The 144,179-nt window shown below is 38.3% G+C and overlaps 1 protein-coding gene across 1 annotated transcript; it reads left to right on the plus strand.

The window, feature by feature from the left end:
* Positions 1-15,144: 15,144 nt before the first annotated feature.
* On the plus strand, positions 15,145-113,995 carry nalf1a (NALCN channel auxiliary factor 1a). The gene is made up of 3 exons (XM_007228706.3): positions 15,145-16,397; positions 105,529-105,700; positions 111,902-113,995. The coding sequence occupies exons 1-3, from the start codon at positions 15,540-15,542 to the stop codon at positions 112,210-112,212; spliced, it is 1,341 nt and encodes a 446-aa protein (XP_007228768.3). The 5' UTR covers positions 15,145-15,539; the 3' UTR covers positions 112,213-113,995.
* Positions 113,996-144,179: the final 30,184 nt, after the last annotated feature.

Consider the following 144,179-nt stretch of genomic DNA (forward strand, 5'->3'; position numbering starts at 1 on the left):
GTAGGTTTTGGAGTGGTCTAAAAAGTCTGATTGAGATGCTGTGGTTTAGGTTTAGGGGCAAATACTTTTTCACACAGGGCCAGGTTGGTTTGGATGCATTTTTCCGCTTAATACATAAAATGATAATTAAAAAATGCTTTGTATGTCTACTTATGGGTTATATTTGTCTGATATTTTTAAATGTGTTTGAAATTAAAAAAAATGTAAGTGTGTGTCACGTTCTTGCCTAAGGTGCTGTTTCTGTGTTCATTTGCAGCTCCGCCACAGTCCCGTGTTTCTCCACGTGCTCCCGTCTGTGTGCTTACCTGTTTATTTGTGGCTCCGCCCCCTCGTTACCTGTCTTCGGGTGTTTCCTGTTTCTCGTCCCCTTCTTTCATGTTTTGTTCTTTGTTTATTTAGTTCCTCGTTTGTTTATTTGTTTATTATTCAATAAATCTACTCACATTTGTGTCCATTGCCTCCACGTCTCCTCCTTGCCACAACTTGCCAGTGTGGGAAAAAAAAACAATGTGCAAAAAAAACATACATATTATTTGGGTATCCTGTGTTATAGGAACTGTGAGTAACTTTCATGTAGTTTATTCATATACGTAGTAGGAAACGGCCCTGTGAATCTCAGATGCAGGAGGAGGCTGGTTGATGTTAGTCGTCTTCCAGCTCTGACAGTACACACCAATTCTCTCTGGATTTGCTCCATCTCTCTCTCTCTCACTCTCTCTCTCTCTCTCTCTACTCTGCTATGACCCATTTCCCGAGTGAGGATAAACCCATATGCTGACTGATTAAGTGTCATATCCAACCTTCTTGCAAACCTCCCCTTTGAAGTGATGAAGCTTTTGCTAAAGAGTTTGTGGAGAAGATTTTGGAATTGCTTTTTTTTTGTGGTTTGGTCGACCGTGAATTAAACTTCTCTACAGTTAACATCCCTGGAATACTAAATGCTCTTCTGTACAGGATTTTACTTGCTAGTGACTAACTGAATGTGAATCTAATCACTTTTTTTTTTTTGCAGAAGGTAATTCCCTGGGTACCTAGACTTGCTGCTTCTGCCTTTGCATACAGAGGCTTCTTCTTCTTCTTGATCTCTTTAATGTTCTATATTTTAGCTGCAAGCAGATATATTCTCTCTCATTAAAGACTCTTTTAATCAGTGTAAGATTTTAACGCCAGAGATTATGGGTTAGATATGATACAGCAGTGCTTTACTGCTTCAATCCATGTTCAGATCAGAGCCTACTTTTAGGTACACAGGAAATTTGGCAGTGTTAAATCAACACTATTAGTGTTAAATTAACATTGAGAGCGTAAAGTGTTGATTTAACACTGCCAAATGTCCTGTGTAGTGTACCTCTTTGTGAGAGATTATTGAATGCAAGACATGCCTCCCCTAGTGACAAAAAAGGTAGATTAAAGTATACTATACCATATTATTATGCTATAGTGCACCAAAGTGTACTTTCAGCCACATTATTAACAGTGATGGGAATAACTAACGCTGTTACTTTTTTCAGTAACGAGTAATCTAACTAATGACTCTGACTGTAACTATAAGGCCGATACCATTAGAACTATAGATCACAGTGAGGTTGATAAAAAATCTTAAACTTAATGCAATAGTAACACAATAGTTACTTTTACTGGTAACTAGTTACTTTTATAGTGGTACTACTACTTTTATAGTCTTACTTAAATTGTGTTTTAAGTGTTCTTAACTGTACTAAAATGGAACTATTTTAAATATACTGTACTTATGTAACATTTAAACATACTACTTCATGTATGTAACCCCATATTTTAAATATGCTTACAGTAAAATTATAATACATTTAATAAGTATTACAACTGTAGCACCATTATACACCAGGTATATTAGAAATGTACTAAGAATTGATGTTAAAGATATGTGATCTATTTACATTAGAGTACAAATATGCTTCTTGTTTCTGTCTTTTGTAAGTAGCACACTTCTCGTGTGAGTATAAAAATATATTTTAATATACTGCACTACAATTTTAGCATGATACAAATTTACTTATACATTTACATGTACATTTACATGACTTATACATAACTGTTATATTAACGCAATACCTAAATATATTTTAAAACCATTTTACCAATAAAGTAATTTAATTTACTTTCTAAAAAGTTACATGATACGTTGTACTTTAAGTAAATTACTGTAACAGTTGTTTTTAACACACTTTGCTAAAAATGTACAAAAGTATATTTGGAAATATGCATTTTAGAAGTATATTGAATTACATTAAACTAAAAGTGTAAAAAGGAGTCTCTTTATTTAAAATACACTAAATTGCACTTTTTAAAAGATATATTCAAAGTTTACTTTCAAAAATTTGATGAAAGCATAATATTAATGTACTTTTAATATATTTTAAGTGAGAACATAAACATGTTTGAATATTTACAGCATACTGTACATAGACATTTCTCTGAATGTTTTAATTAATTTAATTAAGTATATATTCTTTTTCACCAGGGTCTACTATGCACTCAAAGACATTTATGGTACCAGTTGTGGTGGCCGCTTTGGCAACCTACGATTCCGCAGAATCTATAGGTTCAACTGCCACCTACTGTTCACTGTGGGCAAATGTGCCTCAGGATGTATCTAATCTTGCAACAGAATACTAGAACCTCATTTCGTTTGTACAGATTTACATGGTAAAATAAAGTCTTATGTGCATCTACATTGTCGGCGCTCCACCCACGCATATCATGCACTGCATGTAGGGCACAAAAAATCAGGATTGTAAAAAATCATCATAATAATAGTTATCATAATAATGGCATATTTAATATATAAAGTTCTGGAAAAAAAATAAGAGACTACTTTGAGTTTCTTTGATTTTACCAAATAAAAATAAATAAATCAAGAGGAAGGTGGATGATCACAAGCCATCAAACCAAACAGAACTGCTTGAATTGTTGCACCAGGAGTAAAGGCATAACGTTATCCAAAAGCAGTGTGTAAGACTGGTGGAGGAGAACATGCCAAGATGAATGAAAACTGTGATTAAAAACCAGGAATATTCCACAAAATATGAACTTGTTTTCTTTGCATTATTTGAGGTCTGAAAGCTCTGCGTCTTTATTGTTATTTCAGCCATTTCTCATTTTCTGCAAATTAATGCTCTTAATGACAATATTTTTATTTGGAATTTGGGGGAAATGTTGTCTGTAGTTTATAGAATAAAACAACAATGTTATTTTACAATTTTACTTCTACATGAACCTATAAATAGCAAAATCAGAGAAACTGATTCAGAAACTGAAGTGGTCTCTATTCTTATTTCAGAGTTTTGGAGTAGTGGGAGGTCAAACTTGAGAATTTGACATACTGATTTAATGTGCATCTACATGTATCATGAACATAAAGAATTTGTTATTTTGACAGTAATTATAACTGTAATTTATGCTGTAATTGCTGTTATATTTCCATTTTGTAGGCGAAACAAGCTCCTTAGCCCTCCTCTCAGTCTTGTGTGTGAGTGTATTTAAAGAAAAGTCTTTTATTTCCAGCCGTTGATCACTGCCTTCCTCCTCTCGGTTGATATTTTCATCTTCCTGTGGATAAAGCCCCCGGTGGGGTTTCCTAAAGAATGCTCATGTCAGAAACGTATTGATTTTCTGCTTTGTTTGCGGATTGAGTGCTCCACATCCTCCGCTGAGGAATGGAGAGATGGTGTTATCGGTGTGAACGGTCAGACAGTCAGTCCAGATGTGCTCACTCACACTACATCTCTATTCAGTTCCTATATACTGTATATTCTCAGCTAAAGTAAAGCTACGGAGTCTTTCACTCGGTTTCCTTTCAACATAAATCTGCAAGCATTCACCATACAGTATCTGAGCTGTAAAAGAGGCTAATTCAGTGTTACCTTACTGTAGGGGCTATTATAAGCACATCTTATCCTTATAGACACTTATAGACAGTTATAAACTTAATAGCCTACTGAGGTCACTGGTGTCTTCAATTTGTGGTTGGCTCCATTTTGTCAAATCTACATTTGGAAATCAAATCACCTTCATCACATCCTCTTAATAAATAAATATTCAGAACTCATTCAGAAATGTTCAGAACACCAAAGTAAACCAGCCAATAGACTCAGAGCTTATCGGTTGTATCTTTAAAAAAAGGACTTTCATTCAGAGGCAAAACAACAGTTATAAATAGGTTTGTAAAACTGTATTTTAAGCCCTATATTTTTAAGCTTTCTCGGTCACAAGACATCGCGTTCAGTAGCTCCTCCATTTCCACTCGCTGTTGTGTTTACATAGATCACCGTGGAAACGCACACCCAAAGTGTAATTACGGTGCGTGGCAGTGGACAAATAGCTATTGTATTAAACGCGAGGAGACGAAACTCGCACACTCGAGATGTGCGTCTGGACAGAACTAAAATTACCGGAGGACCACGGAGTTCAGTGAAAAACAGTAGGTAATTCGGTCTGTAAATTTTTTTATCATAGAGGACATCTAAGAAAAACACATATGTGGTGGTTCTGCACGAGAACAAAATCACAGAGCACCCCCCCTATAAAAGAGAAAATTACCCCAGGACCCCCTGAGAAACTAATCCTATCCGGATAGAGTTTAAGCCCTCCAAACCCTTATAGTCACTATTTATAAATCAAAGAATGACGTTAACCCTTGTATTATACTAGTAAACAAAGTCTTTGGCACCTTTAAGATTCTAATTGGCAGTCAGGTATTGTGCTAATTCAAAAGCATTAAACAATTCAAAAGACCTAAACAAACATATAAAAGCTAGGTAACTTTGCTGTGTCCTCAAAGTAACTCAACGCACAGCCATTAAAATACAATACTAAATACTAAAAATTAAAATACTAAACCACTGGCAACAAAAGTGAGTACACTTCTAAGAGAAAACTTCCAAATTGTGCCCCAATATGTATTTCCCTTCCCAGTGTCATGTGACTTGTTAGTGTTACATGGTATCAGGTGTTAATGGGGAGTAGGGATATTAAATATTAAATTGTTTTGGGTACAGTTCTATCATACTGGTCACTGGAAGTTCCACATGGCACCTCATGGCAAAGAACTCTCTGAGAATCTGAAAAAAAGAATTGTTGCTCTACACAAAGACTGCCTATAAGAAGATAATGGTGGCCCACACAAAATATATTGACCCTTTGAACACAATTTGGCCAGTTTCACTTAGAGGTGTACTCACGTTTTTATATTATATACAAGCACACTTTTTTGCTTTTCTTAGTAAAATACATTATTCTACTTTCTAAAATTAAAGAAATACTCAAAATGAGTATTAATTCACTCACAGGCTCAGTCTATATATTAACAGGGGGGTGCGTTTTCCATCAGTGGTTCTCTTTTTCTGTGATCCCATTAGCTGTAGGTAGTCACTGCTCCTGACTCCCAGTCGTCTGAGTCAGATAGTTAGCATGTCAAATATTTGCCAGGTATCCAGGTAACTGGTCGATTGGTTTCAGAAGTTCACACTACAGGATTGAACGAGCGCTGAGTGATTCCTGATTTGCCTCCAAGCTGATTTTTTGTCAGTGATTATCAAAAAACTGTTTGCAGCTGAAAAACTGGGATCAAATAGTGCAGTGTGAGCCTGTGGCATTAGTTTTAGTAACATGTACACAATTGGAGCACAAACCCACAGTGTGAATGAGTGGAGCTAAAATGTGCTAGGCTGAAAAGAATGAGAAATGTCAGCTTGTACTTGTGACATTAGAGAAAATGTGATTTTAAAACAGGTTGTTTTACTTAATATAAATTAATTCACATTTTAAATATGTGTTCTTCTAGCCAATAATGCTAACATGCCTAATGAAATGGCAATGACAAACTGATTCGTCCAATCAAATCAGCAGTGCAGGTTTATTGACAGCCATTAAAATACATGATTCATCTTATCTTCCAACTCATTGATCTTCAAAATGTTAAAACACAATTCACCATGTGGCCATGATGAAAGAGCCGTGCAATCACCATGTCATTTCCCTGTCAAGAAGATAGCGGTGGCCGGATGGACCCTCTGTGGCTTATGTACTGCTCTCTCTTTCTCTCTCTTTCTCTCTCTCTCTCTCTCTCTCTCTTCACTTTTCAGTGTCTATTAAAGGTGGGCAGGGTGGTCCTCTTTGATGCTAGAAAAATGGACACAGAGGACCCTCTGGCTGGGTTTTACAGATCTAGGCCAAATGCTTCATGTCGATCTCAAAGGCAATGTATCTTTTGGGTGAAAATAAGCAGGTGGTATTTCTCTCTTTCTTCCTGTCTCTCTCTCTATTTCTCACTCTTCCTCCACCTCAAATCTCAGTGAAGGTCATTACTATTACTACACCCTAAAATCTAAAATCACTATACATAGTACAGTATATATCTTTCTGTTAACCAAATAAACCCTAGGCTGTTTTTGTGTGTTTTTTTTCTTATAAGAAAGTAATTACACAGTAATTACACATTATATCAGACAGCCACATGCTATGAGCTCTTTTACTCCAGAACCCATGGAGCTGCTCAAAAATCTAATCATTTATAATATAAAAGGTAGCAGAATTGTTATATTTCTCTGTAACTGGCCATGTTTTGGCCTAAATTTTACCAAGCACCTGTTTTTTTAACTTATTTTTTAATGTATAGACTTCAAATATATTCACACCTAAGATATCTTTTCAAAAATGGTTAGACTAGAGTGTTTATGAGGTAAGAAAGCATAAGAATATTGATGATAGTTCATTACATGGCTTATTTATTACTTTGACAAAATACATGGAGAGCATCAGACGGATTAATTTTTCTTGATAACCAGACCTCTAGGATACATGTAGAAAAAAACAAAAAAAAAAACCTGACACTCAGAGCAGCCTATGCATTTCAGTATTTTGATCAGGACACAAAAAGAAAACTATATACAAAAATGTAAACTTTTTAGTCTAATAAATAAATGTTTAGTGCAAAATAACTAGTAAAAATGTGCAAGTTAAAAATAAAAACTATATAAAGTAGTGTGCAGCATACCTAGCTTTAGTTTGAGTAAAGCAGGTAGTTTCACACTTTTTCTGTGGACACTTTTGAGTCATTTATTGATATTATTTGGTTTGAAACATCATATAAATATGTTTGAAGCACTAAAGGTAAATAATATTGGTTGGGGGAGGAGATCTCACTTTTTTAGGTGTTTTTCTCAATGGGATGTCATCACTACTTTTAAAAAAGGACTAAGTTCTGCCCTTTCTAACCATATATGGATTATGTTGATGTGTGAAGGGATTTCTGAGTAATTAAGCTGAGAACACAAGGTGTGATTTTGTCTGGACACCATAGAAGAACTAGATTGGGTTCTTAGACTGTTACCACAGATATCTGCACAGATCTGCTTTTATCTCCCACATTTCTCATTCGTAGAAGAAAGTCTTTCAGTTCCGATGTTCCCATGTCTTTGATACAGGCACATCATAATTAACCAGTTACTGTAGTTCACCAGTTTATCCCGTTCCTTTATCTTTACATACTTGCAGTAATATTAAAAAGTCAGATCATTAATCATTAGTTTATGCCTAAAGGAATCTACCTGAGCTAACGCTGCACTACACCAATAGTCTAGAATGTTTCCATGTCAACCAGTCAACAGGTCAGCAGATTATTGACTGGTGAGATTTACTGAGCTGAGATCAACTGCTGCCAATCAATATCCTCTTCAATCATAGTGAGTGCTACACTTTCACTTGCCTGCAATCTTCTGGAATGAAGTGCAGATAAAATCTTTGTTACTTTAATAACACTAACACCAGTAACTTCACCATCACCACCTCAAACAACGCCATCATCAACACTATCACTATCACCACCATCAACCAACAACCAACATAACCTAAAAACCCCCACCACTAACATTACCATCAACAAAAACACCACCATCAACATTACAACCACATCACCACCACCACCACCAATATCACTATCTCTACTTTCACCACACCATCACAACCACCACTTTTACACTTACCACAAACAATACCACCAACACTACTATACCACTTACATGACACACAATATCACCATCACAACTTTCACCACACCACCACCACCACAACTGCTATCATTACAAACATTACCACCAACAATATCACCACCACCTCCACTTTCACCACTGAAGTCACCTACAATACTATCAACACCATCGCCACCTTTATCACTACCACCACTACTGCAATCACCACAAACAACACCACCAAAAACATCTCCACTTTCACCACACCACCACTACCACCTCTATACTACCACCACTATTACCAACGATATCCCCATTACAACTTTCACCACACCACCACTACTACTGCTATCACCACAAACAATACCACCAACACCATTACCACTTATGTCACCAATAATATCACCATCACCACTTTCACCACTACCACCCCTACTGCTACCATCACAAAGAATACCACCAAAACCATCTCCATTTTCTCCACACTACCGCAACCATCACAACCACTATTACTACTGCAAACAATTACCACCACAAACAATACCACCAATACTATTAGCACTTACATCACCAACAATATTACCATTACCACTTTCACCACACCACTTCTCCTATTACCACTAACATCAACAATACCACCATCCCCACTTTCACCACACCACCACCACAACTGCTATCACCACAAACAATATCACCAAAACCATCTCCACATTCATCACCAACACCACCAACACTATTACTACTAACATCAACAACAATACCACCATCCCCACTTTCACCACACCACCACCACTACTGCTATCACCACAAACAGTACCACCTCCACTATCACCACTGACATCAACAACAATATCACCATCACCACTTTCACCACTACTACTGCTATCACCACAAACAATACTACCTTTACTATCATCACCAACAATACCATCACCAAAAACATCACCACTTTCACCACACCACCACCACCACAAAAATGCCACCACTTCTGCTATCACCACAAACAATACCACCTACGCAAATGTGTTTCAAAAGAAGCTTTAGTCCTAGTATTTTCTGTTTCCCTATTTTATCATTGTTTGATTGATTTATTAATAGTGCTTAATTTATATAAGTAAAAATACTGAACACACTACATGTTTTCATTTCTCCATTCGCACAGGCCTCCATTACTTTTCTGCCATTACTGAATTTCATTATCCAACCTATATCTAAATCTATTCTATGATTATAACATAATTTTACTAACATTGTAATTTTACTAACATTATATATTTAGTGCAGTTTGATTTTAGCTTTATTATTAATAATTGATTTTGACACCTGGAAGCTATAGACCACATGCCACTGACATGAAGAGCCATTTGGCAGGAAGACACACAAGCTAAGGACACATATGTTGTTGATTAGCCACCTCAAATGTGTCAGGCTTCAGGTCGAAACACACTGTGTGTTCACATGTGTGTTTGTGTGTGTGGATGCGACAGGTTCACACTATACCATATGGCTGTCCACTGTGAGACAAAATAGAAAAACAGGGACCACCACAGAGTACCTGACCAGTACCTTGGCTTGTCCTTCTATAGGCTGCTTCTATGTGAAGCGAGTAACCATGAACACTGTATAATACTGCAGCAGGGCTGGATATTATGTTTGGTTTTAAATGTTTTTTTAAGGGTTATTGTGATATTATTATTATTATTATCATTATTATTATTACTGTAATAAAGATATCTCAGGAATCTGCAGTAATGAGCCTTATTTTCCACGTGAACGTTTTTTTTTTGTTGCTGAGGGTGTTTGAATAATGTTTTGCCAGAAGACTCTGGAGGCACTTAAAGTTTTAAATTAAATAAGAACAACTTGGAAATTGTATCTAAGATCTTTTGCTGGAGTGGAAAACAGGAAACAGCTGGTCTGAAGTACATGCTCAGGTCAAGAAGGTGAAAAAAGGCCAGGTGGTTTGCTTTTGCTGTTTTTGTAGCTATAGCTACAAAAGGTACGAGAGAAAAGCACGTAGCGCTAATGCTAATGCGTAAAAACAAAAAGACAAATGAATTCCGTTTCATTTGACACTTCACATTCATGACTCATGTCCATCGATCAGATTTGTATCCGATTTAGGAGCACATAAGGAAGTGGCTCAAATCTGATTTGAAAAAACAGAATTTGGCACATTCAAACAGCCATGAAAAAATCAGATCTTTTTGTGCAGTTAACGTAAAAAAAATCTGTTGACGGTGACAGTTAAAAAACTCATTCTATTTAAAAAACGCTTTCTACTCTAAATAAAAACTCACCAAAAATTCACCATACTTTAAATACTTTTTTTGGATCAATGTAATTCTCCTAAAAGTTGACACAACTCAGAAAGTCTATTGCAAACTGTTGCACTGATTTTTTTTTTTACCCAAGATTCTATTTTTTAGAGTGTGTGCTAACAACATTCATCTTCTCCATTTTTCCCCTTCCTCAGACACCCAGGTCTCAAGAACCCCTACATATAATCATGACTGGCAACTCATCAATTGAAATTCAACCCCAGCTTGACTGAACTGCTGTTCATTCTTAGAACTGCAGGTCTGATCCAGAATGAAATGATACAACTTCTTCTTCAATAATCCCCCAAAAATTCAGTCATGTACCTCACCGGCTTCATCCTAGCTGCTTGCATCAGATTCAGAACCCTGACGCTGGCCTACAAAACCAAAAATAAACCAGCCCCTCTGTACCTGATATCGATGGTCAAACCCCGATTCACATTAACAGCTTACTCAGATTCAAGCACAGCTCAGCTTGACACGCCATTTCTCAAGACGTGTGGAGGACAAGTAGCAAAGGACCTTTTTTTTTTAGAATACAGCGCCTATTGTTTTGGCTATTCTTCATAATAATAAGACTTCAGATTACATCAAAAAATTATATTTTTCCAGCTTAATCACTATATATTTTTAGGAAGCAGCACACTTTCTTCTCCAGAGTACTAATAGCTGACTCCACCCCTTCCACACACCTGTGGGCCATCAGCTGATTACATGGACTATTTATATATATACCTGGTCACTTGCTTAGTTTAATTGTGAGACATTGCCACACTAGTGACTTATCGAGTGATTTCCTTCAGTGTTTGGTATTTCTGTTTTTAATATCCTTGCCTGTCCTTGACTACCACTTTTGCCTTGTGATTTATTCCTGGTTTTAAACGCATTTGCATCCAAGCTACCTTGGTTGGTTCTTATAGGTTGGTCTTGTCAACTACATACATCGGAAGGGGTTCCAAATTTGACCAAATTTAGCAAATTTCCCCCTTTCATTCATATCTGATTTTCTCCATATGGAGTGTACTAAATTATTCAGTAAGCCACGTTTTATATTTGGGTGCAGTTTCTTTATTCCAGACCAATAAAATTGTCTTCTTGGCTATTACCATGCCATGCTGGATTGCTTGTATTATACTATGTATTATCACTTTTATATATTTTCATATATTTTTGTATATATTTTCACTTTTATATTGCCATTTAAATAAGACATAGTTAACCTACAGTTGCAGATATTTTCAATTGTTCATGGTGACCCTGTTCTGTTTTAATATCTTACCATGAAAGGGTGGAGAGCTGACATTTACCTCAGCAAAGTATGGAGACAATATTACCATTAACATTAAAGGAGACATATTATACCATTTAATTACATTTTTATAGATATAAGTTAGAACAGGTCTATGGGCCATACTGTACAAAACAAGTTCATGAAGTTCTTTGCACAAAATCACGTACATAATTAATCACAGCCTTATTCTAGTCAGTTTCAGTCTTTTTCAGAATAAGCCATTTGAGGGCTCTGTCACTTTTATGCAAACAAGATGTCACTGGCTATGCAATGTTTATGCTGAGCGTTCACAGCATGTTAAACCACTCATTGTGTAAAAGTGTTTACGTACACACCCCTCAACTGCTGACTTCCCACAGACAGTGGTTAGATAGCTATAGATCCCTCCGTCAGAAGAAGTCTGCTGGCTAATCCTGCTTGTGCACTGTCTGAGATTCTGAACCAAAATAACTGAAATTGCTGAGCTAGTGAGTGGAGCTCTGGTGGCGGTTGACGGATGAGGGGTGGTGCAAGGGTGTTTCTATGCATGTTTTCTTATTGTGACATCACAATAAAGGTAGCTATTTAAACTACTCTTAAAAGCATATGATTCTTGATACCTAACTCTTTCAACTGATTCACAGAAAATGGATGGATGTTTTTTTTTTGCAATGTTGGAGTGTTTATAGGTACAGTCAAGACCCAAGTGGAAATACAAAAAAAAAATCATGCAAAAATGTATCAGTCCTGTCACTGTTCGTCAGCTTCTGAATGCTTCTGAAACAAACTCCAATTCCTATGACACACCTGCACTCAACTCTCTGGACATGCCGGATCACGTGACTCATGGGTGTTCCAGTTCGCCCTCCTACTGATTGCACACACCTGGACTCTGCACTATAAATAGCATTCACTTTCACTCACTCCTTGCCTGGTATTGAACGTATTTTGTGTTTTGACACTTTTGTTGCCAATGCTTTTTGTATTTTTGACTGCTCTTTAGTTTGTTTGTTAGCTTTTTTTGGCTCTGACCTATTTCTGTGTATTTACCATCCTTTTGTCTTGCCCTATTACTCTGTTTTGGATTACCTGTGTATGACCTTTTTGGCTGCACACTCTGGTATGTTGTTTATTTATGCTGCCATTTTGTTAATTTGATAAATATTTAATAAATTATCTATATCGTATCCGCACTTTTCTGTCCTGTGTTTGGCTCCTGTGACAATAATATGCATGCGTAAAGGTGAAATTAATATTATTTATTGCTGAACATGCAGAAAGTGTCTTCAGCCCCTTTAAAATAAAACAGTGCATAGGTTCTGATGTCAGGGATGGAGCAGCGGTTATCTCACAAAGATAACGTTTCTTTATTTTTGTAACAACATTTTAGTTCAGAGTAAATCTTGAAAAATGGAAATGCAAATATTGCTGGGTATCAACTGCTCAGTTCTAATCAGCAAAAAACTCAACAATCCTTCACTTAAATATGGGGCTCTTAATATTTGTGAAAGATGAGTGTTAAATTCAATTACAGTATGTATTTTTGTAGTTTTTACAGCATTTAGGGCCCCTAAATACATTATATCCACACTGTATGTAATCTGTCACTGGAGGTGTTGAGATTTTGCTGATACAGGTTGTATTAACCAGGGAGAGAAGTGAACATCTAAATATTTGTCAGTATTCAGGGGCTGTCTGTCTGTCAGTGCGGGGCACATTACATTCATTTGAACAACTGAATTAGTTTGACATGCTTTGACTTCAACCAAAATAAACACTGCTAAATGAGGCTTTCTCCACATAGACCGCTATTGTTGCTGATTTCCTCATATTCATGAGCTCAATCATGTTGCTATGCTACTGTTTTTTTGAATGGGCAACCTGTTGAAAGCACTTATTAAAAGCTTTCAAAAAAGCATTCCCACCAATGAGTAGAGCTGATATTTTTAATTGTGGCTTGTTTTCAAAGGGAAACACACACACACTGCCAATCAATATAAGTCTAGCATGTTTTATTAAGTAAATATTGATGTGTAATTATAGTTTCGAGTGTAATGTTTTCTGTCTTTGTGAAATTGTATTAATATAACTAGGTATTGCATTGTAAATATTGTTTTTGACTATTATTCTGAAATCACTGGATTCAGTCAGAGTGCTTCTTCATGGAATACTAGTCTGCCTTGCAGTTTCTGAAAGCCTACAAATTACAATGATTTCTGCACATATATGACTATGTGAATGGTCAGTATAATGTTTATCTGTTTACCTTTCTGGCTGTTTGAGGCTACTTTTAATCTAGTGTTTCATTTCTGTCTCTCACAATATGAATAAAAAAAATAAAAATAGATCTTAATTTTTTGTATTTTAATTTTTGCACACACAAAAATTGATTTTCTTCTTTTTAATTTCTGCCGGATTAGGATCTGAATTCCAGAAAAAAAAACAATTGTAATATCAGAAAACTTTTCTTTTTTCATGTAAATTTGATCTTGAGGAGCAGAAATAAAAAACTTGAAAAAATATTTGAAAACCCAAATTTATCTTTAATATGTCAAATGTAAACATTTAATAATGAAGTTAACACCCAATTTTCTATTGTCTCTATTGTCAAATTTAGCCTCAAAGGGTCGGAAAAATTCAACTGATAAACGTTACACTGACCATTGTAATTATGATGTATTGTTTGTTATTTGTTATGTATGATATGTTGTGTCTGTTTTGTTTGCAGATAGATATAATGAGGATCCAAATAAAGCAATAAAAAAGAAGAATAAAACATCAGTTCAGTTTTATAGTAAATGGAGTGGGTTTTTTGTTGACTTTGAACTTTAAAACTGTAGGAGACAGTGATTATTTACTCTTTTTTTTACAGTAACAAAAATGTAAAACAAGGAGCCTGGCTGTATTTTTTTAGCCTAAAGCGTAGTCGGCAAAGTGGTAGGATAGATATTTTTTCTTTTTTTTTTTTCTGTGCACAGTTCATGTATTTAGCCGACGTTGACCTGTGCATTCTGTTCGGGTATCGTTCCGCCGGTATCGATATGTATCGGCTCACCCCGGGTTGAATCTGGCGCGCCGGGGCAGATCCCTCAAAGCGGCCGGGATGACGCAAACGCTGCTGCTCTCAATAAAGCGCTTTCAAGACGAACATGGCGGCAACCCAACAGTAGAGCAAGATGACTGTGGCTGCTGATGTGGAGAGAACAGAGCCCAGCGTAAAGAATCGGCGCGCTGAAAGCAGTCCCTGCGCTCGTGAGCAGAAACCCCGGAACCGGCAGCAGCAGCAGCAGCAGGAGGAGCGGCGGCGGAGGCTCGAGCGTGTGGCGGCGGCAGCAGCGGCGGCGGCGGAGGGGGAAGCGGGGACGGCGTGCGCGCGCAAAGAAGGACGAGAAGAGCGGACGCGCTGCTAGAAGACAAGACGGACCGTGCTGGGACAGGACGGGACCGGACGCCGGGGTGGCACGCGCGCGGAGGTGGTGGAGGAGGAGGAGGTGGGGGGATAAGGGAAGGATAGGGTGGGGGGGTGGGAGAAGAGAAGAGCCAGCCATGTCGCCGCAGCCTCGCGCCTGCTTCTTTCTGTTGGTAGAGTCGCGGCGGCTCGCGGGCACGGGGGGTCGAGGATGCGCGCTGTAAAACCCACCGCTCGCTTGGAATCGCTCGAGCACCAGCATCAGTGCCAGCATCAGCACCACCAACATCATCAGCAGCATCAGCATCACCACCAGCGGCGGCAGCAGCAGCAGCAGCAGCAGGACTCCTCAGCGGTGGGGGGGAACACGACGCGGGGTAGAAGCAGCGGCAGAGGCAGGGGTACCGGCAGCGGCGGACCAACACGTCGATGACCATAGCGGCGTCGGTGGCGGAGGAGCCCCCACGGTGGAGTCGGCCCGTGCTGCTGCTGCAGCTGCTGCTGCTGGTGGTGCCGCCGTGCGCGCCCGAAATATGACCAGCGGCGCTCGCGAGGCTCGACAGGATCATCGGCAGCGAGACGACGACGGCTCCAACCCGTGCACGCGCTGCTGGCGCTGGTGCTGGTACTGGTGCTGCTGGTACTGGTGGTGGTGGTGGTGCTGCTGCGCACGCGGTCGGAGCTCCAGCTCCAATAAGGACAATAACGACAGTAACAACAACGACAGCGAGGAGGAGGAGGACAACAACGACGCGCAGCCGATTTCCACCGACTGTCAGAGGGCCTGGCGATGGCGATGGCGCCGGTCACTGGCCTCTTTCCTCTTCCTCACCGGGCTGCTCTCTGAGCGCCTGGGGCCGGCGTGCGCAAGCTTGGGAACGGACATCATGGACTCTGGAACGGGAACGGAGACGGGATCGGGGATGGGAACGGGAACAGGAACGGGCCACGAGCCCTGCAGCCTCAGGAGTAACGAAGATGTTATTTTTATAGCGAACTGCTCCACTGAGAACTGCCTCACTTTCGTGGACGCCGACCACCTGTGCAAGGGTCTTTGGGGAGCTCTAGTCGGAGCCGGAGCTAGAGTTGGAGCTGAAGGTGGAGCTGAAGGTGGAGAGGGCGAGTGGAGCGCGCTCGCGGCCCGCCTGCGCCTCTCCTTCTGCGACTCGTACTCCCTCATGGATCTGCTGGAGGGCAGGTCGAGGCCGGACCTCCTGAACTGCAGCGTGGACGCCATGCGCGCCGGCGACTTGGACCGCTGCAGCACGTGCGTGCAGGCGTACCAGAGCTACGACGTGCACGCGCAGGAAAAATACGAGGAGTTTGAGCTCATGACGGAGCGATACGTAACGGATGCCTACTCAGTAAGGACGTGCATGGAGGAGTGCAAGGTAGGGGCTGGTGAAACTGAAACTAACTAACTTAAAAGATACGTTTATAGCTAATTGTTCATTTCGGATTGTTACAGAACGTTGTGGGAACGTTAGTTTTTGAATTCTGAAACGGTAACACACGTGCTAATGGATTATTTTATGTTGACCTTTGGTTCTCAAGGAAAAGTTTAATTTATAGCTTTACAGAAATAAAAAAAAGATCCCGTTTGATTATAATTTTAGAAACATTACCTTTACGTTCCTGTACTCTTCAAACGATTGAGCCCTTTGAGGTAAACTTGCAGTAACCTGTAAAATGTAAAGTGATTTTTTTTTCTCTCTAACTGAATCATGAGAAAAAATAACGTGACTGGAAAGTTTCCTTATACACATGAGAAATAAAAATCTGCAGACAATTTTGAGCTAACTTTCTTTGGTAGTTCTCATAAATTCATTACAGTACTTTTAGGTTTTAAAGTTTTCAGAACGTTCTGGGAATGGATTGCTTTTGGTTAATTTTTGGTTCCTTCGGGGGAAGTTTAATATACTGCTTGACAGAAGAAATAGTAAGAAATAGAACATTCCCGTTTACTTGTGCACTATAATTTTAGGAACGTTCCCCTAAACGTTCCTGTAAGCATAAAATTGTTGATACTTTAGGAGTACCTTGCACTAACCCTTAAATTGAACATAGAAATGTTTAGTAAACTCAAATATTTGTTCTACAGTTTTATTTTTTTCTCTTACTGTATCATGAGAAAAAATCCAGGGACGTTAGTGGAACGTTAGTTTCTTTTTTCACATATGAGAAATAAATCCTAAAGAAAACTTTAAGATAAGGTTCTTTCTTAGGTAATTTGTTAGACTATTCTCTAACAAAAGTAGAACAACATTGTCTGAACGTGCCACAAAACAACCAAAAGGAAACCAAAACACAACGTTTCGTGAACATTCTGTGATAGCTGAGGAGTTGGGTCTTCCACCCGTGTCGTCATGGTAACTGTTGGCAGTTTCGTTGAAATGTGTTTTACGCACACACACAAAAAAGTGCATTTTCATATCAGAGCGCCGCTTCCTTTGTTGTTCACTGATGCGGCGCCGCTCGGGTCGATGCATCAAGCTTAAATTCTAAAGGAGATGTTTGTGCCGTTGTGGAGCAATATCCTCATCCAGAAATGAAGCATGAGTCTGTTCAGCTGCTGCGTTCATATGGTAGATGGTCTGTTCTGATCTATTAGGGTGGTGTTTTGAGCTGTCAGGTTCAGCACCATGGACAGGGCGCGCGCTCTCCAAACACTTGTTGTTAGATGTTCTTTCAGATGATTCCAGAACTGCACAGTTGTTTCAGTAATGGCAAATTGACTCATAGATAGGGCTAAACAATATGTGAATATCAGTATTTTGTAAACTAGGTGAGATATAAACATTTATATAATGTAATGCTGTACATGGATCCATATCGATATAACATGCGTTTTATGTCCACAGCATACAACTCTAAAAAAATTAAAAGACCACTTCAGTTTCTGAATCAATTTCTCTAATTTTGCTATTTATAGGTAAATATATTGAATAAATTGAACATTTTTGTTTTATTTCACTAAATTACAGACAACATTTCTCCCAAATTCCAAATCAAAATATTGTCATTTAGAGCATTTATTTGCAGAAAATGAGAAATGACTGAAATAGCAAAAAAGATGCAGAGCATTCAAACCTCAAATAATGCAAAGAAAACAAGTTCAGTTCATATTCAAGTTTTAAGAGTTCAGAAATCAATATTTGGTGGAATAACCCTGTTTTTAATCACAGTTTTCATGTTCATGTTCTCCTCCACTAGTCTTACACCCTGCTTTTGGATAACTTTGTAAAAACTGTGCAAAAATTCAAGTAGTGTGTGATCATTCATCTTCATCTCTTGATTATATTCCAGAGGTTTTCAATTTGGTAAAATCAAAGAAACTCATACTTTTTTAAGTGGTCTCTTGTTTTTTTCAGAGCTGTAGATGTTCCAATTTTGTACAAACACTGTATAGCACCACATTTTCACAACTGTGAATTAACACATTATTACAAATATAAAGGAATGCATACATTCACTTGAATGACCTTTTGTTTATTTTATCCAGTTTTCTTTTTATGTGTTTTTTGCACCCAATAACTGCATGTCCACAGCTAAATACCTCTTTTAAACGGTTAAATAATATATTTTTTATTTAAATATTTTTATTAATTATTATTATTTTAGCTATTTTCATAAAAAAACAATATATATGAAGCTAGGCTTTTTAAATGTGTTCAAGAATTCCCTGTCCCCCTGTCATCTTGGGATAACCAAAATTAGGTCAACCAAGCTTTCATCAAATGACAATTGTTGTTTGTCAACCTGATCCTTTAGGCTCACTGCCCTGCTCTTAACACACCTGATCTAAATAATCAGTTCCTTCAGTTCATTAAAGCTCCATTTTAAGCTAAAGTCACTGAAAGTACTGGAAGTTTGACTTGCCACTAAAGACTATATTTATAGGACTAAAAAAGACAATTATATAATGTATTTAGTATGATCCTTTCAACTAGGTGTTGGAGCATTGCTGTGAGTGTTTGATTGTGTGTTAGTGAGGTCAGGATGTTGGATGACCTCAAGACCTAAAACTCATCCACAACTCCACAACAGAGAACACAGTCCCATTACTCCACAGCTTAATACTTGGCATATGGAATATTTGGCAACATTAACTTAATCTTTATCTGCCCTATATGATCCTCCTATTCTACTGGCAATACTTCTGTACAGGAATACAGAGATGCTGTATGTGTCTTCAGTGACAACTTCTGGGCACAACTTAAAGTAGCTAAATGCATTGTTTTTAGAAGGGATGTACACTACCATAATATACTATACTATACTATACTATAACTATACTGTACATACTATACTATATTATACATTGTATACTATACTATATTATATATCATATACTATACTATGCTATATTATAATATACATATACTGTTCTATGATATACTATATGACCCATACCATACAATTAAACATTTGGGCTTGTACTGCACTTCACTGTACTGTACTATACTATACTATACTATACTATACTATACTATATTATATTATACTATACTATACTATACTATACTATACTATACTATACTATACAGTCCATACCATACAATTAAACATTTGGGCTTGTACTGCACTTCACTGTACTGTACTATACTATACTATACTATACTATACTATACAGTCCATACCATACAATTAAACATTTGGGCTTGTACTGCACTTCACTGTACTGTATTATACTATGCTATATCGTACTATAGTACACTATACTAATACTATACTATATTATACTATACTATATGATCCATACCTATATTGAAACATTTGAGCTTGTCATGCACTTCATTGTACTATACTATACAAAGCTATACTATACACCATATACTATACTATACTATACTATACTATACTATACTATACTATATCATACTATACATATACTATACTATGATATACTATATGACCCATACCATACAATGAAACATCTGGGCTTGTACTGCACTGTACTGTACTGTACTATGTTATATTGTAGTATACTATACTATACTATACTGTACTGTACTGTACTATACTATACTATACTATACTATATGTTCCATACCTATATTGAAACATTTGGGCTTGTACTGCACTTTACCGTACTGTACTATACTATGCTATATTGTACTATACTATACTATACTATACTATACTATACTATACTATACTATACTATACTATACATCATATACTATATTATACTATACTATGATATACTATATGACCCATACCATACAATGAAACATTTGGGCTTGTACTGCACTTCACTGTACTATACTATACTATACTATACTTTACTATACTATACTATACTATACTACACTTTACTGTACTGTACTATACTATACTATACTATACTATACTATACTATACGGTCCAAACCATACAATGAAACATTTGGGCTTGTCCTGCATGGACACTTGCTATGCTACGCTATACTATACTATACTATACTATACTATACTATACTATATCACAGGTCTGATTCTAGGATCAGAGATTTATGGGTGATGAGCACCCAACAAACCCAACCACACCGTCCTTCTCTTTTTAAAAACCTTTAAATGAAATTCAAGAGAGTTCTCAGGAGGCGTGAGTGGGACGTATCAGAAGAAAATAAAACAGTTGGTGCACATTTTTACATATTTTATCAAACATCCCTCCCACAGCTGCATTCTCTGTTATCTGCTTTAATTAAAAAATCTCATTTAAAAGGATAGCAATGCCCATGCAATACTATACTACATTATTTTATACTACACTATACTATAATGTGTATAGTGCTGGGCGATAAAACGATATCGATAGTTATCGAGGAAACTATATATCGCGATAAGTCGGGGCGAGAAATTCGATAAACTAAATTTTCTATTTCCCGTTTAAGTAGCGTTGTGAAAAGGCGCAGCACGAGACCAGGCAGCACGCTGAACTGCTGCTCAGCCCAGTACAACCCCTCCCCTCCCCTCTCCACCATCCCCCTCCGCCCCACCCCCCGAGCCCCTCCACTCTGAACTCCTCACATAGCGGCTCCTTCTCTCCCATTTACTGGATAAACTTCATTTATACTATTCAGCGGCGCTACACTGGAAAACTCACCTTTTAAATATGAGGCATGCGTCTCCAAGATATTTAGAGAGGTGAGCTTGTTCAGATTTCTGAAGGCAGGTAAACGCTGCTCTGTTTGCTGCTAGTTAGATTAGCTTGTCTCCAGTTTAAAGTTAGCGATGTTTAGGTGTAAAAGGGATCTGTGCAATCTGTCATCATTAGCTAAGATGCTTTCACTGCTTTTTACATTCTAATAAACTAATGGGTAACGCACGTTAGCCGTGTTAATCCACGTTTCGTGTAAATTAAGGTTAACTTCAGCACGAGTGAGGGGTTAGTATATAAACACACAGAAAGGAAGCACTTTCCATCTTTTTTCCTAACTCTCACTGTTTCTGTTAGAAAACCCTGAGGGCAGCATTCTCCTCTGTCTTTGTGTTTTATAGTTTTTAACAGATAGAGAGTCTGTTATGCTGGATATTTTACTAAATACAGAAGATTATATAATCTGTCTAGCTGTATTTGAACTGAGCTAAACATTGCTGTTACTGAACTGGAGTTTTAAATACACTTAAGTAATGTAAGTCTAGTCTACTGAAAGCCAGTAATGTTAGTATAAATCTGTACTGCAGTAGAAGTGGATCATTTCAGAAACTTGACTTTATTCCTCCCACCTCCATTATAGGCCACTTTTTTAAAAATATTTAAATGTTAGCTTAATTTAAATGTAAAAAAAACTAAAGGCTCTTATTTAAAAAAAAACATAAGCAGTAAATTATCTAAAATTACAACAAATAGAAAATAGAAAAACAGTAAAACATATGTAATACATACTTTTTATATGACCAAAATTAAACTAGACTGAAATCTGACTAAAACTAATAATATCCGATAGACTAAAATGTAACTAAAACTATTATACATTTTAGTGAAAAGACTAAGACTGTATCAAAATCACCTGTCAAAATGAACACTGTGATATACTCTTGTATTTTGCTTTATGTAGTTGCCTGCATTCAGGGAGGGGAATGATCTTTTGATTAAATATAATTTTATAAAAATAAATAAAGTGTTATTGCAATTTAAATTAAACAGACATATAATGTAAAGGGTCTTACATATTTTTTAGTTTATATATTTGTCCCCTTTTTAAAATTAATTTAAAAGCTGTACCCACCTGGCAAGATGTTAACATCCTAGTGTCTGTCCACAAGGCTCTGAGCCTGCTAGTGATTTTGTCCATAACTCCCTTATTCTGTCACTTCTGAGTAAAAATAGAAACCTTTAAGTGTAACAGAAAGTGATTTGATTTATATCGTGATACATATCGATATCGGCTGATATGAAAAACTATATCGTAATAAGATTTTTTTCCATATCGCCCAGCCCTAAATGTGTATAAATATATTTTTTCTTATTTAAGATAAGATACCTTTATTGTCATTGCACAGCGCACACTGAAATTGAGCAGCAATCCTTAAGGTGCTTAAACATACAATAAATAACAAAAACGTACAGTGAGATGTATATTATTGGCACACTGAGTGATCTATTTTACGCGTTTTAAGAGCATTTATTTGCAGAAAATGAGACGTGCAGAACTTTCAGTCCTCAAATAATGCAAAGAAAAGTTTTAAGAGTTCAGAAATCAATATTTGGTGGAATAACCCTGGTTTTTAATCACAGTTTTCATGCATCTTGGCATGTTCTCCTCCACCAGTCTTACACACTGCTTTTGGATAACTTTATGCCTTTACTCAGAAATTCAAGCAGTTGATCATCCATCTTCCTCTTGATTATGTTCCAGAGGTTTTCAATTAGATAAAATAAAAGAAACTTATAATTTTGTAAGTCTCTTATTTTCTCCCCAGAGCTCAAAAAATTCTATTTGAGGAGATTCTGAACAACACATGAACAGCAACATCACAATTGTGTGTTTCATTAGCTCTTATATGCATTGTACAATACTATACTATAGTCTACCATATGTTACTACACTATACTACACTACAATACACTATACTATAAATACTGTACTTTTCTACTACACTATACCACTATACTAAACTACCTTGACTGTAGTTCTACTGTAGTTTTTGAAGGTTGTCTTCGGTGCAAGGTTACAGCGTCCGTGTCTAAACAGCTGCAGATCCATACCTTTCAGTGTGTGTGTGTGTGTGTGTGCAGTGCAGGTGCTGTAGGTGAATAAAAGAGGCTGGTTGAGGGGGGGAAGGAGGGGTGTAGGGGGCCGGGAGCCCCCTGAAGCGGCTCAGTGTGCAGCAGGTTTCTGCGCCGATACGATACGGAACAAGTTGCTTTTATTTCTTCTTCACGCTTCTTTTCTATTATTCGTTACTGAGCGTAATCAACGGTCAAATATTTACAGAGGGACGCGTGGAGCGAGTGAGGCTCGGTTTAAATGAAACAGTGTGCTGGAGATAAGCAAGCTGCTGAAGGAGTGGCTGGCTGCTGTGTTTGGCTTCATCATGGGTTCATGTCTTTATAGGATGGGGAGGGGGAGGGGCTGAACTCCAGCCATTCACCAAATAGCTGACTGTCTTTTTTTTTTTAAAGAGAGTCTAGCCTAAATGGTTTGTTAAAGGACCAATATGTAACTTTTTTTAGTAGTAAATGATAAAATGATCAAGATGTATCATCATCAGATATTAAGGAAACATGAGTTGAGTTGAGTTATAGCACTGGCAGCTCTTGTTAGCAGGGCTTTAGCAGTACGTTCCTACTTTAAGTGTGCAGTCTGTCCCAGAGTTTGTGTCAGTTTTGTCCTCTAAATCCACCCCCGAGGTTGCCAGCACGTAACTCTATACTACAGCTATCGGTGCTGCAACAAAAGAGCTAGCTAGCAGAGCTGCTTCAGCTAAACCTGAATGAGAAGCAGTGCTAAATGAGCTGCAATCATTATGTAAAAAGCAACTTGGGGCTCATTAATATTTATTACATTTATCCATTCGTTCGTGACTGTTTCCAACTTTTGATCTTATTTGGTTTGAGGTTGTTTTTCCCTTTAAAACCTTGGTTCTTTATAAAGTTTCTTCCTTCCTTCTTGTTAAGTTCTTGGCTTGCTGACTTGGGGGGTTAGATCTGGATCACTGTAAAGTTTCTCTGTGAGGGCTCCGAGTGGTTCAGTGGGCTAAGCGCTGCCACTATGATCAGGAGATTGTCGGTTCAAATCCCGGTCATGCAGCTTGCCACCAGCTGCGGGACCCTGAGTGAGCACAATCTCTCTGGGTGGGTAGATGGCTCTTCCTCCTCATATTGAAATTGACCTATAAAAAAGAAAAAGGAACAAAAATCCAATCTTTCACATTAAGAAGTAGGGGTGTTAAAAAAAGATACTGGGGGAATTGGACAAGGATTTACGTGGACCACTCATTTTGCAGTTGTTGCCATCAATTTGTGATGAAAGAAATGAAGTGGATGAAGACTATAAAATTCTCAAAAAAATTTATTTCACCCTCTTTGGGAACACAGATGTCTTTGACTATCGTAGAAAATTGTCCTATTTTCTATATACTCAGAATTACAGAATCGCACTATCGTGGTATCATCATTATTGTGGGCAAAATACTGTGTTAATATTATGAAATCTTGGGTACAAAATTGGGTACAGCCCTAGTTCTGGTCATGTTAAATGTAACATTTCTAATCGTGGTAATGAAATACAAATGATCTGTATTGAGTTTTTTTACTGTTTTTCTTTAGATTTAATATGATATTTTGGGAGATTTTATATTTAGGAGCTTTGAAGGAATACATTTAAGGATGATGGATCGGACAATTAAACTCACATCTAATCATCACAGAGTCGATATTGTTTGAATGCTGTGTTTTTTTTTTCTCGAGCTTTGATGGAATTTGAAGCTCATGGGCTGGCTATCTTCAGGGTTATTTTTTATGGGGAGAGTGGCGTGAAGGCTGGCTCCCTCCCGCAGGTGAGTTATGCTAGCGGGCAGAGGGGCCAGCACACGGTGCCACCTGTTATTCCGTTTTCAGCGTCTCGCTGAGCGAACATTGACGCGACGGACCTGACAGAGGCGGACTCATAGTTCCCGAGACCATCAAGACAGATAGGCTAATCTCAGCTACCAGATGTGAACAGAATATTGATTTTCTTATGGAGGAAATATAAAAATATAAATACGCCTCCAGCGCCTCACGAGAAAGAGAGACATCATGAAAGCATATTGACAAACAATCATATTGTGGTCCTTTGCTTGTGGTAGAATCAACACTGGCCCGGTTTTTGCTTCCATCGCGGGCCTATACTGTAGCCCACACCAACATTTTGCCATATTTCCATTTTGCCAAGTCATTATTGGCTGTGCTCAAGCCTGGCGATTTTTTTTTTTCGTGATGTAGTGTCAGTCGGCTGAGGATCTGCAATGAAGCAAATGCCAGTTTTGGCATTGACGGACCACATTTTGAAAAGGACAACTCAGCATTAGCATTGGTAAAACCACAACAACAACAACAGTCTCAAATTTGCCTGAATCTCTTAGATTTTTTTGTCTCCATGGATTCAGTCTGGCACTACTCTAACTGGAAACCATTTCTGAATTGGACTAGAATTTACTTGGACCAATCATAGAGTTCTGGAAGCACATACAGTAGTTGTCTTCATCAATTTGTGATGTGTCAAGTGTGGGTGACAGATTTATAGTCTTGCTTGGGGTTTGGCTCTTGATCTCTGTGAAGCCTGTCTGTAAAAACCTCTTATTTAAGTAACTTGAATTCTAAAAAGTCAAATCTTTTTTAGTGCATGAAAAAAAAAAAACTTGACTATGTTAAATTATGAACCATATTTTTTCTTCATTATTGCTGAAATGTGTCCCTTAAAATGTGTGAAGTTGTGAAACATACCAGCCCTGCTTAATTTTTTTATAAACCTTTAATAACCTTTAAAAAACACTTTCATTACTTTTATATCAATAATACCACCACCCTGATGATGTCTAACTATCTGCGACTCACGGCTATCAGGGGCACACTGATAACTCAGCCCAATCAGCTCTCCTTCATGCCCCGCCCCTAAACCCATACATCACCCAGTGCCCCTTCCAAACCACCCCTCCTATTTTTCAAATTTAAGCTAAGGGGTGGAGTCAGCTAAAATCAGGGGGTTTAGTTACCTTTTAAAATGGTCAAAACTCAAACCTATGCTACTGGATATTGTGATTGACCTATATAAAAAAGGAACAAGCCTCCAATCTTTCATATTGAACAATAGGGGTGTTAAAAAACGATGCTATGGAAATTGGACTAGGATATACATGGACTAATCATTGTGTTCTGATCTGTTATGGGAGCACATTCAGTAGCTGTTGCCATCAATTTGTGATGTGTGAAATGTGGATGAAGACTCCAAAAAGAAAAAAATCCAAAAAGACTCAAAAACCATCAGAATCAAAGTCAAATTAAAGATGAAACCATAACAATAATGGTTAGCACAGCTCCTGAGATTGACTGTGAATGTGAACATTGCAGTGGGCCTTGTGGGCTCAAGCAAGTGCTGTGCTTCTAGGGGAGTGCCAGAATCCAGAATCCATTGAGAGGAACTGAGCTGAAAGCTTGTGAAATTCAGCGCACTTTGTGGTAGACTAAGTTCGCAGTTTTATATTTTCTCGTCATATTTGGAGGAGTAGTGTATAAAAATTAGGGCTGCTCAGTATATTGTTTAAGTGCTGCAGTGGGTGCATACACAATAGTCACACTGCGGGGCGTGCAATATATTATGTATGTGGTTTGTGTCTTCGCTGTAAGAACCCTTTGTGGTTACGTAAATGTTTTTATGAAGCACTTTTAGTACTTTTTATTTTATAGTGGTTTCTACAGTAGAATGTTTATAGCAAATTGCAGCTTGTTTTAATGTGTGTGTGTGTGTGTGTGTGTGTGTGTGTGTTTGTTTTGCAGTTTATAGTGTATGTGTAGAAAGTAAAATAATTTTATTTTGACAGAAAACTTGTATATTTGTGACGCTTGTGTCTATTAATCTACTTTGGGCATTTTAAACCACTTCAGTTTCTGAATTAGTTTGTCTGATTTTTCTATTCATAGGTATAGGTTTGAGTAAAATTGAGCAACATTGAACAACATTTCTTCCAAATTCCAAATAAAAATATTGTCATTTAGAGCGTTTATTTGCAGAAAATGAGAAACGTCTAAAAAAAAAATAAATAAAAATAAAGATGCAGAGCTTTCAGACTTTAAATAATGCAAAGAATACAAGTTGATATTCATATTAAGTTTTAAGAGTTCAGAAATCAATATTTGGTGGAATAACCTTGGTTTTTAATCACAGTTTTCATGCATCTGGGCATCATTTTCTCCTCCACCAGTCTTACACACTGTTTTTGAATAACTTTATGCTTTACATTCCCGGAGTAAAAGTTCAAGCAGTTCAGCTTGGTTTGATGGCTTGTGATCATCCATCTTCCTCTTAATTATATTCCAGAGGTTTTCAATGTGGTAAAATCAAAGAAATTTTGCATTTTAAAGTGGTCTTTTATTTTTTGTATATTGTATATTGTTGTATATTAAAGAACCACTCAGCCATATGTATAGTTACATAGAAAATGAATGTAGGTCATTTTTGACCTATGTTGCGAATTAGAGGGAGCGTGCATATGTTGCATCTCAAATGGTTAATGGTTCTTTAATATGACAAGATTTCTCTGTGTTTTTTTGACATAATAAAATAAATCAGCGTCGAAAATGGTGTCTTACAATTTTGTATCATACAGAAATGTTTGGCTTACGAGAACAATGGTGGTATTAGCTATTGGGGAGAGCATCAAGTCTTTTTCTTATGATGTTTTTTTGATGCCCTTTCTTTCCAATAAGGAATGTTGGGTGGGGAAAAAAAGTGCAGAGTTCATTTTCCACACACTGGAGCGACAATTTCCCCGAACAGACCTGAATGGAGTCACTGATGTGGAGGAAGGAGGCAGGAGTCAATCTGAGCTTCTGGCAGGCAGCTGCAGGAGAGAGCCAGTCGCAGCTGTGATTAAGCAGAGGACAGCGAGCGAGAGAGAGAGAGAGAGAGAGAGAGAGAGAGAGAGAGAGAGAGAGAGAAGAGAGAAAGAGAGAGAGAGAGAATAGGTAATCACTGTGACAGCCGGATCAGCCCTCAGGTTGATTTAATCTGCCACTGTCTCTGTGCCATGACTGGCTAAGTGTGGCAGGAACTGTCGTCTGTGTGTATATATATATGAGTGAGTGAGTGTGTGTGTGTTTGTGTGAGAGAGTCTCTGTTGTGTGTTTATGCTTTCAGGGGGTGGGCTGGGGGGGGCTAAAAATAGTGAACAGACATGTGAACGTGCACTTCAGCAGGGGGGACAGCTTACAGGGGAAAAACACAGCGAGTGTGGAGAGGATACAGGAGGACATGTTTTCATTCAATAGAGGGCCTATTCTTAGCGAACACATCGAGTTCAGCGTAGCCCTGGCAACGGCACCGCTGCTACTTTTAGCATCGCTCCGACCGCGCTAATGCTTCCTCGCCGTCTCCAGCCGTTCCTTCAAAAGCTCTCGACAGTAGTGCAGGCGGCACGGCTGAAAAAAAATCAGAAAATTGCGGCTGGGTTTTTGCAGTGGATGAAGACGTTCGTTCTGTGCAAGGGCGTAGGAGTGGGTTAGATATTGGGGGGAACAAATGAGCTAATATGAGTCAAAGCCCACCCTATAGTGTCTTAGAACAACATTTGTGGAATTACTTTTAATCAAAAATAATCACGTTTTTCTGTTTTCTGTTTAGCGGTGTCAATCGTTAAAAAAATAATCCAATTAATCACATCAAAATTCTGTGATTAACTCCAGACGTAAATTTTTATAGTGGATACTTAAATGTAAGTAAAACAACGAATGTAAGTAATGTAAAATGCAATTATATGTAGGCTAGTGGGGCCAATTAAAATAATAGCATATACAGGGGTTGGACATTGAAAATGAAACACCTGTCATTTTAGTGTGGGAGGTTTCATCATGGCTAAATTGGAGCAGCCTGGTGGCCAATCTTCATTAACTGCACATTGCACCAGTAAGAGCAGAGTGTGAAGGTTCAATTAGCAGAGTAAGAGCACAGTTTTGCTCAAAATATTGCAATGCACACAACATTATGGGTGACATACCAGAGTTCAAAAGAGTTCAAAATTGTTGGTGCACGTCTTGCTGGTGCATCTGTGACCAAGACAGCAAGTCTTTGTGATGCATCAAGAACCACGGTATCCAGGGTAATGTCAGCATACCACCAAGAAGGACCAACCACATCCAACAGGATTAACTGTGGACGCTGTAAGAGGAAGCTGTCTGAAAGGGATGTTCGGGTGCTAACCCGGATTGTATCCAAAAAACATAAAACCACGGCTGCTCAAATCACGGCAGAATTCAATGTGCACCTCAACTCTCCTGTTTCCACCAGAACTGTCCGTCAGGACAATAAATTATTGTGGTCTAAAACCAGGTGTTTCAGTTTCATTGTCCAACCCCTGTACTAGGAGTAGGGGTCAAACTTGGTGCCTTAATTAAGTTGCGTTAAAAAAATAGTAGTGAATTGATTCCAAAATTAACAGCGTGCGTTAACATTTTAACATTGCCAGCCCTAAGTCTGTTTATTATTAAGTGATTTTACAACCTAAACATGTTACTCCATATTGCATTTACTGCTGTAAGAAAAAATTATGCGTCTGAAACATATACATATATGATGAAAACTGATCAGTTATCATCTGAGCTTGAATTTTTTTCTACTGAAAGCACTTCTTACGATGGTGTCCATTTTTGAAAAAGCCATTAATTTTTACTTTTCTGAGTGCTTTCAATATCCTGAATGACACAGATACTGGATCTGCTGCCATAACAATTGTTTGAGATTGTAAATATTGTTCTCTGCACATTGGTGGGAATCTGAACCCAAGTTTTTCACTCACATGTACACCTGTACTCTGTGACGTGACAGTAAAAATCTTCAATCTTGACTCATGAGGAGTGATTTAGGCTTTGATGTGCTACAAGAAACTAAAATCACTATTTTAAAATAAAAAGTAACACAACAACCATATATATATATATATATATATATATATATATATATATATATATATACAGTATTTCTATTTTCTACTAGGGGCATCTACCCAACAAGAATTAGGCTCTGCAGGCCAGGAAAACTGCAGGAACTGGCTCTAAAGCCTGCAGCCGCCTTGCACTTATGAGCTTCTAATGGTGCATGTTATCACCATAGGTGGAATATGTAAAATAACTAACCAGCATGCACTCTAATGATTATAGCACAGTGCAATATAGAAAGCATGACTTTTGGACCACTTTTAGATCTATAGTGCACCGGTCAATTGCGCTTTACTTACAATTAAGTACATTTGGGAAAATAGTACTAAATTCTTGTTTATTAAAGGTAAGAGCCACATTGTGGTTGTAATGCTGCAAAGTTGAATCAGTTGTACCATTTTATCAGCAATCCACGTATTCATGGATACCACAGGGCTCTTTTAAATTTTACTGTTGACTTAATTACCGCTTTATTGCTGCTTTATTGCTGCTGTTAAACTTACTACTTTCTAATGAAACCAAAACTTCATTAAACGACTCATAACTGAAAACTCATAACTGTTGGAGAAGTGGAGGCCAAGTGATCTGGCTGGTAAATGGCCATAAAGTGCTGCTTTTAACTCATGTCCATAACCTGCATCTTTGGAAACTTGTTTAACTGTTTAAACCTGCATGTTCTTATTTGACTAAATTCCCTGTTTTTGTCATAGGAAGTAGAGCTGTGCCATGTGGCATTCTATATAATATACCAAGGACAAACTGAGGACAGTAGGTAGAGTCACCTGGAATGTTCAGCTTTCAGTTAACAGCTGTGCTGAACTCGTCAAGAGTTATTTATTTGAATGTATTGCTTCTTAATGTGTTTGAGAGCATCAGTTGTAAAGGTGTGAAGAGGTAGAGTGGGAATACAGTGAATAGTCCTATTTAAGTAATGTGGCAAGAAGTAATCAACTAAGTAAAGAAAAAAACAATACTTAAAAAATAATGCATTATGGGAGTTTTTAGTGCCCTCAGAATCACGTTCGAATCCCCCTTATGATTCGGACACTCAAAGAAAAATGGCTGACATACTCAATAGTGCCCTAACTAGTAAATAGGGAGCAATTTCGGTCACAGCCCCAGTGACCCTACCATATTTTTGCCTTTTTCAAATTTGAGCTGAGGTGGAGTCAGCTAAAATCAGGAGGTTTAGTTACCCGTTAATGTTAATTTAACAAAATTACCATCTCTTTTCATCATAAAAAACACATTACAGCTTAAAAAAATTTTTTTTAGACTTTGCTGCTGTTGATAATCAAAAGACGGATGCTTAATCCTTTAAACCGCAGGTGGCTTAAAGTCTTTTTTATGTCATTTTCAAAGCCATTTGTTTTCCATTAACGAACAGTTATTATTTTTACATCTCTCCTCGAAGACGCTCTTTCCTTTATATGTCTCAAAATCTCAGAGCAATATTTCATACTCCAAATGAGGCAGTATATGAAGCTCTCTCATTTCATTGTTCACAGCCTGTAACAGCATGACCAGTGCTGCTTTCGAATTTTTATATCAGGATATTAACTGTTCATTCTTTAATGAAAAATCGCCCATTTCGTTTTTCATTACTGCGAATCGAGCGACGAGATTACCATTTTGTTATTGGGAAAGCAAAAAAAAATATGAAAAAAAAAAAACTTGATTTTGATATTGGTTTGTCTGCAACACAGGCCAGGCAGGCATCAGTTATTTATTGAATCCTTAAAAACTCAAAAAAAAAAAGGCCTCTTAATGTTTATTGGTGTAAACCATTTTTAATTGGTGTTCTGTAGACACTAAACATTACAGTGACTTAAAAAAAAACATTTATACCCCTTGAATTGTTCTCACATATTCTCACCTAATTTTACCTAATTTTGGGGGGTTTTAAGTGATAGACCAACACAAAGTAGCACATAATTGTACAGTGGAATGAAAATAATTACAAATATATTTTTTATCATTTTAATCTGATAAAAAAATATCTTAAAAAAGTGTTACATGCAAAAGTATTCAGCCATCTTTACTCTGAAACCCCTAAATAAAGTCCAGTGCAATCAATTGCCTTCAGAGGTCACTTAATTTGTTACTAGAGTCCAGTTGTTTGTGATTTAGTCTTTTAGTCTAATTATAAATAAATACATCTGTTCTGTGAAGGCCTCAATGATTTGTTACAGAACACTAGTGAAAAAAACTGCATCATGAAGGAACAACCAAAGAACTCAACAGACAGACAAAGCACTTACTTTATGTGGCAGAAAAATAACACTACTCTCCCCCCCTGTGAAACATGGTGGTGGCAGGATCATGCTGTAGGGAAGCTTTTCTTCAGCAGGGACAGGGAAGCTGGTCAGAGTTGATAGGAAGATGGATGGAGCTAAATAATACAGGGCAATCCTGGAAGAAAACCTGTTGGAGGCTGCTAAAGACATTTTTAGACTTGAGACTGGAAATGAGATTTACCTTCCAGCAAGACAATGACCCTAAACATAAAGCCAGAGCTACAGTGGAATGGTTTAGATAAAAAAATAATCATGTGTTAAAATGGTTGAGTCAAAGTCCTGACCTAAATCCCATTGAGCTTCTGTGGCATGAAAGACATGAACATTTCTGTTCAGTGACGCTCTTCATCCAACCTGGCTGAGCTTGAGCTATTTTGCAAAGAAGAATGAGCACAAGTCTCTCTAAAAGTCTCTAGATGAGCAAAGCTGATAGAGATATATGCCAAAAGAATTGCAGCTGTAATTGTAGTGAAAGGTGGCTCTAGTAAGTATTAATATAGAGGGGATAAATACTTTTGCACTTTTTTGCAGATTTTTATTTTATTCAAATAAAAAAAACATATAATTTTCATTCCACTTCACAAATCCATTTCAGTTTCTGAATCAGTTTCTCTGATTTTGTTATTTATAGGTTTATGTTTGAGTAAAATTAACATTGTTGTTTTATTCTATAAACTACAGACAAATTTTTTCCCAAATTCTGAATAGAAATATAGTAATTTAGAGCATTTATTTACAGAAAATGAGAAATTGCTGAAATAACAAAAAAGATGCAGAGCTTTCAGACCTCAAATAATGCAAAGAAAACATTTTAAGAGTTCAGAAATCAATATTTGGTGAAATAACCAGTTTTCATGCATCTTGGCATGTTCTCCTCCACCAGTCTTACACACTGCTTTTGGATAACTTTATGCCTTTACTCCTGGAGCAAAAATTCAAGCAGTTCAGCTTGGTTTGATGGCTTGTGATCATCCACCTTCCTCTTAATTATATTCCAGAGGTTTTTAATTTAGTAAAATCAAAGAAACTCATTATTTTAGGTGATCTATTATTTATATGTGTGAATGTTTTAAAATGTTGTTAAAGGAACCAGAATGTGTTCTTCTATGACGATGCTCTAGAGATCCTTTCCTTTTTGGCAACTTTTATCTTACGAGTGTTACAAGAAGTGACCAGGGCACGTGCAGATTGATTGAAGGGACAAGAGAAAAAGAGAGATAGTGTGAGAAAGAGAAAGAGAAAGTGTGAGAGAAAAATCTCCCACAGTATTGAATAACTGACTGAAGTGATGGTTTGTTAGTGGTGGAATAAGCTGGAGGTTTTTAATCATTTTAATGGGTGGTGTCCAGCTTAGCGTGTGGGTGGGGGGTGGTGGTGTATTCATCCCCTGACACCTCAGAGACTTCCTGTGTTTCATAAATAAGTAGTGCACTTGTGAAAAGAATTATCACACCTTCTTTAAAACAAACAAAAAAACTGTATACTGAAGTCATTCAGACTATGAAAGAATATACAAGAAAATATGAAGTAAATTAAAAGTGTTAAATAAACCAAAATACTCTGTGAAGCATTTAGGTCGTTCTTATCTGATGAGTGCCAGTTTCATCATAATGATTCTAATGGTCTTTGCATCTGCACTTGAGGATACTTTTAAAGTTCTTGAAATTTTTCATATTCTTTATTTCAGGTATCTTTTTTCTCTAATTAGCTGAGTAGTTCTTGCAATAATATGGATTAAAACATTACTCAAACAGGATTATTCACTGTATACCAACCAACTCTACCTACTCTTCACAACTTTACAACTGATGCTTATAAACACGTTAAGAGGCAAGAAACTCAAGTGATTAACTCTCAACAAGTTTAGTACAGCTGTTAACTGTTATAATATAAAATATTAAACATATTCTGGTTTGTTTAATACATTTTCTGTTGACTAAATAATTTCATATATTTCTCTTTGATTTTAGTATTGATCTAAAGTGTAGAACATTTTAAAACAATAATAAAAAAATGAATTTAAAGGAGAACTCTGGTGTAAAATGGACTTTTGCTGTAGTAAAACATGATAAAAAGTACTTACCTTTAAAAAATAGCACACCTCCATTCTCCCACAGCGTTCCGAGATCCAGAAATTTTAACAGTTCATCCAAACACCCTTCAGACATGGGGTTTGACATGGGGCTAAATCGCTTTTTCCACCTTTATCCAGGCTCAAAGTAGCTCCACACCTCCATGCTAGAATCTGGAGAGCCCTGACATTTAAAACGAGGCATTAATAACTTAAAAAGTGCACAAGAAGCTTCTTAAAAACCTCTCTTTACATCCTATAACGCTATTTTACAGCTCCGAGCGCCACCATTACTCCTGGCCAGGAGTACTTTCTTACCGCCAGGAGTAATAGCGGCGCTCAGAGCTGAAGCTTGCGTTATAGGATGTGGGAGACAGTGGGAGAACGGAGGTGTGCTATTCATCAATGGTAAGTACTTTGTATCATGTTTTACTACAGCAAAAGTCCATTTTACACCAGAGTTCTCCTTTAACTGAGTCTAAACTGAAACTGAGAAAAAAAAAAAGAATTTAAGCTGTGTCCAAACTTTTGACTGGTACTGTAAGTTGAGAATTTGGTACAAAGCAATACCCTTCAAACAGGAGGTCTCATAATGAGATCAGTATCGGTATCAAAACCTGTTTTGCTCTTAATTACTGTGCAGTGTTTGTGTATTCTAACTTCAGCTTCACATCTTCAGCTTTGAAGCAAATTTATATGTTTGGCAGAAACGTTGAAAGCATTCACATTCAGTGACATAATGATATAATCACCACATAATCATCAACGCTACACTGAAAAATCTGTACAGTATAAGATGGTAGTTAGGATGAATAATGAGCCACAGAAGGCCTTCTGACAACAAGCTCAAACAAAAGGGAGTTCAGAGCTGCTACAGGCTGTGAATAATGTGTATAATTATAAATAAATGATGCCTAGAGAACCCAAAAAAAAAGATATTCTGCAAGAAATAACGGTGGCCAAAAGGAATCGGGAAGATTTGGGATTGAAAATATAATAAAACAAATAAAATCGTATTCAATAAACATCACCAGATTGGATTAGGACATCTATACAGTATTATATATATATATATATATATATATATATATATATATATATATGTACATAACATAGAGTGCAGATATGCTTTATACACAGCAAAAGCCATGGGGACACGCGTACGCCGACTGGCCTTTACATAAGCAGGCAGCCAGTCAGCCATTACACTCCAGTATTTATTAAGGTGAGATATTTTCCATTGGCTGGGATCTGGGGGGCGTGGCCTGGACTCACATTGCATTACCCCACCCCCTTGATTAAGGCAGAGGTTTTGCAGTGGTTAGCTGGTGTATGAGGGGGCGGGCGGGTTGCTGAGGCGGGGGCTGGGGTCGGGTCTCCATGGCAGTATTAGAATGCGGAGCATGTTTGCTCATTCATAAAAGGCTGAGCCACAGGCTGCTGCTGCAGCCTCGCAATGTGGAACATGAGCGCGCCAAGGTCAATGTCCCTGAGCGCCGAGACTGCTGCTGCAGCGAGCAACAGCACACACACACACACACACCAAACTTGCAGCATTTCTTTAGTAGTAATATTTACAGATAAGTTAAAAAAATAATAATTAAAAATAATTAATACCAAATAATGACAAACAAAGTAAAATTGCAATGTTACCTCTAACATTAGGGTTTTTTTCTGGCTCTAGACATGCTTTTGGGGACTCTAGTCATGCGTTTGGGAGCTCTAGCCATGCTTTTGGGGCTCTAGCCATGCTTTTGGATGACCTAGACATGCTTTTGGGGGCCCTATCCATGCTTTTGTGGGCTCTAGCCATGCTTTTAGATGACCTAGACATGCTTTTGGGGGCTCTAGTCATGCTTTTGGGGACTCTAGCCATGCTTTTGTGGTCTCTAGAGCCCTAGCCATGCTTTTGGGGGCTCTAGCCATGCTTTTTGTGGGCTCTAGAGCCCTAGCCATGCTTTTGGGGGCTCTAGCCATGCTTTTGTGGTCTCTAGAGCCCTAGCCATGCTTTTGGGGGCTCTAGCCATGCTTTTTGTGGGCTCTAGAGCCCTATTCATGCTTTTGGGGGCTCTAGCCATGCTTTTGGGGGCCCTATCCATGCTTTTGGATGACCTAGACATGCTTTTGGGGGCTCTAGCTATGCTTTAGGGGGCCCTAGCCATGCTTTTTGGGGCCCTAGCCATGCTTATGGGGGGTATAGCCATGCTTTTGGTTAAAAATAGCTTATTAATAGTAATTATTGTTTAGTATTTATAGTAATTAATAATGAATTATTATTAATAATTAGTTTATTAATAGTTAATACCTATTAATTAGGTTGTAAATAATTTGAAAAACATTAGTAAGCAGTCATTTATGCTGTTTTTTGGGATGCTTATCTTACTTTTTCATTTCCATTTCATTTGGAAGCAGAGTTCAATGATTTAGGTGGACGAGTGAATACTTTTAGAAGAGAAAAAAAAGACCAAGAGATTAGAAGAGAGAATAAGTTCATCAGAGTTTGTTCAGCCTCAGAAACTGCAATTTAACATGCTTCACAGAGTATTTTGGTTACTACATGATTCCTTATATACTTCTTCATAGTCTGGATTACTTCAGTATACATTTTCAATGTTGGGAAAATATGTCAATAAATTAAACGCTGAAACAGAAACTGATACTGTAAATTGCAGCCTACCAGTAGAAATACTTTGAAGACTCTAGTAGGGCTGAAGCCAATTCTTAGTATTTTTCCAGCAATAAAATTAGGTCATAGTACTTTTAGTTATATGTAGGTGAGTAGTAGTATATTACGATCTGTTCTGCAGCTCAATAGGAGCTCAGGTAAGCAGTACAGGCTGAAAACTGGTTCGTAAAGCATAAGTCACATGATCTTGTTTCCAGTTCTTTGAAAGCCGAGCGCTGAAGTGATTCCCCGTGTAGGAAGATCCAGCATTAGCGCGGGTTTATTCCGGTTACTGGAGTTTTGTGGATGAAGGTCACCATGCCACCGCAACGGGTCAGCGTTACCTTTGAATTGCCGTGTCTCCAAGGAGACAGTACAGCAAATTAATCAGCCACGGGCAGTCTGACGTCAATCTTCATTCACCTTCTCCCGCTGCCAACAAAGGAGCTCGAGACACCTTGGGCTAGCAGGGCTTAGCAAGTCATACTTACAGTGAATCCCAGCCCGTGCTCTTTTACACACACAGCGCTCTGCAGACTAAAGGGAAATGCAGCAGTAAATCAGGCTGAATGATAGAAGAATAGCATAAATTGTGGAAGGCTGCTTTAAAATGACAGTTCAGTAAAAAAGTGAAAAAATCTAATTTACACATTCCACACATTTCCACAGTTTATGTGAAATGCTTTAGTTCATGTTATAGAAGAGAGTATGTCAAACATGCAGTACTTATTCTCATTTATAAGGGTGAGAGTGTAATATTCTCATTCGATATTCTCATGTGTAGCGCTGTTCACTGTCAATATCTGCACTATCACTATTTATTACTATTATTTATTGCTATTTATTAATGTGTCAGTCCTGATGCTGTCAGTCTGCCTGCTTTGGACTCTGATTCACACAACAAAGACTCCAATTCCCAGCATGCACCCATACTGGACTTTCCTGACTCCGCTGTTCACGTGATGCTACGGCATTCTCGCTCCCCTGGATTCTGATTGTTTGCACCTGGTCTGTTTAGTATAAATACCCCTCTGTTTGCTCTGCTCATCACCGAGTATTAAATCTAGTTAGCTAGCTCTTCTACAACAGGTTTCCTTCGTTTTTACCTTTGTTACTGACCCATTTTTGTCTGTTTACTACTATTTTCTTGCCTTGCCCTCTTTATTGTTTATTTTTGTTTATTGTTGCCAACCTAATTTTAGTATTTTCGACTACTCTTTTGCCTTGCCCTGTATTCTGCTGGATAACCTGTGTATGAGCCCCGTTTTGCCTATAACACTCTGCTGTGTTGTTTACTTTTAGTGGGTGGAATCAGTGTTGTGGAATGAGCAGCAGGTGGAGTCAGAAGACAAAACCCACACAGATGTCTGTAATTTACCGCACAGTGCCAGCATGAAAATACTGGCTTTAGCACTGCTGAAAAGAGATGACAGTGTTTGAACTATCTGATGACGGAATTCTACCAGTGAAGCCTGTTGGGAGAATCACTACACTGCAACTACATTATACATAGAATTTCTCCTTTAAGGCTGTAATGTAATTTCTGCTACTGCTCACTGTATTGTTTAAATCTAGGGAAGACCAGTTTAGCTAAAATACGTGGCTTTAAAAAGGCAAGAAGTCCAAAAGTAGCTAAAATCTTATTTCATCTTGTCCTGTCTTGTCTTACAATTTCAGAAACCTTTTATGGGAACTACTATCTTGTCCCTTGACTTGATACTTGCCACATCCTACGAAAGCGGCATTGAGTGTATACAGAGTTTGTACAGATATTGCAAAGAAAAAAGCATCTGTAAATTATGAGTAGGTAATAAAATCCAATGAAACTTCTTGTATAAGCATCTCTGTTTGATGTAGAACTGAACATTTACAGTGGCAGCTACTGTACCATAAGTCTTCAGCGTAGCCTTAATGGCAGCAGTTCTTTCAGTGGCTGCCAGGAATTCAGCAGGGGACTTGCTTCTTGGATAAAGAAGGATTTCACACCTTCCACTCCTCACTGTTTAACAAGGTTACTCCTACCCCTAACTGCACTGGCTAACAGTGAAGATCCAGCACAAACGTACGCTTTTCATTCTGTCCTATGGTTAGGATTTATTTTGCACATTTCCATAGAAACGTTTCAGAAGAGGCGAGAGAGAGAGAAAGAGAGAGAGAGAGAGAGAGAGAGAGAGAGAGAGTTATATCGGTATCTGATTTTCAGTTTAACATTTCTTTTGTGCAGCCGGATAAGAAACATTACATTCAAACAGTGAAAAACACTAAATTACAGTAATTCAGCACGAGCAGTTTGTATTGTGCCAGCAAGGTGTTTTGTAGGAAGGTGTTTACAGCATTTTAACTGTCATGTGAAAACTCAGGTCCTAGAAGAAAAAATTGTGAACGTAATCTGACTGTGTTCAGACTGAATGCAAATCAGATTTGTCTCTCAAATGTTATTTGCTAGTCATCAGATACGATTTATGAGTCTGGACATCCCATAATGAGATCAGTGTCTGGCACTAACCTTTGGTGCTCTTGTCTACATAAGCAGTATCCCCAAAAAAATAGTGAGGCAGCGGTAGTGTATTGGAACGTGACCCTGACTACACAAGTTCGATCCTGTGTTACGTACACTCCTGGAGCAAAAATCCAAGCAGTTTTGCTTGGTTTGATGGCTTGTGAACATCCATCTTCCTCTTGATTTTATTCCAGAGTTTTTCAATTTGGTAAAATCAAAGAAACTCATCATTTTTAAGTGGTCTCCCTTTTTTAGTGTGATTGGATGGAGTGCTACAGACTAGTACCCCGCCAGCCCATAGGGTTGTTGAACCCAATTGTATAATTTAGTTGATCTCAAAGCAGGGAAACCAAAGAAGAAAGGAAGGAAAAATAAATTAATAAATAAATAAATAAACGCACCGCTCCTCACACAGGATCGGAACTGTGTAGTCAGGGTCACGTTCCAATACACTACCGCTGCCCTGGCTAGTGAATTGGGACGCAGCTGAAAAAAATCGCCCTTATAAGGAGAAAAGGAACATTCGGAAAAAAAACGAGATCGGGCAGAAACTACAGTCACGCCGAGCGCGACAGAGAGACAGGGAAGAAATGTAAACAAAATCTCACCAGAGCAGCAATTTATTTTTTATTTTTTAATTAACTATTGTTCATTATAGTTCAAACAACCTCAAATAATGCAAAGAAAACAAGTTCATATTCATACAGTTTTAAGAGTTCAGAAATCAATATTTGGTGGAATAACCCTGTTTTCTAATCACAGTTTTTTTTTATGCATCTTGGCATGTTCTCCTCCACCAGTCTTACACACTCTCCTGGTGCAAAAATTCAAGCAGTTCAGCTTGTGAAAGCTTGTGATCATCTTCCTTTTGCTTATATTCCAGAGGAAACTCATAATTGTTAAGTGGTCTCTTATTTTTATAAGCTCTGTTGTTGTTTTTTTTAACAATGCAGAGGCAAAGCGTGAAAATAGACTGTTTGTGGGGTGTAGGATAGCAATGAGCATGGTGGAGCCCCTTGCACAGCCTTTTTGACTGGTATTGTTGTTTAGTTTTTCTAAAAAATACACATTTACAATGTTACAATAGTGTAATTGTTCTGTAAATAATATGTCCTTTCACTTTTTAAACACTGAAAATACGTGCAAAGAAAAAGAGCCTCTAAACCTTTTCAGTGAATCAGAACTGCCTTGTATTTTTTTTTTTGGCCGTTTACTTGGCTTAGTTTTACTCAGGCTGGTCAAGAAAAGATGGTTTAATGCCATAGTGCTCTTACTTTGTGATGTTCTAGTGCTGAGGCATGAAAAGAGAGAGAGAGAAAGAGAGAGAGAGCTAGTGAGAGTGAGAGATCAGGAAGCATAGCTGGAGCTAAAGCTAATTCACCTGTCCATTACATGTCCGGTAAGTGGTGTTAATGATGGTAATCACTCCCCCGATGGAGCTGATGGTCGGTTTGGCCTACCTCAGACGAGCCGAGTGGAGCTAACCGCTGAGATTATGACCACAGCTCCCCACCGTGCGGGAAACCACCGGCTACTCATAGTGCTCTCTCTTACAGGGCTAATTTCAGCTCAGCTCCCCAAGTCAAATGTGTAATTTGAGTGGTGAGGTGGAGGCTACGTGATAGCCTGGAGGAAAAACGCTGAAAAGCTATATAATTTAGGTCCAGATTTAAGCCATGCTCAGAGAAAAAGCTACACGATTACAACTATGGAACTATGGGGAGCCTGGCTTTTGTAAAGGGGGTCTCCAAACACTATGATCCCTCTTCAGAGATACAAGCAGCCTTTATATCAGACAGTATGAAGCGGGCTGCACGATACTGGAAAAAAATTACATTGCATATGTTCTTTTTTTGGCGATATATATCACAATAGTAAACAATGCAGGGCCCATGATGTCCCCAGCCCCGCCCCCCACCCGTGCGCTGTCTCACGTCCAAACCAATCAAGAGCTGAGTCAGCGCCGAGCACCTAAAACCTGAGAAAAACACCAAAACAACAGTAATCAGCCCTTTAATCAGGCATTTAAATGTTAAACATTTTTCTGGGATTTGAAAGAGTTGAGTGGGAAGTGGGAAGTACAAGGGGCAGAATGCTGTATAATATGGGGAAGTCTGATAGATGTAGTGTAAAGTAAAGTAAAGTGCAGGGTGCAGAGTTTGTATAGGTGTCAGTGGGGTAAGTTGGGCAGAACACTGTTCTACTGGAAGAAGCTGTCTCGGAGTCGGCTGGATCTTGTCTTTAAGCTTCTGAGCCTTCTTCCACTCGACAGCTGTGAGAACAGTGAACTTTTAGACTGTTTCCTGTAAGCTCTCAGGTGGCACAACTTTCTAAGCGTCTCTCCTATCACTGCAAGTTCCTTCTCTTGATGATGCCACTTTGTCTGTGTCTGAATTGCACTCCTTGTTCCCGCCATCTCTCTTTGTGCCAGCTCAGTTTCCTGTTAATGACTTAAGAGAATGAAAATTGTCCTCCAATCACTTTAAGCCGGCCAATGATGTTGCATTGATCTGGCTTCATGTGTCTCAGAGGAAACTCTGAGCTGGATGGAAAGTGGCAGCAACTAAATGTGGAAAATTAATTTGGGAATTCAAAAAAAAATCTAGTTAATTAAAGGAGACATATTACGCAAACTCACTTTCTTCTTGACTGCCCTTATAAACACAAAAAAATGAATATGTTTTCTCTGAATCAGCTAGCTGAAAGAGTTTGGTAGAGTCAGGAATCATGTGCTTCTACGAGTCATTTGAATGCTTCCTTATTGTAACACAATAAGAAATATGCACAGAACAGAACCACTCTAGCCCACCCTTCATCCATCAAACCCCACCAGATCTGTGAAAAAAATTAAGCACCACCATTCCGTTCACTTTGCTTGAGAACCTCAGACAGCACACAGCAGGATTAGCCAGCAGACTTCTTCTGACTGAGGGATCTGTACCTACTGTCCGTGGCAAGTGTCATGGCCACAGTGTCATAATCAAAGCTTGAGACAGAAAAAGGAGTAGTCAAACAGAAACGGGTCAATAGGAGCCAGCAGCGGTAACAAAGGCGGTGGATAAACAGTGCAATGGTCATACACAAGGCAGGCAACATCAAAGGGCAGGCAGAAAATGCGGTCTGTAACAAAACAAGGTTGAGAGATCGAAACAGGCAATAAAGAAAACGTGTTGTGTACGAGGATAAACTGCCAATACTCAGCAAAAGCTAAGAGCAAATGAGCCCCTTTTATAGTGCTAGTATTCAGGTGACCTGTTTCCTGAAAGTGTCATATGCTGTGTCATGTGATCTGGATTAGGTGTGGTGCATTCTGGGCAATGTAGTCCGGAGGCTGCAGATCGCAGGCAGAGCTGAGTGTGGGAAAGAAGAGCGAGTTTTGTACTTCTTTCGCAGTTAAGAATGAACTAGCTTGTTTGTGTTTTGCCATTTAGCACAAGCTAACACTAACGGCTGAAACTGACAAGAACAGATCTGGTAAGATCTCTTTATGTGAGAGGGATTCTTGTGTAAAAATAGGTATAATATGTTTTGTTTTAAGCTCTGCTAGTGCAGTGAAGCTCATATATTCCACCATGAAACTGTGTGGTGTGAACCCCTTCCACTTTAAACTATATTTTTTTATGTTTACTGTTGAAATACTGTGGCTTTCTAATAAGTCATTTGGGAGTCAGCCAATGAAATCCATCAACCGTGCTGTTCCTTCTCCAAAGCAGTTTGCCTTTTCAGCCTTATGGGACTGGCGCTCCTATGCTATTGGCTCTCAACCCCTCAGAGCCAAGTACCCCCCGCAGTGGGAAGTATGGCACAGTGGAGCAATGCTCTATGCCCCCCACTGGGGCAGTGGGAGAGACTGGCAGTGTCTGGACCTCCGTGTTTCCTTTCATGCCTTATTGCCTGGGCCACTCTGAGGATTTGGGCATATCCTGCTGAATCGGTGACATTTCTGTCCCCAGGAAATGATGAAATGTATAAACGTGCACACAAAATAACTTTAAAATATATATTTTTTTATTAAGCAGAGTGTCTGGTACATTGACCTGATTGCAAAAGTAAGATATAAACTATATAAAACTACTTACAACAGTACTTAAAACTCTAACTATAAACTTTACCATGAAATATAATTATTAAAATCCTTTAGAAATGTAATTTGTTTGCATTGTTGTGACTCCAAATCCCAACTATGCTTTAAAAATATTTTTTTCATAATAAATCCATAATATTTAAGTTAATATTTAAATACACATTGTATTTGTGTCCCTGGGTTTCACTCAGTCCTGTTACCGCAACACATTACCCCTGAATCTGAAACATCTGAAACATCTGGAACATTCTACAAGTCACATCTATCTACAACAGGAAGTTACATCAGCTTATTCTTCTGAAGATCACGGGAAGATCAAACTTAAGTCCCCTCATTTGTTTTTCTGTATATTTGACTTTACTGTAACTATGACTGAGGAGTTCAATCTTAACACTCACTCCTGTTACCTAAATTAATTCTTAGATGTTACTTGCTTATTTTTTTAAATAAAGAAAATAGGATCACTGGAATGAGCTCAGTATCATCATGCTATTGGCATAGTTGCCATTCAGCTATTTTTCTATGCTAAAAACTCATTGCTGTTACTTTCATTCCTGTTACTCAAAGCATACAAATTAACAGGAATAAGTGCCAGTAACAGGAGTGAGTGCCAGTAACAGGAGTGAGTGCCAGTAACAGGAGTGAGTGCCAGTAACAAGAGTGAGTGCCAGCGACAGAAGTGAGTTCCAGTAACAGGAGTGACCTTTTTTTTGTCACTAATATCAATTATTTGCACATGCAGTCAACCATGTCTTTAAAATATATTTTTTTCTTGAGAGAAAATCAAAGGAATTAGTGGATTCGCTTTTAAACATGCTTTTTTAAATGACAGATGACATTTTTTAATCATATTTGGTTTAGAAACCTTGTAAAAAATTGAGTAAAGCTACAGAGTTTGACCAGTACAAGATCCCCCACACCTTCAGATATGGGCTAATTCTTGTCCAAATTATGCCGTTGCAGACGTCTTTTCTAAATAGAAAAAAGGTCTGCAATGACCTAATTTGGACTAGAATTAGCCCTTATCTGAAGGTTGGGGGACGTCAATATTGAACGTGCGTAAGACATCGGAAAAATAACCTAGAAAAGATGTTGTTTCAACGTCTCTTTGTTTAGTGGGAATAGCTTTGCTTTTCCAGTCAAGCAACTGAGAGATCTGCGTTTATCTTTGTTTTTTTTATTGATATCATTTTCCTTAATCTAAGATCTCAGATTTGGGATTTTATCAGTCTTGAAGTCACGGATAAGTTTCGCTCCACTGCTTTGGCTTTCTGGAGGCGTCTAACCACTAGACTGAAGTGCTCAGCCATACATTTCAGCACATAATTCCATTCTATCATCAACACATCTCTGGAAACCCTGAGTGAAAAGACAGAAGGTCAGGTTTGTTCTGATGACACAAACAGTTGCTCTCTGGCTGCATGGAAATACAGACATGGCTTTATATAATGTTGATAATGAATCATGATACAGTAATATCTTAAAGGAGTTCCTGGAGGTGCTGAACAATAGCTGCTGCTTTTCCTTCATGCTGTGAAGATACAGCTCATCCCTAATCACTTCAAATCAACATCTCACAGATTAACTCCATACTCATACATCAGCCAGCATAGGAAACATTATAATAAACATTCTACGTATCAACTTTTATGGGAAGCAGCTTTTAAAATCACTCAATTCTGCAGAAACCTGCTTCCTAGAAGCACCACTGTGCACAATTGGCAACTCTGCTCTACACCTGAAACAGTTTCCTTTCTACAGTTTGAAAAACAGATGAATAAAGCATTAAAGTGTCTCTGGGGAACTTAAGATAACGCTGTGCACCTTGAACACACCCCAAGAGACTTAATGAGCAGAAGCGGAAAGTCAGAAACAGAGAGAGAGAGAGAAAAAGAGAGGGAGAAAGTGAGAGAGAGTGAGCTTCTCTGTTCTGCAAGAACAGTACTCTCTGCAGACCAAATCCAGCTCGCCCTGATGCTCTGAACTGTAGCCAATTTACCATCACGAGACATCTCTGTTTTTAATAAACTCTCAGTTCAAATGAGCAAATCCAATCTGCAGCCAGTTTAGAAACAATCAAACATTTCAGGGAAAAGTAGTTCAGCAAAAAATAACAGCAAAGTTTGATGTGATGCAGCCAAAGAAAAATAAAACTGCATTTTAGCTTTTCTTAAACATACAGTACCAGTACAAAAATTCGGACACATCTTCTCAGTCAATGTTTAATTTTTTTTTAAGTACATTTTAAACAAATACTGAAGTCATCCTGACTAAAGCTCTATCCGGATGGGATTAGTGAGTTTTTTGGCTTTCTCAGTCACATGACATCATGTTCAGTAGCTCCTCCATTTCCACTCGCTGTTGAGTTTAACATGGATCTCTGTGGAAATGCGCGCCCAAATTGTAATTACGGTGCATGGCAGTGGACAAATAGCTATTTTATTAAATGCAAGGTGACGAAACTCACAGATGTGAGTCCGGACGGGACTAAAAAAATTACCTTACGACCACAGAGTTCAGTAAAAAAAACAGTAGGTAATTCAGCCTGTAATTTTCTCAGTGGACATCTGAGAAAAACACAGACATGGTCGTTCTGAACGGGAATAAAATCACAGGGGACCCCCCCTCCCCCCAATAAAAGAGAAAGCTGTCCTTTGGACAAAGTCTCCCACCTGAGCTGTGGATCTCTGCAGTTCCTCCAGAGTGACCATTGGCCTCCTGGCAGCTTCTCTAATTAGTGCTCTCCTTGCCTGGGCTGTGAGTTTAGGTGGACGGGCATGTTGTGGTAGGTTTGCAGTTGTGCCATACTCCTTCCATTTTGTCAGATGATGGATTGAACTGGAACTGTGCTGTGCTCCAAGTTATGTTTATAGCTTGTGATGTTTTTTTTTTAATAACTAAATCCTGCTTTATTCTTCTCCACATCTTTATCCTGTATTGGGCTGGTGGTTTCCTTGGTTTTCTTGATGCTGTTTGATTACTATGCTTGATGTTCTCTTACAAACCCTCTGAGGCCTTCACAGAACACCTGCAGCTACACTGAGAATAAATTACACACGGGTAGTTTCTATTTACCAAAAAAATGGAAATCTGTAAAAGAGAATATAAGTTTATTGATGCCTACATGTAATTTTAACATACATATTACGTAGATAAACGTAAATATTACTGTATATAACTGCACTTAAAAGCAACACATGCCATTTTGTTATGGAAACACAAACCGTATTTTTTACACTATAACGCGCACTTAAAATCCTTTAATTTTCCCAAGAATCGTCAGTGTGCCTTATAATTCGTTGCACTTTATGTATGAATTTTACCAGTCAGGTTGTAAGGAACAGTAAAGCCCCTCCACTGAAGTACAGCCTTATACAGGAGAGAGTTTTCAGGAGAGAATTCTGTGTAGATTAACCTCCAGCGCTCGTTTGCGTTGAAAGAAAGTGATTTTTTTTTGTTAAAATTACAGTTTTGTTCACTTACTTAGCTTTACTTAACTTAGTAAACCTACCCCACCACCACCAACCAGCGGCCAGACCTGCTAAATTAGAAGGGAAACATGGCAACACTGCTGTTCCTTACTAGTGTCGTGTAATGCGCCTTATAATCCAGTGCCCCTTTTGTATGAAAATAGACCAGAAAATAGACGTTCATTGATAGCGCACCTTATAATCCGGTACGCCTTATAGTGTGAAAAAATATAGTAACTGAGTTGGTCCAGAGGGCTATGTGCTGACACTATGATCAGGAGATCGCTGGTTTGAATCCCGGTCATGCAGCTTGCCATCAGCTGCTGGAGCCCTGAAAGAGCACAGTTGGCCTTGCTCTTCCTCTTAGCTTTGTGTTCTAGTCTAAAGCTGAAACTGTGTCTGACCTGAGATTGTCTCTGTGAACTCCTGCTCAACTCAGTGTGACTGTGCATGAACAGCACAAAGAGAGCAGTTCAGATGCAGCGCTTTCATTCGCTGGCGATAAGGGAATCCTGTAGACTTCAAAGGTTCTTGTTTTTTTCCACTCGGTGGAACCCAATTAACATCCTTTCTTTATGAATAAATAATATAAATTATATACAGCATTAATACAGTTATTGCTAAAACAAAATAAACTGAAGGACACAGCTGTGTGTTGATGTAGGAATATATATATTTGTTTAATGTTATATACAGTACCAAAAAACAAAGTCTGAACATTTATCTATTTATTATTATTTTTCCTACATTATATGCTGGTAACTTGCAGTTTCTGAGGCTGGTAACTCTGATGAACTTATCCTGTGCAACAGAGGTAACTCTGGTCCTACTTTTCTGGGGTGTTCCTGATGAGAGCCAGTTTCATCCTAATGTTTTAATAGTTTTTAAGACTGCACTTAAAAAAGTATATTTAAAAAATATATTTAAAAAATGTTTTTTCCTGACAGACTTAATTTTAGTTGAACAAAAAAATCAGATTGATATCTAAACCCAACATGGACTTGGAAAGAGGTTGATTTTTTTGTTGGAAATCAAAATTTGGTTGACGTCAAAACTCAACGTTGGGTTGACGTCAGTCTCCAAAATCAGACATGAAAATTGTGCTGACAGAACAACCCAACATTGTCTGAATATCAACATTCAACACTGGACAGAATTCAAATTTTAGATGAAAATGAATGAAGATCACTTTATAGGATGTCAAAAACCCAATGTTGGCTTGATATCAACCTCCAATGTTAGATATACTGAAGTAAGTTTTGGTTGGAAGTGACAATCAGGCTGATATCAAAACCAATCACTAACTTGAAGACAATATTAAACGTTAAATTTTAGTTGAAAGTAAAGATCAGCTTCATGTCAAAATCCAATGTTTGCTTGATGCCAAACCTCTAATGTTAGCTATAAGTTGATTTTTGGTTGGAGGTGAACATCAGGTTGACATCAAAACCCAAAACCCAACATTGGACAGACGTTGCATTTTAGCTAATGATTAGAATTGCGTCAGCAAAGGGATGCATCACGTTAAAAAACAAAGTTGATGGGCTCCAAGTGCTGCAGCGGACTAAGTTGCTGACACTATGATCAGGAGATCGCTGCCAGTTCGAATCCTGTTCATGTAGCTTGCCATCAGCTACCGAAAGCCTGAGGGAGCAAAATTGGCCTTGCTCTCTCTGGGTGGGTAGATGGCGCTCTCTTGCTTTATCCCCTAATCACTTCAAAGGGTGATGTTGCTCAACACACGACATCTGTGAGCTGATGTATCAGAACCGAGTCACTGCGCTTTCTTCCGAGCGCGCTGTCTGAGGCAGAAGCAATTTGAAAAGAGGTGGTGGCTGACTTCACATGTATCGGAGGAGGCATGTGCTAGTCTTTCCCTTGCTGGTGTTGGGTTGGGTAATTGGCCATGTAAATTGGAAGAAAATGGGAAAAAAATTGAAATAAAAAAACAATGTTGGCTTGACAACAGCATTCAACATCCAACAGATTCAATAGAATTTTAGTTGAAAATGAAAATTTGAGTTGATTTTAAAACCCAACGTTGGACTGATATCAAGCTTCAACACTGGACAGACTTTTTAAAGTGGAATTTTAGATGGAAGTGAACATTGGTTTGACATTAATTCCCAGGGTTGGGTTGGCTTTAACCTTTAGTGATGGACAGACATTGAAAGAAGCTCTATTTGTGTGTTTACTCGGCTGAACAGCGCCACTAGTGGACTGGAGCTGTAGTGTGAACTGTAATTTTGAAAATATGTACAAAGTATGTGCAAATATAGTGCAACAGTAAAACGCATTTCTCTATTTTATTTCCATATGTACAGATTTTATGAGACATTGCTCTGTGGTTGACTGGCTTCATGTGACTCAGAGGAAGGACACATGCTAGGATTGTGTGATGGGGGAGTCCAGGCTACTGGGTGGAAATCGTAAAAATGACTAAATTGGATAGAAACATAAAAAAATAACGCAAAAAGAATAACCTTAGCCATTGCCCCGTACTCACAAAGCAGATCTCAGCCCTGCTCAGAACAGCTACCTTTCACCAGTGCTTTTCTCAGCACGGCGGGACTAAGAAAGAGGCTTTGTGATTGCTTGGAGCTAATGTTTGCGACGGTGAGGAAATTGAATCAGGAAGGACTGAAGTGGAGTGGGTATGCCCTGATTGATGGATTGATATGTGGATCACAGTACACAGGAGAGTGCAGGGAAGCTGCTCGCCGCATAGAGAAAGACCCGTTTCTCCATTTTAGAGCGGGAGAAAATGCAGGAAATGCATTTACTGTGACTGCATGATGTATGAGCTTTTATGAAAATGAAATACACTGTTATGGCTGCCAGTTTATTAGGTACACGAACCCCTGCGCCTCTAGTCTTTGGCAATTTTGTATGAAAGACCTACCCAGTGCCATACTATGCAAAACCAAAGCACTTATTTATTCATTTATTTATTCGAATTTCCAGCCAGAACAGACATTATGCAGGAGTTATTCATTTTTGCAGGCGATATGTGTGAGGAGATCTCAGAGATGATAATCCACTTTCATGAGGCGGAAGACATTCAGCAGAAAAACAGTGAAAAAAGTGAAAAACAAACCCAGATCTTTACTGAACAACAACTAAATCACTAGTCTAATCCATTAATCCAGCATCTCCACCTAGAGACACTGAGTTTTAATTGAAAATGACAATTGGGTTGACATCAAAACCCAACATTGGCTTGATGTTAAACTCCTAAACAATTTTAGATAAAAGTTGAATTTTGATAAAAATACTGATACTAAACTCAAGCATTGACTTGACGTCGAAAAAGTTCCAATGTTAATTATTAAACATTGGGACCTATTTTAATGATTTATAGGAGAGATGTAGCTGGATTAAGGGGCGTGTCCTGTGTTTTTGGTATCGTGAGGGCACCAAAAAATACCCCTTGTGCATCTCGAAACGCACAAAAGGCATGAACTAATTCTCTTAATTAATCATAGGTGTGGTTAATTTTGGCTGTAATGTACAATAAACCAATCAGTCACTTGTCATTGCCTTTAGGAGCCAGATGAGCTATGACTTTGGCACGTTCGTATCTTAACAGTCCGGTGCTTTGGGTGTCTCAGCAGGGGTAAAAGTTGGGTTTGCGTTACACAGGGTGAAAGATAGGGCCCATTGACTTTTTTTAGATAAAAATGAAAACTGGACTGAAGTAAAAAACACACTGTTACACTGTTATAGCTGCCAGTTTATTAGGTACACCAACCCCTGCGCTTCTAGTCATTGGAAATTTAGTCTGAAACACCTACCCAAAAACACACTAAGCATTTGTTTATAAATGTGTTGAGTTTTCATGCAGAACAGACATTATACTCAACTAATCCAGCGTCTCCAAAGGGAGACACTTCATTTTAATTGAGAATGACAATTGGTGTCAGCCCTGACACTGTCAGTCTGCCCATTCAATACAATAGTTCTCCGAAAGACTTCATTTCATTTCCCTTTTTACCATCCAAAACAACAACCAAATCTTTGTTTTACTTCATATCGTCACTGTCCATTGAAAAACAAGTATCTCCAAAACAGCATCTTTACAGGACAGAGAAAAAAAAATCTATACTTTCAATGGAAGTCAATGTAAAAAGAGTTTATTTCAAGACATTTTGAAGTATTTTTATTGGTTCGTTCATCAAGAAATTATGGTACAGTGTAAAGCCCGGACTGCAATTTAAAAAAACAGGAGGACCAGTGAGTTTTTTAGCTTTCTCGGTCACATGATATCGCGTTTAGTAGCTCCTCCATTTCCACTTGCGGTTGTGTTTATGTGGATCTCCATGGAAATGCGCGCCTAAAGTGTGATTGTGGTGCTTGGCAGTGGACAAATAGACATTTTATTAAACTTGAGGTGACGAAACTCAGAGATGTGGATCCGAATGGGACTAAAATTACCGGAGGACCACGGAGTTTAGAAAACACGTACATGGTCGTTCCAGACAGGAATAAAATCACAGAGGACCCCCTCCCCCCATAAAAGAGAAAATTACCTCAGGACCCCCTGAGAAATTAATTCCACCTGGATAGGGCTTTAGGGACTGTTTGTGTGTTCAAATTATGTAGTAAACTAAAAATAAACAAATGGAGCACAATGGCTGGTTATGTGATGTATTAGATTATATACCATGAATACTATATTTATTTCTGTATTTAATGGGTTCTGTTTGTTTGGAAAAGGAGAAAGTGTCAGTGTCGTAACAGGTGGTGTATGACTAGGTGATTTCTCATTGGCCGTGAAGCTCACGGGCACAAAGTAATTACCTGTTTCCAGCTTTTTCAGTGAAGCAGCTTTCTGGCTCGGGTTACAATTAGTCTAGCTCCACACACACACACACACACACACACATTGCCTCATCACTTAATTTCCTGGCTACTTGCGTCAAAGTCTTAATGAAGCAGCCTGGGCAAACGGAATGAGCATCTACACCATGTTTGATTTGATATCTTTTGTCACAGCAGAAGAAAAGAGGCACAGCAGGCGAGGCTCTAAGCCGCCGTGGATCACCAGGCCTGTGCTCAGAATCAAGAAACTGGGGGGGATAAATGAACGTTTGGCATTTAAAAGCAAGAAACTGCATGTCTGAAGTAAACACAAGGTGCTGATGGAGATGCTATAGAGAAATTTCTGTCAAGAATATTGGTACCACTTTAAAAAAAGGTTCCTTTATAATGGGTTTATGCATAGTTTATTGATCTTCTTAATTAGGTTGTAAATACTCATTTAAAAAGCTTTAAAAGCAAACAATAAAGAGGGGTTTACCTTTTTTTTACACAAGTTAGAAAACAAGAGGTCTGTGGGCTACACTGTACAAAACATCCCTCTCACATAAAGAGATCTCACCATCTCTTTTCTCACCAGTTTCATTCCCTTTCAGAATGAGCCGTTTAAGGGCTCTGCCACTTTTATGCAAATAAGCTGTGGCGGGCCACGTCCTTAGTAATTAATAAATCTATTTAACTTTCTCAAAATGTGACCTTGTGATGTCAATCCAACAGAAAAATACAAACATACACAATTATATTTTAAAGAAGGTTTGACATAATTGAAGTTTAAAGGTTCACAAAGGACAGAAAGTTTAAAGGTTCAGTTCAATGGTTTGGTGTCAAGTGTCACACGTTCAAGGCTCGGTGTCATGCTTTTCCCAACAGGACAATGCTCGTCCACATACTGCTGTTATTGTAAAAGATCTTGCCTCAAAGATACAGTTACTGTACAATGCTATTGCCAGACACATCGCCAGACCTGTCACTGACTGAAAATTATATTGGGATGACATATCAGTCTATAAATGTTAATTCATTTGTTGTTGCTGGTAACCTTTACAGTATCTTTCTTCCAAATAGCAATGCAGTCCGGCACTTTCTTCAGGGTGCAACTAATTTTGCAACTATTTCTTGGACAATAAATGTATTCTCAAACTATACAGCAAGCTAATTAGGCAAAAAAAAACCTCTTACTGTATATACACTTCATGCTCTGCAAATTTTAATGAACCGTGTAATGATCCTGTGTAATAGAGGTAACTCTTGGTCTTCCTTTCCTGGGGCTGTCCTGATGAGAGCCATTTTCATCAGAACGTTTTTAAAGGTTTTTCGACTGCACTTAAAGCTGATGTCCGCAACTTTTGGGATTTGGGGGATTAACAGGTGAGAATGAGTAATTGCATCAAGCATGCAGAAGAATCATTTAAATCTGGGCGGGTGTGATGCGATCTCCTTTCAGAGCGGATGAATCCGATTCCAGGTTATGTTCAGTCAGAGAGTTCAGTCAAACGCCAATCCGATATTAACCCTGGTTTTAGCGCAGACTCAGAAATGCTTTTGCTTTCAGTTTAAAAATAAAATAATACAGACTTTTCAGATTGCCTGACCCTCATTTCGTAATTTTTTTTTTCTTTACTTAGATGAGTAGTTTCCTCAGTGCTACACTGAGGAACCCTGAGTGTTCCGGTAAGCCAGGGCGGTATTAGCTGGCGGTTCGTTGCACATACCTTTTTTAACACGGTAAACACGCAGACTACAGGCGTAACAAAAGCAGAGCTAGCACTTACCGTGGTTTGCAGGTAATGTTAATATTGCTCCAGTCTCAGTGCTAGCCAGGGTTAGCAGCAGGCTACAGGCCGATAATAATCACCTCTGAACGGCAAAAGACCTAACGCTTATCGTGGTTAGCGGGCAATACTAATATTGCTCCAGTCTCAGTGCTAGCCGGGGTTAGCAGCAGGCTACATGCCAGTAATACTCACCTCTGAACGGCGAAAGAGCTAGTGCTTAGCAGTTAAAGCTAATATTGCTCCAGTCTCAGTGCTAGCCAAGTTTAGCAGCAGGCTACAGGCCAATAATACTCACCTCTGAACGGTGAAAGAGCTAGCATTTAGCAGCTAATGCTAATACTCCTCCTATTGCAACGATTTATTTGCCAATAAATGTATTTGCAAATTAATCAGGAAGTTAATTTGACAATAAAATGACACTGTGTTTGTGCTGTGTATCTACACTCTACTGTATATACACTCTACTGCAGCCTACTTATACTGACTATTATGCAGAAGTATATCACACATATATCAGTGTTTATGTCATTGCTGCCCCCTTTTGACACTCTTTGATTATAAAGTCTTTGTGATTGCGAGTGCTCCAGGACTGTGTTTTCCATAATCCCCCACAGTCCTCTCCTGCACATTTGCATACGGCAGAAACGGGAGGTACAGCTGAGAGTGTGTGGAGCCTTTGTGCTCGGCTGGTATTAATAACAAATACAAAATGTCAACAGTTGACTTTCAGCTGACTTTAGTCCTCTAACCCAGACTGTGCTAGCTGGAGTAGCTCTTTCCAGTGCTGTTGTTTTGTTCGCTTTTACAGATGGTTATCAAATGTGTAGGGAAGTGTGTGTGTGTGTGGTTTAAGTCACTGGTGGTGTGTACTAGTGAATCTATACCTAACTTTTTGAAGCACAAAGACTGTTAAGACACTCTTTATGAATATCATGTCTATTAAACTTTACATGTTAACTCATTATAAGGCCTAAAAATGTAAGAAGTTATCCAAAAGCAGTGTGTAAGACTGGTGGAGGAGAACATGCCAAGATGCATTTAAAAATGTTGATTAAAATCCAGGGTTATTCCATCAAATATTGATTTCTGAGCATTATTTGAAGTCTGAAAGCTCTGCGTCTTTTTTGTTATTTCAGCCATTTCTCATTTTCTGCAAATAAATGCTCTAAATTACAATATGTTTAGTTGACATTTGGGAGAAATGTTGTCCATAGTTTACAGAATGAAATAACAAGGTTCATTTTACTCAAATATATACCTATTAATAGCAAATGTATGTCATGCAAAACCTCATTTGGAGGCTACCGCTGCATTTCGTCCCTAGACATCTCTTTTCTAGGTTTCCTTGATAGAGCTTTGAGAGTTAATAATAATTCACAGGCAAATAAAGCAGTGTACTGTAAGAGCGATGACGTGATCTCGGCCTCACAATAGAAAGCTGTAAATGTGCGCTCACACTAGTTAATGTAGGACGCGGCGTGTCTCCTGTTGTGAGTGAGAAAAGGGTTATAATTAAATACATCTGATTTCACTCTAACATGCTGATGTTGACTCATCGGCCTTCTTTATTTAAACCCCTGGCTTGTTCCTCAACGCACAGGTGCGTATAGGTTGAACCGACTGCTAAAAGGAATCAAATCCATTATTACACTGGGGAACTTTAAAAGGCAGCTTGAAAGCTAGATATTGAGCTAAATGCAGTAGGAATGATCTTTCTGGTACCTTTGTTTTAAATGGTGTTTTGGACGGTATCTTTATTTATAGATGTGTTTTTCAAACACAGGCTTCAGTTTTCGAGATATTGACTCTGATTGGGAATAGTGTGCTTTTGTACAGCTTTTAGATAAGTGCAATAGTGCACTGCCTGACCGAAAAAAAAAGTCTCCAACTGTATTTAAGTAAGTTAATGATGTGGGGTTGATGCTGCAGTTGGTCAGGTCTAGGTTCAGCAACAGTATGTGCTGAAAGAATGAGGTCAGCTGACTACCTGAATATACTGAATATAGACCAGGTTATTCCATCAATGATTTTTTTCTTCCCAGTGACAATATCAGGATTCATGGGGCTGTAATTGTGAAAGAGTGATTCAGGGAGCATGAGAACATCATTTTCACACATGGATTGGCTACCACAGAGTCCAGACCCTTAACCTCATTGAGAATCTTCAGGATGTGCAGCGGTTGGTCAGACTCTACCCTCATCAATGCTGCAAGATCTTGGTGAAAAAATAATGTAACACTGGATTAAAATAAAAAAAAATTGGAATATCTTGTAAAAAAGGTTTTAAATCATGCATAATTTTGTATACCACTTTGTGTTGCTCTTTCACATTACATTCCAATTACAATATATTTATGTTTGTGGTTGTAATTTGACAAAATATATATATATATAAATTCAAAGAGTATGAATACCAGAAATCAAGTCACTGTATATTTTTCCTCATGTGATTCCTAGAAATGATATTTCACCACCTTCACCCCCAAACCACAAACTGCTGCCTGCAGAATTCTCACTCCAGCTTCTCTCTCAGGCACAGAAACAGAAACACACCCCACTGAATAAACGTGTAAAACAGAATTGGGAAGGAGTTGCGTTTGAAGGCGTAGATCAGTGAAAGAGGCTTAGATCTCCAGGCTGTCAGACACCCAAAGCGGAGGCCCTTTGAAGTGGGTTGTGCAAGAATGGTGATGAGGCACTGATGTGTTTGTTCAGATAGAGGTACCCCCTCTGTCTGAGCATGCACTCTGGTGAATTGGTGGAAAGACCTTACATGCAGTACTCTGCTAAAAAAAAAAAAAATAGGGTCCATACGGTACAGTTTTTTTTTGGTAACATTTTACTTGGATGGTCCATTTGATGGCCTCTTTGATGCTTAGCTGACATTCAAACTAACATTAAACTACATGTCTATTAAATGCAAATGAACTAAAAGGTGAAAGTAAATGATTCTCTATTGAATATAAACCTACATTCAACTCTAATCCAAACGCTTATCTTAATATTTTAGGATTGGGTTTAGGGTTAGATTTTAAGCTTAGGTTAAGGTTAGGTTAGGGTTAGGTGTAGGGTTAGATTTTAGGGTTGATTAAGGGTTAAGGTTAGGGTTAGGTGTACGGATAGGTTCTATTTTGAATCATTTACATTCAACATTGGGGTTAAGTTAAATTTAATGGACATTCAGTTCAGTGGCCATTCAACAAGGCCATAAAATGGACCATCCAATAAAGTGTTAACTTTTTTTTTGTTACAGGGGCTTTAAAAGAGAATTCCACCATTTTTTTCTCTAAATTGGTACATAATTAAATGGGGAAATGCTCCACTGTATTATTAAATGTGTTTTCATTTTCAGTGTCTTATTATAGCAGTTAGCTTTCCCAGTGTGTTTTCCCACTTGAGACTCTTTGTCTTCTTCATATGGGGACAAACATTACATTTCTTCCTTTATGCACCATCATACTTCATTTTTTACAACGTTGACCCTTTGGCCTCATACGGAGACACCGCTTGTACCATCCCTTTTATTGGTAACATGACAACATTTTACTCACTTGATGGAATCCCAGTCAAAAGTTTTTACAGCCAGTCCAGACAGAAACATGCACCAGGTAAAATATTCTCTTCACATTTTATGTTTGAAACTATTTATGTACTACTCTAGAACACAGAAATGTAGTTTTTGCAAGGTTGTTTTGCAGGAATGACCTCCTGCACTGCAAACAATCAAAAAAAAAAAAAATAGACAGAATATATGCAAATTAAGACAAATATATGTATATTAAGTAAATAAATCTGCCAATGAAGTAAGCAAAATTTTAAAAATCTTAGTTGGATTTCTTACAAAAAGCAATGGCAAAGTCTCAAAATTAGTAAAGTAACACCTAAATCAAGCAAAAAAGTCACGGTTTTTGGACACAAGAATCAGAATAACTTGACTGCTGCTAGATTGTGTTTATTTTGAGTTCAAATGACTTAAAATAAGGTACAATTTCTAAGGGGGAATGATTAAGATAATATCCCTAAAATAAGCAAAATAACACTTACAATGCTTAGTAAGACAAAAAGTCTTATCAAAGAAGAAAATAATATTTATTGCCTTAAATTTAATTAATTTCACTTGCTAAGATTTAGACATTTAGACAAATATCAGTTTTAATACTTGTTAGGTTCTACTAATCCCAAATAGCTATGAGAAATTAAAATATGCACACCAAGCAAAAGTCCAGGTCTCTGTCTAGGCCAGCACTCTGGTCAAATTTATTTTCTGGCCTGTAGTCCAAATAATAATATATATATATTTTTTATCGTCAACAGTGATTGTTTGGAGGTTAAACTTTTAAGTTGAAACATTTCAATTACTGGACTGAATGATTATCCAGGGGGAAATCCGCTTGGCTTTTGGTCCTTTAGGCTGCACTGTAAACTCAATAAAGGCAGTCTGAGACTCTTGGGGTCATTGCACAGTAGGGCTGTTCCATATTGTATCGTACACGATAATATCGCTAACATTTTTGAATATAGTGAACGATATTATACCCTGAATTATCATCCCATATCATTCACCCCTAATTATCACATCAGGCAACTACTTCTTTTAGCTGTTTTTAGCAAAAGAAAAATTCACACTATTCTCATTTCCCATTATATATCTACTAGAGACAGATTAAATCTGTCCAGTATCATTTATTTTATTTTAATCCTGGATATATGTAGATATTTGGAGTGTATTATTAGTATCATGATATTCTGGATCATTGACGTCTGTTACAAATCTGATAAAAATTCTTGTATGTTTTAATATCTCAGTTAGGGGTGTGCCAGACCATATCGTATGCAATAATAAAATGTAATTTTAATTATGTTGCAGTTGTTTATTCTTGAAATATTTTTTTATTCAGTGTTTTGTCATATCGCCAAGAGTATCATTATCGCGAAAATACCATGAAATATCGTGATATTATGTTCATATGCGGAGTTTGCAGGGCGCACCTGTGGAGCTAAGATAGTTATGGAAATCTGATAGGTGACTGTTGTCAGGGTTCAAATCAATCAGTGGTGCACCAGTGTTTTCCACTGACAAGATAGCAATACGCCAGAAATTTATTTAAACACACCTCATTTCCAGACCACCACGCCCATCAACGTAGATATAGTCTAGAATCTAAACTCTGTCACTATTTTAACAACGCAGATGCAAGTTGTGAAAATAGACTGTTGAGGTGTAAGATAATAATGAGCATTGTAAGATAGGGCTTACGGTCTGAAAGAACGTATGTGTAATGCACATAATGCATACAAGATGCATCAGCATGAAGGTTAAGAGGTTCCTTATGGTGTCCTGAGATAATCTATCCCATGCACTAGCACTGCTGGTGTCGCTTTAGCATTACCCACTAACCATGCTCAGCGCTACCTCTTTTGCTGTTCAATGCTGAGTATAGCCTGAGACTGTAATCTGCACATTTACCGTGTAAAACAAGCTATGTGCTACAAACCGCTTACTAATATCACCCTGGCTTACCGGAACACTCAGGGTTCCTCAGTGTAGTGCAGTTGGGCGGCATTAGCTGCTAACTGTGGCTAGCCTTAGTGGAAATCTGGACATTTAAGTTTACTGTAAATTAATAAATGGATGTTTTCAGGAGAGAAATCTGTGTAGATTAACATCCAACGCTCGTTTGACTTTGAAAGAAAATGTTTTACAGTTTTGTTTACTTAACTTAAGCTTTACAGGTCTCACCACTGGCTGTTGAATTAGAAGCGAAACATGGCAACGCCCCTGTTCCTTACTAGTGTCGCATAATGTGCCTTATAATCCAGTGTGCTTTATGTATGAAAATAGACTAGAAAATAGAATTTATTGATAGTGCACTTTATAGTGCAAAAAATACAGTAATGTTCGGCTGCAAAAGTGTCCAGCACTAGACCAAAGGTGATCCTAGTGTTGAAAACCAAAAATAAAAACTCAAAGCGTGCATCCATAATAGACTATAGGCAAAGCACGGAGGCATATGCACATCTTTCAGCCAGTTATGCAACAGATGTTAATACAGAGCCGCCACCATATGGAAACTGTCTATAATTGAATGCGATGCTTAAAAACAACTTGTTATGATCTCAAACCCTTGCTTCAGACTGACTTAGGACTATGGTCTGATGAGTCACTGTTTACTTTTGTGTTTTTTTCTGCATCTGGACAGATTGTATTTGGAAAAAAGTCAGAAGAAGCTCTTTAGTCTGCACTGCATGTTCCTGACTTCTAAACCTAATGTTGTTTTTCTCCTTTAGAAGACCTGCTCTCTTAACCTGCCAGAAGTGTCTCGGTTTTATTAGATTTGTTTCCATTATTTTGTCTTCCTGTAAATTATTATTGTGGTCGGTGACAAATGATTTATGCTTCAGCTAACAAGCTAATGCTAAACAACTGTGCTGTTTTGGGGCTAATGGTTCTGAGATAATGTTGGTGACATTCTGTGCAGTTCTAAAAAACAACAAGGAAAACAGTAGTGTTTGGTTTTGGATAGGGAGTATTGTTTGGGTTGGTTTGGTTTGATTTGATCCAGAATTATTACTGTTCTTAACAGCAGTTCAGTGTTTGGTTTCGTTTGGTCTCCTGCTAAAACAGTGTTGGGTAGGGGTGTACCATATATTGTATCGTACGCAATAATATTGGCAACTTTGTACGGCCAATTACCCAACCCACTCATTAGGACTCCCCCTATTACTAGTAATGCCCCAACACACCAGGAGGGTGAAGACTAACGCATGTTTCCTCCGATACATGTGAAGACAGCCACCGCTTCTTTTCGAGCTGCTGCTGATGCAGCATTGCCTGAGCAGCCAGCGTGGCTCGGTTCCAATACATCAGCTCACAGACGCCCTGTGCTGCAGGCATCACCCTAGGAGTGATGTGGGGAGAGAGCGCCATCTACACACCCGGAGGGCGGCGGCAGCCTGATGGCAAAGACCACTTGCTGGACCACGCGGCGCCCATCGCCAACATTTTTGAATATCGTGAACGATATTATACCCTGAAATATTGTGCCATATCACCCACCCCTAATTATCACATCAGGGTACTACTTTTTTACAGTTTTTATCAAAAAAAATTCCCACTGTTCTCATTTACCATTATATACCTACTAGAGACAGATCATATCTGTCCAGTATCATTTATTTTACTTTAATCCTGGATATATGGAGATATTTGGAGTGCATTATTATTAGTATCATGACATTCTGGACTTCTGTTACAAATCTGATAAAATTCCTGTATTTTTTTAAATCTCAGTTAGGGATAATCTTTGAAATTCAGTGGTTTGTAATATCGAGATCGATAGCGTGAAAATACCATGAAATATTGTTATATAATTTCAGTGCCATATCGCCCACCCCTAGTGTTGGGTTAAATTTAGCTTTTTGTCAAGTAATGAAGTACAGATGAAGTAGAGATGTTGGTTATCTGTACTTTACTGGAGTAAATATTTTTCCAGACAACGTTTTACTTCTACTCCTTACATTATCTCACAGTTATCCGCACTTTCTACTCCTTGCATTTTAAACATAGCTTGTTACTCCTTTTTCATTTCAGCATTCAAGATTTCATTCCTATTCAAATAAATCGCTCCATTCGAATAGAGTCAGTTTGATTGTGTTTGTATGAGTAAAAACAAGCACTTTTTTGCACTTTTACTTGAGTAAAACGCTTGAGTTGAAGTATTTTAAACCCTAGTATCTATACTTCTACCAGAGTAATCAATGTCAATACCTTTATAACAAGAATAACTTGGGGCATGTAGGGAAAAGATAATAAAAAACAATAACTGGCATAATATTGACAGTATTGATATAAAAAATATCACTAAACAATGACCCAGGGCTAGTGTAGTGTAGGTTTATTTGGTATAATGTATATACAGCTCTGGAAAAAATAAGTGACCACTTAAAAATTAGGAGTTTCTTTGATTGACCTATAAATAGCAAAATCAGAGAAACTGATTCAGAAACTGAAGTGTTTTCTTTTTTTCTTTTTTCTTTTTTCCAGAGCTGTATTTGACTAGAAGTCAGCTATCAAACACTTCATAATATTAATAATGCACCTAGTGTGTCCAATATTGGAGTGAAAGATATATATATATATATATATATATATATATATATATAGGGCAGATACACTTTGACTGAGTTAGATATGTCATGGAAAATGCAGTTGTTATGAATTTTCCTTTTATATCAAACATAAAGAAGTATTATTTGACATTGCACAAAGCATTGGACATTAGTGATGTGATTTCTGTGCATGTGCACATTGCGATAATGATGCCTAAACAGACTAATTTAAATGCATTACATTTTCTATAACAACGATGCTTATAACCCTTATTACCATGCTGGTAATTTTACGGAGGAGAACCTCAGTGTGTTTATAATGTCATCAGAGCTAAACACTGTTTCACTAACAGGTTTGTTGCTTATTTCTGAACCAGTCACATGTTTCTGAGGCTGAGGTAATGTTTGGCTTGATTTGATCCTGGATTGGCATAGCAGTGTGTGTGATTGTTTGTGTGTGTGTGTGTGTGGGTTCTGTCACTTCATTAGGGGAAGCAGTGACTCAACTCAGGGCTCGAGGGGGCGGAGAAGTCATTTGTGGCGCCCGTTTTCCCCGTCCCCGTAATTAGTGTTTATGTGTGTGTGTGTGTGTGTTTTGTTTAGGGATGTTGCCCACCAAAAGGCATAATCACAAGCGAGTTTAGAGATCACTGGCTCAGAAAATGTAACGGTGTGTGAGCAATGGTTCACATACACACACGCCTTCTTTACACTGTGAGGCTCTATTGTTTAATAATGGCGGGTCTGTGCGGTGTGGAACTGGAAGGGTGAGCTGGCCACACGTTGAGCTTATCTGAAATCACTGGGGATTTGTGAGCTAGTGCACTATTCTGGGCGTCAGTTTCACGAGTGGATGATTGGCCATGTAGATCCACTTGAAACATTAGCGTGCATTTATTTTGAAACATTTTTTCCATTTTCACCTCAATCACTTTGAATTGGAACAGAGTGTTGTTTTTTTTCATAGAAAGAAACAGTTTGGCAATTAATTAAATCAGTGATTCTTTTAATACCACGCAACTTTTGAGGCGAGTTGCATTTGAGGATTACAGGATTGTGTTTCTGAGCTCATGCAGTGATTTTCAGTACAGAGGGCCTGAAGATCACTAGCATCAAATTATATCTGCCAGTCTTGTCCCTTTTGTACAGAGATTTCTATAGAATTGTCAGAATCTTTTGATAGTGCTATGTAGATAGATAGATAGATAGATAGATAGATAGATAGATAGATAGATAGATAGATAGATAGATAGATAGATAGATAGATAGATAGAAGTATGGACAAAATTGGTTAGTGAAAGAAAAATCCACAATGGTCACTAGAGGTGGGCGAATCGATCAAAATATTGATAATATCGATACCAACGCTGGTATTGGTCTTGAGCAATTCTCGTGTAAAAATATCGATATTCAAGCTTTTTTCTCTGCCGCACGCACTGACTGCTGCGCACGAGGATTCACCAGTCTACTCTCTGGTCTCTTGTTGTTTCACATGCGTCACATGGCTCAGCAAAGCCAGCCAAACTGCCACGCAGGTAGGCTCAGCCTGGCCCCGCCCACTCAGCGCTCTCCTCTTGAATTGCACTGAAAGAAAGACAATTCCTTAATTTTTTATTGTTTTTCCAAATAACAATTCTATTTGAAAACAAGAAAGAAAGAAAGAAAGAATTAGAAAAGTGATGTCTAGTGAGGGTAGAATTTTTATTTTATATCTTTAAAGACATATATTTTCCTAATGTTAAGGCAAACTTTGTTTTGTTACTGTTCCATTGTTTCTTAACAAAAAATGTTGATTGTGATACTAAAGTGATTTGTTATTACTTACAATGTTTGGGGAAATTCTATCCTAGGTTTTTAAATCATTTGGATCTATAAAGCTTAAGTATTAAGAAGTATCGGTATCAGTATCGATATCGGCAAGACTGGCCCTGCATCTACTTGGTATCGGATCGATACCAAAATTCCCGGTATCATCAAACATGGCTTTTTAACCATGCTTCAACAGAATTATTATAAGCAATAAACTCATGAAACAGTCCTGGACAAAAATGATAGTACCCTTAACTCAATATTTTGTTGCACAAACTTTTGAGGCAATCACTGCAATCAAACAATTTCTGTAACAGTCAATGAGACTTCTGCACCTCTCAGCAGGTATTTTGGTCCACTCCTCATGAGCAAACTGCTCCATTTGTCTTAAGGTTAAAGGGTGCCTTTTCCAGACAACATGTTTTAGCTCCTTCCAAAGATGCTCAATAGGATTTAAGTTAGGGCTCATAGAAGGCCACTTTAGAATAGCCCAATGTTTCCTCTTAGCCATTCTTGCAAGACCCAAGACCTGTGACTGAGACCAAGCTTTCTGACACTGGGCGGCACATTTCTCTCTAGAATCCCTTTACAGTCAGATGCAGTAAACACCTCTAGAACATAACAGATCCTCCTCCATGCTTCACAGCACGGACAGTGTTCTTTTCTTGATATGCCTGATTTTTCCGTCTGTAAGCATAGTCAAAAGTCAAGTCAAGTCAAGCTGATGTGCCTTGCAAAAAGCTTCATTTTTGTCTCATCTGTCCATAGGACATTCTCCCAGAATGTTAACATGTAATTTGGCAAATTCCAGTTTGGCTTTTTTATCTTTTGTGTCCTTCTTGGACACGTCTCCCATTAAGTCCACTTTGGCTGAAACAGTGACGGATGGTGCGATCTGACACTGATGTTTCTTGAGCTTAAAGTTCACCTTTAATCGCTTTAGAAGTTTTTCTGGGCTCTTTTGTTATTCATATTATCCATCTCTTTGATTTGTCATCAGTTTTTCTCTTGTGGTCATGTCCAGGAAGGTTGGCTACAATCCCATAGATCTTAGACTTCTGAATAATATGTGCAGCTGTTGTCACAGGGACGTCAAGCTGCTTGGAGATGGGTCTTATAAACTTTACCTTTAACATGCTTGTCTATATTTTTCTTTCTAATCTCCTGAGACAGCTCTTTCCTTCGCTTCCTCTGGTCCACGTTGAGTGTGGTACACACCATGTCACTAAACAGCACAGTCAGACTACCTTTAGCCCCTAATTGCAAGATTGTAGACACCTGTGATGCTAATTAGTGGACACACCTTGATTTAACATGTCCCTTTGGTCACATTATTTTCAGGGGTATCATGATTGTTGTCTAGGCCTGTTTAATGAATTTCCTTTTTTTTTATTCTGTTGAGCAACGATTCAAAAATCAGTGTTGGATTTTCATTTGTTCATATAATTAATTTCTGTGACCATTGTGGGTTTTTTCTTTCATTAAGTGAGGGGTCCTTGTGTGTAAATAGATGATCTGGGGATCGCTGGTTCGATTGCTGGTTGCAGTCATGTAGTTTGCCATCAGCTGTCGGAGCCCTGAGAGAGCACAATTGGTCTTGCTCTCTCTGAGTGTTTAGATGGTATTTTTTCCCCTAATCACTCCTAGGGTGGTGTAAGCTGATGTATCGGAACAGAGTTGCTGCAACAAAGTAAAAATATGAAATTTATTTAAGAATAGCACTGACGCCATGTCTAATTAAACATTTCTGGACATTATTCAGAAATGGTCGGCCACTATTAAATTTTGATTAGGGCTGCAATGAGTAGTCGGCTTAATCAATGTCGACTAAAAAAAAAAAGGGCCAGAGAGGAACACAAAAACACACACATAGTGTTGCCAACTCCTCAGTAAGGAAAGCAATTATTGGTTGCCCCAAAATTCGCTAGAAGTCATTAAATGACATCATCACCTAATTTGCATAATACATGTTTTTGAAGCTGTAAAGGAATAACATTGTGGGAGAGAAAAAGGTGAGTAAAAAACACCCTAAATATGTTAGAAAAGTTACAAATGAACTTTAACAAATGAACAACCTCTTAAATAGGCAGACACTTCTCAAAATAACTTCATTTTTACGTAAATTACATAAATCTGTTTTTTGCCATGTTAAATGTTATTATAAGAGCAGCAGGTCTTTTTTAGTTTAATTTACTTTTAAACCTATTCTAGACAAATTATTAAATGATGAGGTAGCTAGCTATATGTTTCGCTTTTTTACAAAGAGGCAGACACTGTGGAGGAGGTGAGTGACAGGCTGTGTGGTGAATGAGGTGAGTGACTGAGATCGTGTGAGTTAAATTCAGTGATTTCTATTCGTGTCACACTAAAGCAGGGGTGTCCAAACTTTTTTTGTTCGGGGCCAGAATGAGAAATATATTTGAAGTCAAGGGCCACACTCTGTAATAAAAGAAATAATGAAATATACCACTTTAAATAATACTTTTTTCCTGATTATTTCATTTACACACCATTTTACTTGACTTACTCTCTTTATCTTTGACAGTGTTGTGTAAACTAAGATTTTTCAAATTGATGTTTAATTTCATGATGTCTCTTAATATTAAACTCCTTAATTACGGCAACTTTTAGACTCTTTGGCCCGTTTTTCTGCGCTAGAAATGCGCACTCTCTCCGCTTTTAGACTCTTTGGCCCGTTTTTCTGCACTAGAAATGCGCACTCTCTCCGCTTTTAGACTCTTTTGCCCCGTTTTTCTGCGCTAGAAATGCGCACTCTCTCCTCAGAGTCTCCAATAACACCACAAAAAACTCGCTAGATTTGTCGCTAGTCGCTTTTTTTTGTACAAAAAAGTCGCTAGAGGGTCTAAAAAGTCGCTAAATATAGTAACAAAGTCGCCAAGTGGGAAACACTGCACACACAGTGAGAGAGTGAGCATCCTGATTGGCCTCTTCTCATGCTTTACTTATTTGGCCAATAAGGTTTCAGTGTGGGTGGGACTTGTATGGCAAGCCAAATGGGTCAGAATTCGCCTGGGTCTGACGGCGCTTAAAGCGTGCGTAATACTTAAAAAACGCCGTCCAAAACGCCGTGCAGGGCTTACTTTTACGCCTTGGAACAAACGCGAGGCGCCGCCAGGCGTTTAAGAGCGTGTGGCGGCGCCAGGCGCTTACATAACGCCACCACGCGTTTTCATAACGCCTCCAGGCGTTCCATATGCAAAAACGGACAGAATATACATATCCCCTCCTTCTCCAAGCAGTTCAGCCCTCTGACTCTGTCAGGGAACTATATCTCCTGTTAAAATAAAAGCCCCCAAGTGCTTCAAATGTCTGCTGTGTTATTAGATGTGCTAGATTCATGTATTTCTGGCTAAACTGGGCTTTGCAAAATGTAGTCCCTGATTAAAACATAACAAAATGTAATCAAATGTACTTATTTTTTATCAACTCTTTCATTGCTGGCCTATTTAGTAATCATGTTTAATTTGTCTGATGCCGCAAGACCTGAGCCAGCAAACACACACACACACACACTCTCTCTCGAAGGCATTGGGGATTTTAATAAAACGCGCAATACAGAGACCACCACAGCATACAGAATGAATGCATAAATGGAGAAATTAGGAAATCAACCGGACACACAAAATCCAGCAACACATTTAGCAGATCTGTGTAGAGATTCTATACGTTTTAGGGTCACTCTTAAAAAAATAAAAACTGTTCACTATGAGATCGTAATATTCCGAATCATTCAGTATTCAAGGTATTCCTTAATTAAATTGTTTTTGATCATGGTACATCCTTATATTATTTTTTGCTTTCTTACTTTTTAAATAAAAGCCCTTTTTGTATCGCTGCCGCTCAAACGGGCAGCGTGGGTCTAAAATGAGCCACATTCATTTTCTATGCTACTTCAAGTATGGCTGTGTGGTTCTATGATATATTTTAGCAACGCATTAATTCCGTCGTTCAGAATTTAATTGACGAATTTATGAATGAGTGTTTCTTTTGCACAAATCTTCATTTTCATTCTCCTTACACAGGTTTACACACACGGGTCAGACACAACGCACATGAATTTACCATTTCACAGCTCAGCACAGCTCCCTCAGTACTGTTTTACGATAACATCACCTTAGAAAATATTTGATGCCACTAGTGAAAGATAACTGTATATAATATTTGATCAGGATTAGGTTACCATTAGAGTGAGAATATTACCTGTCAGAAAGTTACAAGTACGTATTATTAGATGTTGACATATTCTATTTTAGTTAGCTTAATATACTGTAGTACTTTGTTAGGCCATTTAGCTACAGGGTGTGTTTATAATAATGTTCTTGGTGACAGTAACTGAAATATTTTATTAATTTAAAGAATAAACATTTTTAATAAAATAAATAGTACAGTCTAATATAGGATAATGATAATAATAATAATAATAATAATAATAATAATAATAATAATAATATTGACATTATTTTGACATATTCTATTTTAGTTAGCATTCTGAATATTTTGTAGATTTTTTTAAAACTGCACACACACACACACACACACTTTTATTATTACTATTATTATTATTAATATAATTTGATATTATTATTATTATTATTATTATTATTATTATTATTATATTGATATAATTATTATTATATTGAATTAATAAATTATTTAAACAAGCCCGGAGTGGCTAATCGGGAGGATTCCCGATGGGCGGGGCGAGTTTGGGCCGGTTGGACGGAAAAAAATTATTTACCCTCACTTCTCTAATCTTATTCTTGCATTCATTGCCATTCAACTACGTATGCACTCTCTATTCGTCTGACAACACAGCCCCTACGTCGGGTTTAACCATCTGAGGGAATTCTCCTCTCCCAAATGTTTGAGTTGGTTGCGTCCACGAGTGGTCTTTTCTGAAGCGATCAAATTAAATGCAGCAACAGAATAGCACAAAGCGTCAGACGACTGTGATGGAGGGTAAAAAGAGGCCAGGTGGAGCCGAAAAGGCCAGATTAAAAAAAGAAAGAAGATGGAAGAAGAAGCAGCCAAATGTGCAAAATTAACAAACTTGTTTTCCAGAAGACAGACTTCAGCTGCAGCCGGTAAACAGAGATATGGAAATAATCTTGAATCGTCAGCTATTGGGCAACGTTTGCAATGTCGATTTAGCGTAGTTTATTTTGTAGAGCCCAATACACATCATTAACCTCTTAACACGCCCTGGCCCGCCGACGGGCCAGAAATATGTCATAGTTAATATCTTTTTGTGTTTATGAATAATTATTTTTTTAATTTTAAAGCCTAGAATCTCTGCTTTTCAGTATCTAGCCTATTTAGCTGTATGTCCTTTCAGGAAATAAACATTTAGGGCGAAATATGCCTTGTTTATTAGAATTAAGATTTTGAATCTGGTAAAGCTTTATATTCTGTCTTTAAGCTACTGCTTTGAGGATTCACTATTTCATTTTGATCCTTTAGAATTCGTTAGATTATATTTCTTTTAGCATTTTGAGCTTAGTTTAGTTGGTTATTTTCCTATTTTACATCTATTTTTCTGTTTTTATTAAATGTTGTTATTAGCTTATTAGCTTCTAGCTTGTTAGCATACAGAACGTTTCCCTGGTCTTTTAAATGAATATTTATTTATTAATTATAATATAATATAATAGCTGTATCTAATTTTAAGCCAGACAGACACTGTGTGATTTTTTTAATCAGGTGCTGAGATCTCATTCGCATGTTTGAATGGTTTGTCCTGTACGAAAACGCACCTGATATATGCTGACACTGTAGTCTGACTGGCAGACTGAGAGACTGAATGTCATGCAGCCCCAAAGCAATAGAATTAGCGCCAGATCCCCGCGAGCCGCGCACCTATTAATCCACCTGCGGAGCTTCAAACGCGCAGATGAGCGCATCACTTTCCTCAGCTGGTCGGGCTCCAGGAAATAGTCTGTGATGTCATCTGTTTTTTAATACTATTTTAATTTTATATAAAGCTATTGCATGATAATCACCATATAGCTAAGTAACCAAGTCTTATTGTTAACGAAACTTCTCATTAACTGAAACGAATAAAAACGGTGATTAAAAGAAAAAAAACTAAAACGAACTGAAATTACAGATTAAATACCCTCAGTTTCGTGTTTGTTAATTTATTTATAATTGATTTATATAAATGTGGTATATCATGATATATATCGTTATTGTGATATATATATAAAATATTTTCCCATATCGCCCAGCACTACTTTTAAGTCAAATTAATTACCTTTTAAATCTTTATTTGATTTAAATTGGAATTAAACGTGTTTAGGTGAAGGGTGTTCTGTTAACTTACCAACATATACTTGTACTTATATGTAATAAAAAGGCATTGTAAGATCTAGCTGCTGTTTTATTTATTCAAATTCCTGCTCCATGGAAAAAATGGGCTGGATTTGGGCACGAAACTCCCGGGCTGAAAAAAGGGCCCACTCCGGCCCTGAATTAAATGTTTTACCGTTTTTTTTTTTTGCGTAACCACCGCGTAAATAAAGTGCGGGAAAAATTTAGTTTGCGCACTTAAACAAAGCGAAAATATTCTACTCTGCACGCATTATAAATATGTTTTGCATTTTTATTTAGGATTCAGGAAAAATATGATCGCTGTAGGACGCCTGCTCGTAAAAATGGGCACAATTGCTAAAGCGTGTTATTATTATTATTATTATTATTATTATTATTATTATTATTATTATTATTATTATTATTACTACTACTATTATTTACAAAATCCAAAAGATTTACAGATGTTTTGTTTGAATGTTCTACATAAAACGTTTATTATTGTTATTATTATTATTATTATTATTATTATTATTATTATTATCATTATCCTATATTAGACTGTACTATTTATTTTATTAAAAATGTTTATTCTTTAAATTAATAAAATATTTCAGTTACTGTCACCAAGAGCATTATTATAAACACACCCTGTAGCTAAATGGCCTAACAAAGTACTACAGTATATTAAGCTAACTAAAATAGAATATGTCAACATCTAATAATACGTACTTGTAACTTTCTGACAGGTAATATTCTCACTCTAATGGTAACCTAATCCTAATCAAATATTATATACAGCTATCTTTCACTAGTGGCATCAAATATTTTCTAAGGTGATGTTATCCTAAAACAGTACTGAGGGAGCTGTGCTGAGCTGTGAAATGGTAAATTCATGTGCGTTGTGTCTGACCCGTGTGTGTAAACCTGTGTAAGGAGAATGAAAATGAAGATTTGTGCAAAAGAAACACTCATTCATAAATTCGTCAATTAAATTCTGAACGACGGAATTAATGCGTTGCTAAAATATATCATAGAACCACACAGCCATACTTGAAGTAGCATAGAAAATGAATGTGGCTCATTTTAGACCCACGCTGCCCGTTTGAGCGGCAGCGATACAAAAAGGGCTTTTATTTAAAAAGTAAGAAAGCAAAAAATAATATAAGGATGTACCATGATCAAAAACAATTTAATTAAGGAATACCTTGAATACTGAATGATTCGGAATATTACGATCTCATAGTGAACAGTTTTTATTTTTTTAAGAGTGACCCTAAAACGTATAGAATCTCTACACAGATCTGCTAAATGTGTTGCTGGATTTTGTGTGTCCGGTTGATTTCCTAATTTCTCCATTTATGCATTCATTCTGTATGCTGTGGTGGTCTCTGTATTGCGCGTTTTATTAAAATCCCCAATGCCTTCGAGAGAGAGTGTGTGTGTGTGTGTGTTTGCTGGCTCAGGTCTTGCGGCATCAGACAAATTAAACATGATTACTAAATAGGCCAGCAATGAAAGAGTTGATAAAAAATAAGTACATTTGATTACATTTTGTTATGTTTTAATCAGGGACTACATTTTGCAAAGCCCAGTTTAGCCAGAAATACATGAATCTAGCACATCTAATAACACAGCAGACATTTGAAGCACTTGGGGGCTTTTATTTTAACAGGAGATATAGTTCCCTGACAGAGTCAGAGGGCTGAACTGCTTGGAGAAGGAGGGGATATGTATATTCTGTCCGTTTTTGCATATGGAACGCCTGGAGGCGTTATGAAAACGCGTGGTGGCGTTATGTAAGCGCCTGGCGCCGCCACACGCTCTTAAACGCCTGGCGGCGCCTCGCGTTTGTTCCAAGGCGTAAAAGTAAGCCCTGCACGGCGTTTTGGACGGCGTTTTTTAAGTATTACGCACGCTTTAAGCGCCGTCAGACCCAGGCGAATTCTGACCCATTTGGCTTGCCATAGACTTGCAGCGCGAGTGCGCGCGCGCGCGCGAGAGAAAGAGAGGTAGAGACGCGCGTACAGTGTAATATCAGCGCTGTGTCCATTGAACACAAACAAACACGTTCAACTCCACAAAAGTACTCTCCCGTCGGTCTTTACTAGTTCTGTTCGCTGTACAGTTTAAACACTGACGTCTATATTAGCTGTGGAGAGTTAAATTACTGCAGAGAGCTGCTGAGGTGAGTTTAAACAGACTTCACTCTTTCATTAGTTAAACTAACGTTAGCTGGCTAGTGCTGTATTCTGTCCACTTCATTAAAATTACAGTATATGTTTATAGTAACTACAGACTTTATTTAAAAAAAATACTTTATTTTCTTAGACAAACAATCATTTTAGGGAGGTTTTTCCTTCCTGAAGTAAAAAAAAATACATACAAGTATCCTAGAATCTCCTGAAAATAACATTCAGCCTGTGTGAATGTTTCTTAATATACCTAATGTACTTTGTCCTTTTTTAGTTTAATATAGGTATGTAAAGCTATTAAAATGTATTTAAAAACAGGTCTACCTGTGCTCACCAGTACGAGGTACAAATAGAGGGCGTGACAAAAAAGAATCCTGATTAATCAGACAAATAATCTGCAGATTACTCGACTACAAAAATAGTCATTAGTTGCAGCCCTATTTTTAATGTGGCCCAGGTTTGGACAATGTGCATGCAGGTGATACAGTGGTGTTTGGTGGTAAATGCAGTGTTTCTGGTAACTGTTGATAACTCAACAGTTATTTTGGGGAGTTTTCTCTATTGTTTGGTAGAACGACTTGTGCTTAGGGTTATTGTCTTGCTGCATGGCCCAAATTCTCTTGAGATTATGCTCATTGCCAGATGGTGTAAATCAGAAAACATTATTACATACATTTAGCAACTGCAAACGAGCAGCAATGTTTTTTTTTGTGTTTGTCTTTTTGAAAAGCATTGGTTTTCTCTGAGCAACATTGCCATGCTCAATATTGTTGTTCAGTGTATTTCTGATAGTGGACTTATGAACATTACTCATGAACACTAGCCAATGTGAGAAAGGCCCAATCCCATTTCACCTTTGGGTCATTACCACTTACCCCTACCCCTCTGTTTTGCGCATGCACGCCAATGGGTAGGGGTGTCCATATTAGCTGTTAGCCCTTCATATGGAGGTTTTTCAGATGCACACTTTAAACCTAGGGGTATAAGAATCTCTGGTAAAATGGCAGAACAAACGACCAAAAAACCCACAAATGTAAGTATTTTACTTTTTAAATGTAATGATAAGCACTATATGACCATAGTTTAATGTGTAGTTTCAATGGGTTTTAAGCAGCGTTTAAGGTGGAATGGAAAAATAAAATTAAATAAACTCAAGGCTAATCAAAGCTAATTTCAGCTCCCCTTCACAGAGGAATTAAGTAATGGACAGTGATAATCTCCACAATTTACCCCTTTTCTGAAGACGCACGATATAGCCCTAAAGTTAACTAGTTAACCAGAAGCAGCTAGGTTACTAAATTTAGCTCTCCTTAAGACGTATCGGGTGCTTAAATGGTTGTCCCAATTCTTAGGGTGGAGGATTTCACCCCTTCCCTTTGTAACTCTGTTCCAAGGGGAAAGGTTACACTCGAAAAAAAAGGGAAGGGTTAAGTGGTGTGGCTATTGGGGTGAAATGGGATTGGGCCTTGGTAAGGCCTTCAGTTGCTTAGAAGTTACACTGGGTTCTCTTGTGTTCTTGCAGATTATTACATGCCTTTCATTAAGCATGATCTTTTTGTTGGTTGACCAGTCCTAGGGATAAATGACTAAGTCTAACATTTTTTGTCTCAATTGTTTGTTTGATTTGGTCTGAAGATGCTTTAGATCACCACTTTATATCACACAAATTCTTGGCTTTTACTTTCTGTGGTCTTTAATTATAGACCCCATTCAGTGGTTAAGTGATTTTTTTTTTTCCATTTATTTGTATAAAGGACTGTACACCATATCTTCTGGTCTGGTCAGAAAATATGCAAAACCTGACATGTGGCTATGAGCTCATGTGACAGTGAGTCATCCTGTGCTTCTGGACATTAGTTCTTGCAGTCGAGTCTGGACAAGATCGGCCTTGTTTACTGCATAAATAATTAGCTCCCTGTAATTATTCCCTTAGCCTGATGCTCCGCAGTTGCATAGCTGCACCAGTCAGCTTCCTCCTCTCAGCTGGAGGTCTAGATTCAAGGGCTCTACAATTCTCATCTTGGCTTGAGTCCTTCGTATTCTCTTTTTTTCCCTGTGCTTTTGTCAAATACAGTGAACCAGTGGCCGTTACATAAGGAACGGTGTTTGTCCTCGCCCTGCTGATATACACCTCTTTGAAGCCCAAAAGGTCTTGCTATCGTGGGCTGCAGTAATCACGGGGCTAGCGGTAGCAGGCTAGCAGGTGTTGATCAGATTGAAGATGAGGTGTATATTATGCATGAAGTGGAGTCCTCTTGCCAGTGTAATCACTGCATGAGAAATTGCGATGTGCGAGACGGAGCGCTAGGGTATATAACCCTCAGTTAAATGGAATTCTACAGTGGTTTTCAAGCTAATATCTATCGGCTGCATCTGTAATGTACTGGTGATTACCGCAGACAGTCATTTCAAACCTGTTCTTATAAAAGAATAGAAAACCCATTGACCTGAAACTCGCCTAGAATAGGAGCCACTCTGCTGTTTTCAGTCTTTTCAGTGTGGGAAAATTTTGAAATCCACCCTGAAGCTACATTATCTTTAAGATGCATCATCAGAAAAGGTTTTTAGCTGTGCTCGAAGGCGGAGCTGGTTTATCATGCTGTAATTTGATTGGCTGTGATTGAGTAAGCAAGATACATGCTAAAAAAATTGATCAGCCTGGCTCACACTACAGTATTTTTTTACAGTAAAAAGCCATACATATAAAGAGACATTTTTTCACAATTTTCTGTCTTTTATGTGATTAAACCAAGTTATGGTCTGATTTCTCCATAAATCTAAAGATTAAAGCTCTATCTGGACAGGATTCTACTCAGTAATAAAACTCTTGCATCCGAACTGCAGTTGAAAAAACAGGAGGACCAGTGAGTTTTTTGGCTTTCTCGATCACATGACCTCACATTCAAAATGGTCTGTGATAGGCGTCTTTTTTTTTTTTTTAATTCAGACTGTTCTTATTTCTCATTAAATATCTACTAGAGACAGATTATATTTGTATAGTATAATTTATTACACTTCAGTCCTCAATATATGGAGTGCATTATGTCTATGTTGTGCTGCTTGCGTGCGTGCTGCGTGCTATTGCTTAAAAAACAAAAAAAACAAACGTTTGTTCAGAAAGTATTTTATATTCTTAAACATCGTTAATTATAGAGTAGAGGAAAGTCATTGTCATAGCCGTATTACTGATTTTTGTGTTTTTGCACTTGGGCTATAAGCTTAATATAAAATAGTTTGTTTAGAAATTATTTTATATTTTTATACCATGTTAAATTATAATAGATCAGAGGAACTTCATCAGACATCATTCTCGTGAGCTAAGTTTTTTGTAACTGATTTAGTCCCTAGTGTTGCCACATTACCCCCCTAACACTTCATTATACTAATCAGTTTCGAAGTGCCTGCAAGTTTTTAGCATGTATAACATTACTTTTAATGTCAGACAGAAGTAGCTTTGTGTTGTATCCAGAAGAATAAAAGGAATAAAATTACCTTATGACCACGGAGTTCAGCGAAGTTCACTTTCATCTCTGCTTGCTGTGAGTATGTCTCCTGTTTGTAGCTTTCTCTGGCTTCGCTTTAAATCAATAGAAACATAAAAACTTGAGATTTAAATGCCCTTCAAATGTCCAGAACATTCTTCTTTAAATGTGGAAAGTGTTGATATTTAGTGAGGAAACGGGTAATCTGTTGTTTTTGAGCACTCTTTTGAGATTCAGGCTGAGTTGAGTGTAAACTGTGTGAGTGTCCTCAGTACGATTAGTCGGCGATGAACATTTGGAGTCGACAAATTTTTATAATCAACATTGTCGATTATATCGACTAATCGTTGCAGCCCTAAATGTAACGGACCAGTCAACACAGTTCTCCTGGATTATTTAACTCATCATACCTCAAACATGTCATTTCCCCTGTCTCGCTTTGTAACAGGAGCTGGCATTTCCTTAATTAATATGCTTTTTTTCTGTGTGCTGAATCGCGCTTCTGGAGAACTGTTGGACCAAACAGTAACCCTCTAAATGAGCTTTGGGTAACCATGGTAATTGGACATGTACTTCATTGCTCGCTCTCTCTCGCCTAACGGCTGTTGCTTGCTTGTGTGTGTGTATTGTGTGTGTATTGTGTGTGTATTGTGTGTGTATTGTGTGTGTATTGTGTGTGTATTACTGTGTGTATTACTGTGTGTATGGTGTGTATTGTGTGTGTGTGTGTGTGTGTGTGTGCGCGTGCATGCACTCAGAGATCTCCTGTCAAGTCAAATCGAGTCAATACAGTATTAGTCTCCATTTTCGGATGATTCTGCCCAGGGCAACGCTGCCTGGAAACGACCAGTACTGTGATATAATGCCTGAAACGCGTACAGCCAACAAGAAGTAGCTGAGGGAAGGTCATTCTGACTGGCACTTAAAAGGAAACAGTCTGGCATTTTCCATCCTAACCTCTATCTGCAGCATGTGTAGCACAGGGTTGTTTACCACTGACAAAATATTCAGTTTTCCTTCAACAGAAATCCAGTATGCCTGACACTTACATTATAACCAACAAGAAGAAATTTGTTGGATTGAATAAAACTATAGATGTATATAAGTAGTGCAGTGAGGTATACTTAAGCAATAATAAGGTTCATGCTATAACGTGTAATATTGGCACTGCTGCGATGCGGCAGCCTCGTGCTGAAGATCAGCACAGCAGTGCCAATATTACATGTTATAGCACGAACCTCCAGTGTATTATTGCGATTATACCACTGTTCCATTATGGCTGTTTTTTAAATTTTATTTATAATTTTATTTCTAATTTTTCCCATTTTCTTCCCAATTTACACCCCCAACACACCAGAATTGTGAAGACTAGCACATGCTTCCGCTGATACATGTGAAGACAGCCACCGCTTCTTTTCGAGCTGCTGCTGATGCAGCACTGCCAAGTAGCATCACAGCGCTCGGAGGAAAGTGCAGCGGCTCGGTTCCGATACATCAGCTCACAGACGCCCTGTGTTGTGGATATCACCCTAGGAGTGATGTGGGGACAGAGCGCCATGTACCCACCCGGAGGGAGCAGGGCCAATTTTGCTCCCTCTGAGTGCCGGCAGCTTGATGGCCAATAAAAATCTTTTATTAAAAGATTTTGAGTTAAACAGGACAAGAAAATGTGATCGGATTGTTTTTATTTTTATAAAACTCTGTGTGTTAAAATAGTTCCATAGCTGCTCTGCATTTCAGTCAAAATTGTGGAAATATAAGCATACTGTAAATAAACGGAAGTGCTTTACCCAAATAAACAGGTTTCAGGAGAGAAATCTGTGTAGTTTAAAGGCCAGTGCTCGTTTGTTTGACTGAAAGAAAATGTTTTTTTATAATTTAAAGTTTTCTTTACAAGAGTCCACCTTATATTCAGCTTAAAATATTCTATCTTAACTAAAATATATACACTTAAGCTTTTATTTTAATAAAAACAGTGGCTGATAATGTGTATAATAATGCACATTTTCAAATCGCTGAGCTTATTTATTTGTGGGATTGTGTCTTTTCCTGCGCCGCCTGCTGGAGACATGGCATTTCTGCATCGTTGCTATAGGGTAGCTGTATGTGGTGGAGAAATACATGGAGAGCTTCAGTTACAGTGCATTACTGGCTAATAATGTCGCTCATAAAATTCCTCTTAGCCAATCACATTGCAGCATCTGAACTAACTGTGGTATAATGGTTCATACAGTATACAGGAGGGCAATTTAGAACCAGTAGCTATGTATTTTTGTACATACCACCATACCACTGGAGGTGCTGCAGAGCGCTGTGTAGAACAGCACCGCTGAAGAAGCAAATACAGCTTGTTGGCTAACAATAGCCTGTTAGCATAACAAGCTAACACACTAGAGTGAGAGGAATGGAATTGCCCGATAGATCCACAGCTCAGACAAACGTTACTCTCGTCCCCCAGACCTTTATTTATTCATCACAAGGGATAAAACTCCCCTAAAACTCGATGATACAAGGTGAGCAGTAACTATGTAGCTCTTTTAAGTATATGAAGCTTGAAAGATATTTTTTTACACACTGAACTGAATATATTTGTTAACTGGAGAAAGAAGGGAATTGTGGTTGATTTTAATACTGTAATGCATCTCATGGCTTCAATAACAACATATAGTTAATTTATATTAAACCTGTGAAATAGAGCTTTTAAGAAATATCCCTTTGAATACTTACATTATGATTATTTTAGCACCATTTATATTGTTTATAGAATTATTTAAAATATTTAATTTAAATTTAATTATTTTTAATTATACTTTAATTATATTTAATTTAAAGTTGTTGGCGTATCTCTTTTTTAAGGTCTATTGTTTAACTCTATTTTTCAGCTGTTTTTATGCTAATGAAGTCTGATTTATTCATATATTGTGTCATTTTGTTGGGCAAAGTAAACCCAATAGTAATTAATTTAAGTCTTAATTTAAAGTCTTAGTGTTTTATAACTAAACAGTACAGTAACTCACAAATCTATGTTAAAGCCCAATTAGGCAGAAACTATAAATTAATAATAATAATAATAATAATAATAATAATAATAATTAAAACTGTGACACCGCCAGAATCTTGAAAAATACTGCGATATACATTTTTGGTCATACCACCCAGCACTATATAAAAGTGATCACAATATTAGAGTAAAAGGATACGTTTATTGGGGCTCTCTTTAGCCCAGATACAAGATAAGCTACAAGTCTGTCAGCTGGACAAAATGTCTATGATCAGGAGATCGCTGGTTTGAATCCTGGTCATGTAGCTTGCCATCAGCTGCTAGAGCCCTGAGAGAGCACAATTGGCCTTGCTCTTTCTGGGTGGTTTAGATGGCGCTCTTTTCCCTCATGGCTCCTAGGGTGATTTCAATCACTAGTGATGCCACAACACAAGGAGAGTGAGGACTAGCACATGCTGGATATACAGCTTACTAGCTGCTGAATGGGTGCGACAATCGAAGAGAAAAAGGGGGAGAAAAGGGTAGAAACAAATCTTTAAAAAGTATGTATTTTTTTTATTGATTTATAGAGGCTTGTCTAGCAGTCAGTGATCTCTCACCAAAAGTAAAAGTAAATTTTTTACACTCTCTTGTGGTAAGACCTAGTGTCTGGTATATGCTTTTTTCATTGCTTAATTTCTGCCATGGAGAAAAAGTGCTGAAATAAATGAAAACCTGTTCTGTAAAGAGTTTTTTTTGTTAATCTGCGAACATTAGTGAGTAAAGGCTCTCAGTTGGACATCTTTCCATTTCTGTCTGATTAGTTTATTGCTCTACCTTTCCACAAAGCTGGCTTTATTGTGGCAGTTGTGGCTGCTATAGTGTGGAACAAAAGCTTAGTGGATCCAGCAGGTAATTATCAAGTCCTTCACAAGCTGACTCATATGTGTCAGAGCAGGGAGCACAGAAAAAAATGTGAAGAGCATGTGACTATGCCCGAGAAGCGCAGCTATTCAGCCTCGTGTACTACTGTTTACCGTGTATCTTTTGCCCGTGGATGCCAGTGTGGTCTCTGTGTGGGTCTGCATCGAAGGAGACATGATTGTTCCCTCTAAACAGCCGTGACTGATCCACCAGCAGGAGCCAGTCTGCTTTTTGGCTGTCTCCCGATGCCTTAGCTTAGCAGACTTTTTGTTTTCTTCCTCTGCTCTGGGCCTTGCTGGGTGGATAAGCGAACCTACGCAGTGGAAATGCTCGATAATTGCCAGCGTTTTGCACTCTGTCAGGACCAGAGATTCTCTCAAACTGATGTTAGCTTGCCCAGCACATGGAAATGAGGTAGTCATTTATGGAAAATAGCAGTTTGGAAGGAGAAACATGCATGAAGCCCTTTATTTTAATGTAACTTCTTATAAATATGACCTCTACTTGCTCACATATTTATGCAGAGCATTAACAACCCTCCACCACCTTGTCTTTTCCTTTTTAACTTTGTTAACTCTCTATCTCGACTCTCCAAGACTTATCAGAGAGGGTAGACTGGCTTCCTATGGCAAGCAGAAGCTGCCTGAACTCCAGCCGAAAATATCCTTAGAGTCTCTCCTCAGACTATTGCTAAATAATCACAGTCAAATTCAGAACTAGCGAAAATTCTATTTGGTTTTTTTTATTATTATAAATTTACTTCAATTTTTTGTCCCATTTTCTCCCCAATTTACAAGACCAATTACCCAACCCGCTCATTAGTACTAATACTATCACTAGTGATTCCCCAGTAGCATCACAGCTCGGAGAAAAGCACAGCGACTTGATTCCAATACATCAGCTCACAGACGCCTCGTGCTGATCGACATCACCCTTTGGAGTAATGAGAGAAAAGAGCGCCATCTACCCACCCAGAGAGAGCAAGACCAATTGTGCTCTCTCAGGACTTTGTTAGCCGATGGCAAGCTACATGAACAGGATTTGAACCGGCGATCTTCTGATCATAGTGGCAGCGCTTACCTTGGGGAGATGGGGTAATTATTGCCAGATTTTTGAGACTTTTTCTATCTTTGTCCTGTCTGAATGCACTTTTTCAGTAATTTTTACAAATTTTGCATGCTTGCTTGTCACTAAATTGCAGTTTTTATATCTTTTCTCAAGCATAGAGGAGCTCAGGGAGTCCTTATTTTCCTTGTGCATGGAACAAATACCTTTGGTCAAGTGTGAGGTTAACATCAGTCAAATACAGAAGATGAGCCATGTAGTATATGCTCAACTTCCAAGTTGCCTAAAGTTTCTACACCAATTATTGACATTCCCTGCATCCATATGTTCAATGAATCTAAAGCATTTAGTGAATTGATGTGTTTGTGGTTGGTCAGGAACACTAGCTGGTAAATGTGCAGTTCATGTTTTTTATGTTTTTGAACAATGTTTGCACTTTAAAGACAATCCCTTATTGTCATTGGTGCCAATGGCAGCGAGTTATTTTGAAAGTACTTGCATCTCTTTGGTCTGCTGACTTGCCACAGATCCCTCAGTCAGTCTGCTGACTAATCCTGCTGCGTACGGACTGAGTTTCTCATTTAAAATACCTGAAATGGCGGATCTTCAACTGATCTAGTGAGTGGGGCTCTGGTGGGGGTTGATGGGTGAGATTTGATGCTAGGGTGTTTCTATGCAGATTTCATTTCTTTACTTGTGACATCACAGTAAAAGAAAAAAACAATCAGCTCATAGAAGAATACCATTCCTGATGCCAAACTCTTTCAGCTGATTTTTTAAACACTTGGAGTGATTATGGGGCAGTCGAGACCCAAATGGAAATACAAAAGCACACAAAAAGTTAGTTTGGCATAATATGTCTGCTTTAAGCATTGGCTACTCCTCTACCATGCGTGTTTTTGGGAAATACTACAAAACTTAAGAATTCTAAGAGGAAACCCTCTTATTAAACCCCCAGATTTGTGGTGCTACCATGCTGCCCCAAGGAGCCTAAATTCCAATTGTTGAAACATCAGTAAATTGGTTTAAAGTCAATTAGTGTTCATGTTTAATGTTCAAGGCTTTACAAAAAGCTTGGTGGTGTATGGGTTTAGAAGCAGGGCAGGAGGGAAAGCTGAATGGCTAATCTGCATAGCAAACTACACAGAAACATCATCCATGCCTACAGCATACCTAGAGTTGAACCTGTGAGGGCGCTGCAGAGGCAAAAATTACCACAGTAAATGCATTTTTTAAAGGTTAGGAAATGCTTGTTAAAATTTTAAGCAGGTATCTGGACTGGACTGGTATGTGTCAGCTATTAATGAAAAAATATATATGGTATAGAGTTTAGGGGCTTTTTAAGAACATGAACATATTTTTTGTCTGGGTTAATTTCCATTCTAGGTCTCCTGGCAAAGTGTCTTGTTTTATAAAATGACTAAATTTAACTGTAGTCATTAACATAGGTGTGTGGAGTGAGTAATAGCATGCTATTACAGCTAAAAATACACTAGCTTTTTATTTCAGTGCTTCTCAGTAATCCACAGGTAATCAGTAAGTGCCTGTTGAGTTAAAATTGCGAGGCATGTGTTAAAGGGCTTATACCACAGGAAAATTAAAAGTGTTTAAAATGTCATGAGATGTTATGAGAACACTAGTGGCATTTTTAAATTTACCACCTGCCAGTCTATGTATGGAAACTAATGCTAAATGCTAAATTCCATTTACATTGAGTGTTGAATGGTTTGACAGTTATTTACCAGGGTTATGTGTTGAATCCAGTCAAAATATTTCCCTCTTTTATGTCTGAGGTTAACATTGTCCCAAGTTAGCACTGTTAGCGATACCAGTTTATAGCAGTGGCCTTATTTACATTTACATTTATGGTATTTAACAGACACCCTTATCCTGAGCAATTTACAAAAGTGACAAAAACAAATCATCTGATGTTGCTCACGTGATTTACAAATTTGACGTGTCAACCCACCTCTGTGAGACAGTGAGTTTGGTATGTTTAGACAGAAGTGAAAGTGTTTTTTTTTGTTGTTTTTTTTCCCCTCTGATCCTCCTGAAATCGGCAGTCTACGGTTTACTTCAAGTGGCTCTGTTGCGTCCTGCTGGTGCAGGTGTCGAAGCTGTGTATCTGCTCCTGGTACCGCGTGTGGGGTTGCGTGACTGATTCATTTTGTATGGTGACTGTCTTCACTTATCTTGTCTTGATAATTAGCCCATCCCCCAGAGTAACCAAGAATCTGTGCCCATTTCACAGATGTGTTAAAGGTAGAGGCCAAATTCCATCTGTGCCAATCACAAATATGGTGTATATGGTTGTCTGTTTTTTGTGGTTTGTCTTGTCTTGTCTTAATATTTAGCCCATCCCCAAAGTAACCAAGAATCTGTGCTCATTTCACAGATGGGTTAAAGGTGGAGGCCAAATTCATTTTTGCCAATCCAAAGTATTGTGGATATGGTTCTCTTGTTGAGTCTTGTCTTGTCTTGTCTTGATAATTAGCCTCTACAGCAAAACAACCAAGAATCTGGGCTAATTTCATGAAAGGGTTAAATGCAGAGGCCAAATTCAATCTGTGATTGATGTATATGGTTGTCTTTTCTTGTCCTAATAATTAGCCCATCCCCCAAAGAAACCGAGAATCGGTGCTCATTTCACAGATGGGTTAAAAGTAGAGACCAAATTTCCATTTGCCCTTTTAGCTTTTAACCACTGCACACAGTATTTTTGCAATTGTTACTGAGCTGCAGCTTTCCTCAGGATTTCAATATCTCAACAGATTGGCTAAATTTTGATCTGTTGATTTATTGTGTTCCTCACAGCCCTGAGGATCCTCTCTGTGCTGAACAGTTTGTTCTGTACATTTCCTGCCAGACTGCTTCTTGAATTAGGCACAATACAGAACAACCAATCAGAACGGAGGTCCTTTTAATCTTAAAGGCACAGTGACCCAAAATAACCTTGCGGAAACAGTGTGAGGGGATGAGATGATGACCTCAAAAAATCTGCTAGACTTTTTTTGGAGTCAGACACTGTGGTGAAGTATCTGAGTGGAGTATCTGAGCATCGTCTGAGTATCATCTTTAGCATGTTCTGTGCTGGCATGATTCGTCATCCAGTGAACACGACAGCTTAGTGCAGCATCACTCCAGCTGTTCTCAAAGGAAGTTAACGTACAGTGTGCGTACTTCCGGTTCCGTCTGGCTGAAGAGAGAGAGGTGTGTGTGTGTGTGTGTGTGTGAGGCTTAGCAATGTGTGCATGAGCTCATTCCTGGAAGAAAGCTCTCAAGGGAAGCAACGGGTGTGAGCATGCCCAGGACTGAACGAGTGAAGCGCTCTCTTCGTCTTCCTTACACACACACACACACACTCACACACACACACACACACACAGTCACACTTACACACACACAGTCACACACACACAAACACACGCACACACATGGGGAATCATTGGTTCTGCTTTTCAATCTAAATGCAAATGCGTGGAACGGGGAGCTCATGAACAAAAGAGGCGAATAAAACAGACGAAAGCAAAACAAAGGCAGAGATTTGAGAACACTTGTTTCATGTGTGTTCAAGTGTTTGTCTGTGTGTGTGTGCGAGAAAGTGAGTGTGTGTGTGCATGAGTAAGTGTGTGTGTGAGTCTGAATATTTTAAATGTGAGGTTAGCATACGGCTAGTGATATCGTATAGTGAGCTTCGCACGCACGCTATCTGAGTTTCCTCTTAACAAGTTGCTGATGTCATCAGAGGGATGCATAAGCCTGTTTACTCTGCGCATGATTGGCTGAGATCGCGCTGACGAGCCAACCTACACTCAGCATGGCTGCTGACGTGATCGCTTCAGTCGAGCATATGGTGATGTGGTTACATCATGAAAGACATGAACTGAGATGAACCGACACGTGTTCCGCTTGTGCGACAGTTGGTTGGTTGAGCACATTTACACTTTATGGAAAGCTTGTATCATCTGACATGCCCAACACTGATGCCCAAAGGAATAAGGGTCATGTCCCATTAAAAAAATAATGCTAAACTGACCTGCTGGATCTACTTAATACAGTGGTAATGTGTACTATGTACATGTTTTTTGGATGGTACTGTGGGCAACCAATTATTTCCTGTGTGGGCCAGTTGAGATTTTCTCAACTTTATGCAAATCAGATATGATGCAAGGGGCTCCCAGTGGTCCAGTTTGCTAAGCTCTGCAACTACGATTAGGAGATTGTTGGTTCAAATCCTGTTCATGAAGCTTGCTATCGGCTGCCGGAACCCTGAGAGAACACAATTGGGTTTGCTTTTTTTTTGGCTAGATGGGTGGGTAGTAACTCCAGTAAAGGATGATGTCAGTCAGCACGCTTTCCTCCAAGTGTGCTGTGATGCTACTCAGTAATGGTGCATCAGCAGCAGTTGGAAAAGAGGCCGTATCTGACTTCACATGTATCGGAGAAAGTTCACAAAGCAGAGGCTGCAAAACTCAGAACACCGTGTTAATTTATTCAGCCAATTGCTGTAGAATGTCTCTTCATATTTGAATTTCTATATATATTATATATATATATATAAATATATATATATATAAATATATATATATATATATGAAGAGACATTCTACAGCAATTGGCTGAATAAATTAACACGGTGTTCTGAGTTTTGCAGCCTCTGCTTTGTGAACTTTCTGTTTCTGTTTCAGCAGTGTTGGCTCTGAACATGGCAGGGAGGCTTTTAACCGCTATTTTGACTTTTCCCGTTTTATATGGTACATTTTTGCGCAAATACAGAGACAATTTGAAGAAAAATTAAGCTTGTTCATACTAGGTAGCTCAACAGGTAGCTTGCTAGCATGCTTTTGAAACATGAGTTTCCATGTTTTCCGAGTTTCCCAGTTTTTTTTCCCCCCACAGTTTAAGAACACAGAGATCAGGTTAACAGGTTTATATGTTAACAGGTGATTATATGCCTAGATATGGATTACCACTTAGTTCTGGTCCACAATGTGATTTTTGAGCATATTGTGGAAACTTCTAAAACACTTTTAAAATGATATGGTGTTAAATGTTTTATTTCTGAAGTGTACAATGTGTTATCTCCCACCAGAGCCCCACACACACTAGACCAACTGAAGAAATGCTATTTCGTTCATTTTAATTTAAGAACCTCAAACAGTACACAGAAGGATTAGCCAGACTAGCTAGACTAGGATTAGCTAGACTTTGTCTGATGAAGGGATCTGTGCACATTGTATCGTTTAAGCATTGTCATCGCAGGATGTGCGATGTCATTTAAGGCAATTAAATCAAACATGTAGCGCCGATATTTCCAGTTACAGCTGAATTCACGCTTTTAATCCTAGAAAAAAACACTTTTAAAAAGCAAATTAAATGCCCGATTAAAGGGCTGATTATTGTTGTTTTGCTGTTTTTCTCGGGTTTTGAGTGCTGGGTGCAGACTCAGCTCTTGATCGATCGTGGGGGCTGGTGACATCATGGGCCCTGTTTAATATTTAACATTGTTTAATATCACAATATATTATATTGTCAAAAAACAGAATAATTGCAATGCAATTTTTTTTCAATATAGTGCAGCCCTCTACTTTCCATTGGCTTTTGTTATCAGTATGTTTTAAATTATTTAATTTATTAATTGTATGTTAAATATGTTACGAGCATCACTGGAGCACATTGTCTGGAGTGCTCTCTTTACAGTACTCTTCACTGCTTGTTTCACTGTGTTTATTAGAGATGTTGAGCTTGATGTAACAATGTTTTTTCACAGCCAGTGGCAACAGAATTTGGTGTTTGTGTCAGAAACACATGTAAAGCCATGTAACGCACTTTGCTCTCAGGGCCAGACATGGGAGATCTGTTGAGTAGCTGTTGACTTTGTGTCACTGTCCTCCTTGTTTTTGTTCTTGGCGAGAGGGTTTGAAGCACCGTACAAATAGAAAACAGCACCACCAGGGGTATTACATAAATCAAGACTGCGTACCTTTAACACAGAATTCCAGGTGAAGCCTCACTCACTCACACATCGTACAAAATGTCACAATAAGTAGGATTGATAAGCATCTTTTTCACAGTAAACCATGGTATAAAAAAATGCATGGTCATCATACTGTGGGCGTTGCTTGCCTATTATCAGTATTTGTCATTATTCATCAATATTTGTTAATTAGTTTCCTCAAGATATATCGTTTAAGCATCGTCATCGCAATGTGATTTTAATGCCCATTTAAAGGGCTGATCATTGTTGGTTGCCAGTTTTCCACGAGACAGCGTGAGGGTGGGGGCAGAGCTGGTGATGTCACAGACTTGCATTAATTAATATTGCTATACATATCGTAAAAAAACCAAAAAAACATTGCATTGTTAAAGTTTTCCAATATCGTGCAGCCCTATTTTTTATAATGTATTTCTTACAATACAGTATAATGTAAACCGCTCCAACTCTGAGCAGGCCAGCTGCTGTGTCAGTTAGCATTGTGGCTTTAACTTTGTTAAGCCTGGCTGTTAGCATCACGGCTAACCCGCTATTCTAGACTTCATAACGCAGGTTCACAATAACCAGCAGAAACTAATAACCACATATCATAGCAAACTTATCATAACAAGACTTATCTTATCTAACCAGCAAATATTGTCTTTGGATTGTAAACACCTTTCACTGAGTCATCCAGCCTAGAAAGCATGTAGCATCATGGCTAATACACTTCTAATTTTGTCAGCTAGCACTGCAGCTTATCCGCTATTCTAGGCTTTATAAAGCAGGTTCAGAAAAACCTACAGACATGATATACTGAACTTAGTATAGCAAACAGCAAAACAGCCTATAGCCTGTCAAAAACTATTAGCTAGTAATCCAGCTCATATAGTCTTATATAAATTATATAGTCTGTTTGTATAGTCTGTGTGTCAGTAATTACACACAGTAATAATAATAGCACAGCATGATAATAATTGTCATTGTAATAATATAGTAAAAATAAAACATTGTAATAAAAGGACATTACACAACAGTAATAGTGTAGTACTTAAAAATACAATATAGGGCACCAAGTAGTCCAGTAGGAGATTGCTGGTTCGAATCCTAGTCATGCAGCTTGCCATCGGCTGCCGGAGCCCTGAGAGAGCACAATTGACCTTTCCCTCTCTCTGGGTGGGTAGATGGTACTTTTTCCCCTTATCACCCCTAGGGTGATGTAGATCAGCACAAGGTGTCTGTGAGCTGATGTATAGGAACCGAGTCGCTGCACTTTCCTCCAAACAATGCTGTATCAGCAGCAGTTTGAAAAGAGGCGGTGGCTGACTTCACATGTGTCGGAGGAGGCATGTTCTAGTCTTTACCCTACTTGTGTTGTGGCATCACCAGTGATGGGGGATATACAGCTGCCCACCACCAAAAACAGTTTGAATGTAACATAATTTTTAAAGGAGATACGATCTACCAATGTGTATTGTGCTACATATTGTTTTAGAGTACTGAAATATAGTCATATTGTAAAATTCGGAAATTTTCAGATTTTTCATGACAATTTTATACTAATGCAAGCGCAAACTCTCATTCCAAGTCACCTCAGCAAAGGCAAGACACCATTTGAAGAGTGCCATCCATTCCCCCAATCCTGGCGTCTGTGTGTGTGTGTTGAGGGGGAAGTGCTCTTTGGCGGAGACCCCAACGCTCTCCCCTCCTGTCGTGAGCCTTGCGACACACATAAGCAGTTGCCAGATTAATAAATAAACAGGCGAATAATTGCCGCCAATTAAATATTGAAATGCAGCAGTTGTTTACAGAGAAATGCTGGAGCTACAAATTGAGGTATTAAGCTCCAGTATGAAACAGCATGTGATCTAATTTGTGGGATTTTCAGGAGCACTTGCCAAGTTTCACTACTTCTTTTCCTGTGGCTCGCTGTGAGGGATAAACCTTATACACTTTGGGTCATAAATAAAGCTCCTCTTTCTAAAGAGTGTTTTAGGGTGTTTTTACTCCTGAAAAGTCTGAACTAAAGTTTGGACCAAGGTTCATGATTTTTTTAACACTTCATAAATTTTATCCTGTTAGTTTTGGTTTCACACTGCAGTTTTTAAATTAGTTTATATCATGTCGTCACCATCTACTATAAATATTTAAGCGATATTACACGAGAGGGAGTGCTTACAAGTAAAACAGTTTTACACTATTGCACTATTATGTATTAAAGTGCCAATATTTCACGTTATAGCATGAATCTCGAATGTATTATTGTGATTATACCACAGTTACATATTTGCTGTTTATTGAAAATACGATCTGTTTGGTTATAAGCACTCCACGAGTTAAAACACTTCCATCGCTGCTCTGTTTGTAGCTGCTCTGTTTGCTAGGTTACCTGTAATACATAGAGAGCTTTGGTTACAGTGCATTACCTCTCAGCAAATCACATTGCAGGGTTGGAACTAACTGTGGCATAATTGAAATTAATTGGTTTGTAGAATGTTCATAGTTTGAACACTTGCCTTTCCAGGTGTTTTTCCAAATTCTGCCTCCCTGAGTTTGACTTCACTTCGCATGCATGTGCATATGAGAGAAGCAGAGTACCCCCAGCTTCCTTTTGTTTCTGTTTATTAACAGGCCCATTGCAACAAGCCACACAATGACTGGTTATGGTCGGTAGAAATAACCTACAATGGTTCTGTGCATCATATATAACCAGACTGGAACATACATTTCTAGTAGTATCCATGCACGCCACCTGTTTAATGTCTTTAAACATCAGTTGTGTCCGTCTAATTCTCAAATAGCAAAATGCTTAAATCTGCTATGTTAAACTACAAGTACGCGTCTTTACGTGCTTAGGTCACAAGTACAGTTTTACTTAGGGGCGTTGCGGCAAATTCTGGGCCCTGTATACTCTCAATGTCAGTGGACTCCTATCCATGCCAGTACACAAGGCATGCAAGCGAGAAAAAAAATAAATCAAGATTTTCATGGGCCCCTGTCTCTACTCGGGCCCTGGGTAGTCAGGTCCACTTTCCCCACCACTACCACACCCATGGTTTTACTGAAGGCAAGCAGCTGGTGGAGCAATGGAGACTTCAGAAGGGGAAACCCATTCACTTATAGTAAAACCAAAGTGTGTAGTTGATGTGAAGTTTCTGATTGAGCTGAGTGCGCTCTCTCTTTCTCGGACTAAACATAACCTGGATTCGGATTCATCCGCTCTGAATGGAGGCTGCATCACACCTGCCCAGTTTTGCTCGGTGCAATTACCCATTCTCTCCAGAGAGGGCCCTACATCTCAACACGTACGGCATCAGCTTAATTTTTTTTAAGCAGTTAGTCTGTGTACTAAGCATAAACAATAGCTTGGGATGTTTTTAAGCATCAGTAGTTGTGAAAGCAGCTGAATTCCTTAAAAGGTTGTCACTGGAATTGGCATCCACTTCTCCATGACGACATCACAGAGCTGGTGAGTGTTCGAGACTTTGTGCTTCTCCACGTTTCATTTAAGGATGCCCCACAGATGCTCAATAGGGTTTTACAAGCTATACAGTACAGACTACTTTACAGTGTATCAAAGTGTTCTATCTTCAGTGTTGTCTCCTTAAAAGATATAAAAAAATGTTATGGGTGTACTTACTTTTGTGAGATTGTGCAAGGTATTTCCTCTAAAGAATTGCATGTTTTTTTTTTTATAACGTGAACCTCTTTTTATTCTTGGGACTATTGCAAGCTTTGCGATCCAATTTCCGGGGTAAATGCAATGCAGCATCATGAATTGTTGCTGCAAGTGTGTGTGTGTGAGTGTGTGTTTTATTTTGTGTGTGTTTTAACAGCACTTGATTCATCACTCAGCTAAGCAGGTGCAGTATGGAAACTGATGTAACAATCATTCACTGTCTGAGGCTTTAGCAAAGTCATCATGTGCCACATTGTGTCTCTGCTGTATGTTTTCAGAGCTATTAACATAGCTTTTCTCAGGCACCTGGGGACTAGGGGGGGATCAGGTGTGAGCTAAAATAGCTTCCTGAGAATGAGCTTTATGCTGAATGCATTTTCATAGATGGACTGGTAGAATTGATGCATACAAACCATGACACACTCCGCTGAGTGCAGAAGGCCATATCATACTGATTTATCATCTGTAGTCCTCCTTTTTGCTGCTGTGTTGAAGAGAATATTTAATAACTGAATGACTTGGAAAAATACCTGAATGAGACTCAGGCTTGAATGTGAGGGATTCTAGGATTAGATGATTAGGAGTGTTGAGCCATTCCCTTTTTTAGATATAAAATTACCCCATCGCCCCCCCCCCCCAACTTTCTTTCCAAAATAACTTCTTAATATTAAGGCAGCAGTCCATATTATTTTGTTTCTAAACTGAAAGCAGAAGCCTTTTTGAGTGAAGAAGGGACAAAATTATGTGTTTAATTGTATATTAATATATTCATTCTTAAGACTGGTATGTCGGGTCGCTTTTCACAAGAGTTATTCTGGCCACATCACATTACTGAACGCGAGCGGCTGGTGGAGCAGTGGAGACTTCAGAAGGAGAAACTCAGAGCTCAATAGCTCAGTCACTCATAGAAAAACCAAAGCCTGTAGATGAAGTGAAGTTTCTGACTGAGCTCTCTCTCTCTCCCTCTCTGACTAAACATAACCTGGATTCGGATTCATCTGCTCTGAAAGGAGACCACATCACACCCGCCCAGTTTAAAATGATTCTTCCACATGCTCGGTGCAATTACCCATTCTCACCAGAGAGGGCCCTCAATCCCAAAACTTACAGACATCAGCTTTAATGTTTTTTTTTAACAGTTGCAAATAAGTAAGGAAATTCAAAACAATGGAGCTAAGCATTAAAATAAATAAACACAGTACAATGTCAGTGCAAGAGAAGACTCAGACACACAAAGATGCAGAAAATGTCCTTTATAAAATAAAGTAGTGTGCAAAAGAGTAGTCAAAACAAGCAGAGTCAACACCGGTTAACAGCATCAAGAGGGTGTAAACATACCAAACACGATAAACAGTCTAAGAGTCATAAACAGCAAAGGCAATATCAGAGAACAAGCAAAATCATGAATCATGAAATTGAAAACTTCTGGAATAGAATCAAGAGGGAGACGGATGATGACAAGCCATCATACCAAGCTGAACTACTTGAGTTTTTGCACCAGGAGTGTAAGCTGCTTTATCCAAAAGCAGTTTGTAAGACTGGTGGAGGAGAACATGCCAAGATGCATGAAAACGGAGATTAAAAACCACCAGGGTTTTTTGAACTTGTTTTCTTTGCATTATTTGAGGTCTGAAAGCTCTGCATCTTTTTTGTTATTTCAGCTGTTTCTCATTTTTTTGCAAATAAATGCTCTAAATTACATTATTTTTATTTGGAATTTGGGAGAAATGTTGAGTAGTTTATAGAATAAAACCACAATGTTCATTTTACTCAAACATAAACCTATAAGTAGCAAAATCAGAGATACTGATTCAGAAACTGAAGTGGTCTCTTAATTTTTTTCCAGAGCTGTATGTATATTATTTACATTTTTATTTACTTTTTTTTTATTAATGGGAGTTAGGTAGGCTTCACTCCAGTCACCCTTCAAGAATTTATGCTTATGCTTATTCTGCAATGGCTTAGTATCTGTGTTCGTATCTGGGTGAGCATTGTCCTGTTGGAATAGCGCACCAGAGTGTGTGTGTGATGCTTGCTTGCATACAGTTTTTTTTTTTTTTTTTTTTTATCAAATCGGATGCATACAATCCCTCTGACACACTCAGCTGAGTGTAAAAAAGCCATATCCTAATGATTTATGATCTGTGGTGTTCTTTTTGCTTTCGTGTTGGAGAGTATTGACAGAAATAATTGAACAAATTGAAACAATACCTGAACGAGACTAAGACCTGAATGAGACCCGATATCGACTGGCTTTCTCTCATGTGTATGTTGAACATTCTGGACAAAGCGCAGATCCATGAAATTCTCGCAGGCTTTAAACTCCTGACATTTAGCTCATTATCTTTTTCCACAGACCCCGGTGCTAAATGCCGATACTGTACACTTCAGCGCTAAGAACCTTAGCTTCCTGCTCTGTGGCCTCCCTCTTTATTTTTCTATTGAAAAAGGCCGGCCTTGAGTGCTTTGTTCATGCAAGTTAAACAGTGGGGACGAGAAGCCGTAAGTGGCAGCGAGTCCACCTGAGTCTACTTAATGAGCGCGAGCTCGTACGTGGCTGAGTGACTTGAAGAAACACTTCAGCCAAAAATGCTAATGTCACTAATAATGAATGAATGCTAGATGAGATAGCCAGTTGCACTATGCTAATATGTGTCAGTGTTAGCTGCATTTACATTTTTGGGTCAAATCTATGCACAGCCATTACACGTCACCTGAGGTCTTTTTTTTTGTTCTTCCAAGACTGTAGCTTCATCATATACATCATATTATTCAGAAGAAAAATAAATAAATGATTAGAAATGTAGACTGATATGGGCATCCCCTGGTCATATTTATCTTGCATTTATCATATGTCATATTTGAACTACGTGTACAGATGTAGTGAATTATGCAAGACGTCAGATATCTTGGTATGAAGTTGTAGAGGTTCCTAAAGGAGTCCTGCAATAATGCATCCCTTACAGCTTGAATATCCTCACATCACCATAGTATATGTGTCTTCTTGATAAGCTCTTTTTAACAAGACAGCAGCAGTATTCAGACGAACATTGTCCTGTTGGAACAGCTCACCAAATTGTAAAAAGTGTGATTGTATACATTTTTTTTGTACAAACATTGCTAAGTTTTGTTTACTTTTCCAATAAGAATAAATGGGTTGGCTAAAGACTGGAGTTGATCCCATCTTATTTTTTTTATTTATACTATATAAAACCATGTCAGTGTCACTGCAGTGCTGAGACCCACCACTCAAATAATACCTGCTGTGGATGATTGAGGGCAATTCTATCACTTGAAGTGGTTGGTGTGGTGCAGTGGATAACCCCACTTCCTGCTAGTGAGACTGGGGTTCATTTCACGGTCTGGGTAACTATGCTGCGCTACACCAATTCTAGGAGTTCTTGGAGGCTTGGAGCATCGGTTAAGCGATATTAGCGTCCCTGGCAACTGGGCTTGGAGCGTCAGGTAAGCAGTATTAGCGTCCCTGACAACCTAGGGTTGTGGCATTGGGCCTGCAGTATTAGCGTATTAGCAACATACTAGCATATTAGCAACCGGTCTTGAAGCATCGGAATAGTGGCATTAGTATTCCCAGGAACCGGGCTTGAAGCATTGGACTAGTGGTGTTAGTATTCCCGGCAACCGGGCTTGAAGCATCGGACTAGTGACATTAGTATTCCCAGTAACCGTGCTTGAAGCATAGGAGTAGCATCGTTCCTGGAGACTCAATATGTTTGCGGTATGAGCGTATTAGCAACATACTAGCGTATTAGCAATCGGGCTTAAAGCATCGGACTAGTGGCATTAGTATTCCCGGCAACCGGGCTTGGAGCATCTGACTAGTGTTGTTAGAATTATTATGCATTGTTTATATTAAAGTCATTTGTAACAACAAAGAAACAAAAGTCACTTAAATCTTCTCAACAGTTTAAAATATATCGATATAACAAGGTTAGCTGATGCTAATGAACCATAAAAACAAAAAAGATCCTAATTCAGTCGCACTCCTCCACAAAGCCTACTCACCTACTGTCTGGCTTCCTTCCAAAACGCCTGAGTGCTGCATTTATCAAATTAAGGTTAGAGATCATACAGTGATTATATTTAGCATTTTTTTTCCTCACCACCTAAATTTAAAGCCTGGCTTTGCTACTGGGTACACGCCTGATTTTAAATAGCACTGTCTGCTAGAAGTCGTTACCTTACTAAAGCACAGTGATTGCAGAATATCTCACAGCACATTTGTTTCTGAAGCTTTTTGGCTGGTCTGATGATGATCAGACCATCATCATATGAGTTTATAATCTAAGTTAAGAGCAGCAGTTTTTCATCATAATCTGTGTTAGAGTGTTGAATGCATCATTCTACTCTATAAAAAATATTTGCAGTTTTAACTTAAAAACTTAAAAAGCTGCCTTAAAGCAGCTTCGGGGGGCATGACTACACACTGACGGTGAGTGAAGGGAAGACACATACCCGCTATGCAAATAAATGGTTGCAGAAGCAAATGGGAAAAGTGTGAGCTATAACTATAATGTCCTATAGTGTAGTAGTTTGTTTTTTTAGGTATTCATTTTTATTTAGTTCTTATTTCATATTCGTCATATATTTGTCGTATTCGCCATATTCACCATATATATATATATATATATATATATATATATGGTGAATATGGCGAATACGACAAATATATGTCAAATATATGTCTGCGTACCAAAGCCTATAGCACAGTTGAACCTATATCAATAATACCGCCCCCTGTTCTCCTTCCTGTCCCGCCCCTAAACCCGTACGTGCTCCTCCCAAATTACCTGTCCCATTTTTTTCTGCGCATTTTTCAAATTTGGGCTGAGGGTGGAGTCAGCTAAAATTGGGTGGTTTATTTACCCTTTAAACAGGTTATTCACAGCACCACATCTCTCGTGCAAAAATGATTCTTCAAGGAACTGTCAACTGAAAACATTTTAGGAGAAAAAGCTACATAGGAACTGTTTTACACCTTTATTTTTCGGAGCAAAGAGCGTATCTCAGTCAGTGTGCCTGCAACTTCCTCCTTTACCCTTGACCAATATTTAGCAGCATTATGCGAGCCTAGAAATGTAATTAGAATTCAGATTAATACAGCATTATTCAAACTGTTGAATATTCCATGGACGTGAGAAGAGACAGAGGGATAGGGACGGAGAGAGAGATAGGATCTTCTCGGCTTAAGCTACGGTGTTGAAACAAGGGAGGGAAGGGGCGCTTTGATCTTCTGTATTAATTATGGCCTAATTGAGGGAATTCTCTCTTGCACACCTCTCTAAGCTCTTTGAAGCTCACCACCATTCAGTTCTTTGAATTCCCATTATCTCTTTCTCCCTGCTCCCCCCCTCACTTACACTACGCTAGCACAATGCTCGGAAACGGAGAGAGACGGAGAGAGATGGAGAGAGAGATGTAGGCCGATTTCTATCTTTCCATAAACCATAAACAGCTGCTCGAGAAAACGCCAGCAGCAGGTCATCATCGATGTCTTGCGGGTCTTCGGAGAGAGATATTGGATGTGACATTTAGGCGACCTCCGCACAAGCCCTGTTTGCGTTAGTGCGAGCAGAGGGAGGCGCCCGGCGCAAGGGCGTCCTTTTTTGTCGCTATTTTGAGAGCCTAGCTCCGAAAAAACTTTAACTCGGAGCGCTGAATATTCAGCAGGAGGAGAGGGATGCATGTTTGGCAGGCGATATTTGATGGCATCCAGAGATGACAAGTCGAGTGTGCAGTGCAGATGTCTGCTGCTAGCTCAGCTCCCATCTGGAGAGGCAAGGGCTCAAAACAAGCGCCATCAACATTCGGCGTCTTCTGGCTCTGAGGTGCATAAGGAAGGAGCAAAAAGCAATGTTTAAACAATAGTCGGATGCCCTGAGAGACATTCAAGTGTTTTGGTAGCTTTGCAATTTCAGAATGTTCAATTAAAGCCCATTATAAGGTAAATAAGCAACAATGAGCAATCATAAACATTAACCAGGACTATCACTCATTCGACCTACAGTGGTAAACATCACCCATACATGCTAGAGACAGGGAAATAGCATTGCCTATTCACAGAAATCACTATTTTTACACCAGTAATTTAGGTTCATAGTAGCTCCACACTTCATTGGTAGAATTCTGAGGGCCCTGACATTTAAAACGAGGCCCGGATAACTTTATAATGCAGAGAGAGTTAAAAACACGCTTTATACACACAGTACCTTCAGGTAGTTCTCCAGTCAGAGTTGCCAGGTTCGCTGTTTTTCCGCCAAATTGTGCTTGTTTGAAAATCCAGTTGCGGGTGAAAAAAAATAATTTAGAGAAAAAATTTGAGATGGTGGGGTGCTTTTTTGGACTACTTTTAAAAAATACAGCGGCTGCCAAAAAACAAAAAAAGTGGGTGATGCCTTGGATTGAGTATAACCAGAAATCACAATGTAACCAGAAATCACAAGATGATAAAAATGTTAAAGAGGAGAAAAGAGAATTTAGGAGAGGCAAGAACAGAAATTAGTAAATAAAAGTCAGTTCTTTTTTTTATTTTTTATTTTTGCTAATTATGTTTCTATTAAATGTTCCTGACTGGGATATAGAACTGTTATAAAAGAACTAATAAAACACTAATGTTACAATATTATTAATGACTTTAAGATCAATAGCAATACTGATAATACATCTCTTATTAACAATATACTAATACTTCAAACGTGTGACAGACATATATTATGGGCTAGTTTAAGCCCACTTTTAAAGGGCGGGTTTTAGACTGACTTTGGGCTGGATATTTTTTTTGTTGGACCTGGCAACCCTGTCTCCAATACACTTGGCACCAAGGACGCCCAGTAATTAGGTGTTTTAGGTTCATTCATTACCTCATAGTTCTTATGGTGTGTAACAGTACAGGGTGCCTACTTCTTTTGCAACCACGATCTGTAGTAATGTGTTTGCATTTTCTTTTTGAACGCTGCATCAAGTGTACTGACACAACCCTGTGCCATGACAGACCCTGGCTTTTTAACTTGTTGCTGATAACAGTCTGAATGGTCCCTTATGTCCAGAGCTCACAACATTCATTTCTCCTAAAAAAAGATCTGGACAACTGGTTTATCTGATCAAAGATGCCTCTGAGCTCAGAGAATCAGCATTATGTCTGGACATGGTTAACTTAATACTTCTGTTTCGCACAGTGAAGTTTTAAGGGGCATTTATGAATGTAATTCTGTTTTGTGTAGTGCTTGACAAAGGTATGCCAGTATAATCCCTTGCCCATGTGGTTTAACTATTTACTATTAACTGTTTACTGTTAAATGATTGGTGGTTATTGACGAGTAACTGAGTTTTCAATTTTTGAATTGATGAACGTTGTCTTAAAACACTTTAGTTAAAATGTTTATCATGCAATTATTACAAACAAGAGATCCACTGCCCATATTAGGGTCCTAGGTTAAACCCTGTGCGAGGCATAGTGTCACAATGCTCATTGCTATCTTACACCCAACAGCCAACAGTCTGCGTTAGGGCACATTTCTGTCGAATTGCTATCTTGGCAGCTATGCAAACTTTTACATCAACAACAAACATAATGAATGAGCGTGCAGGTCAGTTTCCTGAGTTTCCTCAGTTGATGGTTTCCAGTTTTCCTGCTAAGTAGCGCTAGTTGTTGGACGCGCCTAGGTAGCTGTGGCCCTGAAATAGCAATGCGCCAAAGTCAGAGCGCACCTGGCAAGTAACACGCTGATAGTTTTTTTTTTTTTTTTTTTTTGCACATTACGCCCCAAAACACACCTACAATTAACTAAGAGAATTAGTACATGCCTTTCACATGATTTGAGTCGCACAAGGTGTACTTCTCCCGTTGTTATGATAGGAAAGACACTCTGACACTGAACCCTAAATCAAGCTGTGTTTTGCATGGTTGAGGACTGCATGATTTGAATCGCACAAGGTGTACTTTTCCCATCGTTATGATAACAAAGACACACTGACACTGAACCCTAAATCAAGCTGCATTTTGCAAGGTTGACGACTCACCTATAGATCAATGAAATAGGACCCATACATTCGAGTTAAAAAATCTGTAAAAAAGTTCACAGAACAGTGCATTAGGAGAGAACAGCCTCCTGAAAGAAAGTGCGCTTGCTGCTACGGCCAAAAACATCCTAAACACATTAGCCTGTGCCCTCAGAACACAGGGAACATCTAATTCGATCCTGCAGTCTGTAACTCAGCCCTAAATGATTATATGCACTCCACCACCCTGTAGCTGAGAGTTAAGTCTAACTGCCTCCAGTGTGGCATTTGTCCCCAGTGCATGCACTCATTGGCTCACAATTACAGTCAGCATTGCACAAACTCCAGGTTTCTTAATCTAATCGTGTTTCGTAATAATGTGGCAAGTCTCTTTTCATATAATTACTTACCATTGATGCATTGTAATGATCCTCGGAAGCAGTCTAATTAGATTTGAATCATTAATGAGGAACGTATGGTTAATGAAGTTTCATTGAGCATGTGAGATATGTGCGTAGGGCACACACACACTTACACACACACATACACACACTGTGAGGTACCTAAGACATACTACCAAACTTGGCTAATGCTGTAGAGGAGGATGTCTGTGTTATGTAATGCTTGTTGATAAGAGATGGAATCGTGTGTGTGTGTGTGTGTGTGTGTGTGTGTGTGTTTTCTTGTGTATGCATTTCCACAGCAATAAATATATTCCAAACTCTTGGCAAGAGTCCAAACAGTCCTGTTTTTCCACACAGTCTCTTCCTATCCATCCATCTGTCTGCAGCCCTCAGCCTCGCTACTCCTCAGCGGCCATTGAGCGTTTTCTTTGTAGCATCATTCGCCATTAGGGATAGCATGTTGCTTATTGATCAAGAGTAGACCGTGTCCGTGTCCGCTTGTGACCTTGCTTATCTGACGCCCCAGTGTCAGTCCCTGGAAAGCTCTACAGATACAGTGTTTGTTGAATCACTCAACAAAGAAAGACATCCCTCAAGCAAGTGGTTACCAAAATGGAATACCCCAAGAACCTTACAGTAGCAGCCATTGCAAAACTTCTTTTGAGCTTGTGCTTGTGCGCTTGTTTGTGTACGTTTAGTGTCCTCACCAACTTGGCAACCTGTAAGAGCTTTGCATCTGAGGTGGAGGAGGAGGCAGGGCAGAGATCTCAAGCTGAGAAATACCAAGTAGAGATGGTAGAGTAATATTGCAAGCTTTTATACAAATATGCACATGATGTTGCATAGCCACATTAGGATGACTGAAATTTCAGAATCCTGAGGACATCTCTTTCATTAAAGAGCTGTCATTCAATTTATGTAGTTTATCTGATTTTGCTATTTATAGGTATATGTTTGAGTAAAATGAACATTGTTGTTTTATTCTATATACAAAACATTGTCATTTAGAGCATTTATTTGCAGAAAATGAGAAATGGCTGAAATAACAAAAAGACGCAGAGCTTTCAGACCTCAAATAATGCAAAGAAAATAAGTTCTTATTCATAAAGGTTTAAGAATGCAGAAAATCAATATTTGGTGGAATAATCCTGGTTTTTAATCACAGTTTTCATGCATCTTGGCATGTTCTCCTCCACTACTCGTACACACTGCTTTTAGATAACTTTATGCCACTCCTGGTGCAAAAAAATCAAGCAGTTTAGCTTGGTTTGATGTTTGTGATCATCCATCTTCCTCTTGATTATATTCCAGAAGTTTTCAATTTGGTAAAATCAAAGAAACTCATATTTTTAAGAGCTGTATGTATGTTAAAGTGACAAACATAAACATTTAAACTATTGAAAGTAACAAACTATGATCACTTTCTTTACTGAACTTCGTGATGTCAAACCATCTGCGATGCGATTGTAAAACGCTTATCGATGCATCTTGGTAGTACATTATCTGTAACAATCCATAATGAATTAACTTAAAATTTACTGAAGTTTTTAAAACTCCATTTTATTTTAGATTTAAATATAAAATCAAAATAAAAGCAATATGGCAAGGAGAGCACACATTCCAGAGACCCGAACAAAGAAATAATATAATATAAGGGAGGTGTTTAAGTTATTAGCTATTCAAAATATGCTGAAGTGTACAAACATTTTTTTTTATTAGAGCTGCTGGCACAGGTGCTACAGGTGCTTTTTTTTATTTTTTATTTCTTTATTCGGTTCTCTGGAATGTGTGCTCTCCTTGCCATATTGCTTTCATTTTTATTTAATATAAATCTAAAATAAAATGGAGTTTTAAAAACTTCAGTAAAATTGAAGTTAATTCATTATGGATTGCTACAGATAATGTACTACCAAGATGCATCGATAATCATTTTATAATCGCATCGCAGACCTCTGAATCGTAATCGAATTGAATCAAAAAAGTGCTTGGAGATTCCCACCCCTAGCTGTTACTCACAATATTATCGCATCTCTTGCGATTACAGCATTTATTGTATAAATTTATCTTGTGTTTACGGTAAAAAAAATTCTAATTTATCTTACCGCCCTTCTGCTTTTCCTGCTCAGTCTGTATCCCTTTGCGTCTCTGACTGATGCTGTTGGTATCGCGCGTGTCCATGCTTGGTGCTGAAAAATGTTTCCATAACCTCTGACTATGGCTGGGGGCCACACAATCACGAGCAAACTCGAGAGGCCCTGCGGTTGGTAATCGTGGCGCTCTCTGGCATTTGGCTGCTTCATTTGCACTCGGATTCCCAGAAGGCACCCCAAGCTTTAACCTCTTGACCTTCCTCTACCACTGTGTGGGATTGCGTGAAGGGATTCAGATTCAGTATTCATAGCTGTGGAACTTCTTGTTGAGATCTTGTTATGCAATATATAGCGCTTTTTGGATATCCAAAGCAGAGGCACGTTCCTAGACACGTGAAGGAGCCAGCAAATCTTCAGGAATTCGGACTTTTGAACCTTGTAGTGCAGAAATCCATCTTCTTATCAAATCGGGACTTTCCCCATTATATCCGTTTTTTTTTTAATCCACCTTCCCTAGTGAAAAAAAAAGGTTAAAGTACACTAAGCATTATTATGCTATAGTGCACTAAAGTGTACTTGTGGCCACATTATTAATCAATATATTAAAAGTGAGATATTATACTTATTATACCTTAATTGTATAAAAATAGTACAAATATCTTACTTAAATTGTACTTAAAAAGTTTACTTAACTGTACTAAAATAGAACTATTTTAAATATACTATATTTAAGTAACATTTAAACATACTACTTCATGTATGTTACCCCATATTTTAAATATGCCTACAGTAAAATTACAATAAATTTAATAAGTGTTACAACTGTATCACTATTATACACCAAGAATATTAGGAATGTACTAAGAATTGATGTTAAATTTATTAATGTATTTTTAATATATTTTAAGTAAGTACATACATCTGTTAGTATATTTACAGCATACTTAGACATTTCTCAGTATGTTTAAGTACAATTAAGAATATTATTTTTTTACCAGGGTTTTTACTTCTCACAAAGTAAACAAAATGTTTAATACTTTTTCTTAAAAAACATTTTCTTTCAGTTAAACAAACGAGCGCTGGACTTTAATCTACACAGATTTCTCTTCTAAAAACTGTTTATCTGTGTGAGCAAGGTGTTTGTTTTTTATTTACAGTATGCTTATATTTCCACAATTTTGACTGAAATGGCCAATAATGCAATAATGCAGAGCTTACAGCGCAGCTAAAGCAGAGCAGCTATGGAACTATTTTAACTGGCTGAGTGTTTATAACCAAACCGATCGCATTTTCTCATCCTGTTTAACTCAAACTTTTTCAATAAACAGCGATAATGGAACTTTGGTATAATCCCAATAACACACTCGAGGTTCGTGCTATAACGTGTCGTATTGGCACTGCTGTTCTAATCTACAGTACTCGGCCTTTGGCCTTGTGCTTACGATCGCATCACAGCAGTGCCAATACGACACAATACAGCACGAAACTCAAGTGTGTTATTGCTTAAATACAACTGAATATATGAGTGTGTATTAGGGGTGTGCCATATCATATCGTACGCAATAATATCGCCAACATGTTTGAATATCGTGAAAGATATCAGACCCTGAAATATCGTACCATATCACCCACCTACTAGTTTTTTTATTTTTACAGTTTTTAGCAAAAGAAAAACTCACACTGTTCTCCTTTCCCATTATATGTCTACTAAAGACAGATTATATATATCATTTCTATATCATTATATCATTTATTTTACTTTAATCCTAGATATATGGAGATATTTGGAGTTCATTATTAGTATCATTCGTATCATGACATTCTGGATCATTGCCTTCTATTACAAATCTGATATATATATATATATAATATATATATATATATTTTTTTTTTTATCTTTTAATATTATATGCAATAATAAAATTTTATTTTAATTTTCTAGCAGTTGTGTATTCTTGACATTATTCAGTGTTTTGTCATATCGCCAAAAGTATAGTTATCGCGAAAATACCATGAAATATCGTGATATTATTTTCGGGCCATATCGCCCACCCCTAGTGTGTATAACCGTGTGTGTGCGAGAGAGAGCGAGAGAGGCTAAAAGATAGAGAGACGTAGAGAAAAGGAAGAGAAAGAAAGCCTCACAAATGAGTCTACATCTCCAGATTCTCTGACAGCCAGACAGTGCTAATGATGACCTGCTTTTCTACGTCTCCTGTTCTCTTTTGCGCGCGCGCGCACACACTGCAATTTGTGGATGCGCTGCCTTCTTCTTTCCTTTTCCTCAACAGCGGCCTATGCTGGGTGCACTATGTAGGGCAAAATAAATGAGCTAGAGCTATTCTTACAGTGCTGTCACCCTCGCTAGCGACCCCATCCACTGCCCACTCCGCTCTCATCGTATATGCAGACATGCCAGCCTGAAAAAGAAGACTGAAAAAAAGCGGGCCTGGTGAAACGCGTACGAAATGTGCTAGCGTAATGCACGTTCATGTTCCGGAGAGGAGGGAGAGGGAGGGCAGAACAGGTTAGGGACTGATTGGGGATCTAATGTCCGCAACAGGAGGACAGATCCTGAACTAATAGCAGCTGTTTTTCATGCTGTGACTACGACTTTAATAGCCCTGTGTGACCCGCAATGAGGTGACAAAACAACAGAGCAGAGTCCTGAGTAAGATTGATGCAACGAGGGAAAGAGCCTGTGTGCATAAGCCACGTTCAGAAAAAAGAAACAACCAAAAAAAAAATATATATATATATATTGCACCCTCTTCTGCTCATTCTGAGTACTGCAGTATAGAGATAGAGCTGTGAGGGAGAGAACAATGTGAAGGTGGTGATACAAAAATGTTTGTTTGCCTTATTATGCATGCTTGTTGTCAAAGGAATGGTTGCAAAAAATTGTTGCACCCAGAAAGAAAGTGTTGGGTTGCAATGCTGTAATTTGCAAGGAAGATAAACAATTACCAGAAACAAATAAAATAAATTATTAAACATTTCAATTCAAAGATTCAAAGAGTTTATTTTCATGTGCACAGTAAGAAATAAGTTTCCTCACACAACGAAATTCTTTCTTTGCTCCTCGCCAAGTATGCCACATAAAGCTAAAAGTAGAAAATATACAATAAAGAAAGAAAGAAATTAACTAAACATAAATATTAAATTGGTGTTAAATTTACACTCAGGATGGAAATATATATATGAAATCAGTAATGTGTTATGGATATTATTTACAAGTAAGTGCATGTTATCTACAGCAGTGGAATGTAAAAAAAATGCAAAAAGTTTAGTAGTGCAATTATAACATTTTTGCAGTGAAGTGAGCCTCTGAGAAATGTAAACGACATGTAAACGTGTAAAGAGTAAGGTAGTGCTGTGCGATATGACGATAAATATCATGGGAACAATAGAAAAGTGCGTATTGTGCTACTTACCTTCTATTGTCTCTATCATTTCTACAGTAATTTCATCAATTATTCATGCAAATATATAAAGTAGGCTACGATGAAATGTATTGGCGTGGCCACTTTGCATAAACTCGGTTTATATAACTGATAATAAAGTAAAATAAAGCATAAAGAGCATAAAAAGCTTCATAATGTGGTTTTGCGACGCTGCTTTACGTTATTTGGTTGACACGCCGGATTACGACATGCTTTACGTTAATAAACTCATGAGAGCTGAACAATAGAGACGCATTGTTCTTTTGAAAAAATTAACTACTGCATCTACCTCATCTGTTTTCATTTGATACATATATATTGCTGCACTAAAAGGTAGTAATTCTCATTTGTGAAACTTTGATTTAATGTCACTTTGAAATAAAGTTGGGAAAAAGTAAGCAATGATATTATTTTGTCATATTTTTTGAAAAATAAAAAATTCCATATCGTGATATATGATTTTTCCCATATCGCCCAGCACTAGAGTAAGGTGCATGGTTAGGTTCAAGAGACTTTAGACTGATATTGAAAACTCTTGGTCATTATTAATGAGCTACGCACTGTTAAAATGAAAAACTTGAATAAAACTCAAACTTTTAAGGCAATTTACTGCACTAGATTTTTGAGTCTAGAGGCCAACTCAAACTTTTTTTTGTTTCAGCTTAAAGGTCTCATTCCAATTTTTTCTAGTATGAATGAAATGAATGAATGCCTTGTGAGCTGTTTTTTTTTTGTGGAAAAAAAAGTGCTCCGGTGATCTGGTATATTGGTGCTTTAGTCAGGTGGAGGAGTGGGGGGGAATAGGATTTTGGCTCTTGCTCATGAATATTCATACATGCAAATATATCGCCTCTGATTGGCTAAAAGGACTGAGAGGCAGTGAGACAAACAACAGTTAGAAATGTTTCAAAATAAAGACATTTTTACACCAATAACATTCTTTGCAATGTCAAATGTTACTTTACAACATGTGTAACTAACTATGTTTATATAGGATCTCCGGTGGATTTGGTGTTTTTCAAATGGGGTTGGTACAGGTCCAAAAAGTAAAAAAAATCCATGATACTAGCCAAGGCATAGTATTTTCCAAGGCAAGCTCTTGAGATGGCAGCAGTATGCAGATGAGCAGAATGCACAGTATACGTGTACAGTTATATCCCTAATAACAACACAAATAGTGGGTTAACAGAATGCTAATAGTGCTGTTCTTCTCTTTTTGCAGATTGTATACAAGCCTTGGCTCTGTGCTCAGTTCTTCCAGAGCAATCAGTCCAACTGTAGCCGCAAGGTCCCCTGTGAGCAGTACTGTCTCGAGGTCCAGCAGCGATGTCCGTTCATATTGCCTGACAATGACGATCTTATACACGGAGGCACTCCCAGTTTTATATGTACAGGTAGGTGTTGTGTCTGGTGGCTCCCTGTTTTCAATGGATGATCTTATCCTGTGCAACAGAGGTAACTCTTGACCTTACTTTACTGGGGCAGTCCTGATGAGAGCCAGTTTCATCATGACGTATTTGATGGTCTTTGCGATTGTACACTTACACTCTGCTTACTCTTTGCTTTGTAAATTCTAGTTTGAGGTCAGAATCAAAAGTCAGTTCATTTTTTTTTACTCACATTAATTCAACAAAATAATATATTTAGCATAATTTATCACACTCTGTATCAGTTTACTCTCTTTACTACCTCCTCACCAACTGCCTGTCTTCCAGCTGAATGATACAAGCTGGGTTTAGAATAGTAACCTTAGCTGAGCTAGCTTTCCTTACTAGTTAGCTTTAGCATTTGTTTGTTCACCAAAAGACTTGGCTGCATTTCTCTGTGTACATTTCACTCACATGTGACTTGGGTAGCACTTGTGATGTACATTTATACTTACAAAAGCAGTGTTGATGTACACGTATGTTTACAGTAGCACTTGTGAGGTACATTTATGGCCCAAATCAAAAGTCAATTTAAACTCACATTAATTCAACAAAATAATGAATAATGTAGAGCATCATTTATCACGCTCTATATCATTTTACTCACTTTACTACCTCCTTACACACTGCCTGTCTTCCAGCTGAAAGATACAAGTTGGGTTTAGAATAGCACTTGTGAGGTACATTTTATGGTTACAGTAGCAGTTCTATTAGAGGTACACTACCGTTCAAAAGTTTGGGGTCACATTGAAACGTCCTTATTTTTGAAGGAAAAGCACTGTACTTTTCAATGAAGATAACTTTAAACTAGTCCTAACTTTAAACAAATACACTCGGTACATTGTTAATGTGGTAAATGACTATTCTAGCTGCAAATGTCTGGTTTTGGTGCAATATCTACATAGGTGTATAGAGGCCCATTTCCAGCAACTATCACCCCAGTGTTCTAATGGTACAATGTGTTTGCTCATTGGCTCAGAAGGCTAATTGATGATTAGAAAACCCTTGTGCAATCATGTTCACACACCTGAAAACAGTCTAGCTCATTACAGAAGCTACAAAACTGACCTTCCTTTGAGCAGATTGAGTTGCTGGAGCATCACATTTGTGGGGTCAATTAAACACTCAAAATGGCCAGAAAAAGAGAACTTTCATCTGAAACTTGACAGTCTATTCTTGTTCTTAGAAATGAAGGCTATTCCATGCGAGAAATTGCTAAGAAATTGAAGATTTCCTACAACGGTGTGTACTACTCCCTTCAGAGGACAGCACAAACAGGTTCTAACCAGAGTAGAAAAAGAAGTGGGAGGCCGCGTTGCACAACTAAGCAAGAAGATAAGTACATTAGAGTCTCTAGTTTGAGAAACAGATGCCTCACAGGTCCCCAACTGGCATCTTCATTAAATAGTACCCGCAAAACACCAGTGTCAACATCTACAGTGAAGAGGCGGCTGCGGGATTTTGGGCTTCAGGGCAGAGTGGCAAAGAAAAAGCCATATCTGAGACTGGCTAATAAAAGAAAAAGATTAAGATGGGCAAAAGAACACCGACATTGGACAGAGGAAGACTGGAAAAAAGTGTTGTGGACGGATGAATGCAAGTTTGAGGTGTTTGGATCACAAAGAAGAACGTTTGTGAGACGCAGAACAAATGAAAAGATGCTGGAAGAATGCCTGACGCCATCTGTTAAGCATGGTGGAGGTAATGTGATGGTCTGGGGTTGCTTTGGTGCTGGTAAGGTGGGAGATTTGTACAGGGTAAAAGGGATTCTGAATAAGGAAGGCTATCACTCCATTTTGCAACGCCATGCCATACCCAGTGGACAGCGCCTGATCGGAGCCAATTTCGTCCTACAACAGGACAATGACCCTAAACACACCTCCAAATTGTGCAAGAACTATTTACAGCAGAAGCAGGCAGCTGGTATTCTATTGGTAATGGAGTGGCCAGCGCAGTCACCAGATCTGAACCCCATTGAGCTGTTGTGGGAGCAGCTTGACCGTATGGTACGCCAGAAGTGCCCATCCAACCAATCCAACTTGTGGGAGCTGCTTCTAGAAGCGTGGGGTGCAATTTCTCCAGCTTACCTCAACAAATTAACAGCTAGAATGCCAAAGGTGTGCAATGCTGTAATTGCTGCAAATGGAGGATTCTTTGATGAAAGCAAAGTTTGATGTAAAAACAATGTTATTTCAAATACAAATCATTATTTCTAACCTTGTCAATGTCTTGACTCTATTTTCCATTCATTTCACAACGTATGGTGGTGAATAAGTGTGACTTTTCATGGAAAACACAAAATTGTTTGAGTGACCCCAAACTTTTGAACGGTAGTGTATATTTAAAACTGTAAAAGCGCCGGTTAAGTACATTTATGTTTGGAATAACACTGCTGAGTTAAATGTATTGTGCTTTGTCGGTTTTTTTTTCTACTGGAAATTAAACCTGTTTAACATTTGGTAGGTTTTTTTGCTAGGTTTTGGCAAAAAAAAGGTACATCTCTAGTATACAAAAAGGAAAATACAGTACCAGTCAAACGTTTGGACACACTACTACTAATTCACTATTGTAGATGAATACTGAAAACAACACAACTATGAAAGAACACAAATTAGAATTATTAATTATGTACTACATTATGTATCAAAGAATTAAATAAAGCAGCATGTTTTATACTTCGCATTAAAAAAAATGCTTTAATGCCAATTTTTTACAGTTTTTACTCTGCATATTGTATAATTACCCACTGTATGGCACTCTTAAGCAAAAAAAAAGCCACTCTGCTGAAGTACAGTTTTATAAAGGAGTCCTAGTTTAGTTCTCCAGCACCTAGACTAGAGTTGCGTTAGCATTAGCCGCTAACCACTATTTTCCTATACAGAGGTGAGTATTATCGGCCTGTAGCCTGCTGCTAACCCCAGCTAGCACATTACCATTAGCCGCTAACCGTGCTCGCTATTTCCCCGTTCAGAGGGGAGCATTATCGGACTGGTGTGCAAATTGTGACTGTTTTATCTCACTCAGTTTAACATTAAGTGGGTTGAAAATTATCTTTTTTTTTAAAGGTCAGTTTAGATAAAAACTCTTATTGTATTAACAGTAGAGTTAACACACACACAGCTGTATTTAGAGATGTGGGTCCATGCCATAGCATGCCATTATTAGCCTCAGCCTGCACTCTGTAATTATCCATTTGTCCTCCTATAAGAAAGGGTTTAGTCATTCAGTTTGGCGCAAATTGACCTTTTGTCAACAGCAGCAAGTCCAATGCTACTTTGGCTTAAAAGCATCAATTTTAAACCTCTTTATGTCCATTTATTACCAACTATCTGAGCATTAAAATTATTGTTCTTCCTTTATATAACGTCTTAATATGCTAATGTCAACATTGTGGGAGAAGTTAATGCAAAACAGCATTTCGACATTTAGATTTACATAATGCTGAAGAGTTACGTAGTGCTACTTTAGGCTGTGAGCCATGAATCGAGATGGGTTCTGCATATAAAAGACTGATGCATAAATGTTTTCATATTATTCATCCTGCTGTATATTGTTTATCTATCAAAAACCTGTATCTTCCTTTATACAGTTATACAATCAGCAGATGCCTTTTTACAGGGTATGAAGGCATGAATGAATTTCTTGGTGGATGAACTAAAAGAAATGCTTCAAAACTGCTTAGTGTTAAATCTTTTTTTTTTTATACTTGAATGCACTTTTGTATAGTATAGACATTTCAGACATTCAAGGTCTTCTTATATCTTCTTGGATCAGTAAAAAAAAAAAAAAAGACGTGGACTAAAGCATAGTTTCACTTATACCAGATGAAAAAATATTTTCAGGGCTGTAAAAACTAGACCTGTATTCTTAGTTTTATGTTCTGTTCCACCTTAAAATACCCTAGACCATAGGTCGGCAATAGGCGGCCCGCGGGCCAGATGCGGCCCGCAAGCAAGAAACATCTGGCCCGTGAGGTTGAACTATAATGAAAAAAAAAATCGGACTGTCCGTCTCAAAAATGCTCTTTATTTAGAAACTTAATTTTCCAAAACAGAAAAATTTATTAAAGATTTTTTGATAGAGCCACGGGCTGTTAGATAACTGCTAGCTTCTTTATTCTGTTATTTTTTTTTTTATTCGTTTAGTTTTTTTATTTAACAAACAGGTATATCATTAATAGCGCCCCCAATGGTCAGTCCACAGATTTCACCCACATCAGCCCCGCCAAGTGCTTGTGGCCCGCCATGTAATGGCTTGGAAAAAATCTGGCCCGCGGCCAAACTTAATTGCCGACCCCTGCCCTAGACGGTATGTTTAGAGCCCCTAAAAAAGGCATCTTCAGCCTGAAGACAGTGTGTCGCCACAGCAGAATTTGAGGTGGAATGGTTATTTAACAGTATTAAAGGCAGATTATACAACAGTTAGTTCCGACCTCACAATCTGATTGGTTGAGAAGTGTTCTAGCCGTGATGATATATGTGATAACAGCACGGCCTTCTCACACTAAACCTGTATCGCTCCACCGACGCGTTGCCGAGTAACGGCGTATATACACAGGACAGCTTAGAATCATCAACGGCATCAGCGGCAGCGTTAGCTTAGCACAGGCTAGCGTCTGACAGTCAGAACGTTATTAAGTTAATGCTGAGATAAAGCAAGCTACGCTAACCTAACCACAGTCCAGCCGGCTAGCTAAAACCAACACCACCCAGCAAAACAAGCAGAAATGCTCAAAAAATGCGCAGCGTTCATCTGAAGACGACTCCACAGAGCAGGAGAGGAGAGTATTAGCATTATTTCACGCTCCTAACGTTACCATCTTCGCTTATTCCCAATTTTGCTTTAAAGCTAACTTTCGTGGTGTTGGTCTGTATAAACCATACACCGTTTTGTAGTTAAGTTTCAGTTCTGTTACAGTTGTGGTGGAACTACTTTTTGGCGGAAGGCACAGTCCATATTAAAGCATATTCGTTCTTAATTTCTTAAAGTTCTTTGATTTATTTTCTTTATTCATTTTGTAAAAAAAAAAGAAACTGTTGTATAAAAGCAATAGAACACTCGAGGTCGTGTGTTATCACGAATAACATCACGGCTGTGATGATCTACAGCACTCGCCTTCGGCTCATGCCTACGACCGAATCACAGCCGTGATGTTATTCGTGATAACACACTCCCTCTCGTGTTCTATTGCTTAAATAGCAAATTCTAACAATCTTACATTCATGTGAGTGATTTACCGAAGGCAATGAAGTGCATTTAAGGAAGTTACCAAGCTACTTAAACGTAATGCAGAGGCTTGTGTTACCTTAATGTATTTTTAAAGACAGTTATGTACAAAATGTATCCTTTAAAAAATAAGCTGTACACCTTATGTTTATACAAAAACTGCAATATTAGAAAGATTAAAACCTCATTTTTTAAAAAATAAATTAACGTCTCTTTAAAAAGAAAAAACACTTTGTCTTTGTAAACATAAATGCGAGAAAAAAGTGCAGGAGCATTCTGTAACAGTTTTCATGAGATCAAATTAAGCAGTGCAGTTTTAGTCATAAATGTATCTCAGCAGTTCTGTACTAATAACACATTTAGCTACCAAAGCAATGCATTTTATTTTAGAAATGTATCTCAGAAGTTCTATTCTAATCACACAGTTTTAGCTTATAAATTTACCTAAGCAGTTCTGTTTTAATTACATATTTAGCTACCAAAGCAATGCATTTTATTTTATAAATTTATCTCATAAGTTATATTCTATTCACACAGTTTTAGCTTATGAATTTACCTCAGCACTTCTATTCTGATTACATATTTAGTTATCAAAACAGTTTAATTTTAGCTTATTAATTTACCTCAGCAGTTCTATTCTAATCACATATTTAGCTACCAAAGCAATGTAATTTTATTTTATGAATTTACCTCAGCAGTTCTATTCTAATCACATATTTAGCTACCAAAGCAGTGCAATTTTAGTTATGAATTTACCTCAGAAGTTCCATTTTAATCACAAATTTAGCTAAATAGCCAGTGATATTTTAACTTTTAAATTGATTTAAGCAGTTCAATTCTAGTCACACATTTAGCTACCCAAATAGTGTAAATTTAGGTTTAGGTTACAAAAATGTTAAATGTTAAAATTATGTCTTTTCTTTCTTGCTGTTTTTCCTGTAGGGCTTTTGGAGACGGGGAACGCTGAGCAGGAGCCACAGTGCTGTGACGTACGGTGGGACCTGAAATCCAGCAATCGTTCGCGTGGCACTTTCAAAAGGACTCACCCCTCGTGCCAGCATGGCTCCTCCGCCGCCACCACCGGTGCCGCGGCCTCCTCGGGGGCACCGCGACTGGGACAGGGCAGGCTCAAGCTCTGTCTGCTGGTCCTGGTCCTTCTCCACACGGTGGCCACCATGACGGCAAGCCAGAACTCCACCTGCCTGGCTGGGATCTTCCCTTTGGAAGACAACAACACCCCGAGGGAGGAGTGATTCGGACCACGGTGGTTGGGAGGGCTAGCGCTAGTGAATTAGCATGCTCCAAAACCCATCTCCCGCCAGAAAAGGAGGAGACACGCCCTCCTCTGGTGAGGAGCCAGCAGCGAGGACATACTGGGTCGGAATGGGGCACGCCGGGCGGTGGAAGTTCACGCCCAGCCAGCCCCCAGCTGCGCTTTACATGTTCAGTGCTCTTTAGGCCCCAGCATCGATGGAGGAACAACAGGACGGAGGAGAAGAAGCGCAAGACGAGAAAGAGAGAAGATGAGAAGACGAGCAGGAGCTGGTCCAGGCCATGTCCTACCGAAGACGTCACACTGTTCTGGGACACCCACGTTCTGAAAACCACATACAAACAAACACATATATGTTTTTATTTCACGTACTTTGCACTAGGAGATGATCTGACTTTTTTTTATTTTGAGCTTCAGCTGACTAAACATGTTTCTTCTCTGCACACTTCACTCGCTTCAGATCAAAAATGGAAAATTACAAAAGGGGAGAAAAGTGCAGAAGTTCTATGTATCTACGTCTCGGTCGCGGTTCTCTATGTTTGTGCCCCGTTCTCTTCTATATTTTGAGAGCTAGCATGATTAGCTTCTCTCCTCGCTGCTACCATAGCCGCTAAGAAACGAATGGCTGGCTGGTCGTGAGCCCAGTTATCCTCAGTACTTGTTACTCGTTACTTGTTACCTCCTTTCTTGCTTTCTCAGACATGTTCTGACCTTGCCTTCCGGCCAAAATGAAATCGTCATCGATGTAGGCAGGGAAATACGTCAACAGAGCCTCAAAACAGCAAACTGAGCAGACCGGTAGCATGTGCTATTGGTAAGATATGGTTAATCAAATGGGGGCCTCAAACTACAAATGATATTGCCTGTAACACTTTCATACTCGTCGTTGTTTTTTGTAGTTCTAACATTCAGCCTCGCTTTAGATTTGCAGTTTTTTGGTGGATTCCATTACATCCCTGTTTCTTGTCATTTCATGACATCAAGACAGAGAGAGATGAAGGTACCAGTGGAGCACTGATGACACCTACTGGCAGGACCCAAATTCCCTGATTACTCAGTTTAGAATGTGTAGATTTAAAGGAGAGAAAAAGCAATCGTAGAGTCCCAAAATATAATCAGTCTGAAGTCATTCAGAGTGATTTGGTGTGAAATAGTCTACATGTTTTAGGGAAACATACCAATTCAGAATTCAGCAGGTTCCACTGTTTCGTGTTCACAGCGTGTTTAAATCTGAGAAAAGTACATGCAGATTACATAGAATTACATTGGCTCACATGACGAAGCAATTTTTTTACTATAACATTTTATATTTTATCCATTTTATTTTGTAATCTCAATTAGATCCATCAAAGTAATTACACAATCTGCTTATCGTACAATATCTGTACAAGCATGGAAGGCCATTAACAAGTCTTAAAAAACAGTTTTATTTTATGTTTTATTTTAGATTTTAGATTTGAATTCCAATGTCAGACACCACCTTATAATTAAAAGTACATATCTTTAAAGGGATTATTTTGCCTTTCAACAGCACAAAATCATCATTAATCCATGGGTTTCACTGCCTTTAAAACGATTAAAATAAAGTTCAACTAAACAATGAAATATCAGGAGTAGGTTTTGCCTTATTTACTTTAAGTAACAGAAAGATATTCTTACAACAGTAGGTTATTCACTAAATAAATAAAAATAAAAAGCAAAATGTAAAATTCCAACTACATTTTGACTTAATTTATGTCTTAATAGCTAATTTGAAGTCAGTTATTATTATTATTAATATTATTATGATTTTTTCAGGTTAAAATGTTTTTGGATTTTTTTTTTTTTGGAGACTCCTTTTTTTTATTACGTTTTTTTCCCCCCCAATTAAAACCCGTATTAAGAATTCAAATCAAATTTCTATAGTTAAACATTTCACATCAAACCATTCCAGATGACTTGGGTTAAATTTCAGTTTCTTTATGTTTTAGGGAATTTTAGAGAAGAATTGGAAAATCAGTGGAGGGAAACCAATCAGGATAGGGTTTTTAATGTTAGAAATCTCAAAAGTTATCCAGATTGTTTTGGGTTTATAATCACCCAGCATAAATTTGCATGAATAAGCTTATGGCTTATGGTTTTGTTGTTCATTCGCTGTTTATGCTAGGTTCACATCCAGCGGATGGGAGTATTTTGAGTATTTTGGGGGAAATTTGAATTTAATTAAATTTTAAATTAGGGTGACAAGACGTTACATTCCTCTAACACTTGTTAGAAACTGTGGAATCTTATCATTGCCAGGCTGCAATAACATGATAACGGTGCCTGAAGAAGTCTGTTTCATTTTTTTATTTTGTATGTAATGTGGCTTTAACGACTTACAGTAGTTACGTTAGAATGAATCTTCATATACGCTTTAATTGGCACAAGATTATTTGTCATTTTGCCAATTTGCTGTTTGATTGATTCGTCGATTGGGAATGACACCTTGTTGTTTTGACAATTTCGACAACCTTAACGATTGCTCCAACAGCATCTCCTCCAGTAGGGTAGCTTATAGTGATGATGTGCTAAATGTAACCATCGTTTTTTTTTTTTTGTCCTTGAAATGTCCTGAATCATCATGTAAAGGGCTTAGCAGTTAGCGTGTAAGAGAAGGAGTTCTCAAGGGCTCATTCTATACTTCTCCTTCTATGTGTAGGACTGTTGTCTTTGGTGTCTGGACGTTTTGGACCGCTAGCTGCTGATGTGCTGTTTTTTTTTTTTTTTTTTTTTGGTCTGCTTTTTTTTTGCAGTCGTTTTACCTGGTGTTTCATCATGGGTCCACCTAGTTTATAGAGGATTATTTTTAGGCTCCCAAATTTGGCTGGAGAACATTGTGTGCGCATTTTATCTTGCGTCTCACACAGAGATCACAGAGATTGCGACAACCTCTGGCCAATTTTTAAATGTATTTATTTGTTTATTTATTTGAATCTGGAAGCCCCAGGGAAAGCCCCATCCTCCATTCATTATCTCTCTAAAAAATGAAACTTAAAATAAAAAAACGACAGTGTATAATCTGAGAAATGGCAGCAGTGGCAGTTGATTACACTACGAATGTAATAGTGGTAAGATTAGTAACGTACCGTAGCTTTGTGATGGGTTTATTGGGTTGAGTGAACATGAGGAAATTATGCTTTAAACTGTAGCCTTGTCGTAAGTTGATGAATCGCTCAGTGTTTAACGCTGTTTGGAGCAGCTAGCCGAGGATTTACAGTTCGAAGGCGACAATCATTCCTTATTTCGTCGTTTGACCATGTTTGATTTGAGTGCTGAATCCATAAGAGGCAAGAAATGTCACTGCAGATGTCAGCAGTTACGGACACGGCAGCCGAAATGCTACTTTAATGAGGAAACCCCATACACTTTAATATAATCACAGCTATTTATAGATTTATTTTATTTCATACTTAAATTTCATTTTGTACTAAAATAATTTAATGAATGACATCCACAAATATAACGAGGAAGAACATTTGATATACAGTACCAGCCAAACGTTTTTCTGCATTGTAGATTAATACTAAAGTCATCCAAACTTTACAGAAAACATATGGAATTATTTAATAAACAATCTTGGCATTTTATAGAGAGGTAGAGTCACCTGGAATTTCCAGCTTTTAAGTTAACAGCTGTGCTGGACATATCATGAGTTAATTACTTAAATTTCTTGTTTTCTTAATGTGTTTAAAAGCATCAGTTGTAAAGTTGTGAAGAGGAAGAATTGGTAAATACAGTGAATAGAACTATTTCAGTAATGTTCTAATCCATATTATGTTAGTATTATCCCACGCCCTTGACTGGACAGAGAAGAAGAAGAGAGGGGGTGAGTATTTGGGCTGGAGATAAAGGGAGAAACATGAGGAAGGGGAGGGGAGAATTTAAAGAAGGAGGAAGATGAGGAGGAGGAGGTGGGTGCGAGGTTGTTTAACATGCAGGTAGAGAGGAAGGGACTGTTTATATAGGAAGAAAAGTGGGAGGAGTAAGGGCGTGGCTTAATCTCCCTAAACTAAGTTATAGACATAACTCTACTATGACTCAAACTGCTCAACTAATAAAGAAGAAAAAATGAAGGTCAGTCAAATAAAAAAAATTAGCACTTTAAAAAGTATCCTCAAGTGCAGTCACAAATATCATCAAAAACGGAATGATGATGAAACTGGCTCTCATCAGGACTATTCCAGAAAAAGAAGAGCAAGAGTAACCACTGTTGCACAGGATTCATCAAGATTATCAGAGTTACCAGCCTCAGAAACTGCAAATTCACAGCAACCGCTGATAAGATCACTATAGTACTTCACATTTGAGTATTTTGGTTTGTTTTACAATTTTAAGTTACTACATGATTCTTTATGTGTTCCTATATATTCTGGACGACTTCAGTATTCGTTTACAATGTAGAAAATAGTATTCAGCAGGTTCAAATTTATTTTTTTTTTTTACATATTGAGCAATTGGCTTGGATGTTCAAGTTAAAGTCGAATACAAAATAGACTTCCTGGAGTTTCATGAGAACTGGAGGAAAAACTACTACTGTAAGGCCCAAAATCTGTGTTTCATCAGATTTTAACTTCTAATTGTATGGATTTCTTTCATTGGGTCTCCTGCAATGGTCAATATTTCAGAACCTGCATTTTCCTAATTGTATCAGCAAAAGCAGCAGGCCTGTCACAATAGTTGCTGTACGTTATTCTCATTATTTTTCGTGTAATAATACAGACATGACTTCAATAATCTTTGCTGAATGTAAAGAGACCAGGGTAGCCAATGGGATCGCGTAGAGAGAGGGAACCATATGTTCAACCAATCAACCAACATACAAGGGTTGGATAGTGAAACTGAAACAGCTGTCGTTTTAGTGTGGGAGGTTTCATGGCTAAATTGGAGCAGCCTGGTGGCCAATCTTCATTAACTGCACATTGCACCAGTAAGAGCAGAGTGTGAAGGTTCAATTAGCAGGGTAAGAGCACAGTTCTGCTCAAAATATTGCAATGCACACAACATTATGGGTGATATGGGTCTTTGTGATGTATCAAGAGCCACGGTATCCAGGGTAATGTCAGCATACCACCAAGAAGGACCAACCACATCCAACAGGATTAACTGTGGACGCTGTAAGAGGAAGCTGTCTGAAAGGGATGTTCGGGTGCTACCCAGGATTGTATCCAAAAAACATAAAACCACGGCTAAACCCAAATCACAGCAAAATTCAATGTGCACCTCAACTCTCCTGTTTCCACCAGAACTGTCCGTCACCACAATAAATTATTGTGGTCTAAAACCAGGTGTTTCAGTTTTATTGTCCAACCCCTGTAGCTTCTGTATGGCTTTAGCTGGGTTATAGAGAGCCTGGCCACTTCCTATTTCCCTGTTATTCCCAAAACAATTACTGTTAAACGCTTAATGATTAGTCCTTAATGAATGGAGGTGAATTGATCTGACTACTTGTCCTGGATATTTATTATTTTATTTATTTATTTTTAATTTAAGAAAGTAAAATAAAGAATAACAGTGTAAACACTGTGAGTCAAAAGATGCTGGGAAACGAGACCAAAGGGACAATGATCTAAATCTAAATACATCAGCAAGTAGTGGGTGAGGGAGGCCTATCTTTTAGGCTTTGTCCGGAAAATGGCCGCCATCTTGAAAGCCGCCATATTTCATGTAGTGTGAATAGCGCAGCAACCTGACCACTTAAAAAAGAAAGAAAAAAAAAACTGTAGTGTGAACAGCCATTAGACTAATAGATCTGGAGCCTATTGTTCTATTAGCATTAACAAAATTATTGTGACAGGCCTGTACACAACAATAGATATTATTAATATTAGTATATATCATTTTTTAAGGTTCACAAACTAGTCCATGGTTGTGTTTTTCACTACCTTTCTTTTTTTTTGCTTTTCCACTGCAGGGCTAGATTATCACTAAGGCTGTAGCATACCGCTTTTTGCATTGGTGCGGACCTGTTAGCCATGTTTTCTCAGAGTTAGCATGTTAGCATGCTAACTAAATGCGAAATAGAGAACTGGCTACAGATATGATCTAACATCGCTACTACAGTGTTAATAGCTCTATGCCAATGTATGCGTCTAGAAAAGCCACCGGAATGGTTATATTCTCAAAACAGTCAATAGTCCTGCAATGGAAATGTAGCCTGTTTGTTGTGAGTTAGGTTTAAGGAGAAGTCAGAACCATCTAGGACTCACTAAGTACAGGATTAAGCACCTTAAAAAACGCTTTAAGAACCTTAATGAACCCTCTACAGTATATTCTTCTCTAGCAACTGTACTGTTCCAAATGGCACCCCAAGCTCCATCTTGATCCTCCACCTAGATCATATTCAGGAGAAGGCATCAGCATGCAGGATTCTCTACATAGAAAAATGTAATTAAAATTCCAAACATAATGTAGCTCAATGACAAAGTTACAAGTAAGTTAAAAGTACTAAAAGTAATTATAGTAATTATTCAGCCTTACTTAAAAAGACACTTTTATATTTAAGAGTGCACACTGCTGCAAGTCTTGCCAACAAGATTTCAACCTTCAAAGATGTTGTTCAGACATTTATTCATTTCTTTATTTATATATTTATTATAGTTCTAATTTCTGCTGATGAATGAACATTTCCTCTATCAGCTCCTGTTTTTTTTTCCACCTCGCCATATAAAAACACAGTCAGTGTTTTGCGCAAACCTTTTATGTCCACTGTCCCACGATTCTGCCTTCATTATTCTCACCTCTCGTTTGAAGCGCTGATCTTCTAAACTCCTGTTGATCTATGCAGATGTGCCTCTTGTCATTCTATGGTAGATTTGTGGTAATGAAGTCTCACTGTTGCCTGTCTTTCTTTTTTTGTTTTGTTCTTTTTTTCTATCCCCAATCCCTTGATTTTCTGCTCTGTTACCCTTTTTTCGTGTTTTTTTTTGTTTGTTTGTTTTTTATTGTCACACGTAAGATGTTTTTTGGCTGCATTTGTTCAACACGTGTCAAAAAGAAGCGTGAGCTGCTTAACGTGAATGTTCTCCTCTTCTGGGACGGGTGAAATCGTGTTTTTCGGCAGAGGTCAAACAAACGCTGGTGAGCAACCGGACAGACATATATGGATATTACAATTCTTATTATTACAGTGTCATATTGTCATACAATAGATGCTTTAGTTCGCTGATACTCTTGATTTTTTTTACACAAAGACTTTGATTAAATATTTATAAATTGGTCTCACAGGTCATGACCTTTTTTGAACGTAAGATGAAAAATACAGCTACATTTATGAAAAATATGTTCTAAGGAGAAATAAATAGAGATATGTTAACTATTACAGGTCTGTTGGTCTGAATTCTTTCTCTGTTCAAAGTGTTATTGTGTTTTATACTATAAATACAAAAGATGACTATAGCAAATACAGTACTTTCTACAATTGCAATAAGCCAGTAATGGAGGAATCCTGTTCTGCACATTTTAGTGCTGCTAACACACCTGATTCTACTAATCAGCTCATTAACAAGCCCCTTTACAGTTGTTAAAGCACATAATTTATTCAAATGTGCTGAACAGGGCAAAATGATTATATCTACATTATCGTATAAATTAAGTCATTTTTTTCTTGTAAAAATCAAGTTTTTCCATAACAAAAAAAAAAAAGTAAAAAAAAAAGTCCATAAACAGATGGCTCCTTCCATATTTTACACATTACGTGTAAATATTTCTGAACAATTTTACATATACACACACACACTGTGGCTAACAATCAGCTAACATAATGCTGGCTATCATATAATGTCTACAGCTCTGGAAAAAAAATTAAGAGACCACTTCAGTTTCTCTGATTGTGCTATGTATAGGTATACGTTTGAGTAAAATGAACATTGTTGTTTTATTCTATAAACTGCAAACATTTGTCCCAAATTCCAAATAAAAATATTGTCAAACAAGTATATATTTAAATAAACAATAAACATAAACAAAGTTCATATTTAAATAGTTTCTGAAATCAATATTTGGTGGAATAACTCTGGTTTTTAATCACAGTTTTTATGCATCTTGGCATGTTCTCCTCCACCAGTCTTACACACTGCTTTTGGATAACGTTATGTCTTTACTCCTGGTGCAAAAATTCAAGCAGTTCAGTTTGGTTTGATGGCTTGTGATCATCCATCTTTCTCTTGATTATATTCCAGAGGTTTTCTATTCAGTAAAATCATCTTTTTAAAGTGGTCTCTTATTTTTTTTCCAGAGCTGTATATATGAAATTTTGTGAAAGCATGAAAAAACTGATAGAAAAACAAATTAACAAATTAATGAATAATGAATGTTTATAAGAGTGGGTGGTTTTTAGCAAATGATTCATAGGCTAAAAGCTTACTGCTGCTAATTATCAATGGAAGTAAACTGAGCTTTGAAAATGGATTGTTAGTGCACTCTCTACTAAAGCATTTACACGCTTACACATAACACACAGTACATTCAGACTTTCATCAAAATAACTAGAAAAAGACACAGAAACAAAAAGAACTCTGTAACTATTAAAAAGTATAAGTATTTTTTTTTTTATCTTTAGAGAAATTACAGATGAAGCCTGTGAGCGGTAAATACTGTTTCCTACACCTTTAAAACTGGAGAAAACTGGTACAGGAAGAGTCACGTCTGGCTGACCCACATGGCAACAGCGCATTTAGCCCAGTTTAACATTGGACTAAGTCTCTCTTTAGTTTCAGCAGTAAAGAGAAGAATTAGAGGTCTGAAAGGTAAAGTGATAAGCAGTAATAAAGTCATTGTTAAGATGGTAAAATTAAAAAAGCAGCTTGTCTGGGTCATGCAGCACTGCTACTGCACAACAAAAAATCGGGGTGTTCTAAAACTTCTGACCAGTAGTTTTTATTCTATATAATTCCATATACATTAAAAACAGAAAAATGTAAAACAGATCATTTTAACGCTACTTTCTGGACTGTTTTTTTTTTTGTTGTTGTTATTTCAGTAAAATATTAATGTAAAATAGAATTAATATTCAGATAACATTGAAAACCGAGTAATATACTGTTCATTCTGTATACATCCAAAACAAATAAACAAACGAACAAATAACATAAATCCGTGTATCATTCGTTCATTTGATATTCAATTGAGAATCAAAATCGGAAAATTAAAAAACCAATTCGTTTTTTCGTTTTTTCGTTTTTGAATATAATACCAAAAAACGAATAACGGCTTGTATTTTGTATTTTTATTTGGTTATCCAAACAAAAATTGGAAATTTAAAAAACGGACCAGGAGCCGAATTTGATTTTGATTTTGAACTTGACCCATTTGTGTGCCCCGGAAGTTACTGATTTGTTTATTCTTGGTGGGTTTCTGTTGCGCGGGAGTTCACTGCAGTGTTATCTACACAGTCTGTATTGCTGTAGGCTTTGGATGGAGTTGAGGATGGAGAGTTTTATCTTGTTCAGAGGAACTAAACGCGTTGCAGTGAAAGAAGACGATATGACAACAGAAAAAATCGGCAGGATCTTTCAGGTGTTTGTCTAACGTTCCGTAGCTAAATGTCATATTTAGTTAATACCTTCAAAAAGATCTTTAATTAGGCCAGAATGTGGTTCCAGTCCGGCCATGCTGCCTACAGCAATACAGACTGTGTAGATAACACTGCAGTGAACTCCCGCGCAACAGAAACCCACCAAGAATAAACAAATCAGTAACTTCCGGGGCACACAAATGGGTCAAGTTCAAAATCAAAATCAAATTCGGCTCCTGGTCCGTTTTTTAAATTTCCAATTTTTGTTTGGATAACCAAATAAAAATACAAAATACAAGCCGTTATTCGTTTTTTGGTATTATATTCAAAAACGAAAAAACGAAAAAACGAATTGGTTTTTTAATTTTCCGATTTTGATTCTCAATTGAATATCAAATGAACGAATGATACACGGATTAACATACATATTCTAAACTGGATGTTGTAGAAACAGGTAAAAAATCATACTGAATTTATACATTGAAAATAGTTCATTTCCGGGTGTGTGGAGGAGCTGCGGTCAGCTCTGTACATTTTCCGGGAACTGTGGAGGAGACAGGCCCCCAGCTTTTCCCTTCCAAAATGTGCCACCGGAAGTGTGCTGCTGAGGGATGAGAGGACCATTTGAGCAAAGCTATCCATTCACTTCCATTCATTTCGGGGTGTCTTTGAACCAATAATAAATGTATTTCCGAGCCGTTTTCGATTATGACACGGACCATGTTCTTTTCTACAAAGAACGGATTTTCTGCCATTTGATCCATAAGACTAATAATCTGTTCATAGCTTTAGAAAATAACATTTTTACACAACTATGCTAACGATGACGTAAAAAGACAGCGACCCAAAATACCGTGCTGTAATGTTTGGAGAAGTTGCTCCTCTTAATTTAAAAGTACAGAGCTGATTGAATTAGAGCAGGGTCAAAGTAACCTCTTATTATGCAAATATAATGCTACTACTAACAGTAATAATACATTGTAGATAGTAAGATAGTAGTAAATAGAAGTAAGATAGACTATGAGAATTATAATGTATAGATATAACTGTAATTTATATTACACATTTATTATTCTTATTACTGAGTTTCTAAATGCTCATTATATAGACACACTATGAATATTCTTCAGTAAATCCGTGGACTAATATTGGATATCAGTAATTCTAGTTTTTATCTGCTGTTTATTCAATAAAAGCCGGAATGGAGCTTTTCTCACTGTGGAGTGAATAGGTCTGTGCAACTCCTATAAACAGTACGGTTGTTTGCACGGCACGCGGAAGATTCGCGTCATGCTGGCGCCTGCGCAATCTCTCACTTTCCCGGTTAACGCCCCACGAGAAGCCGATCAGGAAGTGACACGATTGGCTTCACCTGGCTCCGTTGAAATCAGCGGGATCGCTTGGTCCAGTTAATATGTACTGTCAATGGAGAGAACAGGTGACTGAACTCTACTGAACCGACTCTGAGGAATCGATTGTTCTACTCCTGTTCTACTAAAGCAACCTGAACCACTAGAGGGAGACCGAGACCGAGTCATCACTGAAACACACAGGAATATAATTCATCTTCCGGTCTGTCTTTCCATCTGTCTATCTTTACATCTTTCTGTCTTATTGTTTGCCTATATCATTCAAATTTGTGTCTTATTAGTGGCCTGTATTTTTATCTGTCTGTCTTTCTGTCTGCCTATTTAATCCAAACTTTGTCTTACTAGTGGCCAGTCTTTCCATCTGTCTGTCTTTCCATCTGTCTATCTTTCCATCTGTCTGTCTTTCTGTTTGCCTATATCATCCAAACGTTGTCTTATTAGTGGCCGGTCTTTCCAGCTGTCTATCTTTTTATCTGTCTGTCTTTCTGTTTGCCTATATCATTCAAATTTGTCTTATTAGTGGCCAGTCTTTCCATCTGTCTGTCTTTCCATCTGTCTGTCTTTCTGTCTGTCTATATTATCAAAATGTGTGTCTTATTAGTGGCCTGTCTTTTTATCTGTCTGTCTTTTCATCTGACTGTCTTTCTGTCTGCCTATACTATCAAAACTTTGTCTTATTAGTGGCCTGTCTTTCCACCTGTCTGTCTTTCCATCTGTCTGTCTTTCCATCTGCCTTTTCATCTGTCTAGCTTTCCATCTGTCTGTCTTTCTGTCTGCCTATATTATCAAAACTTTGTCTTGTTAGTGGTCTGTCTTTCTATCTGTCTGTCTTTCCACCTGTCTGTCTTTCCATCTGTCCATGTTTTAACTTGTGTTATCTCTACAACAGTGTTTTTCTTTTTTTCTTCTTAAAATTATCAGTCATTTAGGAATTAGGGATTTACAGGAAATCTCAGTATTCAGCTCTTTAGTCTGGACCTGCACAGCAGCGCCCTCTAGCGTCTGAACAGAGCAGAGAACCTTTATTCATTACAGCTGCAGAAAACGATATAAACCCAGTCCCCTTTCTCTTTTCTGTTTATTTGCAGGATTACTGTCTGTCCACCTGCATTTCTGCTTTCCCATAATCCATCTTTCACTCTACCTGTCTATCATTTCATCTGCCTTTCTTTCTGTTTATATTCCCTTTTTATTTGTCTGTCAATTCAAAGGTCTGTCTTTCTGCCTGCTAAACTTCTTAACTATCTTTGTTTTCAGCTGTACTTCTCTATTCTGTGTGCCATTTCAACTTCTTGTCTTTCTGCCAGCTAGTCTTCTCATCAGCCCACCTATATTTCCTTCCGACTGTTTTTCCGTCTTCCTGCATGTCTTACCATCTTCTGGTCTTCCTGTCAATCCAACCAGCTGTATGTCCAAGTGTCTTTCTTTATGCCTGCCTGTCCTTCCAGTTGTCTATCATTCCAAATTTCTATCTCTATCTTTCCGTCTGCCTGTCATTCCATCTAGGGGTGTGCCATATCATACCGTACGCCATAATGTCACCAACATTTTTGAATAAATATAAAATATAGTGCCAAATCACCTACCCCTAATTATCGCACCAGGGTACTACTTTTTTTTTTTAGCTGTTTTTAGCAAAAGAAAAAATCACATTGTTCTCATTTCCCTTTATAAATCTACTAGAAACAGATTATATCTGTCCAGTATCAATAATTTCACTGCAGCACTGGATATATGGAGATATATGGAGTGCATTATTATTATTGTGCAGTAGTGTATTCTTGAAAAAAAAAATCAGTGTTTTGTCTTATCGACAAGAGTATCATTATTGCAAAAATACCATCAAATATTGTGATTTTATTTTAAGGCCATATCACCCACCCCTATGTCCATCTGCCTGTGTTTCCATCTTTCTGCCTGAATGTCTTTCTGACTGTCTGTCTTCTGATCTGCATATTTTTCAAACTGCCTCCCTTCCATCCATCCATCCATCACCAACAGTACATTAGCAGGACCATAAAATAATAAAAATATATTTTTTATATTATATATGTTTTATATTAAGGTAAAATCATGGAATTTTTATGACAAGCATTAGCAGGACCATAAAATAATAAAAATATATTTTTTATATTATATATGTTTTATATTAAGGTAAAATCATGGAATTTTTATGACAAGCATTAGCAGGACCATAAAATAATAAAAATATATTTTTTATATTATATATGTTTTATATTAAGGTAAAATCATGGAATTTTTATGACAAGCATAAATAAACAGTACTTTATAGACATGATACTGTGATATTACCTAATTGTGAGCTTCTCTCAGGAGTTTCCAACCGTGTTCCTCTCTGCTAGAGCCCTCATTACATTGTTTTATTTTAGACCTAATCTGACCCATGTAGCGTAGCTCCGCTGCTCAGATCCTGCTGGTGACCTCAATCAGCTGGAGCATGTTGGCCTGATTATGATCAGAGCTCAACTCTGCAGGGGGGCAGAAATCACAGAGCAAAGTTAAATAATACCTTCATTCCCCACAGAAACAAACACACTGTACTTTACCCACTGTCCACTAGGGTCTGAACCACCCAGAAGTGGAAAAAGTACATTTACTCTGCTAAAATTCTACTCAAGTAAATGTAAAAGTACCCATCTAAAAATCTACTTGAGTAAAAGTAAAAAAGTACTCAATTTAAAATTGACTTTGAGTAAAAGTTACATAGTTAGTATATATAGTATAGTATTTATTTGTTGTGAAAAAGTACAACAAATCATAAATTAAATAGTTTTAAATGAACTATTATTCCACATAATAATTTGGATCTTTCAGACAGTATTTGTTCAGACCACCCCATAAAACATGTTCAAGAACAAGTAGCATAGATTTCTATGATCCATTTTTTTTCTTTACTGTTAAAAAGTTATGGTCATATATGTGACTATAAACCGTATTTTTTATAGTTTTACAGTTCATTATTGTTTTTTAACTTGCCATTGCTGTGCTTTAACTGCTATTTACATGTTTTTTTTAACATTCAAGCAGAGTGTTTAATGATAAAAATATTCACCACTACATGCTTTCTCAGGTTTGATGTGGAAGTTTTGAAAGCTGACAGCTCTGTCCGGTGGGGCACATTTTGTATTGCATGAGGACGTTATTGCCTCGTTTTTCCACGCGCGAGCATCCGTGCGCCGGCGCATCCGCACCAATTTTTTGTTTATAAATTCAGACAATTGTTTTTTTTTTCCAGCATTTTATTTTTTACTCAGTAATGGGAAGTTTTCCAATGTAGTGAAGTAAATTACTTGTGTCAAAATGTACTTGAGTAAAAGTAAAATTACCTAGTTTAAAACTACTTTAAAAATGACAAATTACTCAAATCTACTCAATTACAGTAATGTGAGTAAATGTAACTCATAACTTTCCCCCTCTGAAACCACATGCTCTTGTTGCAACTGCTAACTAATTGTAACGGTGGGAGCAGAAGGGAGGCGGACGTAAATGCGGGTAAGCAAAGATTTATTAAATAAATAACAAAAACAAATAAACAAGTAAACATAGAACAGAGAAACAAACCAAAACAAGTGAGGGGTAACGATAACAAATGAGAGATAAACTAACGTAAACAAACAGGGAGAACAACAAAAGCAAAGCTAGACAGATAATAACTAAACAGGACTGGGGAAATAAACAAGAAAACAAACTAGAAATAAACAAGGAATAAACGGAGATAAATACTAAACGAAGAACTAAAGAACGTGGAAATAACAATAGCGAACGTGGCAAGACAGACAACGTGAGAAGGTGCAAAGACCGACAGCAAACGTAGACTAACAGGTACTATTTATACTAAACATGAAACAATGAACACCTGGGGACACAGGTAACGAGGGGCGGAGCTACAAATTACAGACACGTGACGGAAAATTACTGAAACACACTAGGAAATGGGGAAAACGCAGGGGAACAGAGCGAGGCCGTGACACTAATACAGTAAATCACAGGATGTGTGTAATAGTGTATTCATAAAATTTACACGGGCCTTTAAATACCTTGCACTGATTGTGGACCCTTAAATCTTCTGTGATCAGTCACAGCTACTTTTATTTGAGAAATGTCTGCAAGCATAAGTCATGCATGGTGGCCAATGACCAGGAAAAGTTGATTGATGCATTTTTTTCTCTTTTTTTCCCTTCTATCCCTAACTAAAGCAGCAGCTTGACTATACTCAAGGTAAAGCATGATTAGAGTACGCCAATGTTAGCATCCCTTCAATAGCTTTCACTTTAATCAGATTTCAAGGTTTTTTAAGGGGTTTAAATACAATAAATGGGCTCCTGGCTGCTGGTTATTTCACCATGCTATTCCATGTACATACAAAGCGCTTTCCCACCAAAAGAACTTGAAAGTTTCTTGAACCAGTTCCACTCTGGCTTATAAGAACCGTGGTATTTTTCAGAAAACCAGCCCACATTTCCACTAGTTTCCACTAGTTCCACAGCGGCGGTGAACAGAAGTGGTTAGGTTCGCACTGAAGAATCTAGTTTTCTTCAGTTCCCACTGAGAACGAACATTCCTGATTCTGGAATTTACTTCTGTTGGTGGAAATGCTGCAAAAAGGTTCAAAATTAGGTTTGCTTGAAAGTTCTTGAACCTTTTAAAATGTTTCTATATTTCTGCATAAATATGTAAATACACCTAAAACATCAAACAACAGTGCACTGCACATAGGAGCACACAAAAATCATGCTCTTGAAAAATCTTTATCATAATACTAGTAATCGAAATAACGACATATTTTGTCGAGAGAAAATAAAAAACAGATGAATCTGTGCAAATGTCGGCATGCGTGACTGTGTATTACGGGAGCTGGGGGAGAAGCTGTTCGTGCTTCTAGTGCAGAGTTTTAGAGCACAGTAAACAATAGATAAAAATGACCTGCAAAAGACATGGTTTAACATATCTGTGTTAAGTGGGTCTGTCTTCAGGGGTTTTTAGTTTAGTTACGTTTTCTGTTCAAGGTGTACTTTTCCCGTCGTTACGATAGCAAGGACACGATTTGATATGTGCTAAATCAAGCAGCGCTTCAGACATAACGGCATTCTGAGGTTTAGAGCGTCATTTTCTTTCTGTCAGTTAACATACTTATTTTTTCCGTTAGTTTTGGTATCTTCAGATCATGGACACTGTGGCACAAAAAGGGGATATGCAGCCTATGCGACGCATAGGGAGCTGGGGGAGAAGCTGTTCGTGCTTCTAGTGCAGAGTCTGAAAATGACAAGGAAAGTTTTAGAGCACAGTGAACAATAGATATAAATCAACAAATATGCACCAGAAAGACAACTATCTATTGTCTGTATATAGGCTTAATTTTAAACTCAAAACACCCATGATTAGTTACGAGAATTACAGTTACATGCCTTCTGCACATTTCGAGCTGTGCAAGGTGTACTTTTCCCGTCATTTTGATAGCAAAGACACACTGACGTGCTAAATCAAGCTGCACAGTGTGGGGTTGCATACTAAAATCTTTACGCAGGATTAAAGGGTACAATATATGCTAAATGAAAGCAAGCATGGAGAATGGCTGCTGCAGTCCAATTGAAGAAAAAAAAACACAGAGATAACAGCAGATAGTTGTCTGCTCGACCTCAAATGCGAAGCTCACATGGTTTGCCAGGTTGAGGACACTGAACCTGAAAAAGAAAGCACGATGAGTTTGAGTTCAAAAACTTTTGCAATGTCGGCGACATAATCTAAATCAGAGCTAAATGATGCCGCTTTTTACTAGTTTATTATATTACATTACATTACATTTAGAGGACGCTATCCGAAGCGACTTACAAACAATTCTGTACGTTAGCAATAGAGGACATAGAAGTTCCCAACTAAGAGGAGAAAAGGGGGAAAGGAAATGAAAGCGCAGCGTAAGTTCTACTATAGACTCCAATGCTACGTCACCTAATTACCTATCCAATCAACTGTTCCCTTCTGCCTTTAAATAAGATCACTCATTCAGTACCTTTGCTGCCTTTCAGATGCTGATAGTCGTTCTTACCCTCCTCCTTCCCCACTGCCTCCAGGTTGGTCCCGTTTGGTTGCCGGAGGGTTGGCTCCGCCCTGTCTCCAATGTATGATAGGATCTACAGAGCCCAGATGTATCAAGTCCTGGGCCGATGACGGGGCCTACGCCAAAGACTCTACTAGAACAGACTGTTTCTATATAACCTCTTTATAATATGTATCTTTGTTTTGTAAAAAATGTTGAAACACTAAATAGTTCAACTGACAACATTTCTTCTGGAGTCGTAATGAGGTTAAAAGTAGTTATATTGTTAGAGGTATTAGGAGAGTAAGTGCTTTTTGAACTGGAAATGCCGTACACCTTTGTATGCGTTTCCAGTTATCAACTGCCAAGACAATTAAGTGAAGCTGGAACAGTGGAACAGTAACCACCTTCTGAAATGTAACTAGAGTTATGTACGTAGCCTAGAAGTAGTGGGCCTCTATAAAGACATCAACAGCGACCTCATTTGGACTAGAATTAGCCCTTATTTGGAAGTATTGGGGACATCAATATTGAACATGCGGAAGACGTTGGAAAAAAGGCGTCATCTGGCATTACAGTCTGCACCTTCATGGGGACCAAAATCGGACATGCAAAAATGACCTGGAAAAGACATGGTTTAACGTGTCTGTGTTTAGTGGGTCTGTCTTCAGGAGTTTTTTTAGTTTAGTTACTTTTCCTGTTCAAGGTGTACTTTTCCCGTCGTTACGATAGCAAAGACACGATTTGATGTGTGCTAAATCAAGCAACGCTTGAGACAGAACGGCATTCTGAGGTTTAGAGCATCGTTTTCTTTCTGTCAGTTAGCATACCTATTTTTTTTTTGTTAGTTTTGGTATCTTCAGACTACATCATGGACGCTGATCTTACGCAGTGGCGCAAAAAGGGGATATGCAGCCTATGCGACGCATAGGGTCGCTGCTCTAAAGGGGGCACCAAATGAAAGCCCCAAATAAATTCAGCCAATCAGCTTGCTGGTTTTGCGGAGCACGGTGGGCTAGTAATGACACCACCGATGATTTTAAAACATATCTGCCCCCCCGCTGATGATTTTAAAACGTATCCCCCCCTCCCCCCTAATGACTTTAAAATGTATCTGATACTACGTTTGCATACACCATAAACAGTATGTAGTTGCACTCCTGATCTTACCTTATAGCCACGTTTAGCTAACATGCTAACTCTCATGTCATTCCACATCTCAAGTTCACAAGTTCATGCTATATCTTGCTAATGCTAACGTTCCCAACTCTTCTTGTAGACTGACAGCAGTTTGGCCCATGCACAGAACATCTCTGATGGGTTGCCGTGTCGCATTAGTTGCTCGCTGACCTCACTGTCCAGCAAGCGCAATCAGTCCTGCTCACTACCAAACACACACACACAGACACACACACATACACACACATGCATACACACACTGGGCTGTGACTGGTCCCTGATTCATACTCGACCCTGTCCTATCCATTCCCCTTCTGCCCGGGCTGGCGTCGTCCGGCATGTAACACAACGACAGGCTGAGCGTCTTCCTCCCCCACCGCTCTTCCTCCCGGAGGTCTGCAGAAGATGCATTAGATGAGCATCTTCATAAGCTGGATGCTGTGTACTAACAGGGGGGGCCGGGCGGTGTTTTGCGGGGGGGAGATGGACGGAAGCGGCGACATCGCTATCACTCAAACTCACTCTTGCCCTCTGCGTGACTTTTCAAGGAGGGTGCCGGAGATTTGTGGCGTCTTGAGCACGGCTCCATCCCTCGCTGAACAGCAATGAAGATGCACGCTGATGGAGAAGCTCATCCACTTTATTGGCTTGGGAGGCGTTTTTATTATGTTTTGTCTGTGCTTATCCAGTGTTCGTAATCCTGTTATTCAGTGCAGCAAGGGACTATTGAGCAAGGAAACAGCCATGCCAGACTGTGTGGGTAAATAAAAATAACTGGATGGTGTGATGCGATCCTGTTCTGAAGCATGAAGGGGGGGAGATATAACAGCCTGTTTAATTCATAGGCCCTCATTTTCAATGCTTCAGAGATGTTGGCTCAAGCAGGCTGCATACTAAAATCTTCATGCCGGCTTAAAGGTACAATACGTGCTAAATGACAGCAAGTGTGTGGAATGGCTACACTGTAAAAAAAAAGTAAGTCACTCCAACTTAAAATCATTAAGAAACTTATTTCCTGGCCTTTTTTTTTTTATTAGTACAATTTTATGGCTCATTTGTTTTCTGCACTTTAAAAAAAAATTCAAAATTAAGCAGACCTAACAAGTCATAAATGTTAGCCAAACTTAACTCACCATAGATCATATATTTATCATAGTTCTTTTAAGCTGGCTGAACTTATTCTAAATTTAGTCGAGGTAATTGAACAATGTATGTATAATGTATAGACTTGCCAACTAAAAAATGTGTTGAAATTAGTTGTACACTCTAAAAAGCAGAGGTACGATATGAGTACTTTTTTGTACTCAAATGTACACTCTTCATAATTGTACCCTCAAAGGTACAATATTGGTCTTTACAGGGTCAGATTTGTTCCCTCTGAAGTACAAAGTAATTTCTAACAGCAATAAGTACAAATTTGTACCATTTAACCAGCCAAAGGTACATTCAGTATTCTGTATCATTGTACTAATAAACAATATATATTTTATTTGCACATTTTTTATTTGAAAGCCAGACAATTTTGGATCATCAAGTTTTTGAGCCATATTTAGTTGATGATAATGTTTATAATTTTTATAATCTTTACTGGCACAAAAACCATGGGTACAAGAAAGGACTTTCATTGAAATGTACTTTTTTGTACCTCAATATAAGGTACAGCCCCAGACACAAGCTTTGTACTCTTTTAGGTACAACTCTGTACTTACTTTTCTTAGTGTGTAGGCTGTATCATGTTGATGCGTCTTTACGTACTTACGTCACACGTACAGCTTCTAAAAGAGGATCCGGCTGAACGCGAGCGGCTGGTGGAGCAATGGAGACTTCAGAAGGGGAAACTCAGAGCTCAGTAGCTCATTCACCCATGGTAAAAACAAGCAGGAAAAACAAAGGAACGCGATTAAGTTCACGCTAAAACCAAGAATAATATCGGATTGGCGTTGGAATGGTGGAGAGAGCTCCGTGACCTGAAAGGGAGGGCTCTCTCTCTCTCTCACCTAGAATCGGATTCATCCGTTCTGAAAGGAGACCGCATCACACCCGCCCACTTTAAAATGATTCTTCCGCATGCTCGGTGCAATTACCCTTTCTCACCAGAGAGGATCCTACATCCCAAAACTTACGGACATCAGCTTTAAATGATGATTTCATTTATTATAGGGGAAAAAAACTTTCCAAATAAATCTAGCCCATTGTGAAAAAGTGTTTTCCCCACCATAAATTAACTGTGGTTAATCACACTTTTTGAAAAGCTGAGTTCAATTTCACTACTAAACACAAACCAGGCCTGATTACTACCAGACCTTTAGAATCAGGAAATCACTTAAATAGGACCTGTCTGACAACATGAAGCAGATAAAATATCTCAAAAAGCGACACATTATCCCCCAATCTGAAGAAATTCAAAAATAGATGAGAAAATACTGTCATTGATCATCTATCAGTCTGGAAAAGGTTGCAAATTCTAAAATTTCTAAAGCTTGGAGACTCAAGCAAACCACAGTAAGAGCTATTCACAGTTATTCACAAATAGCGAAAACACGGAACACTGATGAACCTTCCTAGGAGTGGCCGGCTAACCAAAACTACTCCAAAAGGGCATGAACAGCTCATCCAGGAGGTCACAAAAGAACCCAGAACGACATTTAAAGAACTGCAGGTCTCACTTGCCTCAGTTGAGGTGAGGGTTAATGATTCAATAATAAAAGAGACACACATATTACAATATTTTTAGAGAAAAGAAAATGACTTAATTCAAATAAATTAGTGTAAAATTTGTGATAAATTACCTAGCTATGGTTAGCTAAAGCTTTACTGCTTTAAAGATACATAGTCACAATATTTTTACAATTGCTCTCGCTGCTCTCTAACACACACTCCTCTAACATACACTCCATTGATAAACTTGGCTGCACACTGTTGAAATAAGAATGTCTGGGGGGGGGGAAATAAAGGGGGGAAATAAGAAACATCCTCCTCTTGCTCTCCTTCTCCCTCAGACTCGATCACCTTCAGACCCCTTCACCTGAGGGTTCTCCAACAGCTTACCTACGTACAGCCCTAACCACAATGGAGCCTTAATTCATGCTGACAGCGTGCCCTGACGCTCTTCACTTTTCATTACATCATTTCATGTGTGAATGAATATTAATGTTTGAAATGTCACTGACTATAAGAAGCATTCGGAAAAAAGGGGTAAGACTATGGGCTGTAGTTCCAGCGTTGATCAGTGGGTGGCACTACATTGCTTTGGAACTCTCCTCTCCTTTTCTTTTCTCTTTTCTGAAAGGGTTTTTTTCTCTGTCGGAGTGAGAATGTGTGTGAATGTGTAAGCGGAGAGTGAGCGGTCCTTGGTTGAGTCATCTCTCTCTCTCTCTCTCTCTCCATTTTTTGTTCAAAACCTCTATTTTTTAGTAGTCCAGTAGCAGCGGCAATGACAATCTGCTTTTTTATTTTCTCATCTTAGCAATGACTTTATTACTGCACATCGCTCCACCTGTCAGACCTCTAATTCTACTCTTCACTGCTGAAACTGAACAGAACTTCACCACAATCTCTCCATCTCTTTCAAGAACTCACTGGTCACTTAATCCGCAGAAACACGAAGACTTGGGTTTATAATGGATGACCAGTTATCATTCTTGAGCCATGTGGCAAATCTGACTCAGCCATGCAGATTTCTCCTGTATAACATCCGAAGAATTTGACCGTTTCTGTCTCAGGAATCCATGTCATCCTCTCAAGACTTGACTATTGCAACTCTCTACTGGCTGCTCTTCCACTGCGAGACACCAAAACCCTGCAACTAGTTTAGAATTAGCGGCAGCACGACTCGTCTTCGATCTTCCGAAGTTCAGTCATGTGACTCCTTTGCTGCGTTCCTTCCTCCACTGGCTTCCTGTTGCCGCCCGCATCAAATTCAAAACCCTGACGCTGACCTACAAAGCCAAAAAGGACCAACTCCTTCCTGCTTGTTGGCAGTGGTCAAAGCCAGCTCTGTACCAAGAGCTCTTAGAGCTTTCAGTACGGCTCGACTCGAACCTCCATCCCTCAAAACCCACAGAAAACAAACATCCAGACTCTCCTCTGTGCTAGAGGACCAAGGTTGTGGAACGAACTTCTACTGGGTGTCAGAACAGCAGTCAACTCGCGGTCTTCAAACACAGACTGAAGACTCATCTTTTTTAAGAGTTTCTAAACTAAAAAAAAAAACTCCTAGGGTTCTAAACATGATCAAGCTCTGTGTATCTCTTGATCCTAGTCTACAAACTAGCTCTGGATCTTTTGAAGTAAACAACGAAGCATTGGATAAGGAAGTCTGCTAAATACCTTAAATGTAAATGTTAATGGAAACTTAAACTGAGCTAAAGGCGTCGTTGCCATGTGGGTCAGCCAAACGTTTTTCTCAACTAGACTAGGAATCAGTACTCATCACCCTCTGGCTTTTGGCTCTGGCATTTGTAGTGTTTTGTAGTGTTAGTTCTTTTCTTGGCCCTTTCTCCTACTGTCTTGTGTTCTTGTTTGTGTTCCTGTTTGGCCCTGTTTTATTATTGTCTCTTTTCCGCCCTGTCATTAGTGTTCCCACCTGTGTCTCGTTTGTAACCCAGCCCCTTTGTTATCTTTCCCAGGTGTTCCTTGACTGTGTCTGTGTACTTATGCATCTCAAAAAATAAGGATATAATTGAAAAGTTACTTTATTGAATATATGAGACTCATATATTATATACGTAGATGTATTACACACAGAGTGATCAATTTTAAGCGTTTGTTTCTTTTATTGTTGGTGATTTTGGCTTACAGCCAGTGAAAACCCAAAATTTGAATATTGGTACTTAGGTACTTTTGGCAGTGTGGGCAGTGTGCCAAGTCCTGCTGGACAATAAAATCTGCATCTCCACAAAAGTTGTCAGCAGAGGGAAGCATGAAGTGCTGTAAGATTTTGCGGAAAAACACTGCACTGATTATAGACTTGATAATGGATAATGGATCAACGCCAGCAGATTACATGTCTCTCCAAACCATCACTGATCATCAGTAAATTTTACATTTCATTTTGAAATCAAGGGAGCAGAGTCTGGAGGAAGAGTGGAGAGACACAGTTCAAGCTGCTTGAGGTCTAGTGTGAAGTTTCCACAATCAGTGATGGTTTGGAGGAGACATGTCATCTGATGGTGTTGATCCACTGTGTTCTATCAAGTCTAGAGTCAGTCCAGAAAATCTTACAGCACTTCATGCTTCCCTCTGCTGACAACTTTTATGGAGATGCAGATTTCATTTTCCAGCTGGACTTGGCACACTGCCCACACTGCCAGAAGTACCAATTGGCCTTATATAATATTCACATTTTCTGAGACTCTGATTTGAGGGTTTTTTCATTGGCTGTAAGCCGTAATCATCAACAATAAAAGAAATAAACGCTTAAAATAGATCACACTGTGTGTAATACAGCTATATAATATATGAGTTTCACATTTTGAACTGAATTAAAGCACTGAAATAAATTAAATAAATAAATAAATTACTGAAATAAAGCAACTTTTCAATAATATTCTCATTTTTTTGAGATGCACTAGTATATATATATATTCTCTGTCGTGTTTTGACTCTGTTTTTTATTTTCATCTTCTTCGTTTTTTTTGTTCTTTGGTTGTTTTTGTAATGGTGATTAATGAAACTGAACTAATGACTTTTTTTTTTGTATATACAATTTTCTCAGTTTTCTATATGTTTTCCATTTTATTTTACAATACAGCTCTGCCCTGGCAATGTACTGCTTACTTTTATGCCATTTCAGGTTGTTCACTGGACGTAAAGAACCTAAATGGCAAAAATAAACAGGATAAAATAGAAATGTTCTAAAACCTTTGACCTGTATTGTATTTAATTTATTTATATATTTTATATTTTTAAATTTTTGGTCATTTGAAACATTAGTGCTTCAAACTGTCTACCACTGGCCACTAAACGTGTCCACATCTTTAATAGCCTGTCTTATTGTTGCTATTCCTGTATTCAAGGTCCGGATTACATTGTCTACAAGGTCTTTGCTGCCGTAAGAACTGCAAGTATTCTGCAGCACAGGTTGTGCCAAATACTGAGCATTGAGAAAAGAATACACAAATGCCTGAGGCCTCCGACATCACCGTTTCCCTGCTCAACAGCTTACTTACCAAGGCCAGTCCTGCGGAACAAATTGTCTAAAGATTTAATGCTGGTGAAGCGACAGCAGTCCCTGTATTTGCTCCCAGTCAACACTCTCCCACACTGCAAATTTATAGAACTGGATAATCTGAAGTTAGGGAACATTGTGTTCGATTTTTTGAGTTTATTCTCTAAATTAGACTTTACCTTGAGTTTGGCTGTGTATAGTTTGTTTTCAAGGTGTTGAGGAATGTAATTAGGAGTGAGTATCATCACTGATTTTTCGATTCGATTCCGATTCAAAATTGTTTCATTTAGGTAAATTTCAGTTACAATTAAAAAGGTATTTTAAATATAAAATGTAATTATTCTTTCATCGAAATCGATCAAAATTAAGTCATGGTCTCGAGCCTCAAAGTCAAAAAGAGGATCGACGATCCCTCCCTCTAAGCTACGCAAGCATGCGTGCGCGCTGCGCAAATGGCACAGCACACTGTAGCCGACACCGCGGACAAAGAGCAGCCCTTTCTCCAGATAATGTGGACATTCTCATCTTCTTAAAGAAAAACTTCAAAGTGTAAAAATAACAGTTGTTTTGTCTAGCCTCAAATATGTTAATAGTTTTGGTACCTTAAGGAGCATCTTTCTCTCAGATAAAATTATTAATATATCTTTGTTAAAGAAAAAAACTTCTCATTCTCAGGGACTGAAAAAGACTGAATTAATGAATGCTTGCCCACAGTGTTGTAGGTCATAAGAGCAAGTCACCATTGTTTTACTCTAACTAAAGTTCTTTATGTTGGCTGAGGACTGCAATGAAGTAACTCTGAACACAATGATGACAAGACAAAAAAAAAAGCCAATCTTGCGTAAACAAGCTATAGTCAGTTATACTAAGTGACTGATACAAATACCTTAAATAAAGAATCGCCTTCTGGCAATCATGTTAATCGCTTTATGTACTATAATGTGTTATCTGAATACTCAAAGGACGTCAGCTCCAGTGGAAAAGACTACGTGAGTGACGGATGGAGGGCATGGCCATTATGCAAATAAATTATGCCAGGAACTAGAAAAAATCTAAAATCTAAAACATTCTGGTTAGTTTACACTTGTTTCTTTACTATATATAATTCCATACGTTTTCCTTCATAGTCTGAATGACTGTAGTATTTTTTTTAATTTAAGGTGTATCCAAAGCTTCCATGGGTACTGTACATGCATATTAATCTCACGGAATCTGCTCACCTGAGGAGAGTACAATGGTCATTTTGTGGCCTGCTCACCAATTTAGCAGTATTTTCTTTCCCACCCTAACATACAGAGAACTGGATGATTCATGCTGTATGTGCAGAATATAGATTTTAAATGAATAATAATTATTATATCTCAGACCAGTTCATTAATATTTATTACTTCTTAGCCTGCTGCAGACACTGTAAAAGAGCAGCTTGTAAAAGGCGTTAGATTTAACTGCAACAACATTAAGAGAAGACATTGTTACTCTGTTTTTATTTAGGATCTATCTGGCCCCTCCCACAACTACTTTCTTGGGCTTCACACATTTCCCATTGGTGGCTCCTGACACAATCAGTTTGCATATCTGTCTGTCTTATCATCAGTATGTTGTCGTTCCTCTCGACTACACTCCGTTAGGTATATAGTATTTCTATATGCAATGGTTGGCTGCCTGATGTCAGTGTTGTAGGTTGTAAGAGCAAGCTGCCATTTCAGGCATAACTAAATGTGACTTTGAGTCCAGCATGACCATGACCTGAAACATACAAGCGGTGCAACTAAGGTCCCAGAGTGGCCTATCCGATCTCCAGACCTGAATCCAAAAAAAAAAGTCTTTAGAGCGAACTGAACCTCAAACTGACTTTGACTGGGCCATTCTAACAACCTATGAATATCATGAATGTTCTGATCCATTCCACTGTAGCTCTGGCTGTATGTTTGTTTGGGGGTCATTGTCTTGCTGGAAGGTGAATCTCCTTCCCAGGCTCACGTCTAAAAAATGTCTTTAGCAGCCTCCAACAGGGTTTCTTTCAGGATTGCTCTGTATTTAACTTCACCCATCTTGCCATCAAGCATCCCCACAGCATGATGCTGCCACCACCACCAACACCCCCACCACCACCAACACAACCACCACCACCACCAATACCCCCAACACCCCCACCACCAACACCCCCACCACCACCAACACAACCACCACCAATACCCCCACAACCCCCACCACCAACACCCCCACCACCACCACCAATACCCCCAACACCCCCACCACCCCCACCAATACCCCCAACACCCCCACCACCAACACCACCACCACCAATACCACCACCAACACCCCCACCACCAACACCCACACCACCAACACCCCCACCACCAACACCACCACCACCACCAATACCCCCAACACCCCCACCACCAACACCCCCACCACCACCAACACAACCACCACCACCACCAATACCCCCACAACCCCCACCACCAACACCCCCACCACCACCACCAATACCCCCACCACCCCCACCAATACCCCCAACACCCCCACCACCACCACCAATACCACCACCAACACCACCAACACCCACACCACCAACACCCCCACCACCAACACCCCCACCACCACCAACACCCTCACCACCAACACCCCCACCACCAATACCACCACCCCCACCACCAACACCCACACCACCACCACCAACACCCCCACCACCAACACCCCCACCACTAACACCACCAACACCAACACCCCCACCATCACCACCAACACCCCCACCACCAACACCACCACCACAACCACCAACACCCCCACCACCAACACCACACCACCAACACCACCAACACCACCACCATCACCACCAACACCACCAACACCACAACCACCAACACCCCCACCACCAACACCACACCACCAACACCACCACCAACACCACCAACACCCCCACCACCACCAACACTCCCACCACCACCAACAACACCCCAACCAACACCTCCACCACCACCAACAACACCCCCACCACCACCAACACCCCCACCACCACCACCCCCCCACCACCCCCACCACCACCAACAACACCCCCACCACCACCAACACCACCACCACCCCCCCACCACCCCCACCACCACCCCCACCACCAACACCCCCACCACCAACACCACACCACCAACACCACCACCACCACCAACACCCCCACCACCACCAACACTCCCACCACCACCAACAACACCCCCACCAACACCTCCACCACCAACAACAACACCCCCACCACCACCAACACCCCCACCACCACCACCCCCCCACCACCCCCACCACCACCACCACCAACAACACCCCCACCACCAACAACACCCCCACCACCACCACCCCCCCACCACCCCCACCACCACCCCCACCACCCCCACCACCACCCCCACCACCAACACCCCCACCACCACCATCACCAACAACACCAACACCCCCACCACCATGTTTTAAAGTAAGACTAAATTACACACAGCTGGACTCTAGTAACTAACTAAGTGACTTCTAAGAGCAGTTGATTGCACTGTATTTTATTTAGGGGGTTCAGAGAAAAGGGGGATGAATACATTGCACATCAGATTTTTATTCGGTAGAAATTTAGAAAACATTGTACCATGTTTGTTTCACTTCAAAATGATGTGCTTCTTTGTGTATTAAATAACATATCAATAATAATAAATACATTTATTGATCTTCAAATCCTCCCAGTGGAGCCGGAAGAGAGAGGACAGATGAGGAACGAGTCTCATATGCTTTCTTAATCACAGCCTATTTTTATCTGTACTGTAATCACACTCAGTAACATGTACATCTACACCCTGAGACTCTATTGACAATTTACTGTACATCCTGTACATTTGCACCCCTGGGCACTTGTCACTTTATGGCACATCCTGTATATTCACACTCCTGTACACTACTCACACTTAACTTAAATACAATACTTGCCCGGGTTTATGTTTAGTATTTGTCGTATCTGCTGATACCTGCTCTTTTTTAATACTTTATTTATTCTGTATTACTGCACTACCTCATATCTACAGCTGATTACTTCCCCACTTTGTATAGTTTTTGTATTTATATTTTAATGTATATATTCTTTAAATCTCAGTTTAGAATCTTATAGTTTAGAGTCTTATATTAGTTTTACTGTGCTCTCTTATTGTACTGTCCCTATTGTTGTTTGTTTCTAGTGTGTTGTGTAGCTGCTACTGGCTGCTAAATTTCCTTCGGGATCAATAAAGTATCTCTTTAAGTTTTTTGTAAGGTTGTAAGGGGACAAAATGTGAAAAAGTTCAGGAGGTATGAATGCTTTTGCAAGCCGCTGTAAACAAACTGTAGGAATATACAGTCATAACGGACTGTATACAAAATATAGGCGACGGCATCTTTAAGCGAATTCCAACACAACCCATCCAAAACATACAGTGAATCCAAACCTCTTGACAGCTGCTGGTGACATCTTCAGTGCTGCTGACATGTTTCACGTTCTCCATTGTTCTGGCATCACTAAACAAAAGGATTTATTAAACTGTCAGCTGGGCTGAAGACAGAACAAGACAGCGAGCGGCCCAGCTGTTTAAATTTAGATCAGTAAATCGGGCAGAAGTCAGAGCCAGAGCGCTTGTCTTGACTGTGTTCATGCGGAGCATAGGCTAATTCCACAGCGGAGGAGCGCGGCAGCAGGCTGGAGGCGGGAGCTGGAAAAGGCTTGCGGAGATTCTGTGCAAGCAAGGGGATAAAAAAAGGAAGACGAAGGAAAAAAAAAAGAGTAAAGAAAAATAGGCCTTCACTGTGAGAAATGCGGCTTCTGTGAGAAACGCCGGATGAATTATTCACGACGCCACTGGCTTCGGTCCGTTTAGTGGGCTGTTCAATCTTATGAAGTCGTATATCTCATTTCATACTCCAGACCTTAAACTGCAGGGCATTTTGGAATGAAAAAGAAAGATGCAGAGAATATTCTAGGTAGGCGTACAGGAAGGACGTGGAAAATCGCCAGTTATTTGCTAGGATATGCTACTCAGAGTGTTTGTTGAGAGTGAGTGGCCTTTCCCTGAGTTTTCCAGGCTCAATTCAATAAGGCATTGATAAGAATGTGATGTGCTAGCCTAGCTTAGCACAACTCCTCACCATAGCCTACCTAGTCAGACCACTGTAAACACAGTGGTGATTAATTTCTTGGTAACTGCCTAGATAATGAGATGATGTTGCTACATTAATAATAATTTTGAATCAGAATCATCATGTTAGTTAAGGTTGAAATTTTAATGTTTAATGTTAGTAGTTGGATCGAGGGTAAAATAATCGATGAAAGTGGGGGATCACGCTGCTTGCCATCAGCAGCCAGAGTCCGAGAGAGAGCACAATATCAATAAATCAATTCCTAACATTAGCAGTCATAACCACAGACGTTACCTCGGTATGTAAAGCTATGGGGCTTAGCCCAGTTAATTAGATACATACTGTGACAAAGGGTCTGACTAGGGTGCCAGATTGACGTTTTATTAGTATTAGGATCAGCCAATCAGAGCACACCTCCTCCAGTGCATGCATGTGAATGATGCATGCACCTTTAATATCCTATAAATTTTTGGGGAGAGGTCGCCATCTTTCACTGCTTTGAATATATTATTTTGTTAGCAGTTTATTACTTTATCTTGTGTCTTGTGTGCGTCCAGAAACATGAGTACACTTCCTTATTTAGTGTTTTTATGCTGTCTGGTGTATTAATAGGCAGGATTTATGTTTAAACCTTGCTTCATTTAAATTGCGGAGGTAATTTTCTACCACGAAATATTTAGCGTGAGTTACCCGCGAGGTTGCAGTGCTTAATGTTTATCTGATGTCTTCATATTGTGCATATTTATGCTTACGGTGTTGATGTATGTGTAACGGCGAGGAGGCAGGATGCAAGCGCAAGTCTTTATTTTCCATTATTTAAACTAACAATAACAAAACACAAAAAACAGAGGATAAACTAAAAGATTAAACAAACAAGCAAAAATAACAAATTAAGAAACAAACTACAAAAAGCAAAGCTGAAACACTGAAGACAAAAAAAAAACACAGCTGGTCTGAGGTTAAACAAAACAGATAAGCAAGATCTGGACACAGTAACATTACAAGATCAGACAAAAAGCGCGACAAACAACAAAGGAGCACATGGGGTATTTATACACAGGCACACACTAGGGACACCTGTGGAGGTAATGAGGGGGGCGGAATTACAAATGAGACAGGAGGGGTTACAGATGACAAGGCGGGGCTAAGGCGGAGACAGGACCAAAACACAGTAGCACATGGCTGGGAAACATGACAGGTAAACAAAACAAGAGCACAGAGGACAGGAGCAGAAAGGAACCAAAAAAGGAAAGACACTGGACAGACACAGGCTAAGGTGTAACAGTATGTGTAAAATAGTTATTTTTAGTCTTTACTTAGTAAGTTATGATGGGAAACAGTGGCATTTCTGACTCATTCTTAACTAGTAAATGTAGCATTTGGTATTTAGCTTAGGTCAGGCTATTTCATATTTGTTTGTAAGCTACAAGATATACGGATGCTAATTTCTTTATTATTGTATTATGAAATAATTTCTCCTTTGTCATTTTGTTTCCTTTTCTTTCAGAAAACCACACACACACACACATACACACATAATTAATACAAGTACTGTACTACTAGTGATTTATTATTTATAATAAATCTCCAATACCCCCCCTGGAACATCTTCGTGTGCATTCTTACCAATGCCCCTCAGTGGCCACAACTTTCCTCAAAGAACTTTTTATTCATCATAACACATACACTACCAGTCAAAAGTTTTAGAACACCCTCATTTTTTCCCTTTATTTTTGCCAGTTAAGCTCTTCAGGTTCAGTCCATAAACGAAAATGTACAAACTTTTTATACATCAAACTGCTAGGACCTTTAAGGTAAAACTAATTAGTAATTAGTAAGTAAAATTAAAAGTAATTTTAGTATTGGAAAAAAATATTATGTCTGCCTTTGTCTGTAGTAAAGCACTGCTGGAACAGAGCAGTGAGCACTATTTCCCACACCTTCAAAAAAGACTCTTGTAAACTGGAGAAAACTTGTACAAAAAACGCCTTTAATTTAGCCTAACACTGGACTAAGTCTAAGTGAGTTGCAGTAATAAAGAAGTCATTACTAAGAATTACTAAGAAACTTCTACTGGACAAAAAAAATAAATAACTGGTACTGTTTATATATATATATATATATATATATATATATATATATATATATATATATATATATATATATATATATATATATATTTTTTTTTTTTTTTTACTGATAAATCTTGTATATTTTTAATTTTCATCAATAGAATTAATCATTGTTACTGTTCACCTAATAAAAATATATTTAAAATACAGTAACTTGGAAATAACGCTCTTCAAAAGAAAATAAAAGGTGACAGACACTTAAACATCCCAAGACATCAATCATTAGCTTTTACTATAAACAAAGCAGTGAGATCTTTTCATTAGTAATTCCATTTTGTCAACATTAGATTTTATGTAATCATCAGAGGTGGAAAGTAATGAATAACATTTACTCAAGTTACTGTAATTGAGTCGATTTTATGAGTAATTTGTAATTTTTTAAG

This window comes from Astyanax mexicanus, chromosome 21 (genome assembly GCF_023375975.1).
Source record: "Astyanax mexicanus isolate ESR-SI-001 chromosome 21, AstMex3_surface, whole genome shotgun sequence".
Classification (NCBI taxonomy): domain Eukaryota; kingdom Metazoa; phylum Chordata; class Actinopteri; order Characiformes; family Acestrorhamphidae; genus Astyanax; species Astyanax mexicanus.

Excerpts from the sequence above, each read along its gene's own strand:
- nalf1a (XM_007228706.3), top strand. The coding sequence starts at position 15,540 with ATGACCAGCGGCGCTCGCGAGGCTCGACAGGATCATCGGCAGCGAGAC. Across the intron at positions 16,398-105,528 it reads CGTGCATGGAGGAGTGCAAG|ATTGTATACAAGCCTTGGCT; the intron begins GTAGGGGCTGGT and ends CTCTTTTTGCAG. Across the intron at positions 105,701-111,901 it reads TCCCAGTTTTATATGTACAG|GGCTTTTGGAGACGGGGAAC; the intron begins GTAGGTGTTGTG and ends TTTTTCCTGTAG.